The 144,179-nt window shown below is 46.9% G+C and overlaps 2 protein-coding genes across 3 annotated transcripts; one reads left to right on the forward strand and one right to left on the reverse strand.

The window, feature by feature from the left end:
* Positions 1–47,198: 47,198 nt before the first annotated feature.
* On the reverse strand, positions 47,199–69,560 carry PRDX6 (peroxiredoxin 6). The gene is made up of 5 exons (XM_073356306.1): positions 69,401–69,560; positions 62,612–62,768; positions 52,155–52,301; positions 50,605–50,751; positions 47,199–48,189 (listed from the first exon to the last, which is right to left on the reverse strand). The coding sequence occupies exons 1-5, from the start codon at positions 69,490–69,492 to the stop codon at positions 48,061–48,063; spliced, it is 672 nt and encodes a 223-aa protein (XP_073212407.1). The 5' UTR covers positions 69,493–69,560; the 3' UTR covers positions 47,199–48,060.
* Positions 69,561–72,374: 2,814 nt separating this feature from the next.
* On the forward strand, positions 72,375–108,327 carry TADA1 (transcriptional adaptor 1). Of its 2 annotated transcripts, XM_073356307.1 has the most exons (8): positions 72,375–72,633; positions 81,997–82,088; positions 82,529–82,594; positions 95,436–95,533; positions 97,689–97,898; positions 99,483–99,634; positions 104,096–104,258; positions 105,079–108,327. In XM_073356307.1, the coding sequence occupies exons 1-8, from the start codon at positions 72,503–72,505 to the stop codon at positions 105,229–105,231; spliced, it is 1,065 nt and encodes a 354-aa protein (XP_073212408.1). In that variant the 5' UTR covers positions 72,375–72,502; the 3' UTR covers positions 105,232–108,327. The 2 variants fall into 2 exon arrangements, with proteins under 2 accessions (XP_073212408.1, XP_073212409.1); XM_073356308.1 differs by lacking the exon at positions 82,529–82,594.
* Positions 108,328–144,179: the final 35,852 nt, after the last annotated feature.

Genomic DNA, 144,179 nt, shown 5'->3' on the forward strand with positions numbered 1-144,179 from the left:
TAGTCTGACCTCCTGCACAACGCAGGCCACAGAATTTCACCCACCACTTCTACAAAAAAAAAACCCCTCACACCTATATCTGTGCTATTGAAGTCCTCAAATTGTAGTTTAAAGACTTCAAGGAGCAGAGAATCCTCCAGCAAGTGACCCGTGCCCCATGCTATAGAGAAAGGCAAAAAACCTCCAGGGCCTCTTGCAATCTGCCCTGGAGGAAAATTCCTTCCCGACCCCAAATATGGCGATCAGCTAAACCCTGAGCATATGGGCAAGATTCATCAGCCAGATACTACAGAAAATTCTTTCCTGGGTAACTCGGATCTACCTCCTTTCTTTTGGGCAGCTTGTCCACTTCCCGTAATCTGTTTGGCTGTTTTCCCACAAAACGTCCTTGGTATTGTTGTGGTCATTGTCCAACCTCCGCAGAACCTCATCCTTATCTTCGACCAACTTCGCTATCCACGAACGTCCGCCACGCTGTCCTTTGTTCCACAGCTTGTTTTTTGCCCTCCCCTAGACTGTCTATGTCGCTCCACAGTCTGGTCTTCTGGCATCACCTTACAGTCTCACGCTTTTTAGAACTCTTCCTCTTCTCAGGAAGCTGTTGAGCTGGGATGTGTTGACACCACCCTGGTGTGTAATTAAGAGCTTCTCCCTCTTTACAAAGACTGTATTGGCAAGACTCAGGCCACGGGCTCTGGCTAACTCTAAGATATCCTCACCAGCTTTGCTTCCTGTTCCAAAGCCTCGTCCTCCTTGACCATCATCGGAGCCCTCACTGTGTTTTCACACACGTCCGTGGAAATTGTCTCTGATAACCAAGCACTCAGCCTGCAGTACAGCCCTTATCACATGGTGCAGCACTCTCTAGAATTCCCCCTTCTCCTCAGTTGTATGACCAACATGACGCATGTAGCCGCATCTAACATTAAATACCTGTTCTCTGCTCAGTGCTATTCTAACTGTCTTCAGCTGGTTACTCTTCCTTTGGACGGCCACTACGTTATTCTGGCATATTTCTGCTATGATTATTCCTACTCCATTCCTCCTTGCTACTGAGCCATGCTGCATTAAGACCCAGATTCAAATGCAGAAACTTGGAGCAGTCCCTGTACCATTAGCAACCACAGCTGGATGGGAATTTTGGTGAGAGAGAGCCTCACCTCAGAGTAGCCAATAACCCAGTGGTCAAGGCCTTCACCTCAGAAGTAGCAGACCCAAGTTCAACTCCCTGTTTGGTTTCATTGCAACGTAGAACAGGAATTATTTTCAAAATCTCAAATTTTTTCCCAGGAAAACCTTTTCCCAGCCAGCTGTCGTAGCGATTGAAACCGTGCAGTGATGGCTCCACATTCTGCTGCAAGGGCTCAGGCCTCCTTCAAAGGCTGCTTTTAAACACACTTTTTCTTCAGTACTGTCTGGAGCAGAGAACCCTCCTGAAAGAGGCACAAACATTACAGATTAGGCCAAGGAATCCAGAGGTGCCTGCATCCACACGGCCAACCCAGGCCATGGACCACGAGGCTCTCAGGAGGACCAGTAACTCAGGGACTGCTGTGACAGCCTCTCAGCCCCCTAGGGAGAGATTGTTCCTGAACTCAGCAGAGGCAGGGCAGAATGAACCTTTTGTGGGTCCCAGCACCTGGACTGTGTCCCTGCCTCCCAAGCACTCCACCCTGAGGCCCCACCCCCGCTTGGCCTCTTCCCCCCAAGGCCCTGCCTGCCATTCACATGGGGGGAGGGGGCAGAGAGGAGCAAGCACTGGGCGGGGTCTTCAGGGGAACAGACTGAGTGGGGACGGGGCCTCGGGCAGAGTGCAGGTGGAGTGGGGGGAGGTGGGGCCACGGTCTGGGCGCCGGGGCCCCTTTCGAGTGTGGGCCCAGCGCCATTGTAAACCCAGTAGTGAGAAGAGGCAAAACAGCTAAAAGTCAGGGACAGGTTAAAGAGGGGAGCCCAGACCTCCTGCACCAGGACAAAACTCCCTGCAGAGCTGAGAAGACCTGGATCATTCTCGCTCCCCATGGCAGGGAGCTGCCTGCACCAGAGAGTTGTGTTGGTGCAGAGCATCTGAGGATGAGCCATGCGGTGTTGGCCTCTACCTGTGAAGAGCACGTGCCCCTGTGGCAATTTGGAGGGTCTCTCTGTACAATTTATGAATGCTGGCTAATACTATGAAGTTGTTATTAGGAAATGGAAAGCCCCTACAGCTGTGTATTCACTAGGGCTGTCAATTAATCACAGTTAATTCATGTGATTAACTCAAGAAATTAATAGCGATTACAAAAATTAATCGTGATTAATCGCAGTTTTGATTGCACTGCTAAACAATAGAATACCAATTGAAATGTATTAAGTATTTTTGGATGTTGTTCTACATTTTCAAATATATTGATTTCAGTTACAACACAGAATACAAAGTTCACAATGCTCACTTTACATTATTATTTTTTATTACAAATATTTGCACTGTAAAAATGGCAAATAAAATAAATAGGATTTTTCAGTTCACCTCATACAAGTACTGTAGTTCAATCTCTTTATTGTGTAAGTGCAACTTACAAATGTATATTTTTTTGTTGGATAACTGCGCTAAAAAACAAAACAATGTAGAACTTTAGAGACTACAAGTCCACTCAGTCCTACTTCTTGTTCAGCCAGTTACTAAGACAAGCCAGAGATAATGCTGCCCTCTTCTTATTTACAATGTGTTGAAGTGGGGATTTTCTCTTGTTATGTTGTATGTGAGTCTTACTGTTAAGCCTATGTGAGTTTTAGTGTTTTGCATGAATACTGTGTGCGCCTCAGTTTCCCTGTGTGCTGCACCAGTATCTCAGTGGTGGGACTAGGGGTGTGTGACTTTGGTGAGACCTCTGGGGCAGGTGAAGCTGCTCCAGATGCCTGCACATATGCTATGACTGGTGCCCTTTGTAACCTGAGACCCAGGAGGGGTATGCAACCAGGTGAGGACCAGGTGACTGCCCAGAAAACAAGAGAAAGAGAAGGGGGAGAAGCAATGGGGGTGTCTGAGGTTGGGTCGCTGAAAGCTGGCAGTCTGCTTGGGGGGACGGGGAGACAGGGAATCCAGGCCACCTAGCCCAGGACTCCCCAACATGGACTTGGCTGAAAATCACCAATTTCTGTGCTAACAAGTTCTGTTCTACGCTGTGTTCCTGTCGACTAATAAACCTTCCATTTTATACTGGCTGAGAGTCACGTCTGACTGTGGAGTTGGGGTGCAGGGCCCTCTGGCTTCCCCAGGAGCCCTGCCCAGGCCGACTCACTGAGGGAAGTGCATGGTGTGGAAGGGGATGCTGAATGCTCCAAGGTGAGACCCAGGAAGGTCGAAACTGTGTAAGCTTCTTGCCTTGGAGACAGTATGCTCAGAGAGAGGAGGAATGCTCCTCCAGAGTCCTGGCTGGCTTCATACAGAGTAGTTCCAGAGCATCGCCCCAGTGACTCCGTGACAATGTCACGTGAAAGTGAGAACAGCTGTTCACATGGCACTTTTGTAGCCAGTATTGCAAAGTATTTACGTGCCAGTTTTGCTAAACATTTGTATGCCCCTTCATGCTTCGGCTACCATTCCAGAGGAGATGCTTCCATGATGATGATGCTTGTTAAAAAAATAATACGTTAATTAAATTTGTGACTGAACGCCTTGGGGGAGAATTGTATGTCCCCTGCTCTGTTTTACCCACATTCTGCTATATATTCCATGTTCTAGCAGTCTCAGATGATGACCCAGCACATGTTGTTCATTTTAAAAACACTTTCACTGCAGATTTGACAAAATACGAGGAAGGTACCAATGTGAGATTTCTAAAACTAGCTACAGCAGTCAAGCCAAGGTTTAAGAATCTGAAGTGCTGTCCAAAATCTGAGAGGGATGACATGTGGCGCATGCTTTCAGAAGTCTTAAAAGAGAAACACTCTGATGCGGAAACTACAGAACCCAAACCACCAAAAAAGAAAATCAACCTTCTGCTGGTGGCATCTGACTCAGATGATGAAAATGAACATGTGTCAGTCTGCACTGCTTTGGATGGTTATTGAGCAGAACCCGTCATCAGCATGGATGTGTGTCCTCTGGAATGGTGGTTGAAGATGAAGGGACATATGAATCTTTAGTGCATCTGGCACATAAACATCTTGCGACGCCGGCTAAAACAGTGCCATGCGAACGCCTGTTCTCTCTTTCAGGTGACATTGTAAACAAGAAGCGGGCAGCATTATCTCCCGTAAATGTAAACAAACTTGTTTGTCTGAGTGATTGGCTGAACAAGAAGTAGGACTGAGTGGAGTTGTAGGCTCTAAAGTTTTACATTGTTCTTTTTTTAAATGCAGAGTTTTTTGGTACATAGTTCTACATTTGTAAGTTCAACTTTCGTGATAAAGAGGTTGTACTATGGTACTTGTATTAGGTGAACTGAAAAATACTGTTTCTTTTGTTTTTTACAGTGCAAATACTTGTAATCAAATATAAAGTGAGCACTGTACACTTTGTATTCTGTGTTGAAATTGAAATCAATATATTTGAAAATGTAAAAAACATACAAAAATATTTAAATAAATAGTATTCTATTAAATAGTATTAATCATGCAGTTAATCACAATTATTTTTTTAATTGTGTGATTAATCACGATTAATTATTTAAATTGCTTGACAGCCCTAGTATTCACCATTGTGGGCAGGATCCACACCAGACCAAGGCCAATGGGGAGTTCTTAACTCTAATGACTGTGCTCTGACCACGTAATAGTTATGCTAAGGAGGATGCTTGCATTGGGAAACCAGTCTGGCCAAGTTGATCTGCTGGGGTTTTGGGGAGTGGAAATTCCCCAAGCAGGACAAAGAGAGAGGGGTGACTAAGCTGGGGGTTATAAATGGACTCCTGGGAGAGGTCGGAGTGGCACTCACAGGGAGTTTGGAAAGCAGAGGGGAAGGCGATGGGCCAGCCCTAGGGGGTGAGCTGGAGGAGAGATGGATCCATGTTTCAGACCCCAAGCCACACCCTGCAGCAGAAGGAGGCTGGAGGAGCCCAGGCCACCCTGAGCCCGGCCCAGAGCACCCTCTGGAGAGCAGAGTGAACTGAGGGGGGACATGCAAGCCAGGTTTGGGAGTCTGGTAGAGAACGGTGTATTTTGCATGCTGGTAAGTAAGGAGCAGTGCTGCGTTTGAGTCTTGTGCCAAGTGCGTGTGTGTTATGAGCTCCCCCTGCTCGCAGGCCCCCCAAGAGAGGTCAGCTGGCACCCAGCAGGCTCACACCTTCAGTGGGATCCTGGAAGAGGTGAGAGGGTGTGTTTAAGCTCTGGGGTAACCTGAGGGGTCAGCATAGGTTCTAGGGCAGAGGTCCCCAAACTGTGGGGTGCACCCCCTAGGGGGCATGGAGGAACATTTGGGGGAGTGCAGTGGGCCCAGCAAGCCCCCTAAGGGGGGGCGGGAGGGAGTGCCACCCAGCCCTGGTCCACCCCACCCCCAGCTCTGCTCCACCCCCAACTGCAGACCCAGCTCCCAGCCCTGCACCTGACTCTGTCCCCAGCCTCAGCCCCTGGCTCCAGACCCAGACCCAAACTGACCCCCAGCTGCAGCCCCAGCCTCATCCCTCTTACACCTGTCTGCATCCATTTCCCTGCCCCCCACCCCCTGGAAGCCTTGGCCCCACTCCTGGCCCTGGTTCAGGGTGGGGGGGGGCACGAACAGAGACGGGGGGGCATGACCGTCAAAAGTTTGGGGACCACTGTTCTAGGGGCTGGGCAAGGTGCTGCATGGTCAGAGCTCTCAGCCTGGGGTGCTGAATAGAGGCTGTGTGCCCAGGGACTGCAGTGTCTGAGTTCTGTTCAGCCTCTGCAGGCTCGAAAGACCTGGGACAGCAGTCTAGGGAGAGGCCTCAGGGGGCGGGATGGGGGTGCTTGAGTGGACCAGCCCCCCAGATGGATGCACTGCCAGGGGATGGAACTGATTGCAGCTCAAACTTCTCCCGCCTCACCCTCTGCCAATGCCCCTCACCAGCCTGCCCTGGGGGACCCGCTCTGGGCAGAGAGGGGAAGGCCTGACTGAGGCTGTGCTGTGGCTGCCAAGGATGGGCGGTTAGCACAGGTGGGGTTGGAGCTTTTGAGATGGGGACCCCTGTCTAGCAGGAACTGGGTTGGGACCAGGACCGACCCAGTGGGAACAACGCCTGGCTTCTCCAAGGGAGGTGACGGCACCATCTGCTCCTCTGCCCAAGATGACGCCCCACTCGTTAAACTCCTCTAGGTGGTTTCATGTCCCCACTGCTCCCACCCAGGGTCTAACAGCAGCCTGGGCTCAGTCCCCCTCTCTCTGCAGGTTTCCAGGAGCTGGACCAGGCCCAGAAGGTGACCTGGTGGCTGCAGGACGGGAGGGTGGCGTGGGTGTGTTATGCTCTGTGCTCTCCCCTGCTGGCAGAAGCGGGACAGGAGAACCAGAAACAAGGTGTCAATTGAGGGGCAGCAGGGGCTCTTTGCCGAGGGAGGTGAAGGTGTCTGGCCTAGTAATGCTCAGAGCAGGATAATCTTTCTTTGCATAGGAACCTGCAGATCGCCCCACCTGGATCAGACGGAGCCACCTCGGGGAGGGAGGGCAGCAGCCAGTAAGTGTGTGTTGTACGTCTTTGGGGAAAGGGAGATAGAGCCAATGCCACCATGGCAAACCCTGTAGTCCTACAAACACATCCCCCATAGGAAGCAGATGCCAACGCTGGTTTGTAAGGAGCGCGTCTGCCTTGGGAAGGGTTTGGGCTAATTGTGCCCAAAGGGCTGAGCGTCTCTCTCTGTTTCTGAATCTCCTTCCCCCCAGTCACAGATATTAACAGGCCAAGTTAATACGAGTCCACATGACAGCATTTCTCTGTTGCTTTGCCAGCCTGGATGGAACTGTGACAAAGTGAGGATTTTCTGGAATATTTTTATTACTCCAATGGGTGCCTGAGTTTCCCACTGTACTTTCCCCCAGCCCGGGGAGAAGGGTTAAGTTTGCTTTGGGCCGTCACAGGAGACGCGAGGTCTCAGGGTCGCCAAGCAGTCTGGGGCGCAATGGATGGGCCATTAAGGAGCTGGCTGGAACCTGCTGAAAGTGACTCGGTATCAGCTTCCCAGAACATTCACACCCAGCAACCAGCCATGGGGAGGAAGGAGGTTTCCCTCCCTGCCACCTCTCAGCAGGGAAGCTGCGCATACACTACAAGAGTGGGCTTCTGGAGAGGCTGGCTGCTCCCACCTGGGACTGTCAGAGGGGGACAGAGCCTAAGACGGAGCTGCTCCTGCTTGGCTGTGGCTTGTTCTGGCTTGGCCAACTGGAGGATGCTTTAAGCGTCATTTCGCCAGGCTAAGCTCAGGACTCCCTCTGCTAGGTTCCAGCTGCCCGTGGAACCCGACTGCTTTGCGGATGCTGCTTGGCATGAGGGTTCCTGCAAATATGTGCTGCAGTGTGTTAGTCCCTGCAGAGCATGGCAGTCTCTCACCAGAAGCCTATGGCTGTGGGACTCGCCGGGCAGAGCTCCTGGAATGAAGCAGGGGGACTGAAACCCGAAGGCTCAATCTCAGAGATGCTGAGACCATGGGGCCTGCCCTCAAGGAACAGTGGGGTCACATGAGGGGTGGCATACTGATGGACTCCTCCAAGGGACTGTTTGACAGCTGGGGCATGCCCCAGGCACCAGGGATCCAGGACAGTAATACCCAGCCGATACAGTCTCCCATTTTGGGAAATGTTTTAGGCATCAACAGGCAGAACTTGAGTGATTTTGGTGAAAACTGGAAATGCCTTAAACTACTGCTCCCTGTTCTTTCTGCTGAGCTCTGCCTGAGAGCTGCTGGGCAGAGGCTCAGCTGGTGTGGGGGCAGGAGCAGTAGGAGAAGAGAGCAAAGGAGGTTTAATTCCTCCCTCCCTCCCAGTGCACTGTCTCCCCAAAGCTGCAGGGCTTTGGGCTCAGGCCCCGGGCTCCAGCCACAGGGTTTTGGGCTCAGGCCCCGGGCTCCAGCCACAGGGCTTTGGGCTTGGGCCCTGGAATCCGGCCATGGGGCTTTGGGCATGTAGCGGCAGGTGCTTTCCCTAGCCGCCGGCCCTCCTATTGCTCCTGGCCCCCACTGTCTTCCTACTCACCTCCCTATCCAGGGCTTAATTTGTCCCTGGGCTTGCCAGGGCTGAGTAAGTCTGCTGCTGTGAAAAGTGATACTTGTATGTTAATATCACTTTCCACAGCAGACTTACTAGCCAACAAGTCTAAAAAAAAAAAAAAAAAAAAAAAAGAAGAAGAAAAGGAGTACTTGTGGCACCTTAGTGACTAACCAATTTATTTGAGCATAAGCTTTCGTGAGCTACAGCTCACTTCATCGGATGCATACTGTGGAAAGTGTAGAAGATCTTTTTATACACACAATGCATGAAAAAATACCTCCCCCCACCCCACTCTCCTGCTGGTAATAGCTTGGGTAGTAGATAGAATATCCCAGGTCGGGGTTCCAGGGGTGTGTTGCTTTTCTACAAAAGAAAAAGGACACTAAACTTTCTAAACTACTACATGCCACAAGGGGCCACAGCAATGATTCCTTCAACCCACCCAGCAATATTGTTAACCTATCCAACTACACTCTTAGCCCAGCAGAAGCAGCTGTCCTATCTCAGGGCCTCTCCTTCTGCCCCTCCACCCCCACGAACATGATACAGTTCTATGGTGACCTAGAATCCTATTTTCGACGTCTCCGACTCAAGGAATATTTCCAACATACCTCTGAACAACATACTAATCCACAGAGACCTCCCTACCAACACTACAAAAAGAAGGATTCTAGGTGGACTCCTCCTGAAGGTCGAGACAGCAGACTGAACTTCTACATAGAGTGCTTCCATCGACGCGCACGGAAATTGTGGAAATTGAAATTGTGGAAAAGCAGCATCACTTGCCCCATAACCTCAGCCGTGCGGAACACAATGCCATCCACAGCCTCAGAAACAACTCTGACATCATAATCAAAAAGGCTGACAAAGGAGGTGCTGTTGTCATCATAAATAGGTCGGAATATAAACAAGAGGCTGCTCGGCAGCTCTCCAACACCACTTTCTACAAGCCATTACCCTCTGATCCCACTGAGAGTTACCAAAAGAAACTACAGCATTTGCTCAAGAAACTCCCTGAAAAAGCACAAGATCAAATCCACACAGACACACCCCTGGAACCCCGACCTGGGATATTCTATCTACTACCCAAGATCCATAAACCTGGAAATCCTGGGCGTCCTATCATCTCAGGCATTGGCACCCTGACAGCAGGATTGTCTGGCTATGTAGACTCCCTCCTCAGGCCCTACGCTACCAGCACTCCCAGCTACCTTCGAGACACCACTGACTTCCTGAGGAAACTACAATCCATTGGTGATCTTCCTGATAACACCATCCTGGCCACTATGGATGTAGAAGCCCTCTACACCAACATTCCGCACAAAGATGGACTACAAGCCGTCAAGAACACTATCCCCAATAATGTCATGGCTAACCTGGTGGCTGAACTTTGTGACTTTGTCCTTACCCATAACTATTTTACATTTGGGGACAATGTATACCTTCAAATCAGAAGGTCCTGATTTTGTCCTGCTTTTGAGCAGGGGGTTGGACTAGATGACCTCCTAAGGTCCCTTCCAACCCTGATATTCTATGATTCTATGATTCTAAATCAGCGGCACTGCTATGGTTACCCGCATGGCCGCACAGTATGCCAACATTTTTATGGCTGACTTAGAACAACGCTTCCTCAGCTCTCATCCCCTAACGCCCCTACTCTACTTGCGCTATATTGATGACATCTTCATCATCTGGACCCATGGAAAAGAAGCCCTTGAGGAATTTCACCATGATTTCAACAATTTCCATCCCACCATCAACCTCAGCCTGGACCAGTCCACACAAGAGATCCACTTCCTGGACACTACAGTGCTAATAAACGATGGTCACATAAACACCACCCTATACCGGAAACCTACTGACCGCTATTCCTACCTACATGCCTCCAGCTTTCACCCTGACCACACCACACGATCCATTGTCTACAGCCAAGCTCTGTGATACAATCGCATTTGCTCCAACCCCTCAGACAGAGACAAACACCTACAAGATCTCTATCAAGCATTCTTACAACTACAATACCCACCTGCAGAAGTGAAGAAACAGATTGATAGAGCCAGAAGAGTTCCCAGAAGTCACCTACTACAGGACAGGCCCAACAAAGAAAATAACAGACCGCCACTAGCTGTCACCTTCAGCCCCCAACTAAAACCCCTCCAATGCATTATTAAGGATCTACAACCTATCCTGAAGGATGACCCAACACTCTCACAAATCTTGGGAGACAGGCCAGTCCTTGCCTGAAGCCAATACTAACCAGCAACCACATACCACACAACAGAACCACTAACCCAGGAACCTATCCTTGCAACAAAGCCTGTTGCCAACTGTGCCCACATATCTATTCAGGGGACACCATCACAGGGCCTAATAACATCAGCCACACTATCAGAGGCTCGTTCACCTGCACATCCACCAATGTGATATATGCCATCATGTGCCAGCAATGCCCCTCTGCCATGTACATTGGTCAAACTGGACAGTCTCTACGTAAAAGAATAAATGGACACAAATCAGATGTCAAGAATTATACCATTCATAAACCAGTCGGAGAACACTTCAATCTCTCTGGTCACGCGATTACAGACATGAAAGTTATGATATTACAACAAAAAAACTTCAAATCCAGACTCCAGTGAGAGACTGCTGAATTGGAATTCATTTGCAAATTGGATACAATTAGTTTAGGCTTGAATAAAGACTGGGAGTGGCTAAGTCATTATGCAAGGTAACCTATTTCCCCTTGTTTTTTCCTACCCCCTCCCCTCCCCACCCCCCAGACGTTCTTGTTAAACCCTGGATTTGTGCTGGAAATGGCCCACCTTGATTATCATACACATTGTAAGGAGAGTGGTCACTTTAGATAAGCTATTACCAGCAGGAGAGTGGGGTGGGGGGAAGGTATTTTTTCATGCTTTGTGTGTATAAAAAGATCTTCTACACTTTCCACAGTATGCATCCAATGAAGTGAGCTGTAGCTCACGAAAGCTTATGCTCAAATAAATTGGTTAGTCTCTAAGGTGCCACAAGTACTCCTTTTCTTTTTGCGAATACAGACTAACACGCCTGTTACTCTGAAAAAAACAAGAACATGCAAAGCACCTTATTTGTGTTTCTACGTTGTGTAGGTCCCAGAAAGAATAGAGACAACTGTGCACTATTTGTATTATTGAGTCTGCAAAAGTTAATTAACTATTTTAGGAAAAACCATCGGAGCGGCCACCAGCAAGAGTTAGTGGCCACACTCTGAGGCCACCAAAAATGTGTTGTGAGAACCTCTGCCCTAGTTTACCTCCACAATGTGCAGAACCAGCCCTACCCCCGCCCCAGGGTAGTGCTGATGCTTCTGGCTCCTGCATCATGCCTGGTGAGCTACCAGGCACAGGCGCTCAGGGTTTCATCCCAAGGGTGGCACACCCAGCAGCACTGCTCCCCCAATGCCATGCTGGCTCCTGGGTAAGACCAGCCCCTGCTGAGTCGCCCCCCACAAAGAGAGAATCACCCCATCCCTGCACAGTGCTGAGACCTCCCTGGGCTCAGCTCCCACAGAACAATCTGGTAATGCCAGTGTCGCCTCCTGTCAAGGTCGTTCCCCATTCTGAACGCTAGGTACAGATGTGGGGACCTGCATGAAAACCTCCTAAGCTTACTTTTACCAGCTTAGGTTAAAACTTCCCCAAGGTACAAACTATTTTACATTTTGCCCTGGGACTTTCGCTGTATTATATTATTAGGAAAGAGTCCGTTTGGAAACGTCTTTCTCCCCCCAAAATCCTCCCAAACGTTACCCCCACTTTCCTGGGGAAGGTTTGATAAAAATCCTCACCAATTTGCATAGGTGAACACAGACCAAAACCCTTGGATCTTAAGAACAATGAAAAAACAATCGGGTTCTCAAAAGAAGAATTTTAATTGAAGAAAAAGTAAAAGAATCACCTCTGTAAAATCAGGATGGTAAATACCTTACAGGGTAATCAGATTCAAAACATAGAGAATCCCTCTAGGCAAAACCTTAAATTACAAAAAGACACAAAAACAGGAATATCCATTCCATTCAGCACAGCTTATTTTCTCAGCCATTTAAAGAAATCATAATCTAATGCATATCTAGCTAGATTAAGTTCTAAGACTCCATTCCTGTTCTGTCCCCGGCAAAAGCATCACGCAGACCGAGAGAGAGGCTTTGTTTCTCCCTCCCCCCAGCTTTTGAAAGTATCTTGTCTCCTCATTGGTCATTTTGGTCAGGTGCCAGTGAGGTTATCCTAGCTTCTTAACCCTTTACAGGTGAAAGGGTTTTTCCTCTGGCCAGGAGGGATTTTAAAGGTGTTTACCCTTCCCTTTATATTTATGACACCTCCCGTGCAGGGGGCCATTGGCCTCCAGCAGCCCCCACTTCCAGTGTACATTTGCCAGCTCCTCCGAGGAGTCCCGGGCTGGGGAAGTTCAGCTCCAGGGCATGGCGCCCTCCGTGCTCCAGGCTGTGCTGTCTGTACATGGAGATGCTGTCAAGGGCAGTGTGTGTGCCTAGGAACATTCATGGCATGTGACGCAGAATGAGGCCGGGGCGCACCCAGAATTTTCCTGGGGACAGGGCCCAGGTTGCACCTGCTACATTCCCAATTTCCTCCTCAGCAGGCTCCTGCTTGACATATGCATTGTGTCCAGAGGGGTCCCCACGTCCCCACCCTTCACATTGTCACGTGACACATGTATGTCCTCACCAAGCCACTGCCTCTCCTCCCAGTGTGGGCCCGGCTGCAGCAGGGCTGAGGGAGGCAGCATGAGGAGATGGTGGCCCAGGGAAGCAGGGAGCCAGGTCTGGGGACTCCCAGGGGCCGAAGCTCCAGGAGGAGCCGCTGCTCCCATTTCTGCTGTGCTGATCTCTGGCGGTTTCAATTCCTGCTTCTTCCTCATCTCCAAGGGCCAGCCCCAGGTGACAGAGACTGGCCAGGACCTCTTCCCCCTCCCCCAGAAACTCTTCCCTCTCCCCTCTGTCACGGGTGCACAGGCTCAGTGCTCCAGAACTGTTCTGAATGAGATTCAGGCAGGACCCTCTTGCAGCATGACACCCTCAGGGCTCACTCTGCCTAGCGCAGCCTCCTGGGTCTGACCATGGAGCGCTCAGTGCCCTGCTCCATTCCATGAGCTCCCCAGAGGGAGTCCCTCTGGATGGGACACCTGGAGAAGCATCACTCCTCCCAAAGGCCATGCACCCCACCCCTGCAGTCAGCAGTGACCCCAGCCAGCGGGTAATACAGACAGGTTATTAGTGGTCAGGAACACAGTGTAGAGCAGAGTTTGTTAGCACAGAAATTAGGATCATTCAGCAAAGTCCATCCTGGGGGCAGGGTGGGGAACTCTGAGCCCAGAGCTCTCCCCTGTCAAGTTCCCCAACTGCAGACAGACCTGCTTCCAGCAGCCGAGCCTTAGTCATGGCCAGTTCCCTCCTCTGTTCTCTGTCTCTTTCCCTGGCAAGCAGGTCCCCTGGCCTCCACCTCTCACTTTGTTCTCCAACGCCTCCAGCTGGCTCTCGCAGGAGATGGGCCCCAGCCATCAGTTGCCAGGATACAGTGTGTCAGCCATTGTCTGCGCCCAGGCAGCCAGCTGGCAGTCACACCAGGCCACTAGGCGTCTCTGCAACGATCAAACACCCTTGTCAGACCACCTAGCTACTTGACTAACACACAGGGGAAACTGAGGTGCACATACGATTCAGACAAAACATTAAGAATATTCCCACTTCGTCACACCCTCCCACCAGAGAGACCAGGACCAGCCGGGGATGTCTCCGCCCTTCCCTCCCACCAGAGAGACCAGGACCAGCCGGGATGTCTTTCCCTTTCCCTCCCACCAGAGAGACCAGAACCATCTGGGATGTCTCGCCCCTTCCCTCCCACCAGAGAGACCAGGACGAGCCGGGATGTCTCCCCCCATCCCTCCCACCAGAGAGACCAGGACCAGCCGGGACGTCTCCCCGCTTCCCTTCCAGAGAGACCAGGACTGGCTGGGATGTCTTCCCCCTTCCCTCCCACTAGAGAGACCAGAACCAACCGGGACGTCTTCCCCCATCCCCTCCCACCAGAGAGACCAGGACCAGCCGGGACGTCTCCCCCCATCCCCTCCCACCAGAGAGACCAGGACCGGCTGGGACGTCTTCCCCTTTCCCTCCCACCAGAGAGACCAGAACCATCCGGGATGTCTCGCCCCTTTCCTCCCACCAGAGAGACCAGGACCGGCTGGGACGTCTTCCCCTTTCCCTCCCACCAGAGAGACCAGAACCATCCGGGGTGTCTCCCCACTTCCCTTCCACCAGAGAGACCGGAAGTGTCTGCGACACCTACACCCTTCCCTCCCAGTAGAGAGACGGGGACCAGCCGGGATGTCTTCCCGCTTCCCTCCCACCAGAGAGACCAGGACCAGCCGGGACGTCTCCCTCCCCCGCTTCCCTCCCACCAGAGAGACCGGGACCAGCCGGGACGTCTCCCTCCCCCGTTTGCTTCCCTCCCACCAGAGAGACCGGGACCAGCCGGGACGTCTCCCTCCCCCATTTGCTTCCCTCCCACCAGAGAGACCGGGACCAGCCGGGACGTCTCCCTCCCCCGTTTGCTTCCCTCCCACCAGAGAGACCGGGACCAGCCGGGACGTCTCCCTCCCCCGTTTGCTTCCCTCCCACCAGAGAGACCGGGACCAGCCGGGACGTCTCCCTCCCCCGTTTGCTTCCCTCCCACCAGAGAGACTGGGACCAGCCGGGACGTCTCCCTCCCCCGCTTGCCTCCCACCAGAGAGACCGGGACCAGCCAGGACGTCTCCCTCCCCCGCTTCCCTCCCACCAGAGAGGCCAGAACCAGCCGGGATGTCTCGCCCCTTCCCATCCGCCAGAGAGACCAGAAGTGTCCACGACATCTCCCCCCTTCCCTCCCCCTAGAGAGACCAGAACCATCCGGGACATCTCTCCCCCCTTCCATTCCACCAGAGGGACCAGAACAGTCCAGGAACTTTCCCCTTCCCTTTCACCAGAGAGACCAGAACTTCCCCAGTGTACTAAGACTTATAGAAAATCAACATTAATGGGTGAGCAAGCTCCTCAGTCAACTCTTTTAAAACTCCTAGATGCAAGTTATCTGGCTCTGCTGCTTTAAAAGTAGCTGCAGTTAACATCCTCCTTAGTCATTGTTGGAATAGAAAGTATTTCTCACCATCATATAACATGAATATGTTATCTGGCATTTTCCCAAATGGAAAACAGAAATATTTATTGAACACTTTGGCCTTTTCTACATTATTGTTGTCACCTCTACCATTTCCACCTAGTAATGGACAAATACCATTGTTAGGTTTCCTTTTGTTCTGAATATTCTTAAAATCAGGTTTCATTGTCCTTAACTTGGCTGGACATAGATAATCTCCTTGTGTCCTTTTGCTTCCCTTAGCAGTTTTCTACAATTCCTAGCGTCTAATGTATATTTTGTCCCATGTTACATATTGTATTTTTTATAGCTGCATTTCACTTCTCCTCTAAGCCAAGTGGCTGGATTTTTTCACCTGTGTAACCTGCTTTCTGACTTGGGGGATTCTGGCTTTTGGGGCATCTAGTTCAATGTTTTTATACAACCCCAAAATAGGATTTAATCAGAAAATTGTGAATGCATTCTCCCAGCTCATCTGACCCATATCTGTTTTTAGCTTTGTGAAACTGGCCCTTTTAAAGCAGAAGTGTAGATATAATTGTGGAGGAACAATTCAGTAGGCCTAAACCTCCCAAGTAGGCCTAAAACTTTGGTCGGTCGGTCGGTCGGTCGGGGTGTGTGTGTGTGTGTGTGTGTGTGTGTGTGTAAAAGCATAAGAAGAGGCTGAGGAAAATTCCATTGTGGGGCAGTTACAACAGCACAGCTTAAGAAATGTAACCCTAACTACTAGAAATTAGGAAAAACCCATTAACCACAAAGAACAACCTGTCAATAACAGGAAAAGCTTGTTTTGCTATATCCCAAATAAGGTGTGACAGGGTCAGGCCAGATGGCTACAGGAGAGTGATAGAAGGCAGACATATTAGCCCCAGGTTAAGTAGGTCCCTTTGCCCTGGGTAAGGTAACAGAGAAGGTTTCAGAACGATCAGGAACTTTCTCGAAACAATTAAGGCAGACGGGCTGATTAGAACACCTGCAGCCAATCAGAAAGCTGCTAGAATCAATTAAGACAGGCAGGCTAATCAAAGCACCCGGGTTTTAAAAAGGAGCTCACTTCAGTTTGTGGTGTACGTGCAGGGAGCTGGGAGCAAGAGGCACAAGAAGCTGAGAGTGAGAAGGCATACTGCTGGAAGACTGAGAAGTACAAGCATTATCAGACATCAGGACTAAGGTCCTGAGGTGAGAATAAAGAAGGTGTTGGGAGGAGGCCATGGGGAAGTAGCCCAGGGAGTTGTAGTTGTCATGCAGCTGTTACAGGAGCCACTGTAGACAGCTGCAATCCACAGAGCCCTGGGCTGGAACCCAGAGTAGAGGGCGGGCCTGGGTTCCCCCCATCCCCCCTCATCTCCCTACTTGATACCGGAGGAGTTGACCTGGACTGTGGGTTCCACCAGAGGGGAAGATCTCTGGCCTGTTCCCCAACCTACTAGGTGGATCAGCAGAGACTGTGGGGATTGTTCTTCTTCCTCCTTTTCCCCATGCTGGCCAGTGATGAGGCTAACTGAGTGAACAGCAGATTTGAGCCACGAAAGTGGCCAAACTGAGGGCTAGCGTGAATCTCTGAGGCGAGCAAATCCACCAATAAGCGCAGGACCCACCAAGGCAGAGGAGGAACTTTGTCACAAAGGAAAGCTACTGTTAGATCTTGCACTATATGCCAAATAAAGGAAAATTCTGTTAAAGGAAGTGTGCTTAACAAATTGTAGTTTTCAGCTATATAAACTCCTGTATTTTCTGCTTATGCAGAGCAGCTATGGCTGACTCTCTCTGTATAAGTGTACTTGAATAAAGGATCCTCGGGTGATTCTGATTTCAAACACAACACGTGGTTAATTTTCCACCACATAATTATATTGGTTTGGACATTATTCTGTTTGCACATGACAAATGTAATCAAGTCATGATCACTGGCATCTAAGCAATGGTTAATAAACCCAAGATGCTGCTCCTTAATAAAATAATAAGACCCAGCTCTTATTTTTTTATCTAGTGCTTTTCATCACTAGACCTCAAAGTGTTTTACAAAAGGTCAGTAACATTATCCCTATTTTACCAATAAGGAAACTGAAGCAGAGAGCAAGGCAGTGACTTGCCCAAGGTCACCCAGCAGGCCAGTGGTGCAGTCAGGAATCTTCTTCTGGTTTCCACCCCGGGGCCCACTGTTATGATTCCCAAGCAATCAATCAGCCCAGGAATGTGCTCCCTTCCCCCGAGCCCACAACTCATGGCTGACCCTACATGCCTCGAATGGCGTGTGATGCAGAACATGTCTGGTGGGACAGGGCCCAGAGGATGTGGCCCAGCTGGTTTCTATCCGGGGTGTGTGTGTCTGATGCAGTACCAGCTGTGATGCCCCCCACTGTCAGTGCACAAAGGGGGTTTCTCTTTGTGCAGCTCCAGAGAGTGCCCACTGCTTTGCTCGCTCTCCAGGTGGGATTCCCAGCTGAGACTCTTGGGTTGGAGACACAATTCAGTCATCATCTGGGATTAAGAAGCCGTCTGGGCACAAGCTGTCCCCTGGGGGTGGGAAACGGAACCTCAGGAATAGGAACCGCCCACAGGTGTGTTACTGATAACCACTGCTCCCAGGGCACGAACCCCAGAGCTGAATGCACAACATCCATCTGCCGAGGGGAGGAGATGGGAGAGGGCAGCTAGGAAAGGGAACAGTGAAGGGAAGGTGACAGAGTGAGGGGGCTGCCAGGGTCTCTCTCTCTGGATTCCTAAGATCCTTTCTGGCTCAGTCACTAGTCACTGGGCTGGATTAAGACCTTTAGAGGCCCTAAGCACTGAAAAGATTATGGTGCCCCCCCATATGTAATTCAAAATAAAAACAATACTATAGTGTAAAATAAAATTTTATTTTTTGAAATGATACCAAAAAAACCTTACATGTATGCTGAAATTAAAATAGCTTCTTTCTAGATTTTCTGATTGCAAAATTCTGGATAAGTTCATTGAAGCTGACTCGACGAAGCATGTCCGCTTCCATACACAATAGGAAAAGTGAGTCAAGTCAAGTCTGTCCTGACACATTGTTGTTCTCTGAGGGTTTTTTATTCTTTTCTGCGGAGCAGTTAGTAATCAACGTTAGAAAAATATGTAGTGTGAGCTCTACATTTGGAAATACACATTGATCTTCATGACACAATACTGAAAGACGGAATACAATGTGACTGAATTTCATTCTTCCTGTTTCATTAAACTTTGCGTGCATATAACAGTGGAACTGCCGTACTTCTCCACAGAGATTCATGTTCAAGTCAACAGGGTATGAATCAACTAGCTTTTGGGAACCTTGTGAATACTGTTAATCAGATAAGCCCATGTTGTTTAGAAAAGAAAAATCTACTTGATACTTCTTTGTACACTTCACCTCTCCTCTTCATATGAGCTTCAAGTGTATCAATTATAGCGTAGTAAGTAGATACGCGAAATTTGTCTCTAGGATTCAATGCGGTTTCTGTTGCACTGCTATCATTTGCTTGTTTTTTCCTGATTCACTTGCGGGACTGGGCTTCTTTGTAGTTAGTATCAGGCAAGATATCTTTTGATATGTCTTCAAATCTTTGGAAATCATTCCTCAAAGTGTGTAAGTGGTCTGCTAATGATGGACAGAGGTCTGCACATGTTTTCAAATCCAGTTCTTTTTCTTGGAGAGCTTGACTTGTGTGGTACAAGTGTTGTAAAATTTCATTCCACATGGTCAACATGAATACAACCTCTAGTTCTTGCATCTTGTTTGCAATGTTTTCTGCCTCTTGTATAGTTTCTCCTTTTTGTGATTGGTCTTCAGCTATACTTTCTAATGCATCCACAATCTGAGTAGGACTCCAGAATTGCACTTGTTGCCATTGCATGTGCCTTCCAGCGAGTATTAGAAAGATTAACACAAGATCATTGCCCAAATATGTTTTAAGAACTGCCCATCCGTGTGTTGAGGCAGAGAAAAATGTTTGAAGTAACTGGACTGTTGAGAGGGGAAAAAAACAAAAAAACCCAAAAACAAACAAACACTTCCTGCTACCAGACAACAATCAACAGCACTGCGGCCAACAAGATTGAGAGAGTGTGCAGCACGTGGTATGAATATGGCATATTTGTTCTGTTCTAAAAGCTTCTTCTGCATTCCTTGATAATGCCCTGACATGTTGGCAGCATTGTCAGAAGATTGACCTCTGCACTTTGAGAAATCTATTTTGCAAACTTGGCACAGATAATGCAGTACCTGATTTGCCATTTCTTCACCAGTGTGGCTTTTCAAATGGAGGAATGTTATAAATCATTCAACTGGTTTTTCATCTGTCGGAGACACACATCTTAGTACAATACTCAGTTGATCAATATGTGAAAGATCAGGTGTAGAGTCGACAGATAAACTGGAGTACCCAGCAGTACTTATTTCATCCACAATAGCTGAACGAACTTTGTCATTCATTAGACCAATGAGTTAATCACATATTATCTTGCATAAGTATGATGGGTTACCTTTGCCAGCATTCCCATATTTTGAGATATGGCCTGCTAAAAATAATAATCTTTTTTGGGTGCCCCCTGCTTTGCTGGTGCCCTAAGCACGTGCTTAGTCTGCCGATTGGGTAATCCAGCCCTGGCTGGATGCAGGATTCTCCAGAGGAGGCTCTCTGGCCTGGATGATTGAGGCGGCCAGACTGGATGGGCGTAACGGTACTCAGGGGGTGAATCCCCCACAGGGGCAAAGGGGCTGCTCAGACCCATGGCAAACACTGCACATCTCCAGCCGAGACCTGCCTCTGCAGAGCTCATAAGAGGAAGCAGAGCTGGGGATGCTCACACCGCTTTCCCTGGGTCCCAACATTTAATTTCACTCGTCGATGGGTTCAGAGGTGCTTTATCCCATCCCTCACCTGTGTAGATGCCTCTCAGGATCTCTGGTTCATCAAGGCCCTGGCCAGCTGGGACAAAGGGCTCCTCTCCTCACTCCAGGCAGGAGATGATGTCAGGCTTGCGAATGGGAAAGTCAACAGGTAAGGTCCCAGCCTGCCAAATGTCTCAGTGAATGCTGTTCCATTATTTTAACCCCAGCCTCCCTTCCCGGGCTCACAAGGACATGGGATCCGCACAGCTGGGGCAATACTATGGAAGCCTTCTAGGAAGGCGAAGTGTCTGCGAGGGGAGTTGATGTGCCCCTGTGAAGACACCAGCGCCTCTGTTAAATGCCAATGGACCCTCTATCTCCAACGCAGAGGGCTAAATCCACTCCCTGCACTGCCACTACTGTCCGTCCCCTCTCTGGGGACGAGTTACAACCCGGGGGGGGGCACAAGCTAAAAGGGAGGAAAAGGGAGGACATGTGACCGCCCCATGTGTCTCCCCTACGGAGTGACACCCCCCTGCAGCTGAGCCCAGGAAGGGAGCAGTCCATCTCTGCCTCCCAGCCAGGCTCTCTCAGGCAGCTGCAGCTTTGTCTTGCTCCCTACCTGGCTGCCATGGAGAGCAGCCAATTTAGCCAGGGCGAGGGGGAGGCACAGGGAGAAAAGGTAGAGCCCCACTCCCTCCCGGCCAGGCTAATCTGGGAGGGCACTTGACCCCCCCCACCCATGCCACTCCCCACGCATCGCCTGCCCGCTCTGGGACTCCCCAACCTCATCAGTGACTCAGCAGCATTAGCTATGCCCAGAGCGCAGCAGCAATTGCTGAAGGCACTTCGCCCATTAGCCCCCGGAGCCTCCAGCGCTGGGTGATACCCGCTAAGTGCTCAGTCAAGGGGATACTTTGCTGGGGGGGGAAAGAGTACCAGTCACCGAGGGGCTACAGTCGCTTGCAGCCAAAGATAAACCTGGTAACTTCAGGGCAGTGCAACAGAGTGGTGCACATGTAACTTCATGCCCAGGGGTTCTTCAGGCAGGCCCCAGTCCTCCATCACAAATGGGTGTGCTACTTCCCCTTTAAGAGCCTGGGGGGCAGCTCCTAAGACCCCACCTTCAGCTGTCTGGCCATGAGGTTCTCGGCTCCAAGTCTCAGCGGCCTCCTCACAGGCTCTGCCCTGCGGGTGCTGCTGCAGATCCTGCCAGCAGCAGCTTGTATGCCCCTCTCTCCTTCAAGTCCTCACTCAGCCTCCTGACCTGCCTGCTGCCCCTGCCAGCGCTCCGCAGAGAGAGCTCCCTTCCACGAACAGACCCTGCAGGTCTAGAGAGGCGGCCAGGCTGGAGCTCCCCACTCACTCCTGCAGGCTGCAGCTTCCATTGGGGGCCTTCACAGAGCCCCGTTTATTATTTACCCGAGGGCAGTGCTGAGATCTGGAACCCCCTGGGCGAGGTGCTGGACGTGCACACAGGGCCTGGCCTGCCCTGAAGAGTGGCAGTGTGAAGAGACCGGGGTGGGAAGGACTTGCCTACGGCCATGGCAGTACTGGGAATAACACCCGGTTCATGAGCGGCCAGCGATGCAGCCAGAGCTGCAGGAAACAGAACTGCAGGCTCAGGGAGAGAGAGGCCAGAGTTCCCAGCTGAGGTTCTAGTATGTGGGGGGGGAAGCAGTGTTATCTCAGCTTGCATTGCTAAGCACCAGGTGCCCCAGTAAGCTAGGCTCCTCCTGTAGCCTGACCCTCTGTGTCCTGTCCTCTTAGCCTGCCGCAGAGTCCAGGTCACCTCAGTCCCAGTCCAGTGACCACTGCAGCCCTGAACATTTCCTGCAATCTTCTGTCCAACCAGGTTTTTCTCCTCTTAGGGTGAAATTCACCCTCAGCACAAGGGCCATGCGCCACTGGGGCTCTGTTCTGAGGGCTGAAGTGGTACATAGACTTTACAGGAGCGTTTGGCACAGGAGTGGGTTTCACCCAGAGAGGGAGGGCTGTGAGTACCTGTACCAGCCGGTAACAGTGAAGTCATTCCAGAGGCATTAAACAGGTTACTGACTCGGGACAATCAAACAAAAGTGCTAGCTTGTTGCCCAAGTGACCCACCCCACTGCACACGTAACACCCGCTGGAGTGTAAATCTTCAAGCCGTGGTTGTATTTAGCAGCTTGTGACCCAAGCTCCAGCTGCAATGCGTTCCCCTAAACCACACATCAGAGCGATTCTTACGCACAATACGTTCACAAATTGAGACCGCGGGCCAGCTCCAAGGCGCTGTGATCTGACAGACACTGAAGTCAGAGCAGCTAGGAGGAGCTGGCCTGCAGATGTCAGGGCCCAGATCCCTGAATATATTGAGGCTCCTGGCTCCCACTGATCTCAGTGTAAGTGCAAAGGGGCACACCCGCTCTCTGGTGGGGAGGAGACTAGCCCACTCTTCTGCCTGGCTCAGCACTAGCAAGCTGCTCCTGGAAGGTTTGCTCTGCCATGGGGGCTTGGAAAGGGAAAACCTGCCACAGGAAGGGGTGGTGAACAGGAAGAGGCTACCTCTCAGAGACTGCTGGTCTCAGAGACTGATCAGTCCAGAGGGAGATGTAGGCCTCACTGCCCCTGCATGGACCAGCTGTAAAGAGGATGCCTCAAGAGGAGAGGCTGGATGTAGGCCTTCATTACAGACAATAGAGCAGCTGACAAGTGCCAAGTGCCAGGCAACTCTTGCCTTGCTTTTCTGTCCCTTGTAAGTGTCCCTTGTAAGGGGGGGGGGGGGGAGAGAGAGAGGGGACCTTTCTTTACTTGGTGACCCCCTGGCGCGCTACAAATGGGGGAGGATGTGTCAAAGTTGATTCCCTACTCTGGCACTTTGAATGCAGAAGATGGGGGCCCCCAAGGACTCTAAAAATTAATACTGGCCACTCCAGGCTTGTATTAAACTCCAAAGGTTACAGCTTTTCTCTGACCATCACCCAAGTGCAAAACCCCCTTTTGAGAACCCAGGAAGGTGCACTTGGGAATTCCTTCCTGTAGGGTACCTTCAAGCCCTTTCCCCCCCTCCAGGAAAGAGCTGAGAAAGAAAACAAAGGAAATCAGCTGTTGACAGCAGCTAATTAAACATGTGCACAAACCTCTTAGGGTCTGTCATGGGGTGGCGAATCACCACTGTGGTGCCTCCTGCTGGTTGTCCAGGGAATTAGCTCTTTTCAGCCAGGAGCACCCTCTGCCGGTCAATGTCTTGCCTGCCGCTGGCCCCGTGCCCCTCCCGGACCCTGGTGCCCTTCTAGCTTAGGGTTCTGCCCCCTGGCAGTACCCCATCAGTCTGGGTCTCCCCTCCCCAGGGGAACCCCCAACCCCTATCCCTCCCTTGCCTCAGTGGCTACTGTCAGTCATCATCTAGCCCCCGCTCCCTGGGGCAGACTGCAGTCTGTACCACTTACCATTGGCAAGGGGGGTCAGACCAGCTGCCTCTGTCTAGATCTGGGCTGCTCCTCTACAGCCTTAGTACCCTTTCGTGAGCCTTTACCTCAGCCTGCAGCTCTGCTCGGCTGGAGCTCCCCAGCTCCCTTGGCCCTTCCCCAGTGCTGCGCTGCGCTGCGCTGCGCTGCGCTGCGCTGCTCTGCTCTGCCCTAGGTACCCGCCTCAGCTTCTAAGGCGGCCAGGTCCTCCTCTCTCCATGTAGCGAGGGAGAGAGTGTCTCTCTTTCTTTCTGGCCCACTGCCCTTTTATAAGGGCCAGCTGGGCCCTAATTACACAGGCTACAGCTGTGGCTGTTTTCCCAAACAGCCCAGCTTTTTCCCTCTCAGCCCTCTCCCAGGGCTGTGTTTTAAGCCCTTCAAGGCATGGCGGGGGGACCACCCCGTCACAAGGACACAAAAATCCAATCCTGTTCTTAAAAAAGGTAAACTTTATTAAAAACAAAAAGAAAAAAAATACATCTGCAATTTAGGCTTTTTGCTAGGTTTTAAAAAAAAACAATTACAAGGATTAAGCATCAAGATAGCTTCTTGAGGTCCAGCTTAAAGGCTACAAGCAAAACAAAAGCACCTCTGGTTAACACAGAAAAATCCACAAGCCATAGAGAAATAAAAGAGATAAACCTAATCGGGTCTTCCTAGACATTTCCTGATCTACTTACATATCTGGGGTTTCAAATGCGTAGGTTCTAGGTATGATCTGATGATTTTCACACTTTGCTCAAAGCTTTTTACAGCATAGTTCCAACCCTGTCTCTGCTCTGTCCCCTCTCTCCGGAGAGCAAAAACAGACAGACAAAGGAAGTTTTTTCCAATTTTAAAAAGTTCTAACCCTCCGGTTGGCTCTTTTGGTCAGGTGCCCACTCCCTCCCTTTTACCTTTGGACTTTCTAACCCTTTACAGGTAAAGAGAACATCTAGTAACAGGGATTTTATAGCTAACTGGTTGGCTGGGTGTCTATAAAAGGGAGCAAACCCGCCCACTCCCCGCCTTTCATTTATCACAAGATGTTATAAGCAGCTTGAAGCCGGGTGAGGTGCAGACTCAGGGGAGCTGCAAACCCCCACAGAAATACCTGGGTAGAGCTGAGCCCAGGTGACTTCAATAGTGCCAGCCCCACAGGTTTGAAAATCCAGAGTCGGGAGCCCCAAACTCACATCATAATTTTTGGTCTCACTCAAGGCACAGCCCAGCCAAACCACAGAATGCAAAGTGCTTTGGCCCACTGGAGACTGTATGCCCAGTCCTGAGAAAAGAACTCATCCCCCTGCAGTCGCTCCCTCCCTCTCAAGGTTTCCAATGTTTCAGGCATTGTCAAAGCTCTTGAATTGTCCTGGGAGCCAAACTGACCCCCCCCTGGGTAAGTTGCTCTCTCCCTTTAGCGCAAGTGGGAGAGGCCAGAGTTTTGGCAGCTGAAGAACCATCACGTCAGTGTTAGTGGTGCAGATTATCCATGCATTGTTATTGTAGCAATGGGTAGAGAGGCTCCATCCAGGAACTGGCCCCCCTTGGTGCTGGGTGCTGTACACACACATAATAAAAGGACGATCCATACACAGGTCAAGTGTATGTGGGTTATTGTGGAATGGTGGAAGCTTCCTGTCCCCTTTCACATGGTTCCCAGGGGGAAATGTTGCATGATCTATTGATTAGGTATTCATTCCCAGTTTGTGTTCTGTGGTTTGGCTGGGGTGTGCCTCGAGACAGAATTATTGGCGTTGTCGCTGTGATGAGAGCCCCCATGTGCACGGGCAACCCTCACACTTAGGAAAGGCCTTTTGATCTTGTAATATTTTTATTAGCACAACCAGCAAAATTACAAACACTCTATCCCAGCAGAGATAATACAGGCTGGTCAAGACGCCTGGCATCAGAACGCTCAGAAACTCACTCCATCCTTTGCAAAGAAACTGGAAGTGTCCATCCTTATCTTTCTCCTCCTCATCTTCATCGTTACCATCATCACCCGCGCGTGTCATCCTGGCGTCTCCCAAGGCACACAGACTGGGATACAGCCTTTGTAGTGTGTCACACGGATACCCACTGGGGTTCAGACATATTTTACCCCTTTTCCTTATTTGAACTTCCACACCCCCACAACCTCTGAGATGCCCCGTTTTTCATCGTTCCCCTTATGCCTGTTACATTTACATTACTCAATCACCAGAACAACTTGTGGCTAGCACATTCCTGATACCCTTTGTCTGTGAAATCCCCAAAATACTCTCAGTGGCTCGCAACGGTCCCAGACTACTGTAGCCCTTTCAGGAATCTGATTGGTCTTGCATACTCCCAAGTTACACCTCACTTAAAAACAACTTGCTTACCAAATCAAACCTAAAAATACAGAAGTGTCACGGCACGCTAGTACTGAAAAATTGCTTACTGTCTCATTTTTACCATATAATTATCAAATAAATCAATTGGAATATAAATATTGTACTTACATTTCAGTGTCTAGTATATAGAGCAGTAGAAACGAGTCATCGGTTGTATGAAATTTTAGTTGCTACTGACTCTGCCAGTGCTTTTTATGTCGCCTGTTGTAAAACTAGGCAAATATCTAGATGAGCTGATGTACCCCCAGGAAGACCCCAGCATACCCCCCTTTGAGAACCACTGCATAACTGGCTTTAATTGGCACATTGCAATATATATGTCTGAAAGGTTAGTAGAGTAACACACTTACTTCATGCAGCATTCTCTCTTAAGACATCCTGTGATACAGGGTCATTGTGACAACTTATGAGCTAGGGTCACTTCCAGGTTATACAGGTTACTTACTTGCTCATGTCAAGTCTTGTTTTAGGTCTGAGGCTTTGTTTGGCTAAGCTAAAGATCTTACAGGCCTGTAGGCCCTGCGTTACACCGTTAATTAATACTTATATGTCACCTCCAGATCCTAACTATACCTGATGTCTTTTAGCCTTGGCTGCAGATGGCTGGAGCAGCTGGATCCTGGAGCATCATGTGGTGACATAGGAGGGCATCAGAGCAGATGTAAGTCCCTGAGTGCTCTAAATACAGAGCCCTTCTCCATTAGCAGCAACTCCACAGCAAGGAGCTGTTATAAGGAAGCCCCACATCCTACCCCCCACCTCCCCATCAGCAGCGTCTGCATGGCCCATCTGGCCCAGATATTGCTCCTTGTGAAGAAATCAGCCTCTTTGCTCTCCAGCCAAGTTACCCTTCCCAGTGCACAATCCTGGGAGACACAAAGAGCTGAACCGCAGCAAAACTGGCAGGACTGAAGCTTGGAATAAACCAATCGCTTCCTTTTTGGAGCCTCTTCCCCCTACAGCGTCTGGGGAAGCAGGAGCCTGCACACATGCTACCAGTGGCCGGGTTCCTCGGGGACTGACAGGCCCTCGGAGACCCTCTGAGGAATCTTCTTCACACATTGCGCAAACAAACATCGTCCTTTGTCCTCAGGGTCAGTCCGGTGATTTTCAGGCCATCCAGCTCTTCCACGCCAGTCAAAAACAGCCGAAAAATGGGGATTTCTCATGGCAGCTGGCTGCTTCCCTACTCCATGACACATTTGTATATGAAGCAGGTCCTGTGCTGGGACAGGTGCTGCCTTTTGGTCAGTTAAGAGGCAGAGCAGCACCTGGGGGCTCTAAAAGACCCGGGAGAAGCAGAGCCAGGGAGAGAGCTAGTGAACCAGGGCTGCCTGGGTGGGAGTCAGGGGTAGGTAAGAGCTGCCAGAGACTGTATGGCTGGGACTGGGGAGCTCAGAAGCTGGACTCCTGAGAGAGCAGCAAGGGCTCAGAGGCAGCATGTAGCTGGACAGGGTCCTGAGAATAAAAGGAGCTCTGAGGAGGAGCAGAGCTGGGCTGGGAGCCTCAGGGAGGGAATATCTTGGAAGGAGGGAGGGGCAAGCCTTCTTGGCTTGCGCAGCGGAGTGAGATGGGGCTGGTGAAAGTGTGAGGCAGTCACTTACTCGCCTGATTTATTTGGGGTTAATCCTGCTTTGAGCAGGGGGTTGGACTAGATGACCTCCTGAGGTCTCTTCCAACCCTGATATTCTAAGATTCCCAAGTACAGAGACCATGGCCAGAGTGGGCTGGAGGCTGGGGACCAATGGAGTCTGCTGATGTCTCCAGGCAGGAGCTGGAGTCCTGCCTAGATAGGAAACAGGAACACCCCAGCTAGAGGGGTGGGGTGAGGCCTGCGGAGAGAGGTTGAAGAAGTACCTGTGGATTGGGGTGAGGTGTGGGGAGACACCAGAGCCATGGCTGGGGTGAGACCTGGGGAGCGACACTGGAGAAGTACTTGGGGTGCGTGGGGTGTGGGGAGAGATACCGAAGCCATACTTGGGTTGCACTGTTAGGAGGAATGGACTATTTCGACTGTGCTGGGGGGATTATGGTCATGGGACTTATGGTAACAATAAATTACCCCCACCCCCAAAGGGGCTATTTATATGCGCCAAAGGCTGTATTGAGTCCACTTGAGGAATCAAGGGAAACTGAGGCATGAGGTCATTACCAGGGTACCCTGAGGCCACAGAATTGGGGGCGGGGGCACCTGGGAGGAGGCCATGCATTTACACACACCCACCAGTGCAAAACCCCTGCCCACAACACATAAATACGCCCTAGACCAGATCTACCCTTTGTGCCCATACGGATCCATGTGTGTTCCACACACGTCCTATATATGCAGCCCATACACTCAGTGTAGCACGTCTGTGTACCTGTCTCCTCCACATGCTCCCTAACGGACTCGTCTGTAAACAAATCCCACCCACCCTCACTCAGACACACTCTGCACCTACTCAGGACACCGGTGTAGTGTAGCCACTGGCCCCAGCTCCTGTAGGAACCCGACAGACACGCAATGCACAGACTGCATTCGGAGGGCCTGTGAAATCTTGGCCGGGAGCAGACAGGAGACTCTCACAGGCTCCGTATCCCATCTGCTCTTCTGCGTAGTAAGTGGGGCGGAGTGAGCGAAATGGCGTCAGCCCATCTGGTTGCTCCGGATCCAAGCCACAGACGGGAAAATGAGCCACAGCGGAGGGATGCCAAGGCTGGCTCCCTCGCCCAGAGACAATTGGCAAGAGCAAACCAGCAGAGTGCATCGCATCTGAATGTTCAGGTCCCAGCTCCCCCCAGGCCAGTGGTTAATCCTCCCCGGGAAACTCTCTGCTCAGGGCGGGAAAAGGGGAGAAAAGAAGCAGAAGGAAGGAAAGGCGGCGAGATGCCCCGTGCAATATAGCAAAAGAATAGCAGTTGTGCACGGCCAGAGCTCCGGCCAGAGCCGGCTCTCAGCCCTTTACGGTTACAGTTCCTCACCCCACGAGGGGTGCAATTCTTCTGGCTGCCATCCCTGCTCCCCAGAGCGTAAAGTAACTCTGCCGAAACAGGGCAGCTCCAGGAATGGAGCTTGGGGTTCTGGCTTCCTAGCATTAGCTAGGGAGCTTGGGGTTCTGGCTTCCTAGCATTTCCCCGGCATTAACTGGGGAGAGTATCTCCTGCAATTCCCCTTCTTCAGCTATTGGTGAGGGGGAAGAGTTTTGGGAGAAATGCTCAGGACTGGGACTTGGGAGACCTGTGTTCAGTTCCCAGCTCTGCCTCACTATGGGACCTTGGGTCAGTCACTTAATTTCTCTGAGCCTCGGTGTCTGTCTCTATCCAAGATGAAAGATGATAGTGGGTACCTACTTCGCAGGGTGTTGTGAGGCTGACTTCATTAACATAGGGCAAGTGCTCTGAGAAGCTTCTGGTGTCTTCCCTGATATTCAAAGCCCTTCTGGAGATTGTCTTTAGTTCCCTGAGATGGTCTCTGTCTTAATCATGCCTTCTTGCTAGAGCTCTCCACTGAAACAATGGAACCATTTTACCAGTGGGGGAGGGTCCGACATGCAGAAGACAGAATTTACTCAGGAGAGGGGGACAAGCTTGTGGCAAGTGTTTCATGTGACAAGCACTGCCGCATGAAACAAGAATGAACACTAACCTCATTCAGAATTAAATGCAAAACTCATTTATTTGACTCCCTGTGATGAGGAGTCCCCTCCACACAAGGCAGAACAGGTTAAATTAAGTTAATTAACCTGATACGCTGCAACTGGGGGAGAGCCAGGGCCTGACAGGCTTGATTGGTGATGGAGCCCAGCTGAGAAGGAACAGGCAGGGCTGGTAGAAAGCCAGGAAATTGGTAGCATAGAGAGCTGCTGGGAAGTAGTCTGTAGTCACTCTCTGGGAGGAGGGTGTTTGAGCTGGTACACACAGGGAGCGGGGCGATAGACGGAGTCTAAGGAAATAGCAACAGGGTCTGGGAACAAACAATTGCTAGACACAGGGTCCTTGGACTGGAACCTGGAGTAGAGGAGGGGCTCGGCTTCTCCTCCCAGCCACTGGGGAAGTGGCACATTCAGTGTGGTGGCTTTGAAGATTGCAGGGCGCAGTTTGTCCTGTGGGACTTTGCTATCCTGGATGGGAGAAAAACAAGTGACATGGCCACAGGGAGCACCCCAGTCACAGACAGATTGGGGCTGCAGGGCATGCAAACAAGCGACAGATCTGGAAAGAGCTAAGTCCCAGAGCAGCCAGGAGTTGAGTGTACCCAATTACACACCATTACTCACCATGCGTGCAAAGAACTGCCAATCAAATATTTCACTCCCAGCTGTTGGCATGGCAGGCACTATTCCTGATATGTCTTTTTCTCAAGGGCTTGAGAGGAGAACAGATGCTATGGTGATGGGCTCTAATGTAGGATCCCAGCCCGATAGCTGAGCTGGCAGAGAATGTTTTGTCCCAGCTTGGGGGGCGGGGAATGACTTTCAGAGAAAATGGAAACTTTTCCCCGCAAAAGTTTCCATGTTGGAGACTGTGCAGTTGTGATGAAACTCCTCAAAATAGAGAAGAAAAATTTCTGGGATGGGGGAGAGGAGAATTCTTTTCCTTGCCAGTTCTATTTAATGGCTAGATGTGGAAAGTGGTATTATGTATCGAAATAACTAGACTAAATGGGCTGGTGGCATAGGATAGACTCATTTTGTGATCATTAAGTGATGGAGTGAGCTGTAGCTCATGAAAGCTTATGCTCAGATAAATTTGATAGTCTCTAAGGTGCCACAAGTCCTCCTTTTCTTTTTGTGAATACAGACTAACACGGCTGCTACTCTGAAACCTAAGTTGCACTATAAATACTACCAAGGTATGTGATGCAGCGCAACTGATCTGATGTGTCCAGAACCCCACCTGGGAAATGGATCTGACCAGTGGAAGCAACCACCTCCAGAATGGTGTAAAGCCGTTAAAAAGGGAGCTGAAAGGGATTGAAAAGTAAATCATGAGGCCTCATTCGTTCCCGTGGATTAGAACCAGCAGTGTATCAATTCCAGCTGCAGCATGACGGGGATGGATTCTACGGCACTACCTACCTGCCATTAAATGTGGCAGCTGGGAAGCCCTGCCAGGCCCTGGAACTCTTCAGTGGCTGTGCAAGGCATGCTCTGGGTTATAATGAAAGAATAAGATGCCACCTGTTCCCCACCCACAGTCTAAAAATGCCAGGATGGTAATAGACAGGTCGATAAAGGGGCTGTGTGCAAATGCCCAGCGCTTCGATCACGGGTGAGCAGAGAAGGGTTCAACTCATCCACACCCACCAGTACAGCCAGTGTTCTCAAGCTGGGGGTCAAGAAGATGGATTGGGATCACTCCGCCATTCCCATAGGGCCACATGGGGAGTGACTAGATCCCAGCTGGATAGCAGGAGGGCCTCCCAGGGGTGTGTGTTGGTATAGATATGCTGGGACCTCTGGCTGTACGGAAATGGGGACCACATGACCAGCCAGATGCTGACCATGAAAGCTCGTGTCAATCTTGAGACAGACTAAGGCCTGGTCTACACTACGAGTTTATGTCGGATTTAGCAGCGTTAAATTGAATTAACCTTGCATCCGTCCACACAACGAAGCCATTTTTTTCTACATAAAGAGCTCTTAAAACCGATTTCTGTACTCCTCCCCAACGAGGGGATTAGCGGTGAAATTGACATCGCTGTTTTGAATTAGGGTTAGTGTGGACACAATTCGAAGGTATTGGCTTCTGGGAGCTATCCCACAGTGCACCATTGTGACTGCTCTGGACAGCACTCTGAACTCGTACCCACTGGCCAGGTGTACAAGAAAAGCCCCAGGAACTTTTGAATCTCATTTCCTGTTTGGCCAGGCGAGCTCACCAACACAGGTGACCATGCAGTTCCAGAATCGAAAAAGAGCTCCAGGTTGGACCAAATGGGAGGTACGGGATCTGATCGCTGTATGGGGAGAGGAATCTGTGCTATCAGAACTATGTTCCAAAAGATGAAATGCCAAAACATTTCAAAAAATCTCTGAGGCCATGAGGGACAGAGGCTACAGCAGGGACGCAACATAGTGCCGTGTGAAACTTAAGGAGCTCAGACAAGCATACCAGAAAACCAAAGAATCAAACGTACGCTCCGGGACAGAGCCCCAGACATGCCGTTTCTACGCTGAGCTGCATGCAATTCTAGGGGGGGCCGCCACCACTACCCCACCCCTGTCCGTGGACTCCGATGATGGGATACTCTCCGCCATGCCTGAGGATTTTGTGGATGGGGAAGATGAGGAGGAGGAGGACGAGCTTGAGGAGAGCACACAGCACACTGTTCTCCCCGACAGCCAGGATCTTTTTATCACCCTGACTGAAATACCCTCCCAACCCAACGAAGCCAGAAAAGGGACCTCTGGTGAGTGTACCTTTTAAAATATAATACATGTTATAAAAGCAAGCGTTTTTTAATGATTAAGTAGCCTTGAGGTCTTGGGATGCATTCATGGCCAGGACAGCTACTGGAAAAGTCTGTTAACTTGTCTGGGGATGGAGGGAAATCCTCCAGGGACATCTCCATGAAGCTCTCCTGGAGGTACTCTAAAAGCCTTTGCAGAAGGTTTCTGGGGAGAGCAGCCTTATTTCGTCCTCCATGGCAGGACACTTTACCACAACATGCTAGTAGCAAGTAATCTGGTTTCATTGCATGACAAAGCCTGGCAGCGTATGGTCCTGGTGTTTGCTGGCATTCAAGCAACATCAGTTCTTTATCTCTCTGTGTTATCCTCAGGAGAGTGATATCGTTCATGGTAACCTGGTTGAAATAGGGGAATTTAATTAAGGGGACATTCAGAGGTGGCCGTTCTTACTGGGCTGTTTGCCTGTGGCTGAAAAGAAATCCTCCCCGCAGTCAGCTATGTGGTGTGGCGGGGGTGGGGGGGGGCATTGATGTTGAGCTGCTTGCGTTTGGCTAGCAGGGATCTTCCCTGATACCAGCCACGCGGTGGGGTGAGGGGTAAAGCAATCATCCCAGAGAATTGGAGGGGGGGGTGGTTAGTTTGGTTTCTGCTGCTGCACGTTAACAGGAAAACTGCGGCACTAAATGGCCAACTCAACGTGCTTTGCTTGGTATGGGAGAGGAGGGCGCTGCTGTTACGAAGGTTGCAGAAGCCGAAAGACTATGGCTTACCATGGCCGCCTGCAAACCGAATTCTGTTGCCCGGCACTGCATGTGTGATCTCTAACACCAAAGCCGCAGGCACTCAAAAAAATGCAAAGTGTGATCTTGTACCAAAATCACATGTGCTATGTAATGTGAATAGTGTTGTTCACTGTGAAAGAGTATAGCCATTGTGCTATAAAATGTATCTTTTTAAATACTTCATTCCCTGTTTTTCCTCCAGAACATGCAAATGTTTCAAGCCTCCCTCCTCTGTCCCAAAGACTATCTCAGATAAGGTGGCAAAAAAAACGCACGCACGATGCAGTTGTCCGGCACTGACAGAGCTCAGCAGAATGTGTGGAGGGACACAATAGCAGAGTACAGGAAAGTGGCCGATGAACTTGAGGAGAGGTGGTGGCAGGAAGATCAGAGGAGACGTGAGGCAACGCTGGGGCTACTGCGGGATCAAAAGAACATGTGCTGGCGTCTGGTGGAGGTTCATGAACAGCACCAGGATCACAGGCTGCCACTGCAGCCCCTGTTTAACTGCCCTCCCTCCTCCCCAAGTTCCATAGCCTCCTCACCCAGATGCCCAAGAACGCGGGGGAGAGGCTCCGGGCACCCAACCACTCCACCCCATTGGACAGCCCAAGCAACAGAAGGCTATCATTCAACAAGTTTTAAAGTGGCCTTTTCCTTCCCTCCTCCCCTCCTCCCCTCCTCCCACACCCCACCTGTGCTACCTTGTGAGTTATCTCCCTATTTTTATAATAAATTAATACATGATTTTTAAATGATAGTGACTTTATTTCCTTTGCAAGCAAGCTGTGATCGAAGGGGGGAGGGTGGGTGGCTTACAGGGAATTTAGAGGCAAGCAAGGGGGTGGGTTTTCATCGAGGAGAAACAAACAGAAGTGTCACACAGTACCCTGGCCAGTCATGAAACTGGTTTTCAAAGCTTCTCTGATGCACAGCTCTTCCTGCTGTGCTCTTCTAACCGCCCTGGTGTCTGGCTGCGTGTATTCAGCGGCCAGGCAATTTGCCTCAACCTCCCACCCCGCCATAAATGTCTCCCCCGTACTCTCACAGAGATTGTGGAGCACACAGCAAGCAGCAATAACAATGGGAATATTGGTTTCGCTGAGGTCTGAGCGAGTCAGTAAACTGTGCCAGCGACCCTTTAAACGTCCAAATGCACATTCTACCACCATTCTGCACTTGCTCAGCCTATAGTTGAACAGCTCCTGACTACTGTCCAGAATGCCTGTGTACGGCTTCATGAGCCAGGGCATTAAGGGGTAGGCTGGGTCCCCAAGGATAACTATAGGCATTTCAACATACCCAACAGTTATTTTCTGGTCTGGGAAGAAATCCCTCCTGTAGCTGTTCAAACAGAAAAGAGTTCCTGAAGACTCAAGCGTCATGAACCTTTCCCGGCCATCCTATATTGATGTTGGTGAAACGTCCCTTGTGATCCACCAGTGCTTGCAGCACCATTGAAAAGTACTCCTTGCGGTTTATGTACTGGCTGCCCTGGTGGTCCGGTCCCAAGATAGGGATATGGGTTCCGTCTATAGCCCCACCACAGTTTGGGAATCCCATTGCAGCAAAGCCATCCACTATGACCTGCACATTTCCCAGAGTCACTACCTTTGATAGCAGCAGCTCAGTGATTGCATTCGCTACTTGCATCACAGCAGCCCCCACAGTAGATTTGCCCACTCCAAATTGATTCCCGACTGACTGTTAGCTGTCTGACGTTCCAAGCTTCCACAGGGCTATTGCCACTCGCTTGTGAACTGTGAGGGCTGCTCTCATCTTGTCCTTCTTGTGCTTCAGGGCAGGGGAAACCAAGTCACAAAGTTCCATGAGAGTGCCCTTACGCATGCGAAAGTTTCTGGGCCGGAATCATCCCAAAGCTGCAACACTATGCGGTCCCACCACTCTGTGCTTGTTTCCCGGGCCCAGAATCAGCATTCCACAGCATGAGCCTGCCCCAGTAACACCATGATCTCCAAATTGCCAGGGACTGTGGGTTGAGAGAAATCTGTGTTCATGTCCTCATCATCGCGCTGCCGTCGCCTCCTCGCCTGGTTTTTCAGGTGCTGGTTCTGCATAAACTGCACGATAATGCGCGAGGTGTTTACAATGGTCATAACTGCTGCAGTGAGCTGAACGGGCTCCATGCTTGCCGTGCTCTGGCGTCTGCTCGGGCAATCCAGGGAAAAGGGCGTGAACTGATTGTCTGCTGTTGCTTTCACGGAGGGAGGGAGGGTTGACTGACAACATTTACCCATAACCACCCACGACAAATTTTTGGCCCCCTCAGGCGTTGGGAGCTTAGCTCAGAATTCCAGTGGGATAGCTACCCACAGTGCACCACTCGGAATGTCGACGCTTGCCCTGGTACTGTGGATGCACACCACCGAATTAATGTGCTTAGTGTGGACGCATGCACTCGACTTTACAAAATCTGTTCCCAAAAATCGACTTCTGTAAAATTGGAGTACTTTTGTAGTGTAGACATGGCCTTGTTCAAAAGTAAATGAACCCAAAAGCACAGGCAGGGGCAAGTGCTTGGAGAGTAGCATGGACCCCTTTGGGCAGAGTGGGGTAAGGGACTAACCTAGGGCCGTGGGACACTGACACTTGAGTTTAAATCCTAACATGCAGCTAGTGAATTCCATGTGGGCCTGGCGATGTAGCTCCACTGGGATGCGGGCACTTGTCCCCAGGGAACTGTGTTGGGCAGTAACTGTAACATCCTGTATTCACAGCCTAAAGCAGCTTTCATAGAATCATAGAATATCAGGGTTGGAAGGGACCTCAAGAGGTCATCTAGTCCAACCCCCTGCTCAAAGCAGGACCAAAAGGCATCCCAAGGCAGCTGACAAACCAGGGCCCAGATCCTGCATGGTCCGGGGGGGATTCAGTGGGAAATGAGGGTACCCATCAGCTTCCAGGAGATTCCCAGCTCCTGGCAGGAGTAGGCCATATGTATGTAATCCTTCTACTCACCACTGAAACGCACTCACCTCTGGGGCGGGCCCCAGCTAGACTAAATGGTGTGAATCAGGCAGTAGAAAGAATCCCAGGGGAAATTTAAAATGGCCAGAACGCATTTACTTCAGTTCAAATTTGGCCACACCATGAGGGGTCAGTGTAGGCCTGGGGGATGTCTCTGTGCAGGTTAACAGGTGGGATCTGGGCCTCAGGGAGTGGGTGCATGCTTCCTCCTGGCCAGAGAAGGTGAGCTGGACAAGTTATATCAATGGCTAGAACAAAGAAGAGCACCTATTGGAAGAGGGGTGGATTGGGGGAAGTGGCCAGAGAAGGGGGCTGACTAGCTGCAGAGGCAAACCAGACCCAAGGGACCTCAATTCAGGCTGAAAGCTTCACACGAGTTCCCCACTGAATGGAGTTTTAGAAGGTGTGCTCATGTGAGCAGACATTCCTTCACCTGTGTTACCTGCCCCCTTCACCTGAGGCCTCCTACAATCTAGATGGGGGTCTAGCTATGCCCCACCACCCCACACAGTCATTGCATTGGTAAATAAAACACTACATTTCCCCTGTGCTGATGTATTTTGGGTGTCTGACCCCATCCTGTCCTTTCCTCCCCTCATTCATTTTAAGGGAATTTGACTCACAGTTCCACTCTTTGGCTGCAGCGTGACCCAGAGTAGTCCTGGAGGAGCAGCATCTTCCAGGCTCTGGGCTTGCTTGGAGTTCTGAGAGCCTTGGACTCTTCAGCAGGAGACAGCCTGGTAACCTGCAGTCTTTTCCCTGTAGTGCAATAGGCTGCAGAGGTGTCCTGACTCAGCAGCCTGGAAAACGTCCTCCTTCAGCAATGTCAGCCCTGTGGGTAGAACTGGCGGAGTGCTGCTTACTATCCGGAACCAATGAGGGTGCAAGTCAGCTGCTTTGTGGCTGTCTTGCAAACCCCCTGAGCAGGGCATCTTCTCTGTGCCAGAAATAATGTACACATGCAAGGCCTCTCTACTCCTGGCTTTCCAACAAGGAATGAGCTTCATCCAGCCCTGTTTCCCCTCCTCCTTCCACTTCTGGAGGAATCTGCTGGGAAGTTCCTCCAGCTCCCAAAGAAGCCTTGAGTCAGATCAGCACCGGAGACAGCTCCTCAGTGAGGCCTGCTGATGCTTGCCAGGACGTAGGACAGCTCCCTGGGTTCTAGGCCTGCACCCTTCCAGGCCATCCTTTCGGGTCCCCAGGCCCTCCGGCTAGCTTTCCTTCTGGTTCCATAATGCAGCCTCTGCAGCCAGAGACACGGTCACATTCCCCCTGGTCTTAAGCTGTTAGTCACATGAGCGAGGGCGGGTCTTGCAACATACGTGAACAAAATCAAGAAGAGCCCTAGGTGGGGAAAGGCTTCATCTTCATTATAAAACGTCTCCTGCGCATCGAATGTCACCAGAGCCTGAGTGAGGGACTGAACAGATACCAAATAGACAGTGTTCTCAGATATGTAAACAGCAGCTTGGGGTCTGTGTGCGCTGCCTCCGGCTGGGCCCACTGGGATATTGCACGGCTCATCTTAGCAATGAGAGATGGAAAAGACCTGCTGGGTCAGAGCTTATCCTTGTGACGGCAGAAGGTCCAGCAATCTGGAAAATTTATGCAAATCTCTTAATACCCTAATTTGCATATGGATGAATATGCATTATGTGCTTGGCTTTTCAAATTCCTCCCCACCACTCACTTTCAGAGTCAGCTGCCAAACCCACTGTTCTTCCTTGCTTGCCCTTTGCTCATGCACTACTTGCTCCCATGTTCCCTGCTGTGCTCCAGGCCCTGAATCCAGGCCACTCTCCTTTCAGCATGTAATGGCTCACTGACTCCTGGAACCAACACCTTGACCGCCCAAGAAAAGAGCTTGTTTTGGCCTCTGCGATCTGCTGTTGGCCTGACTAGGGAGAGGCAAGGAGGAACTGATTCACTTCTAGTGACATATAATGTTAGTCTGCAAGAAACCAGACAAGGCAATGAAATACACGAGAGACTGAAACAGCCCAAGGAGCTGTGTACAAATGGGAGAATGGCTCCTAGTAGGAAGCAGCTGGGATTGCCTCACCTAGTTTTTCTACCAGAGCTAACCCCAAGCTACTTGGCCATCCACTTGGACTTAGATCTTAGATAGCTGTGTTTCTCTGGCCCTTTAGATCTACCCCTGCTTGACATAAGCTCTCATTTGAAGGAGGCTCATCCTGTAAAGAAGGTTGGTCTCATGGGTAAGATGGTAACCTGGGGCTGGGTGCAGTTGTGATGATGATGGATGGACTTGCTGTGTTTGTCATTTCTTCCAAGTACTTGTCTGCAGTGCAAATACAAATATGTCTTTCCTGGTTAATATGTCATGCCTGCTTCCCAAACGCTTTTCAGTGAGAGAGCAGTGAACATGCATCTAGTGCTGACTGTGTTTTGGGGGTGTGTGACCTCTGCATATCACTTTGGCCGCTGTTCAGTTTCAGAGAGGACACCTCATGGCTGTTTATAAATTTCTTTCCATGGGAAATTGAAGGGCATTCGACTGCAGATCTTTTGACGCAGGGAGATGCCTGTAGACGACGGCTTTAGCAGTTTGCTGGCTCTTTTTCCTGACAATCATCAGTTTGGATGTGCAAAGGAAAGGTGTCTTTCAAACTCCATTTGCATCCTCTATGATTTCTAGGTATTTTTCAATGCTACACACATGAAACCCCAAAATGTCACGCTGGTCTCATAATATTTTATGCTTTGAATCTGAGTTCCTGCATTGCCGTGCCCACCCAGTACTCCAGTTGCTTGTGAAAACAAAGGTCCTGCACACTCTGAAATAACACCCAGTGTGTGAGTCACAATTCCTTTTTGAGGGGAGTGGGGAGGAAGCAGTATGACTCTGGGGATAATGGCCTGATGTTCTGGATTTGGGCATGAGAGGTTCTAGGCAGTGGTTGTGACTGTTTTTGCATTGCTGCAGTTCTGAGATAATTGTCCACGTCTAACTGAAAAACCCCTGGCCAGGAGAAAGAAAAGGTCAACAGTTCAGGCATCAAAATAACCTTTAAACCTGCCTTGTGGTGGCAACATGGGGGGTGGTTGTGGGGGGAGGAATATGAACGACACCCTTGTGTCTTTCTTCCAGTAATCTGGGACAAAAACAAAGTAACTTTCATAATCAGAAGTGTATGGTTATTGCATGGTGTCACTACAGGGCAGAGTTAAGGCTATTGGGGTCCTAACTTCATTTCCAGTAGAGCTGGTTGGGATAAAATACTTTTTCTTCAGAAAAATGCAGATTATTCAAAACCAAAACAGTTCACAGGAACAGGTCAGTTTTATTGCCACTCTTGATTTGATAACTGGGGGAGGGGAGGGGGGGTGGAAGCTTAGATATGTTAAATTATCACAGTTTAGCACTTTTCAAACCAAAAAAATTAAACTTTCAAATTTTGAAATTTTAGTTATTTTAAATAGAAATTAACCATTCCTCCTCCTCCTCCACACAAAAGGTCAAAATAATGCCAAAACATCTCAAAATTGTCAAAACAAAATGTTTCCATTGACCCCCCATCCAAATTTGGTTTGGGCTTATCAGTTTGCAAAAATTTGAGATTGTGACTTTATGGCCCAATTTTTCAAAATCTCAAACTGCTCCCTGCCCGATTTTAACTTCAGGACTGTCACATGTTTGGATTTCTTTTAAGTGTAACCTTAATTCTGAATGTTCTGGGTTTGTAATGCTGTGGTTTTGTGGTAATTTCTGCACTCCTGTCATTTTTTCACCTTTATGTAACTGCTGTGTTCTCTCAACTTTATTCCAACTAAACATGGTCTTTTTATAGGATTTTATCAGTGTTTTAGAACAGGAATTGGTAAAGGGAGTGCAATTCCAGAGCAGACTGCGAGAAACTCTGCAGCCAGGGGCTGGGCAGCATGATGGGAGATGGAATTTGACTTGAGTAAGTGTTAGGTGATGCTTACTGTCAGGACTAGGCTAACTTCCTGAGCTTGTGGGCTCCTCTAAAGATTCCATTTTGAAGCTAGGCCCAAAGGGGTGACTTCCTAGGTCCTATTCCCAGCTGAAAGGACTCTCAGGGGGCCAATAATGCACTTCAAATGGGCACCTATTCTGTACTGGGCCTTTAAGTGATGGTGCAGGTGTGTTCCCACTGTGGGGAGGAATGGAACTGGGAGCTCAGCCAGCAGAAAGGGCCTGTCCTGGAATCTGCTTGGCTCACCCACCCCCTGACACTGATTTTCTGCTTGCCAGACTCCCCGCTGGACCTACCCAGAGGTTTCTGTCTCCCTCAAGTGGAACTCTGAGAATCTGCAGAGGTGCAGGGGGATGAGCAGTGCCTTAGAACCGGGGATTGTGCATACAGAATTTGGGTTCTGATCCCACTGCTGGCACTGATGTGGCTAGGGAACACACTTAATGTCTGTGTCTAAGATGGAGGGGGACATCAGGGCATGTGACTAACTCCCCGGCACAGACTCTCAGTGCCCCCTACCACAAATAAATGACTTTTTCCCTCTCCCCCACACCTAACCCACTGTCATTCCCCATTTCCCTCCGTGGCAGCCCCTAGTGATGACCCTTTACTTCTCCAGCTAAAGGGCCTGTATGTTCTTCTAGCCTGGTCTTAGGCTCAATTCCTGCAACAGACCATTCAGCCATGAGAATACTCCGACTAACTATGCTTTGATTTAATTTTTTCTTTGCCACTATTTCTCTAGTGGCCTTTCAGTTAACACCAAGAAGCAAGATCCTCCCCTCTCCCCTTTACCACTAGAAGTGACTCTCCTTTATCTTTCCTCTGCTCCCCGCCTTTACGCCTCATATACAGTCCATTTAACTTTATATTGACTGGAGGCAAAAATTTGTAAGCATCCCAGCTACATCCCACTAAGACATATCTTCTCCGAATGCTGGTGCCCTTGAAAAGAAATGTGAAATCTTCTACACCTAGTTTTGAAGCAGTTTTCTGGCTCTGGAATTGTCCAGAGGGCAGATAACTCTGAATTCTGGGGAATTTTAACATTGTCTCAGTTTGCTTGCATTGCACTCAAAAAGTCACCTAGAAAACCTAGACCAGTCAGATATCAAAGGCCAGATCCTCAGCTGCTGTAAATTGGCAGGGCTCCACTGCAATCCATTAAGGTCTGGTGGCTAACAACGGGTTTGAATCTGGGCCATAGGTCTCTTGATTTCGAAGGGCAAGGTGCCTCTCCAGTTTGATCCAGAAAAGAAATTACACCTTAAAAATTGTAAGCTTTAGTCCAGAAACAGATTTACATAAATAGCTTTAAGTACATGAGTTTTTCAATCATAGTCAATGGGACTCACTGCTCATGGGCTTCAAGTGAAGCATGTACATATCCTGCATCTTGGGAGGGGGTTAGACTAGCTGACCCTTGCTTTCCCTTCTCACCCTGTGGCTCTATGATTCTGTGTATGTTCTGTACTCCTGGCTCCGGTTAGCTGGTTTTCCTCACTCTGTTGAAAATGTCACAGCGAGGCATGAAAGGAACTGAAAACACTGCAAAGGAGCCTTTCCAAAAGAATTGAAGGAACCTTTGTGCTTTATTAAGGGCTTGGCTAAAAAGGACAATCAACTGGTTCAAACTGGTCCACCCTTTATGGACCAGTGCTTTGAACTACGTATCCTAGGCCTGTCACTCAAATGTTTGTAATAGGGCTGAGTTCCCCTTCCCCCCAAAATCTTTCTCTGCTCTGGTGCAAGGATCAGGGTCTTGCAGCTATTTTTTCTGTAACTGGGAAATGTTGGCTCTACCAAAGCCAGATCTGAAGGATTTACATCTCATAGCCTATGGACATATAAAGAGAGAATTCAAGTTCCGATACTGTAGTTGGATTAACAAGGGGCCCAAGCCTGATGAACACCAAGAAATTATTGTTGTATTATTTTTTGTAATACAAACGCCATTTAAAAATACACGGACCATCGTAACAGGCAAATGTTAGCACTACACAAGAGGAAAAGAAGGAACTCTGAAATGCTTTTTAGCTAAGTAGGGGAACATGGTAAAATCAGTAGAATTTTAAAAGCAATCGAGTCCCACCTCCCAACTAAACCTGGCCTAGGCAGCATCTGTGTTACGCTGGTGCCATCGCCTGGATACTGCTGGGAATGCAGTTTAGGAGTTTGAGACCTGAAGCTGTTCCCTGATGAATGGGTAGAACCGCCGGGACAGCAGCAGCTGCCTCTGGGATACAGCTCTGAAAAGCCCAAGGAGCCCCCAGAACGATGCTTTCCAGAATATTGCCTGGCTGGCATCCTCAAGTTTAGGTGGTGCTGAGCCAATATAAGATCACGGGAGGCAGTGTGGCCTAGCGCAGGGGTGGGCAAACTTTTTGGCCCGAGGTCCACATCGGGGTGCGAAACTGAATGGAGGGCCAGATAGGGAAGGCTGTGCCTCCCCAAACAGCCTGGTCCCCGACCCCTATCCGCCCCCTCCCACTTCCCGTCCCCTGCCTGCCCCCCTCAGAACCCCCCACCCTTCCAACCCCCACCCCCGCTCCTTGTCCTCTGACTGCCCCTCCTGGGACCCCACCCCCTATCTAATCCTCCCCCCCCAGTTCCCCGTCCCCTGCCCCCCCAGAACCTCTGCCCTATCCAACCGCCCCGTTCCCCATCCCAACTGCACCCCCGAACCTCTTCCCCATCCAACTGCCCCCTGCTCCCTGTCCCCTGACTGCCCCCCTGGGACCCCCTGCCCCTTATCCAACCCCCTGGCCCCTTTACCATGTGGCTCAGAGCAGCATATCTGGCAGCCACGCTGCCACTCTGCCCTGCAGAAGCTTGCAGCCCCGCCGCCCAGAGCGCTTCCCACACGGTGGCGCAATGAGCTGAGGCTGTGAGGGAGGGGGAACAGCAGGGGAGGGGCTGGGGGCTATCCTACCGGGCCAGGAGCTCTGGGGCCGGGCAGAATGGTCCCGTTGGCCAGATGTGGCCCGCGGGCCATAGTTTGCCCACCTCTGGCCTTGCTGATAAGAGTCCTGAACCCTCATGATCCATAAGTTCTAGTTCCAGCTCTGCCCCTGTTCTCCTGGGTGACCTTGGGCAAGTCACTTCCCTGCTCTGTGCCTCAGTTTCCCAACTGGTGAAACTCCTCCTTTTTAAGGCAAACATGAAGAGAACCAGATAAATTCATTATTATCCAGCTTGGGCCAATTCTCTTTATTCCCTGATGAGACTCCAACCTTACTACCCCCAGGCAGCTCAGGGGAGTTGCAGGCTCAGGCTCTGTCTTGCAGGTGAACTAATTTAGTTTTCTTGTTTTCCTCTTACGATCTAGAGATAGAAGTGCTCCAGGCCAGCTCTAAAATGAGAGGCAGCTCAGTAAACACCTTCCCCCACCTGCCCCATCTCTACCCTGGTCAGCAAGGGCCAAACACCAGCTTTGGGGAGAGAGGGCTGGGACCACTGGCAGCAGGACTGCCATGGGAGGGCAAATAGGGAGCCAGGCTGTAGGGGACAGCCACAATGCTTAATGAGTGTGTATCGCCTTTCATCAGATACCTGGGGCCAGATCCTGGCACAAAAACTTTAAGCTGCTCTGGTAGCACAAAGGGGGACTTACATGGGCCTGAAGAGGGCAGCTGGAGAGGCTCTGGTGCAGGATTCCCTGGGTCTGTACCACCCCTTCTCACACAGGGCACGGCTAGAACATGTTTCATGGCCTGGTGAGCTTGGCTGATTTGACAGCCCCTTGCAAGCAGCGGCCAGGCTTGAACCCCATTTTCAATCAGTAACAAATGGATCATTTTAAAAAAACTCTGAAAAGGTGCCAAAAATTTGACGTCAACAAATACGGCAAAAAAAATCTCATTTTGAGGGGGAAATAACTTGGAAAAGTTTCAACTGGCTCTTGGAATAGTGCCCTCAAAATACTGCTAGGGATACCCTAGAGGACGCTTGGGAACAGGCAGTGGCTTTGTAGCTGTGTTGGTCCCATATTAGACAGGCAAGAGGGGTGACGTAATAAGATAGCCCCCTCACACACCTTCTCACTTTCTAGCCAGGCCTTGCTAAACTTGCTCAAGAGCTGTTAAGATACACGCTAGACCTGCCTACTTCCGGGTGAGCTCTAGAGGGCAGGTGGCCTGGCCTGGAGAAGTGGGCTGCATTTGACACCCCTGGCCTACTCTCCAGGGAGATTCAAAGTACCGTCCTAAAGCAGGGGCCAGGATGACAAAGTTAGAGTATTACTTGGCCATCTACAGCACATTTCCCACTGCTGATAGGAGCTCTGCCCCAAGAGCAGCAGAGAGGGCTGCCTCAACACAGCAACGCAACTTCTGGTTAGTAACGTTAGTTGCATTCAGTGGGGAGAGAGGCAGGACATGTAGGCCCAGTGCTATCTCTGCCCTCTGTACATACACAATTACTGGACTTGTGTGCACAAAGCAGGTGCACAGCTGCACATCTAAATTATGTGGAAATTTGCCCTTCAACGTGTCATTGGAGTTAAGAGTCAGCACCTCCTCAGGAGACAAACATGACTCAGCCTACACATCACTAAGCAGTGTCATGCTGGGGCAACACTGCACTTGGCAGGGTTTCTTCACATCCCTGCCATGAAGAGACTTTGTTTTAAATACAGGTTTTGAGTCTGCAGAATCTAGAGTACGTGCTGGATAAAACGCATCCCAGGGCACAGGCAGTCACAGGCTCCGTGCCTGACATGCACAGACAGGATGGTTGTGCAACACAAACGTGGCGAAATAACATCTCAGGTGAAAGTTTTGAGTAGCATGCAGCAATCCTCCCTTGGCAAGTAGTGAACCCAAGCCCCATGTGCCAGTTAGGTCTTGCATTTCTGGCAAGGATGTGGTCTATGTGGGTTGCAAGAATTGCCAATTGCAAACTGTCTCTCACATGGTGAAAATACCTGCCCCAGTTGGCAGACCTCTCCTAGAACAGGAAAAGGCAGCATGCTCCATGAGCAGGGCCAGTTCTGGCTTTGCAGGTTCGAGGTGCCAGCTGAACCGCTCGTTCCTGCAGTAATGGGGATAGATTTTGGCCCTGGCCACTTCATGCATAATTGACAAAGTCTTTGCTCCAAGGCTGAGGCACTGGACTCAGGGTGGCAAAGATCACAAGTTGCTATCCCAAAGATGCTCTGGCAGTCAAAGTGACAGGAAACTTTTACCCCCAGCTAAGAGGCTCTTTGTAACCAATTCACACATTTCTTTCCGTGAGAAACGTAAGGCTGAGTTGCTGGTGTAGGGCATGACTGCGGGCTAGGGGAGGCTGTGGGCTCTGTTCTGGACACACACATACTGGTTATGAAAAGTGAAAGGTGTCTTCCCTGGCATGAAATGCATCATTTTAAATGTATGAAGAGCTGTGCGCTGTGGAGGCCTGACAACAGGGGTAGGGCTCCTGCTTCTGAGGCTAGAGATCATGGGGTCAAAGCCCATGTGTCCAGGGCTTGGGTATGAAAAGTGCTGTACATTTCTAGTTTGCAAAAAACAGCTGTTATACCAACTGGGCCATAAATTTACCCTAATTGTGAGCTCAACAGCAGGGAAAGTGGAGCCAGATTATCAGTGTTCCAATCACATGAAAAACACTGATGGGAAAAGGCAACAAGGCCAACAAAGCCTGTTCTATGAAACCGTGTAAAAGTGAAGAATGGGCTGAGTTCCTCTGCCCACAAGGGGCTCTGTCATACAACTCAAGGACTGTGTTGAGTAAACAAAAAACGTGGGCCTGGAAGGTAACAGACTGAACTCAGCATGTCAGCAGTTAGGCCTAATTGGTAAGAAAAAAAGAGGCTGGACTATTCTGCCCATCACCCCTTTATTGAGTCCCTTTGAAAGAGGCTTTTGGGGGCAGATCAACCAAGGGATGCCTGGAGGAGGGGGAAGGCCATCAGGCTCCCACACCAGGACTCTCGTCCTTTGCCCAGGGTTGCTGAGTCATTGCATCATGATGCAACCGCACTGTGATCTGGGCTTCCTGACCACATGAATCAAAACTCCTGCTGGAGACCCAAGATCCTACTCTGTCTTCCCTGCCCGCCCCACTATTTTCCCTCCTATCCTTTCTCTGCTTTCCATGTGATCCTAAGGTCATCTGTACCACCTGGCATCAGCACACTGTGATGAGATACCCTATCCAGCTCTGCCCAGCCTGAGAGAGACCAGTAGAGAGGGACCAGACCAGCCAGATGATGTCCCAGACCCCAGACCAGAAGATGAGCCAGGGTAACTGCTATCATGACTGACGGGCCAGACCAGAGCATCTGGCTGTAGCTGACCTGCTGCCTGTAGCTCTGGGAACATCAACAAAGCTGTATTTCCTCCATCTTTACTACGCTGCCTCTCCCCTTTGTGCTTCTCTGTTTGTCGATTAGGAAAGGTGACCATTCTTAACATCTTGCAACTGAGCAACAAAACAAGCCCTTCCCCCCTCTTGCCCAGCCCCCAAGAAGGGAGGTCTGATGAAATAAGACTAACTGGTATCATCGCTCTTTAAATGTGAATTTGATAACCAAATTCTAACTTTGATTTACAGAATCTTTTCAGGGTAAGTGCTTTATGACTTGTTTTAGCTCCTTTTCTCTTGTGTATCCCCATCAATGACTCTCCAGGCTTTAGCATTTGTTTCTGTTTGCCATGAACTATGCAGGCTGAAGTCTCTGGTTTCCAAACCCCACCCCCTCTTTATTTAAAACTGTTTAAAGTTGGACAGCTTCCAGGTCATGTTAACACCTTTGGCTCTTTTGGCCCTTATACTCCATGGAAATGAATACAGCATCTCCCCAGGGCAAACAAGAGGGTAGGTTCAGCTAGATACAGAAAGTAAGGGTACAAAGGTATGACGTGTAAAGATAATCCTATTATTTGCTTTTGTTGAGGCTCCTGTATTTTGAGATAATTGCTTCATTTACAAAGTTTTATTAGGATGACAAATACTACCATGCTGGCATGAATCCAGAGCTCTGGCTACCTGTGGAAGTCCCCATTGCACAACTCTACCAGGCAAGGCTATGTTATTAATGTATTTTGAGCACTAATGGTGCGTGTTGGCATGCTGAGGTAAGGGGGAGATAAAACACACTACACATACTTCTGGTAAATGCTGCTTTATTTGTTGAACTCCCCCCTCCCAAAAGAAAAAATCGTCAACTATCTAAGCAAAAAACCCCATGAGAAAGACAGGTCTACAATAAAGCCATGTCACTACAGATGCGCCTACAGCTCCTCTAATGCAGCATCGGCTTTGGTAACAAACTTGTCAAAGGCAAGTTTTTGATTAACAAGTTAGAGTAATTTTAGTTCTAAAGGCACATGGCAGCTTGGACAATTCCATGAGCTACCACCCCATCCAATTTTGGCTGCTTATTCAGCAATTCTCACAGCCCAGCTGTAGCTACTTTGATAATCTTTGTCACATTGTGAATCATTATTTGCAGGGGTGCGTCTCATTGTAGGATGGGATCTTTCTTTTGAAGCATGAAGTGTTTCCATCCTGCCCCAGCACCAATATTAAAATAGGAGAGACCCATGAGAACAAGCGTTCATCACTATTACAAATCCATCATCCTCTTCCATATATTAGCAGTTTCCAGTGGAGAAGCACATTTCAGTTTTCTAGCTATAAAGGTGTGTGGAGAGTGAGTACCAAGTAGATGAATAATCAAGAATTTCATATTGTACTGCTGCTGCCCAGCTGGTTTCAAGCAGATAATACAAGGCTGCTGATCACATGGCTTACCAGAACCAGCATCTGCCATGACTCTAATCAACTCTGAGCCAGCCCCAGGATGGCTCCCTGAGAAGCTAACACCAGGCACGGCAGCTGTCAGTTTAACTGGTCTGACAACTACTCCCTGGAGCAGCCTCTGTCTGCCCTTCCCATCCCAAGGTGAACGGCTCTGCTAAAAACCACATGATCGGCAGTCTGGTATCTCTGCTGGCAGCGACTTGCTCTAAGGTTGCGGGGTGTAACGGAGATACTTCTTGCCTGACGGGAGTTCCTTGGTGAAGATTCCTTCAGGAAACAGCTTTTTGGCCTCATCCTCTGGCACGCTGGGAATAACCATGACACGGTCTCCACGCTGGTAAGAAACAGGGAATATTTTAGTGAAGCAGAGAAATCGAGGGACTCTACAAGGTTCCCGTGCTAAGAAGCGAGATTTTAACCTCCCGGACCCCCCCTTTCATTAAGGCCTTAGTCACCGTATACACTGATGTGCACATGCCATCCTCCACACCAGCGTTAAACTTCACCAGTTACAAAAGAGGTGTTACCCCCGCCGAGGCAGGAGTGGAAAATGAATATATGCTTGAGCCCATTGTGCCATATTCAGATGTGCAGCAAGACATCTGGCTGCCATGAAGCCTCTGGGACATATTCAGCAATGACTTGAACGAAGATGGGGTATGCACGAGACAGGCATCAGTAATGTAACTTGGACCAATTCAGCAGTCAGCCGGTGCACAAGACATGTAACACTGCAGCAGCAAAGGAAGGAGGTGCAGCCAGATAAGTAACTTACAGAAGGATGTAAAGGGAAAATAGGGGGACTTCATCTTTACACCTTTGCCTGCTACTTCTCTCCCAACCGGGGAACACGTTACACCAGCTTGCTGAGCAGTTCCTACGCGACAATACAACTCACCTGGTCATCACCACTGATCTGCTCACAAGGAGGAAGCTGACCCCGGGCTAGAAAAGTTGAGCTGCGCCACTGTAAGCACTCTAAGCCGATGGGAGGGAGCTCTGTCGGCTTAACTACTCCCCCCTCCCCTCACGAGCATGGTAGCTGTGTGAGCGGGAGAAGCTCTCCCACAGACATCACACTACCCACACCGGCGCTTAGGTCCATGTCACTTATGTCGCTCAAGGGGGTGACTTTTTCACACCCAAGTGACATAAGTTATACGGCAGTGAGTGCTTGTGTAGACATCACCTAAATCTTCCCAGAGAGGGTAGCATTTCCATTAAGCGCCCCAGCTTTTGTGAATTCCCCTCAAAATAACTCTTCCACAAAGCCACACACCTCAGGCCCGGAGAAGCAGCAAAGAAAACCTTTCCCTTTGATCCTTTATGAACACCCCAGCAATAGGAGCGGTATAAAAACCATGCTCTTTGTATGAATGCACAGGGAACTCCCGCATCACCAGTGCAAAACTGAAGAGTCGGGAGGTGGAAGCTCAGCCAAAGTCATGAGTTCTTTTTGGAAGCTTAGCTGATGCTGTAACACCAAGTAACTAACCCAGTGTCTACTGAGACTTTTACCACACTCCCCAACTACAGGGCATTTCACAGCAGCAGTGAGGACTGAAGCAGGAGGATCGGAGTTCTAAGACGTCAGCCTCTACTAAAGCTAAAAGCAACACTCCATGAGTAGTACAGCTCTATTATCCTTAAGCAGTCCCAAGTCCAAGGCCAGTGATGAACTCTAGCCAGTTCATTAAGATGATAACAAGTCAGAAGGATGCCCATAGCCAGATGGTGGATTTTACCTGCACCAGAAGATCTCACTTTAATAAGGCAGCAGTTACACATAGTGGTACTCAGCTGGGTTTTAAAGAGAGTGCTTCATAATTAGGATGAAAAGAGAGTCTACCCAGTGTTATGCACGACAGGAGAGAGTTGTTTAGTTTAATCATGAAAAGCTATGAAGATTTTTCCGTTAGGAAAAGTGACCTAGATGGGTCTATAAGATACCATGGATCAAACGAGACTTCTCTTTGATACAGATAACGTATGCAAGCATCAGAATGGTCAACTTCTGTAGGACATGGGTCTCCTTTCTCAGATTAAGACAGACAAAACTCCTTTGTGGGCTCTGGAGGACTCCAGATGGTTTGTTTGCAAGAGAGTTTTTTTCTGAAACCAGGGCAGCACTGGGCTCTGCAATTGGCACAACAATTCTGCTTATCATGCACAAGCAGGAGCAGAATCCAGCTCATTCTGCCCTAGCCTTGCAGAGCCCACACTGATAACAGGAGGAAAGAACTTATCATTAAACCAGCCACGTATGACTCTTAACGAGCGCAATGTGGACAGTGCCTTTCAGCAGAGCTGTGTGGAGAAAGATAATTCCGTTTCATGGAGGATTGCGCTATTTTGAGATCTGGTTTGCTCTGGTTAGGAATTAAAACTCAAATTCTCCACCCCAGGGAATGGAGTCCCAGCCCTGGGGCAGTCTGCATGCCTGGATTCCATCGCAACGTCGATGAAATTGGACTGTTGCAACAAAAGTCTGATTTTGCCAAATCAGAAAATTCCGATGAAACATTAGTCAGAATTCTCCCAGCCAGCTCTATTTCTCAGCCTCAAGGAGTGCCCTTAGCATGTCCCAGGATTGCAGGGATTCTCACGATCCACGTCTCTTAACACATCCTCTGTATGATAACTACCTAACTTCACCTTGTCCTGAGAATGGGCAGAGGCTCTAGGAATGGTCCTTCTCTACACCCAGAACTGCCCTACAGCACTGGGTTGTAGCTCTATAGATATTTACCTTCCAGTCCACTGGGGTAGCAACCTTGTTCTTTGCAGTCAGCTGTAGGGAATCCACTACTCTTAGGATCTCATCGAAGTTTCTGCCAGTGGTTGCTGGGTAGAGGATTGACAGTTTCAGCTTCTTATCTGGGCCGAAAACAAACACCTGAACAGCAGAGAGACATAAGGAGCTACTCTGGGAATCTGAATAGAAGAGTAACCTGAATTTATATCAGCTACAAGCATTTAACAGTGTCAGGTAAGCCACATTTCAGTGAGACAGGTATTCCAATATGGATAGTTTCCCTCATCCATCAACCACCACACTGCCTCCTTCAAAGCAATTCCTGCTCCATAGAATCATGGATTATTAGGGCTTGTCTACAATACCTGCTGGATCAATGGACAGCAATCGATCCAGCGGGGAGGGGGATGGAGGGGGGGAGGGTCGATTTGTCGTGTCTATACTAGACACAATCGACAGCCAAGCACTTTCCTGTTGACTCTGGTACTCCATCAGAGGGAGAGGCGCAGGCGGAGTCAACGGGAGAGAGTCAGCCGTCGACTTACCGCAGTGAAGACACCGCGGTAAGTAGATCTAAGTACGTTAACTTCAGCTACTTTACTCATGTAACTGAAGTGGTGTAACTTAGATCAATCCCCGCACTACTGTAGACCAGGCCTTTGGGTTGGAAGAGACCTCAGGAGGTCATCTAGTCCAATCCCCTGCTCAAAAGCAGGACCATCCTTCCTACCCATAATCCCTATACTCTCCCTCTTCTGAAAGGCAGTTGTGGGTCCTGTCCGTTTTAGACTGTAAGCATTTAGGACAGAACAAGTGTTATTTACATTGATGGCACTATGTTTATTATAAAACAGCCTCATCTCTTGTAGAGGAAAGATGCAGCCACATACAAAGGAAAAACGGCCATCTACTCTTATGCAGTATCTAATATTTCAGGTGTGTGGTTTATTTTACTGTGTGGAGCATTACCACCACCTCCCTCTGTGGGTCCCTACCTTGAAAGGGGACAATAATGGTCTTTTAATGTTGGTGCTGGAGGGGAGAAGGAACGTCACAAAACAAATTTTAGGCATCCACAGAGGCCCTCTGCCCCTGTTTAGTTCTACTCCTTGCCCATTTGAGATCCCAGACAAAGAGTGTTACCGATCTCGTCACACTCTCAGCAGGACAAAGGAGCGCAGGATCAGCAAACTAACACGTAGTTGGGAGGCAGAAGCAACTGGCTCCCGGATAGTCTCCCTCATCTGTCTCCCTACCCAACTGAGGGTAGCTATAGCTAGGAGAGGGATCACCCACCCAACCCCCCCCCCCCCGGCAAACCTCAGCGGGACAGGATTCATTGAATTGCTTTGAAGATCTGCTCCATTCTCCAGCCAGTCAGTTACTCTAGTCACTCGTATGCAATGGACTGGTTACTTAGGCTGCTGCACGGGGGTAGTGTGCTAGTATAGACAAGGCACCAGGGGCTTAGGCCCCATGTCATCCAACCCTATTCATGCCCACGCCTGGTCTACACTACTGCCCCACATGCAGCCTGTGCTCACCACACGCGCCGTCAGCGGCATGCCATCCTTGTCCCGCTCGTCTGGGTCCAACATGCCCAGCTGGATTGAAAGGTCCCGCTTTGCATCGGCAATTATGGGAAAGGGGAGCTTCTCTGTGGGCTCATCACCATTGTAAGCATTGATGTCCTGTAGCAGGAGGGGAGAGAAAGCACAGGCATGCTCAGCACTTTCTGAAGACTCAGATCAAAAGGGGAGGGGGGAAAAGAGAAATCCGCTCCAATTTTACGAGCGACACCTCCAGATTTCAATGTATGGATTAACATGGTACTCCTGGGCCAAGGCAATGAGGATTCGTGGCTCAGGCAACCTTAGATTTCTGGGGTGGGGATTCTTTTCTAAACAAGATTTTGAATTCGATTCTCAGTGCTGTAATTACCCATTGGGAGTGACATTAGCAGAGGACAAGAGGGCAGATGTGTGGAGGAACAGGGCTACAGTGTAGAGAGAACTTCTTTCACTTTTACAATTACAGGTACTTGCTCCCTCTCCCATCACCCGCCACCACCACACTGACTGTGTACCTGGTTTCTACCTTTGGTTTCTACCATTTTTAAGCGATAGCCTCACTGTAGTTTGTACAGAGACAAGGAAATGCCTCCCCCAGCACCGATCAGAGCTCTGTCACAAGAGATGGTTTACTGTGATGATCACTGCCTTTAAGTACAGGTTGGTGTTCATTGTAGGATGTGCAAGGAGCTTTATGGGTCACTTGCTCATCCTGTATAACTCAGTCACACTCCGCTGTGGGCTTTCCTTGCCAGTGAGGCTGCCGTTCAGTGCTCTGATGTTACTCTGCAATTAACGTGCACTACTGTTGCAAGAGGAGAGGACATTTTCTTTCCTGTACTTGCCAAACCCCATCAGTCAGTGGCATGCAGGCAGTGGGGAGCAGCCTGGGGAGGTACAGCCGGCACCAAGGGACTAGATTTAGGATCATTACAGTCTCTTACCCAAGATCATGACTCCTATTTTCCTTTACAGAACTTTCCCTGGGGAGGGGAAGAATAGTATAGAAAGAACCTTGAGGCACCAACCAAAGGAACAGAGGGTTGGCCAAACTGGATCAGAGCAGAGGTCCAATTAGTCCAGTATACTGACAGGGGCCAGAACCCAGATGCTTCAGAGGAAGGGGTACACACCCCACCATAGCAGATGTGAGATAATCTGCCCCCATGTTAGGTCATGCCCTAGTCTAATAGTTGAGAGACCGACATAAGTTCCAAAGCTAGAAAAGTTTAATATTCCTTCCAAAAATGTTAGCAGTGATTATAACAGCTCTGGATAGCCTTTGTATCCACATCTCATCTCTTCTAAATCTTACCCCAGGCTTGGTCTCAACAACTTCCTCTGCCAGCAAGATACACAATGAGATTAAATTGTGTATTTCACCTGATCAGTTTTGAATTTGCCCCCTTTTAGTACAGTTGAATGTGCCCTTGTCCGGGTGTAAAGGGACTGGAGGGAGAAATTGAATACTCTGTATGAGCACTAAAGCAGTAGGCAGAATGGACTTGTGCTTCCAAGGACCAGATTTTATTCTGTTGGGGGAGTCCACTGTGAAGAACAACATTACAAACAAACTCTGTTTATCAATATGGACAGAAGACACTGAATTCCTTCATGTCAGCAGGGCCTACAACAGAAGTTGTAGTACATATAGTACAAATGACTGAAGCACTTTAACCTCTGTTACAAACACTATATAAAGAAAGGTTTCAGAGTAGCAGCTGTGTTTTTAGTCTGTATTCGCAAAAAGAAAAGGAGGACTTGTGGCACCTTAGAGACTAACCAATTTATTTGAGCATAAGCTTTCGTGAGCTAAGTGAGCTGTAGCTCACGAAAGCTTATGCTCAAATAAATTTGTTAGTCTCCAAGGGGCCACAAGTCCTCCTTTTCTTTTTATATGAAGAAAGTTACGTTTTACGTAGGCATGTCAATTAATCGCAGTTAACTCACAAGATTAACTCAAAAATTAATCATGATTAATCGCACTTATAACAATAGAATACCAACTGAAATTTATTCAATATTTTTGGATTTTTTTCTACATTTTCAATATTAATTTCAATTACAACACAGAATACGAAGTGCACACTGCTCACTTTATATTATTATTTTTTATTACAAATATATGCACTGTAAAAATGATAAAAGAAATAGTATTTTTCAATTCACCTCATACAAGTACTGAAGTGTAATCCCTTTATCATGGAAGCGTAACTTAGAAATGCAGATTTTTTTGGGGGTACATAACTGAACTTATGACAAATGTTTAGCATATGGGCACGTAAATGCCTTGCAATGCCGGCTACAACAGTGCCATTCAAACACCCATTCTCACTTTCAGGTGACATTGTAAAGAAGAAGCAGGCAGCATTCTCTCCTGCAAATTGTAACCAACCTTGTTTGTCTGAATGATTGGCTGAACAAGAAGTAGGACTGAGTGGACTTGTAAGCGCTAAAGTTTCACATTGTTTTATTTTTGAATGCAGGGTTGTTTTTGTACATAATTCTACATTTGTAAGTTCCACTTTCATGGTAAAGAGACTGCACTACAGTACTTGTATGAGATGAACTGAAAAATATTTTTTTTGTTTTTTACAGTGCAAATATTTGTAATCAAAACTAAATATAAAGTGAGTACTGTACACTTTCTATTATGTTGTAATTGAAATTAACATATTTAAAATAAATGGTATTCTCTTGTTGTTTAAAAAGATTAATCGCGCTGTTAATCACTTGACAGCCCTAGTTTTAAGTAGTACAATGCAACATCAATCAATATCACACTTACAATATGTGCTGAAAGACCCCATATTTTGGGCAAAGTGTTTGAATTGGAGCTCAGATAAAGAGCGCTCACTGATAATGGATGTGAATCGTTCAGTACATGCGATTCCGCACCTCTGAGAATTAAAAAGGTCCCATTACACACAGCTAGAGTCAAATTTAGACCTGGGGTAAGCCGGTACAACACATGCCGATGTCAGTAACAGTTGCACCACTTAGATCAAGGATACGTTCGGCCCCTGTTCTTTAATGGATGGAACTTTGCTCTCTAGTCAAGGCCTAGATCCAGCAATGACACCCAGGACAAGTTACCTGACTATCCTCAGTACTGGCTGGAGAGGGTAAAAAACACAAGAGAGAATGCAGACCAAGTCAGATTCGAATGGAAAATGCAATGCACATTTGCTGGGAAAAAATTATACCGTATCCACCCCACCTAGCATTAACCAAGGCCGTCAGTCTAATTTTCAGGGCAGGTTTAAAATAGCTCAGTGGTGCACAGTTTGCCTGGGCAGTGCGCTCCAAACACAGCTATTATTAACTCAAGTTTTCCAGGTCACTAATGTACAGTTATCTCCCTGATACAATTTCACTACCAGCATGGACAGGGCCTTAACAGTTCCATTTCTATTTTCCATGGACTCTCTGCCCCCTCTGGAACCGGGCACAGACAGCTCTTGGGACTTCAAGGCAGCAGAGTGAACAAGGCTATTTTTAAAAAGCAAGTTTTAAGGTTTTGGAATGGAAAAGACAGGTGAACAAGGAGACTATTAGGAACCCGTAAGAACAACTTATCTTCCAGGCCTGGCTGTGATGGGGTGTTCAGCTCATGCTTGCCCTGAAAGGGTTAATGAAGACAAAGAAGGGGGCTAATTAACCCAACAGGCTGGCAGCTGAGAGATGGCTAAGTAATCCCCTGACTGAGTGAGGGAGGCCAGCTAAGGAGGAATCAGCTAGATTGGGGTTATAAAGGCAGGAAATTCACAGCAGAAAGGGGACTGCAGTCACTCCCTGGGAGAGCGGAAGTGTGTTTGGGCTGGAAAACCCAGAGAGAGAGAGAGAGAGAGGAAGGTAGGAGAGGGCTCAGGGAAAGGCAGTGAAGCTTAGAAGGGAACAGACTTTGATTGCTGGCTGGAGGGTCCCTGAGCTGGAACCTGGAGTAGAGGGTGGGCCTGGGTTCCCCTGTCTGTCAAGTCCTTTCCAAGTCCCATTTAAAAATGTATTTATATAGTTTGTAGTGACTTGCTTAGTGTTTACGCAGCATAGTAAGAGCAGAGCCACTGTGCCAATTATAGTTTGTAGAACTGCAAAAAGTCTGAGGCAAACAGACCATGTTTTCCCAGAACAGCAGCTCTCTTGCTACCAGCACTGAACTATTTCTCCCGTTTTCATCGGAGTCTCCCACACAATATCAGTATCTATGTGAAGACTGATCCTTTGGTTATGTGTCACAGCCAACTCTTTATTGCCATAAACCTAATGCGGTGCTAATTCCTCAAGGATATTTTAAATTTGTTTGTTACCACTCAACTCCTAATGAGTCTGGAAAAGCCTCTCTATATTCTCTTTATGCTACTCTAAGACTTCTACAATTCCCACAGCATGGCAACAATATTTTATACAATTAGACAGATGTCTTGTTACTACTATTTATATCTTGTATAGAATTAAGCTGTGAGCTTTTGGGGGCTGAAATAATCTTTATCTCTACTGCAGCCTCCTAGCTAGAGCTGTGTGAATAATTGGGTTTGGGTTTTTCTGGTTTGGTGGCTAAACAAGGTGGAGCGTTGTTTTGGTTTCACCCAAAACAAAATGCAAGTTGGTTTGGGTTGTTGTTTTTTTTTTTTGATGAACTGAAGTTAAAAAAAATTCAAGTTTGACCAGAATCTAACATTTTGTTTCACAAACAGTGTTCCGTTTGATGTTTTTACTTTTAAAAAAACTAAAATTAAAAAAAACAAACAAACAAACCACACACACTTGTTGTGGGTGCAGTAAAACAGAAATGTGCTAGGAGTAGAGCTGGGTGAAATCCTTCAGACAAAGCAGCACAGATTCAGGTTGACAAACATTTCACAAATTGGTGTTTAATTTGCTGAGTTGTTTCTGTTGGAGGGAAAAGTAAATTGTGGATTCTTTGTAATTTGAACTTTGAAGTCTTTAAACCACGATTTGAGAACGTCAGTAACTCAGCCAGAGATTAGGGGTCTGTTACAGGAGTGGGTGGGGGAGGGTCTGTGGCCTGCAATGTGCAGTAGGTCAGGTTAGATGATCATCAAGTCTGTGAGTCTAAACAGAGTGCTGCTCTATAAAGGGATCTAGAAAGCTCACTGAACGGACTGTTCAATCCAGAGCAAGAGAGTCTCCAAATTTAGAGTCTGACAGGGTGCCTAAACCAAGTCCTACCTTTCCTCTGGCCTTTCATACCCTCTCACCACAAGAGTCATCAGCAAGGTACTGGCTGCGCTAGTCCCTGTTTGGTGTTGCGCTGTCGGTCAGTCTTTGGACTGGATTATTCTCTTTTAATTAAAGGATTGTGGCTTTTCTGAACCATTGTAAATCCCCAGGCACCTCATGAAATTCTGTATGAAAAAAAGTGAACTGGCTTCACGGGAAGTCTGGAGGGTAAAGTGCACAACTGCCAGTTTCTCCAGTTTATTTTTAGCAGCAAAGTCCTGAGATCTAAGTTTACTCTATAGCCTGGTGTGATGTGCAGCGAGCGGTTTAGTGGATGAAGACATGGCATTCTGGACTTTCATCTAAGTCTACGAGGCACGTGGCAGGAGTCCAGAAAAAGCTTCAAGAAAATGATTTGGTGGCTGCAGTCCAGTCTAGCAGGGGCAGCTTCCTGCATTACAACTTACACTGTGTTTGGCATTCAGAGAGCAAGGGCTAATTTGACAATAAATGCACCGGCTTGCCTGGAAAGAGGTCTCACCCATTTCTAGATCCAGGCAGCCCATCACTAACGTAATGAACCAATAAAAGGAAGCTGCTAGATGGATTCATAGGCATGCAGCATTATCCCGCATCATTCCACAAAGCTTCAAAGTCTCTCCATCAAAACTGAAAAACAAAATTAAACTCCACTATAGCCATCTCCACTGTTTTGATATAGGTAAATATTCTTGTTTCTATTACAGCCCCTGAAATGTATCCAGTTTAGAGCTGTTGATGCTTCCCAGAAATAATTCCATGATATTTTTCCTTTCCTCACCTGTTTATTGAAAGATTATTAGCATGATTATTTGTTTTGAGAGATCTGCTCCAGAAGGAGCCAATCCTTTTCATGCAAATACCCCTAAATGAGAGTAAAACAAAGAGGAGAAGCAGCACAGAAGCAGCAATATCTAAGACAGAACCACCGCTAAACAGTTCAGAGGTTCAAAATGCTTTAAGTGACCCATCAGATACATAACTCTGGATCAATCAAGTGTCTTCATTCAGGAAAAGCTGAGCCTGGAGGAAGAATCCACAGGATTTAGTTATGACTTCTGAGAAGCTAAGTCATTCCAGTCTCTCCCCTACTGCCACAGAGCTTCATAAAAAGTAACTGCAATCTTCACCTTTCAATGCAGTGAAACAATCCAAGGCTCTTTCAGCTCCCCTATACACTGGTATTTCCCTCTGTCCAAGTTAAAATAAGCCGGTGTCAGTGAAGCGAATGGCAGTAGGCTTTTCTCACCTGAAGATGCTGAGGGTAGTTGGGCTGAGACAGCAATGAAAAACAGGACCATCGATGCCTGCTAAGGTAATAATAGCATCAGATGTTGGTGATCACTGCAGTGATCATTTAGCTTGGGGAGTGAAGATCTCACTTTCTGAAAGCTATTTATCACTTGCTTACATCAGCAGAACATCAAATACTGAAATTTTCCTTCTGATCACTTAATTGAAAGATGAAAATATGTTTTCACTGACTGCATATAAAGACTACTACAGCTTGTGAGTGGGCAGGCAAGTTATAACCTGACTGATGCCACTGACATTAGACTACTAGAGAACAAGCTCCGTTGGTACAAGAGGGAAACGTCACTTCTGCATATATAAAATGGGACACTGACTGTATAGCAAGTTGAACCATAATTTATATAACTTCAGCGCTTCTTCTCCAGTTATCACAAAGCTCTTCATAAGCATTAATGAATTAACATGGGGCTGGACAGGACCTTGAAAAGTCATCAAGTCCAGCCCCATATGCTGTGGCAAGACCAAGTAAACCTAGACCGTCCCTGACAGGGGTTTGTCCAACCAGTTCTTAAAAGCCTCCAATGATGGGGATTCCACTGCCTCCCTTGGAAGCCTATTTCAGAGCTTAATTTAAGGGCTGTTATAAATAGGATGGTGATCGATTGTTGTCCAAATCCACTGAAGGTAGGACAAGCAGTAATGGGCTTAATCTGCAGCAAGGGAGATTTTGGTCAGATATCAGGAAACACTTCCTAACTAAGGATAACTCAGTATCGGAACAGGTTACCAAGGGAGGTTGTGGAATCCCCATCGTTGGAGGTTTTTAAGAACAGACTGGAAAAACACCTGTCAGAGGGTCTAGGTTTACTTGGTCCTGCCTCAGCGCAGGGGGGCTGAAATAAATAACTTCTTGAGGTCCCTTCCAGCCCGACACTTCTATTTTTAATCCAAAGAGAAAAGTTTGCTGGACAATAGCAGCACAGATTGAGAAAACTGACTCTTTAGCTAAATTATGCTCCTTCTCTAATCTCCTTTTTGTTAGATCTAGTTACGAAAGAAGCTGCAATTTAAAGGGCAATCCTTACTTCATAGGCCTCAGTCTAGGATTTCATGCAGTCTGCCTTTGTCTAGACAGATGATGACCAGCTTTCATCTACAAACCAGTTTGCTATCTCTGGTCATTAAAGCTGTCTGCTGTGTTCAACAACTGAGCAGGGGTCTCTTGGTGCTTTGCTCCTGGCTTGTTGCTTACAGACGAGCTGAATTGTGATCATCCCAGTTCAGTGCTCTGGGTCTCCAGCATTACCCTAATCACTTCTCTAGTTCTCCTGGGATCTATCCTGGCATTTCAACAGTTTAATGACCAGAGGAACATAGACATGTAGATTGTCTCCAGTATCAAATGTAGAAAGATGATTCCAAAATCAATCAGTTGTCTTTGCTTCTGTTAAGAACAGCCTTCCATACTTCGTAAGTTAGATGCTAACAAGAAAGAGCTGTAACCCACTGGAGCATCCCACTGGTGTTTTATCATCTCTCCCTCACTAATCCTGTCTCTGATGCAGCAGGGCTCTTTTCCACTTACTTCAAAAGCTCATAGTCCCAGTGTGACCCTCTACTCTCAAACTCACATTAACCAACTGGTGAAGGTGTCATGCCATTGTCTTAGAGTCAGCTGCTGTTTATGACTCACACCATCCCTACCAGGATGCTAAAACTGAGCAGTCTGATTCAAATCCTAGTTCATTTTCCTTTTAGGAACCATTTTGAAGCCTAATCTCTAGTTTCCAGTGGAATCTTGTGCACATTAAACAGACATTTCAAAGTTTTCTATAATGCTGTACATCTATAGGCTGCTTCAACAGTGAGACAATCTCCCAGTTCATGAGAATTGGCAACATTTGCTAGAGCCACCCACGAACAGAACAGCAGTGACTGCTGGAGACCAATATTCAGCTGCATTGGTAGAACTCTGTGGGGACGGAGGACTGGAAGAGCTGGGGTTATTGCAAGTCAGGATTGAAATGTGTTCACAAGAGCTGAGAGGAGAAGTTATTCATAGATTTTAAAGCAAGGATTATGATCTTAGTCTGACCGCCTGCATAACAGGCCATAGACTTTCACATAGTAATTCCTGCCTCAAGCGTGTAACTTCTGATTGAACTAGAACAGAGCTTTCAAAAAGGAAACATCCAATCTTTCTTTAAGACTTCAAGTGACACAGAAGCTACCACATCCCTTGGTAAGTTGTTCCAATAGTTAGCCTCCCTCAAACATTTGCACTGCATTTCTAGTCTGAACTTCTCCGGCCTCCCACTTCCAGACACAGAATCTTGTTCTGCCTTTTGTCCTGTGGATTAGAGTCCTCTCTTAGATAAACCTTCTCGCTGTAGGGACTTCCAGAAGATGATCAAAGCACCTTTAGTCTTCTCTTTGATAAGTAGATTGAACGTCAAAGCTCATTAAAAAGCACATTTTCCAGACCTGAAATCACTCGTAGCTCTTTTCTAAACCCTGTCCAATATTTCCACATCTTTTCTGAAGTATTGATACTAGCACGGTGCACAATATTTCAGTAATGGTCTCACTATAGTCCTATACAGACATAACACCACTTCCCTATTCACACTCATTTTCCAACTTACGCCGCAAAGGATAATTTCAGCTCTCTTGACCAGGCACCACATTGGGAGTGCACGTTCAGGTGGCTATCAACCACAACCCTTTTCTCAGTCTAACCTGCAGGTCTCAGCAATTGCTGACTTTTCTCTGAGGGCATCATTTTGTTCCCATACACATTAGGAAACTCCCTCCTGCCTAGCTCCTAATTTGAAGGAATTTTGTGCTGCAAGAATGATTAGGATGCCATGAACACTGGACTATAACAAGAGTGATTAAGGCAGCATTAAGGAAGTGACTAATACAAAGCCATACTCCTTTCCATATGGTGGAGGCAGAGCCTTAGCTTCAAAGCTTGACAATCAACCACTTCAAGAACGAAAAGAAAAGGTGAGGGATAGACAGGGCAGAGCTGAGCCAGCTGAGTCATATCCTCTAATAAAATTACAAATATCTGCACTCTGATCAAAATACTGAGCCCACTGATCAGGCATGGGAGAGAGTCAAAACAAACAAAAAAAACCCTACAAGCAGCAAAGATTTCTGAGACCCAGAACCTGGGGTGGAGGTAGAGTAGTGACGAAAAGGTGTAGCCTGGCCAATTGTTTAACTACACTGACAGTTTGTTCTTAAAAATGTTCTAGAGACTGAATTTAGCCACATTTATTGTCTAAATACAAAGCAGCACAATATGAAAAAGGGACAGAAGTACCTTCGTTCCGGGAAGCAAATTCTCGCAGCATGTTCACATTATGTAAAAGGTGTGCTTCAAAGTCATGAATGTCAGCTGGTAGTATTTACAGTGTGATTTTTACAAGTTTCAAGACTCTTTATACTTAATTAAAAATCCAACCCACCAGTTCCTTAACTTGTTGTTCTGTTCCTTTCTTAGCTGTTTAAATACTACATCCCAAACTAGTTGGGTGTAGAGGTACAACCTAACCTGCGCTAGCATATGCCTTTCGTGTATTGTGGCTTTGATAGGCTTCCTGTTTTCTAATGACAAAGTTGCCTTCAGCTTTGCAGTGTTGTGGGATACTTGGTATGGGTGTACAGAACTGAAGGGAGAGCAGAGTACATTCAGTTAACATAACTTTCCAACACACATCTATTTATATTTTAATACCATACACATACCCATTAATGTGGTGTATACTACACCTACCATATGTATTGGCAACGAGTGTATGTCTGTCAGTCAGTCAGTGGCTTTATTCCATTAGTGTGCTTATGTTACAAAGCAAGACCAACCCTTCTGCATGCTAGTAATAATACAGGCAGTTATTCAGGGCTCCCTCACAGAGTTCCCTGCTGCCAACTCTTCACCCCCAGCATACCTTACTCCAGGCGAGATGGTCACTAACGTCATCAATAGAGAGGGCTATCATTTTAACGTTGCGCTTTTTGAACTCAGGGGCCAGCTTTGCTGCTCGACCCAGCTCAGTGGTGCAGACGGGAGTGAAGTCACGGGGATGAGAGAAGAGGATGCCCCATCTGAAAGGGAACAGAATGGAGAACAGCAACAGAATGAGCCCAGATTCTGATTAGGAATCTGTTAGACACACGGAGAAATACCTAGCTGCAGATGGTATTTTAAGCTTGCTGGCCTCAGGAATTAAGTGCACTGTTCATCTCCTCATCAATTGAGCAAGGAATTCCTTTAAGAGATCCTCCTTGTGTCTCCATCACTGTAAGAGGCTGAGGTGAAGCAAATCTTGCAGAATGACCCTTCAGGCTTTTAGAACTCTTCTCCCCAATCCTCACTCTTCATTCTCATCTCCCTGTTTTGCCTCTCCACATTAGCTTAATGATGCCCACAGTTCACATGTCATCATATCAAAAGATAATAAACTAAAAAACTTTAAAGTGATTTGTCTCCAGTGGCTGCCACTTCCACTCCCATCCTCCAGGACAAACGTTGCATTTCTTTGTCAAGTAGAATCACCATAAAGTTAATGCCGATGTATACAGTATACTCGTTAGACCTTTTTAGTGCCACTGGAACAAGACTCCGCTACTAAGTCACCTGAATTAACATCCTGAAAGGGTCACTGATATTTTACAACCTCAATTATTACCTTCTGTGTAGTTTTCATCTGGTCAGTCACCTCTAGATGGGGACACCCCTTCAAAATAAGGTGCTGGGTCTTGTCCTGGCCTAGTTTGTTATACTGAACCTCAGAATAGTAGTAGTTAGCAGCTATGTGCCGTGATGGCTCTAGGTTCTGGTGTGATAAATAATACCTAGCTCTTACATAGTACTTTTTATCAGTAGATATTAAAGTGCTTTATAAAGGTGGTCAGTATACCTGAACCTCTTTTACAGATGGGCAAACTGAGGCATGCAGAGGGGACATGACTTGTCCACGCTCACCTATCAGGCCAGTGGGGTGGGGTGAGGGGGGTCTCCTGCATCCCAGTCCATTGCTCTATCCACCAGGCCACATCACCTCCCCATTGATAAGCTGGGAAGGACCGTTTTAAAATAAATAAGTAAATAAATAAATAAATGGGGAAACAACCCACATAAGCACTATTACAAAGAGTCTTCAGAGATGAAGAACTTTCTGTAAGTATGACTCAATAATTAAAAAGGAAGAAGTAAGCATTTCTTAGAACACTTTTAGCTAGGTAACTGGGATCTCCATAACGGCTAAAAGTGACAGGACCTCATGCCGTGAGCTCATTAGTAATCCCAACATCAAGTTTCTCTAAGAAAAATCCTGACCCCAGATACATACAGTACTTGCCACACAGCATTTTTTTTACTTGACCCACAGTAGACATGAAACACATTAGTCCACACTAGCCTGTGCAGCCTCCACCTTATTTGATCTGCACCAGCAGTGTTTACCCAGGGACAAAACAAGTTACAGTTTAGCTCATAGATCTGAATTACTGTGTGATGAGCATGGTAGTTAGGGGAGTTTATGGCTTTGCACCTTTTTATTACTGTATATTATCTGGTGAAAACTACCCAGCTAACTTGTAACAACACTGAAATATAAAAACTCAAAACTGTTGTAGAGATAAGGCAGAAAATCTGCCAAATTTGGCTATTATAGACTTGCTAATTTTCAAAATATGCCATGGGGAGCAACGTAAAATTGAAAGTAACTCCCAATTGCACTTCCTTTTAGGGCTGTCTCATGATTAATCACACTGTTAAATAGATGGTATTCTATGATAGTTTAACTATTTTTGGAGGTTTTCTACATTTTCAAATATATTTATTTCAGTTACAACACAATGCAAAGTGTACAGTGCTCACTTTATATTTATTTTTTATTAAAAGTATTTGCACTGTAAAGAATAGTATTTTTCAATTCACCTAATACAAATACTGTAGTGCAATAACTTTATCATGAAAGTACAACTTACAAATGTAGAATTACGTACAAAAAAGTGCACTCAAACAAAACAATGTAAAATTTTAGAGCCTAGAAGTCCCCTCAGTCCTACTTCTTGTTCAGCCAATCACTCAGACAAACAAATTTGTTTACATTTTCAGGAGATAATGCTGCCCACTTCTCATTTACGTCACCAGAAAGTGAGAATAGGTGTACTCATGGTACTATTGTAGCCGGCGTTGCAAGATATTTATGTGCCAGATGCTAAAGATTTATTATGTCCCTTCATGCTTCAACCACCATTCCAGGGGACACACATCCATGCTGATGATGGGTTCCGCTCAGTAATGATCCAAAGCAGTGCAGACCAAAACATGTTCATTTTCATCATCTGAGTCAGATGCCATCAGCAGAAGGTTGATTTTCTTTTTTGGTGGTTCGGGTTCTGTAGTTTCTGCATCAGAGTGTTGCTCTTTTAAGACTTCTGAAAGCATGCGCCACATGTCATCCCTCTCAGATTCTTAAATCTTGGGTCGAGTGCTGTAGCTATCTTTAGAAATCTCACATTGGTACCTTCTTTGCGTTTTGTCAAATCTGCAGTGAAAGTGTTCTTAAAATGAAGAACACGTGCTGGGTCATCATCCGAGACTGCCAGAACATGAAATATATGGCAGAATGCAGGTAAAACACAGAGCAGGGGACATTAAACTCCTTGGGGGATAACTGGGTCACAAATTTAATTAATGCATTTTTTTTTTACGAGTAGCAGCATGGAAGCACATCCTCTGGAACAGTGGCCAAAGCATGAAGGGGCACATGAATCTTCAGCACATCTGGCACATAAATAATGCTGGCTAAAAAAGTGCCATGCAAAAACCTGTTCTTATTTATAGTGTCACCAGACAGTGAGAAGAGGGGCAGCATTATCTCCTGTAAATGTAAACAAACTTTTTTATCTTAGCAATTGGCTGAACAAGTAGGAGGACTGAGTGGACCTGTAGGCTCTAAAATTACACTTTCATGACAAAGAGATTGCACTACAGTACCTGTATGAGGTGAACTGAAAAAATACTAATTTCTTGTTTATCATTTTACAGTGCAAATATTTATAATCAAATATATACACTTTGATTTCAGTTACAACACAGAATACAATACACCTCTACCCTGACATAATGCGGTCCGATACAACGCGAATTTGGATAGAACGTGGTAAAGTAGTGCTCCGGGGAGCGGGGCTGCTTTACCTTGTTATATCTAAATTTGTATTACCGCAAGCAGTTCCTCTGCACCTCCCCCCCATTACTTGCCATGGCCCCCCCGCCCCAGCTCACCTCTGCTCTGCCTCCTCCCCTGAGCACGCTGCAGCTCTGCTTCTCCCCCCTCCCAGGCTTGCCAGGCCAATCAGCCTGGGAGGGGGGAGAAGCGGCGCTGTGGGGTGCTTGTGGGAAGAGGCGGAGTGGAGGTGAGTGGGGGGGGTGCAGAAAGTAAGGGGGGGCAGAGGAACCATTCCCCGCCCCAGCTCGCCTCCGCCTCCTCTCCTGAGCGCGCCACCGCCACTCTGCTTCTCCCCCCTCCATTCCAGGCTTCCCGTGCCAAACAGTTGATTGGCGCGGCAAGCCTGGAAGGGAGGGAGAAGTGGAGCAGCGGCGGCACGCTTAGGGAAGGAGACGGAGGCAGAGCAGAGGTGAGCTGGGGCGGGGAGCGGTTCCTCTCCCTACTCCGATACAACGCGGTCTCACCTACAAGACGGTAAGATTTTTTTGGCTCCTGAGGACCGCGTTATATCGGGATAGAGGTATCGATATGAAAATGTAGAAAAACATCCAAATTAATTTTTTTTGGAGTTAATTGCATGAGTTAACTGCAATTAATTGACAGCTCTACTTTCTTTGCTTATTTAGCTGACTGAGTGGTGCAGAATGAACTATGCTCAAATAGTTTGTAGTCCAGTAGGAATACCTCCAAAGGTCAAATGCTGAACTGCATGTACAGAGGGTAACAGGCTGAGGATTACGAAAACCCATGACTGTGCCTAGAAACCCAGCAATGGATTTTGAAGAGTGGTGCATTTACAGGAATCTGATTTTATGGATATTCCCTTCTCTGGCGCGCACACACACACACACACACACACACACACAGACAGACTAGCTGGGGCTCCTGGCCGGTGTCTTGATCCTCAATAACAGGGTTTTTTTTGTTTGTTTGTTTTTTTAAAATAGAGGGATTTTTAGATCTGACTGCATCCAAAAGCCACCATCCTACACATCCAAACGAGACCAGTATAGCAAACCTCAGTCTGTTCCATCCCCCAAGCTCAGTCAGCTGACAGGACACCCATTTGTATCTGACAGAAGCCAGGTAAATTATTCTGATATGTAAATGTGAACCCTAGTCCCAAAGGAATCTGGATTTTTTTAAATTTACTTCCCCCGCTACTTAGATGAACTCTGTGCGCTTCATTTCCACCAGCACCGCCTACCTATAACATAGGATAATGGTCTTATCCCTCCCTTGTAAAGTGCTTTGAAATATACTAAGCATTGCTAAGTTTTGTCTAGAGATTGGGCTTGGAATGGAATCAATTCACTCCACCGTTGCTAATCTTGGGATAAAAAACGACAACCCAAGTTTACAGAAAACTTTGCTCCTCAACAATGCCTTCCATGCAAGGAACTCAAAGGGCTTATCTACACTTAAAATGCTACAGCAATACACCTGCGCTGCTGTGGCATTTCAGTGTAGACACTACCTCTGTAGATGCAGGTAATCCACCTCCCCAAGCATTCTTTCAACGACTGAGCATTGTCTACCTGGGGATTTAGGTCGGCATAACACCACTGCTCAGGGGTGTAGGTTTCTCACACCATTGACGGATGTAGTTAAACCCTAATATTCTAGTGTAGACCAGGCCAAAGTACTGCAAATACAATAATGAACTGAGATCATACCCCTAAGAGGTAGCACACATGTCACAGATAAGGACACTGAAGCTCTGGGAAGTCAAGTCACAGGAAGGGTGTGATAGAATAAAGAGAACCCAGTTTGATTCCCAGTATCCTGCGATGAGTGCTAGAGCAGTGGTGCCTAGTCTGTGACCCTGGAGGGCAATTGTGATAAGCAGAACATTTGTTTGATTATGAATGGAAAGCAAATACCCTAAGCTGTGCCCTGAGCCTCTGCATCAGTCCTGCTGCTACCTGAGGGAAATGTGGTGCATGGCCTCCCACCAGTCTCCCACAGCCCAAGGAGCAGCGCCAGGAGCATTCCCATAGTCCTGTCCCTCCCCTTGGCTGTCTGCTGCCCTTTTGAAATAATATATTTGGCCCTCAGGTGGCAAGCTTTGGGCACTACGGCAACAGACTGTTTCCTCATGGAATACATGAGCACAGACCATTTCAAAACCATCCCCTTCTGCAGGGCTGGCTTTTGTGCTGCCATCAAACTCCACTAAGGGACCAGCAGCAGTCCAGTGACAGTCAATCACAGTGGCTTCTCCAGCTCAAATCAAGTCACACAACGGTGGCCCTACCCAGTGTAGAGATTTCATCTTTTTACTATCCCTACTTCCTTCACTACCAAATCTAATACGTTTCCTTTTATTCCACCATTCAGGGCACCTGACAGCGCATGGTGCTATGCGAACTGTCTCCAGCAGCATAGTTCCTCTACTTACTCTCTCAAATCTTCTTTAATTTCATGCCACCAGATTATGTTGAAAAATTGCTGCCTTTTAATGCCCTACCAGGAAACTGCCGTCATCCCAGACCCATAAAACGCATCTGAAATGACTGTTACTATAATTTCAGATGAACAAACATTGGACATTAGATATTGAACAAACTGGCACAGCAGCGTCTTTTTATTTCAGTCACACTGCTTTGGGGGCTGAGGTTGTTCTACAGATAGCATGAAAGTTAACAGTCTTTTATACGTCCCCCTTGGGGAAATGGGGTATAAAGATACAGATTTGTTTCCAAGTTCCATTGTCTGATCTGTTTGCCTTTTTTGTTATTTAATATGAGTAATCGGACATGAAATATTAGAGCTTGTTGACACAAGGTCAGAAATGACTCAGCTGTTTCAAAGCCTACATGGGATCCTGTTCTTTCCAAATCCCACACTGGTTCATACCAGTAAGTGTCATCCTCGGAGACTGAGCAACTGGCCTGATAACATATGTTCTGGCAACGTGGGCACAGCCCTTTGTATTTCACACTACAGCATGCTCCCTATTAGCGTTATGGAAGACACATGAGCTTTAGACTGAATAGTAACTATGGTGAGCTAAATCCTCAGTCCCCTTTTAACTACTGTACTTGCTGTGTTCCACTGATGAACAACAGACAGTCTAGCGGTCCTATGCAGAGTTCCCCAGGAAGGTACGTTACGCATGGAGCTGTCGACTGTGAAAATACTGGCCTATAGGAGTCTTACTATGGAAATACCTCTTTCAAACTTCAAGGGATTGCCAGACAGCTTAGTCCCAACATTTAGGATTTGTAAGAAATGTTGCAGAAACAAACAGTCAGCCATTATCCCCTCCCCGCCAGAGAGGAAAAGAGCCCAGCCACTTCTTCCCCCTCACCTCCTAGCCCTATAACCCCCCAGAGAGAAGGAGAGAGGAACCCCCCCAAAGCCTCTTAACCCTATAGCTCCGCCTAGAGAGAGAAGGAAGAGAAGCCAGCCCACCCCCGCAGACCTCGAAAGCCGGGGCGGTGGGGGTCTCTGTCCCCTACCCCGGGCCCCCCCGACACGGCCGGCGCCACTCACGAGTCTCCCAGGAAGTCGTGGAAGCGGATGCGGCCGTGCGTGGTGTCCACCTCGAAGTTGGGGGCCTCGTCCCCCAGCAGCAGTCCCGGCATGGCTGTCGGCCTGACTCCCCGCGGGCGACGTGCTGGAACTGCGGCGGCGGCGGCAGCCGATACAGCCTCCTGCAGGGGGCGGGGCCCGGTTGCCGCAGGCGGGGCGGCCACTGATTTGTAGCGGAAGGAGCAGATCGCGCCTTGCAAGGTGCGCAGCTAGTGGCTAGAGCAGCGGCCCCGGGGCTAGGACGCCTGGGTTCCAATCCCGGCTCGGCCCCTGGCAAGTCACGTCACTCTGTGTGTCTAGCGTGCAAGCCCTCGAAACAGGGGCTGTCTCTTGTCACGTGTTGGGGTCGCATCTAGCCTAGTGGTCCCCAACATTTTCCATCACGCCCCCCCATTAACGGTAATGGAACCTGTGCGCACCCCCCACCATGATTGGAAGCCTGGAGCTGAGGCAGGAGGCTGGGGGGCTGGGAGAGGGCCAGGGCTGGAGCCCAAGCTGGGGCTGAGTCAGGGCTGGGGGCAGAGTGGAACCCAGAGTTCTGGGTGGCACTCCCTCCTGCCCTCCGTGTCGGCCCGCCCAGATCCTGGTGTGCCTCCCCGCCTCCCCCCCCCTCGATGTTCTTCCACACCCCCCAGTTTGGGAACAAGTGATCTAGCCCTTGGTTAGGGCTTCTAGGCCACTACCCAAAATACAAATAGGAATCACACCAATAACATGCAAACATCACTTCCATAACCCAGTTCTCAAACATTAAGGAAATAGTTTAATACTATTTTAAAGACAGAACAATTAACTCTAAATAGAAACTAACCTTTATTAAGACAGTATGAGGATAAGCAAGCAACATGAAAAAGAATAATAAAAAAGCAGCATTTTATAAAAACATACTCTATTAATACAACTTTTTGTATCAGCTTCTCTGAGAAAAGCTCTTAGGATAGTATTACTGGCCAGAGGTGCAGCTGTCTGCACAAGGAAAAAAGTTGCTCCTTAAACATATAATGTACTGGTGGCTAGAAAAGAATTTGCAGGATCAGAGCCCAAGCATGTGTGTAATTTTACTCATATGAGCAGGCCCATTGCAGAAATGTGTGTAAAGTTATGCATGTGTGGCTTTAGAACATAAGAATAACCACAGGAGTGGATCAAACCAGTGAATAGCCCAGTATCCAGTCTCTGATAGTGGCCAGTGCCAGATGTTTCAGAGGGAACGAAAAGAACAGGGCAATTTCAAGTGATACATCCCTGTCATTCAGTCCCAGCTTCTGGTAGCTGGAAGTTTAGGGACATCCAGACTATAGGGTTGTGTCCCTGACAATCTTGGATAATAGCCATTGATGGACCTATGCTCCAGGAATTTATCCAATTCTTTATATTTTTAATCCAGTTATACTGTTGGCCTTGACAATATCCCATGGCAATGAGTTCCACAGGTTGACTGTGCATTGTGTGAACTATTTCCTTTTGTTTTAAACCTCCTGCCTACTAATTTCATTGAGTGATTCCTAGTTCTTGTGTTGTGTAGGATGCAAATAACATGTCCTTATTCAGTTTCTCCACACCATTCATGATTTTATAGATTTCTCTCATATCCTCTCTTAGGTCTCCTTTGTAAACTGAACAGTCTGGTCTTTTTAATCTCTCCTCATATGGCAGCCGTTTCATACCCCTAATATTTTTGTTGCCCTTTTCTGAACCTTTTCCAATTCCAATATATCTTTTTTCAGCTGGGGCGACCAGAACTGCATGCAGTATTCAACATATGGCCATACCATGCATTTATATAGTGGCATAATGATATTTTCTGTTTTATTAGCTATCCCTTTCCGAATAGGTATTCTGTTAGCTTTTTTTAGCTGCTGCAGAACATTGAGCAGATGTTTGCAGAGAACTATCCACAATTACTGCCAAGATCTTTTTCTTGAGTGTTAAAGTTAATTTAGACCTCACCCTATTATATGAATAGTGAGGATTATTTGCAGGACTGGGGCCAAAATTAGAAAAATGCAGACTTTAGACTGAAGAGAATTTATGTAAAACGACAAAGGGCTAAATCTAGTCAGCTGCTGAGCACTGAAATCAGGATTTGGGCCCAGGGCTGTTTAAGTATACGCTGGATCATTGTAACAATTTGTGAACAATGATATGAGGCATTAGACAATTTTCTTTTAAACCATAGCTTGCATTCTGCAGCTTCTGAATTTGCACTGGGATTCAAATAAATACCTCATGTGGGCTAAGTCCATCCTATGTGGTGGATGATTTACTCAGACCTACAATGAAGGTTTCTGGGAGAGACGATTTCACACACAGTGAATCCATGAGCCTACTCAGGGCACCCATGCAGTGCAATGCACCTTCTGTGCCCATGAGACTGTGCCGTGAGAGACGACCTCAACCTTCTCTCTCCACACACAGTGCACATGGCCCCTATCTCCCCAAGCACTGGGGGAGGGAGGGGGTAACCATGACTCCTCAAACTCTCCCACCCTCAGGTTGCTGCTTCTTGACTCACAAAACTGATCCCACGTGACCACCTCTATCTTGCCCTGCTAGGGCCCCACAAGCCCTGCATGATACTGACCCACCCACCCCCCGGGCCCACCCCGCAGCGCTGACTGCTGGCGCTCCCCCACCTCTTCCTCTTGGCACCTGGGGAACTGAAGCATCTGACAGGTTTCAGAGTAGCAGCCGTGTTAGTCTGTATTCGCAAAAAGAAAAGGAGTACTTGTGGCACCTTAGCGACTAACCAGTTTATTTGAGCATGAGCGTTCATGAGCTACAGCTCACTTCATCGGATGCGTTCCTTGAAGTGAGCTGTAGCTCAGGAAAGCTTATGCTCAAATAAATTGGTTGGCCTCTAAGGTGCCACAAGTCCTCCTTTTCTTTTTGAAGCATCTGACAGTGACACACTACTCCTCCCACTCGACCACCACTGGCGACGGACGTCACGTGACCGGCCCCGACCTCCTCTAGAAGAAGCGGCGCGGCCGGGAGCTGTGAAACAAATAAGCAGCGGAGGTAGGAGGAGAAGCGACACAGTCGCAGTGCACGAGTTAGTTGATGCTGTGGTTGCCGCGTAGAGCGGCGCGGAAGGGCGGCCAGGCGCCGGAGGGAGCCATGGCGACGTACGTGAGCGAGCTGGAGGTGGCCAAGAAGAACCTGAGCGAGGCGCTAGGCGAGAACGTGAAGCAGTGAGTGGGGCCCGCTCCCGGCCACCCTGCGCCCCGCACACGCAGCCCGGCTAGGTCCGCCGAGCCCCGGCCTCGGTTTCTGCCCGGTCCCGGGGGAGCGGGGCCTGCCGCCCGGTGGAGGCCGCTCCTGGGCCGAGGGGCTCAGCCTGGAGCGTGTCCCAGTCGCTGGTCGCCCCGCGGCCTCGACTTTGCCTAGGACAACTGGCAGCCCCCGGCCCGCAGGGGCTGACGTCCTGGCCTGGTGGGGGCGGGGCGGGGCGGGGCGGCGGACACCGGCCTCGCGCTTCGGGCCGCGCGGGCGGGCGAGCGGGGGCGGGAGCCTGCTCATGGGTGCCCGCGCCTCGCCGCGCGGAGGGCGTGGGCCGGCGTTTGGAAGGGAGCGGTGTCTGACAGGGGAACCAACCGCGGGAACCGGCGCCCCGAGGCCCTGTGGCGTCGCCGTCTCGGGCCATTTTGAAATCCCGCCTGGCCGCTCGGTCTGTCAGATCGGCCTAGGCAGTGGCGTGGGGCAGCTCCGCGGCCTGCGCTAGGCGGTCACAGCGCTGCCTCGCAGTCTATTCATCTAAGCAGCATCTCTTCATTCATTGACAGGAAGCTTGAGCTTTGCAGGCCTAGCTTAATAACGGGTCCGGTTCACCCCGTGCTCGGGCCTTTGAGGGGCAGTAAGAGATCAGGGGAAGTGATGAAGTAGCAGCCTCTGTCTCTTCTCCCACCAGCCTGTCCGGTTTAATTCTATCCAGTTAAAACTCTGGATTTAGCAAAAAGCTGGCAAATGTAGCCGGAAGGGACCTGCTGACTCCTGCTGCTCTCTTGTTTACTTTAGATGAACTGGTCTTCATGCAGAGAGGCAAGCTTTTTTCACCCTCTGCGTTTGCACCGAAACATCCTGTTCCACCATGAGAAATTGTAGGCCCACACTTTTAACACACATGGCGCTTAACTAGGTCATTTAAGGTCTGCCTGTTTAATTAAAGATGCCTCCTTTCCCGTCTGCTTAAACTAAACAGCTAGTAAGCAAGATGAGAACTGGTTGTTCTCTTGGTCTTTTACTTAAAGTACATTTAGAAATTTGCAAGGATTCTGTATGAGTAGAATGGACCAGTTAGTTCATGTGCCTTTGCCTATGCTAAACTTAGTGCTATGTAATTGTTTTCCCATTTCCCCCATAATAAACTTAAATAAAAAATTAAAGACTTCTGTTTATAAGCAATATAACAGAAACTGAATTGGTTCAAATGGGTTCTGTCTCTGGTTCTTCCACTGGGTTATTTTGACCCTGGTCAAGTCACTTCACACCTTTGTGCCTTCATTTTCCCATCAGCAAAACGCTGAAAATGATATTTCCGTCCCTCGTAAAGCACTCTGTGAGAGCTAGGTAGTGTTATTAATGGCGGGCATCAACTCTGGATGTTAGAGTGCTGCGGTTTGCTTCTAACACATTTGTTGTTAGATCATGGTGGCAAATAAGAATTTGTTGAAATAGTTCTTAAATGCTTTCACCTACAGGGAAATAATGTCACTCAGAATGAATGATCATAATCACTAATTTCAGTTCATGGTTCATGTTTGGCCTGAGTCTCAGAAGCTGGCATTGCTCTAGCGCATGAAAGCTTGGGCTATCAAAGGGGGAGCATAGCGCAGATGAGGGACGTGTCTGATGGAGATTCAGGGAGAAAGTGTTAATGGTCATACTATAGCATTGAAAGGTTAACACCAGTATTAACCAGAAGCTGGTATCAAAGATGGGAGCAGGGGGATGAGGTGTAGGTGTACCTGTACAATCTAGAGTAGTGCTATTCAAAGTGGTGGTCCCTGGACCAGTGCCGGTCTGCGAGCCATCGGCTGCCGGTCCGCGTGCACATTGGGGGAAAAAAAAATGGCCGGTCCCACACATCCGATAGCTTGAGAAGCACTGATCTAGAGAACACAGAAGCACAGTTCTCATCATCCATCTTCAGATGCTCCATCTTCTGTGCTACTTGGCATGTTATAAACCCTAATGCCATATCTTTTGCCTCCTCTAGATGCTAGAAGGGGGAAAGCAGTTTTTTTTCTTCTACCTTTCATCCTATGTCACAGGCACCTGACTTTGAAGGCAGGTATCTGCTACTCTAAATCTCAGTTTTGAGGGCATCTTGCCTTATGGATAACTCCAGTGCTTGTCTCTTCTGTGAGTCAAACTGACCCTAGTTTTGTCAATTTCATTCTATTGCTGTTCTGGGGTGCTATGGGCAGCAGCATAGGTAGTAGACTGTCTGCAGACTCAGGGTGACAACTCATTCTATTATATTATGTTTATCTTCATAACCTCAACTTATAAGAAGTGGGTTTCAGCCATTAAGGTTCTATTTTTCTGCATTTTAGAGCAGAGATCAGTATAATTAACTCCATTTTATAGTGGGGGAAACTGGGCACAGACCTGTGAAGTGACTTGCTCATTCACCCAGCTGACCATTGGGAGAGCTGGGAATAGAACTAGGTCTCCTGGGTCCTAGTCCAATGCACTCTACCAGTAAGCCACATTGTATCCCTTAGTTAGTGGAGCACAGCTGTTTCTCATCCCCTCTTGTCAGGAAAAGCTTCCTATTCATCAGGGTTTTTCAAATCCCGTTGATCTAACAGTGGCCAATTCTGTTATATATTCATTTGATGAGTCGATTGTTTACCAGAGCACTTTTCCTTTTCCCTCAAATGTGCCTTTAAAGTTTACATCATTCACCACAATGTTTTAGTTTGAATTGAGCATGGGAAAAAGGAGAAATGTTTTTAAAATGATTTATGATCGTAACTATGACTGGGAGATATGATCACCTTAAGGACTCTATGCTTTTTGGCCCACCTCTCTGCTTATTTCCTGTCCACCAAACTGCCTGGGATGAAACACATGAAATGGGATGTATGCTGCTCTGCAGTGTCTGCTCTGCAAAAAATCTATCCATTTAACGGAAGGATATAGGCAGGGGTGGGGGGGGGGAAGGATCTGGAAACAGCCACAGGAAGTGTTTGTCTCCCCTCTCCTATGTAGATTTAAAAAACAATAGGTTTGATTCAACAGTATTTGAAAACACAGACATCTCATTCCTTTCCTCCCCCCCCCCCCCACACTTATTGTTGCTGAAACAGCATTAACTATCCTGGCATTCCCTGTGCTTATCAGCAGAGTCACAAAGTATAATTGCTGTCATGGTGACTGAATCATTTAGGAACAGGAGTAGGGATCTGTGGGGTTAGGGGAGGATAGTAAGGCGCTACACATGCATGCTGTAATAATGTTGGTGGTGGGATGGAGGCCTACTCTGCTTCCCTCTGCATCTTTATCTGAGAGGGAAACAGAGGTTTAAGGCAGTACTAGGACTCTAAAAAGTAAGTAAATGCCTATATTTCTCTGCTTTATATTTGGATAGTCAGCTGGCTTGCTCAGATGCTATACTCCCTTCTCCCATCCTCTTCTTCCACTAAGGAGATGTTTTGGCTCTGTCTTGGAATCTCTGAACAGCCCTTAAGATTAAGTTGATGTGACAGCAAGGTGGAAACCTTTCCTGGCCTTCAAAAACCATGCATTAATTGACACAATGAATGTGACCTACATGCCCTTTTAAATTGAATGTTTTATTATCCTGAACAAATGTACTGTCTGCTATTAAATCCATTTGTTGTCCCTGCCAGAGTAAAATCTGCTGGCTGTGGTCCAGATTTATTACTAAGTTTCTGGCACTAAGCCATGTTTACAAATAGCAGGGCTCATGATTTGTAGATTTCTGAATTGCCTGAGTGTTTACCCAACATACAGGTTTTAACCTTCAATGCTGAAACTAGTGGAAAAGTCTTCTGAATTTTAAATGCCTTCTCTTTGAAGAGAACCACCATTCCAGTGAATGAGAAACTTTAAAGAAATATAGAAACTAGTGGAGGTACCTGTCAAGGAATGTGTATTAAGAATGCGCACAGATGTTAAGAGCTCTTGGTGCTGTAGCTAAGTATTATTGAGATCCTATGTAAAATATAAACTCTGATCTCAAATATGAACAAATTACCTTCCTAATGGTGCTACTCTCACCACCTAGTATTCTAGGAGTACATTTGTATGACTGTTATATTCAGCAGTAGCATGTTAATATATAGGATTCTTTGCATTAATGTATTTGTGCTTCCTCTGTTGGCTTTGCTGCTGCATAACTACATTCAGGACTGACTTGTCATTAAATCATTGTGCTAATGAGTGATTGACATTAGTACAAGTGTTTGGTGGCATGTATAAATGTTTGCAAAGGGCAAAATGGATAATTCGGAGGAAAACAGTTTTCCTACCTGTTTTTAAAAGTTTCTACTCCCATTTTCCAGTCAGCACAAACCGGCCCTTAAATGGATTCAAATAACATAATCTTGAAACAACTTGACGTTATTAATGACGAAACAAAGAAAAACCTGTAGTATGGGTAGCCTTACGGGTATTTGGAAGCCATTCGCCTTCTATAAAAAGTGTGTGTGGTGGTGGTGGGGTGTTCAAGGTTTTCTGATAAATTTGAAGCCTGCAAGTGAAAAACATGGCTGAAACGCAACAAAGAGACCTTGGACTCATTGTGGATAGTTCTCTGAAAACATTTGCTCAATGTGCAGTGGCAGGCAAAAAAGCTAACAATGTTAGGAACCACAAGGAAAGGGATAGCTAATAAAACAGAAAATATCATAATGCCACAATATAACTCTATGGATTACTATGTGCAGTTCTGGTTGCCCCATTGCAAAAAAGATGTATTTAGAATTGGAGAACAGAGAAGGGCAACAGAAATAATTAGGGATCTGGAACAGTTTCCATGTGGGGAGAGATTTAAAAGACAGGGATTATTCAGTTTAGTCATCTCTTTTCCAAGGTGGCGGGGGAGTTACGATTGGTATGGAGAAAGTGAATAGGGGAGTCTTATTTACCCCTTGACATAACAGAAGAAGTAGGGGTCACCCAAAGAAATTAATAGGCAGTAGGTTTAAAACCAACATAAGGAAGCACTACTTCACACAGTGCATAGTCAACTGGTGAGGCTCATTGTCAGGGGATGTTGTGAAGGCCAAAATTATAATGGGGTTCAAAAAAGAATTAAAGAAGTTCCTGGAGGATAGGTCCATCAATGGCTATTAGCCAACATAGTCAGGGTTGCAATCCTGTGCTCTGGGTATCCCTAAACCTCTGACTGCCAGAAGCTGGGGCTGGAAGATGGATGATTTACTATAAATTGCACTGTTCTGTTCATTCACTCTGAAGCATCTGGCACCGGCACTATCAGAAGATGGGGATCCTTGGCTAGATGGACTATTGACCTGACCCAGTATGGCCATTTGTATGTTCTTAACTCAACTACACCTAAATTTATAGACTTTAAGGCCAGAAGGGACCATCATGATCATCTAGTCTGAACTTCTGCACATCACAGGCCACAGAACCTCATCCATCCACTCTTGTAATCAGCCCATAACCTCTGGCTGAGTTACTGAAGTCCTCAAATCTTGATTTAAAGACTTCAAATTAGAGAATCCACCATTTTTCTAGTTCAAACTGGCAGGAGACCCATACGCCACACAACAGAGAAAGGTGAAAAACCCCCAAGTTCTCTGCCAACCTGTCCGGGGGGTGGGGGTGGGGATTTCTTCCCAACCCCAAATATGGTGACTAGTGAGACTGATTATGTGGGTGAGACCCACTAGGCAGACACCTGGGAAAGAATTCTGTGTAGCAACTCAGAGTCCTCCCCATCTAATGTTCCATCTCTGGACATTGGAGATGTTTGCTAAAAGCAGTTGTGGGTGGGCCATATGCTGTTTTAGGAAACCTCGTCACACCATTCCCTCTATAAACTTATCAAGCTGAGTCTTGAAACAAGTTAAGTTTTTTTTGTCCCCACTACTTCTCTTAGAAGGCTGTTCCAGAACTTCACTCCTCTGATGGTTAGAAAGCTTTGTCAAATTTCTAGCATCATCTTATTGATGGCTGGTTGATACCTATTTGTTCTTGTGCCAACATTGGCAACTAACTTAAATAACTCCTCTCCTTCCCTGGTGTTTATCCCTCAGATGTATTTATAGTAGGGCTGTCAATTAATTGCAGTTAACTCACACGATTAACCCCAAAAAATTAATCATGGTTAATTGCCGTTTTAATCACACTGTTAAACAATAGAATACCAATTGAAATTTATTAAATATTTTCGTATGTTTTTCTACATTTTCAAATATATTGATTTCTGTTGCAACACAGAATACCAAGTGTCCAGTGCTAATGTTACATTATTTTTTATTACAAATATTTACATTGTAAAAATGATAAAAGAAATACTATTTTTCAATTCACCTTATACAAGTACTGGTGTGCAATCTCTTTATTGTGAAAGTGCAACTTACAAATGTAGGGTTTTTTTTTAATTTTTTTGTTATATAACTGTACTCCAAAATAAAACAAAGTAAAACTTTAGCGCCTACAAGTCCACTCAGTCCTACTTCTTATTCAGCCAGTCACGAAGAGAAACAAGTTTGTTTACATTTACGAGGGATAATGCTGCTGGCTTCTTATTTACAATGTCACCTGAAAGTGAGAACAGCCATTCGCATGGTACTTTTGTAGCTGGCATTGCAAGGTGTTTACATGCCAGATATGCTAAACATTCGTATGTCCCTTCATCTTCAACCACCATTCCAGAGGACATGCATCTATGCTGATGACAATCCAAAGCAGTGCACACCGACGTATGTTCACTTTCATCATCTGAGTGAGATGCTACCAGCAGAAGGTTGATTTTCTTTTTTGGTGGTTTGGGTTCTGTAGTTTCTGCATCAGAGTGTAGTTCTTTTAAGAAGATGAAGGGACATATGAATCTTTAGCAAATCTGGCGTGTAAATATCTTGCAACGCCGGCTACAACAGTGCCATGCGAACACCTCTTCTCACTTTCAGGTGACATTGTAAACAAGAAGCGGGCGGCATTATCTCCTGCAAATGTAAACAAACTTGTTTTGTCTGAGCGATTGGCTGAACTAGTAGTAGGACTGAGTGGACTTTTAGGCTCTAAAATTTTACATTGTTTTGTTTTTGAGTGCAGTTATTTTTTTGTACGTAAGTCTACATTTGTAAGTTCAATTTTTATGATAGAGGTTGCATTACAGTACTTGTATTAGGTGAATTGAAAAATACTATTTCTTTTTTAGAGCACAAATATTTGTATTAAAAATAAATATAAAGTGAGCACTGTACACTTTGTATTCTGTGTTGTAACTGAAATCAATATATTTGAAAATGTAGAAAACATCAAAAATATTTAAATGGTATTCTGTTACTGTTTCATCACGCGTTTAATCGCTTGGCAGCCCTAATTTATAGAGAGCAATCCTATTTTCTCCCCCCCTTTTGTCAAGCCAGGCCTTAAAAACCTCTAAGGATGGAGATTCTACCACCTCCCTTGGTAACCCATTCCAGTGCTTCACCACCCTACTAGTGAAATAATATTTCCTAATATCCAACCTAGATATCCCCCACTGCAACTTGAGACCATTGCTTCTTGTCCTGTCATATGCCACCACTGAGAACAGCCTAGCTCCATTCTCTTTGGACCCCACCTTCAGGTAGTTGAAAGCTGCTATCATATCCCCCCTCACTCTGCTCTTTTGCAGACTAAATAAGCCCAGTTCCCTCAGTTTCTCTTCCTAAGTCATGTGCCCCAGCTCCCTAATCATTTTCATTTCCCTCCTCTGGACTTTTTCCAATTTGCCCACATCCTTTCTGTAGTGGGGGGCTCAAAACTGGACGCAATACTCCAGACGTGGCCTTACCAGTGCCGAAGAGAGGGGAATAATCACTTCCCTCAATCTGCTGGCAATGCTTCTCCTAATGCAGTCCAATATGCCGTTATTCTTCTTGGCAACAAGGGCACACAGTTGACTCATATCCAGCTTCTCATCCACTTGTAATCCCCCGGTCCTTTTCTGCAGAACTGCCGCTTAGCCAGTCGGTCCCCAGCCTGTAGCAGTGCATGGGATTCTTACCATCCTAAGTGCAGGACTCTGCACTTGTCCTTGTTGAACCTCATCAGATTTCTTTTGGCCCAATCCTCCAATTTATCTAGGTCACTCTGGACCCTATCCCTTCCCTCCAGCATATCTACCTCTCCCCACAGTTTAGTGTCATCCACAAACTTGCCGAGGGTGCAGCCCATCCCATCATCCAGATCATTAATGAAGATGTTGAACAAAACCGGCCCCAGGACTGACCCCTTGATACTAGCTGCTAACTAGACATTGAGCAGTTGATCACTACCTGTTGAGCCCGACGATCTAGCCAGCTTTCTATTCACCTTATAGTCCATTCATCCAATCCATAATTCTTTAATTTGCTGGCAAGAATACTATGGAAGACCATATCAGAAGCTTTGCTGAAGTCAAGATCTATCGCGTCCATCGCTTTCCCCATATCCACAGAGCCAGTTTCTGCATCATAGAAGGCAATCGGGTCCTTAAGCCAAGGTCCTTTAAGTTTCTTCTCGTAAGTTAGGTTTTCCTTTCCTCTAATAGTAGGCCTTCTCTGTACCTGTTCCACTTTGAATTAATCTGTCTTAAACATGGGAGACAAATTGCACAAAGTACTCCAGGTGAGGTCTCGCTGCCTTGTATAATGGTAATAACACTACCCTACCTCTACTGGAAATAGCTCGCCTGATCTATGCTAGGATTGCATTATCCTTTTTCACAGCTGCATCACATTGGCAGCTCATAGTCATCTTTGATCAACCAATACATCCAGGTCTTTCTCCATCTCTGTTGCTTCCAACTGATACACCCCCAGCTTATATTAAACATTCTTATTGTTAGTCCCTAAATGCATGACTATTACATTTTATCCCCTAAGAACATAAGAGCGGCCATATTAGGTCAAACCAAAGGTCACGTTGTGAAGGCAAAGTCTATAACAGGGTTCAAAAAAGAATTAAGTTCATGAAGGCTATTAGCCAAAATGGGTAGGGATGGTGTCCCCAGCCTCTGTTTGCCAGAAGCTGGGAATGGGCGACGGGATGGATCACTTGGTGATTATCTGTTCTGTTCATTCCGTTTGGGGCACCTGGCATTGGCCTCTGTTGGAATACCGGATACTAGGCTAGATGGAGCTTTGGTCTGACCCAGTAGGGCCATTCTTATGCAACCCTCTCTGTTTTCACTGAAGTTATACTAAAACATTGTTTCTTATTAGATTTTTCTAATATGATACAAAAAGCTACATGTTGGATCTGAACTACATGACTGTCCATTTAAGAAATGGGAGAAAAGGAATAGATATAGTAGGCAAAGCAATGTTGTTTACAGTGCTTAATGTTCTCTCTCCCATGCACAGATACTGGGCAAACTTGAAACTTTGGTTCAAACAAAAGATCAGTAAAGAAGAGTTTGATCTGGAAGCTCGTAGACTCCTCACCCAAGATAACGGTAAGAGAGTCTCTGGGAGTGTCCCTTTTTCTGTCTTCCCATATTTCTCAAAATACCACATTCTGGGTTAGTTGCTGCTTGCTACACACCGATGCAGCCACATGAAGTGTGACTACATAACTCCCGCTGCTTGTCTAGAACTTGCCTCCTCTCTTGGGCCACATTATCTTACCACTGCTGAGATTAGGAGCTGCAAAGGAGAAGGTTCTTATTTCATAGAGAGGCTAAAAACCTATGTAAAGGATATCAATTGGGAGGTGTATGCAGCCCATGGAATGAATGGGAAGACATGGCTGTGGAAAGTGTAAACAAAATCACTTTATAAGGTAGCTTCAAGTGTCTGCCTTTGGACTTTGCCTGCCATGTTGCTAATGTGAATCTGTCTTCAAGTAACATTTTTCTTTCCTAGCGTCTGTCTGAGTGAACTATCTTTTTTGCAGTCCATTCTCACAATGATTTCCTCCTGGCTATTCTCACCCGATGCCAAATCCTGGTTTCTGCACCAGGTAAGAGAACAAAAAATTAGTGTAGTGTGTTTTTTTTTTTTTTTTTTTTAAATCATACAGCACAACCCTGGGAAGTGTTTGTGTTGGGCTTTGTTTTTAAGTTAAATGCTGTGATTTATTTAGTCTTAAATTGTATGTTGTCTCTTACTATGAACTAGGTGCCGTATGACACAGTGGGGATCCTGACTGAGGCCTTATTACTATTGTAATATAAATCATCTGTAATACAAAATAAGGATTTCATACACTTAACTAGAGACTAGTGCTCTGTATTGCCACGCAAGAGATCAAGGTTTGATTTCTAGTCTCCTGCTTCTTTGACTGTGAGTTCTGTAAGGTGGTGTGCTCTGTGCCCCACCAACCTGCAGGGCTGAGTGAAGGGAGGTTTTGCTCTGTGTTCTCCAGCGATCTGCTTGGCATGATGCGAGAATGATGTTGACAGGTTTTAAAAGGAGACTGAGCCTTTCGTCAGGAAGATGGAAACTCTGAGTCACGGAGGGAGGCAGCACTAGGAGAAAGGTTTCAGAGTGGTGTGTGTGTGTGGTTTCAGAGTAACAGCCGTGTTAGTCTGTATTCGCAAAAAGAAAAGGAGTACATGTGGCACCTTAGAGACTAACCAATTTATCTGAGCATAAGCTTTCGTGAGCTACAGCTCACTTCATCGGATGCATGCTGTGGAAAGTGTAGAAGATTTTTTTATATACACACAAAGCATGAAAAAATACCTCCTCCCACCCACTCTCCTGCTGGTAATAGCTTATCTAAAGTGACCACTCTCCTTACAATGTGTATGATAATCAAGGTGGGCCATTTCCAGCACAAATCCAGGGTTTAACAGGAACGTCGGGGGGGGGGGGGGGGGTAGGAAAAAACAAGGGGAAATAGGTTACCTTGCATAATGACTTAGTCACTCCCAGTTTCTATTCAAGCCTAAGTTAATTGTATCCAATTTGCAAATGAATTCCAATTCAACAGTTTCTCGCTGGAGTCTGGATTTGAAGTTTTTTTTGTTTTAATATTGCGACCTTTAGGTCTGAGATCGAGTGACCAGAGAGATTGAAGTGTTCTCCGACTGGTTTATGAATGGTATAATTCTTGACATCTGATTTGTGTCCATTTATTCTTTTACGTAGAGACTGTCCAGTTTGACCAATGTACATGGCAGAGGGGCATTGCTGGCACATGATGGCATATATCACATTGGTGGATGTGCAGGTGAACGAGCCTCTGATAGTGTGGCTGATGTTATTAGGCCCTGTGATGGTGTCCCCTGAATAGATATGTGGGCACAGTTGGCAACGGGCTTTGTTGCAAGGATAGGTTCCTGGGTTAGTGGTTCTGTTGTGTGGTATGTGGTTGCTGGTGAGTATTCACTTCAGGTTGGGGGGCTGTCTGTAGGCAAGGACTGGGCTGTCTCCCAAGATTTGTGAGAGTGTTGGGTCATCCTTCAGGATCGGTTGTAGATCCTTAATGCGTTGGAGAGGTTTTAGTTGGGGGCTGAAGGTGATGGCTAGTGGCGTTCTGTTATTTTCTTTGTTAGGCCTGTCCTGTAGTAGGTGACTTATGGGAACTCTTCTGGCTCTATCAATCTGTTTCTTCACTTCCACAAGTGGGTATTTTAGTTGTAAGAATGCTTGATAGAGATCTTGTAAGTGTTTGTCTCTGTCTGAGGGGTTGGAGCAAATGCGGTTGTATCGCAGAGCTTGGCTGTAGAAGATGGATCGTGTGGTGTGGTCAGGGTGAAAGCTGGAGGCATGTAGGTAGGAATAGCGGTTAGTAGGTTTCCGGTATAGGGTGGTGTTTGTGACCATTGTTTATTAGCACTGTAGTGTCCTGGAAGTGGATCTCTTGTGTGGACTGGTCCAGGCTGAGGTTGATGGTGGGATGGAAATTGTTGAAATCATGGTGGAATTCCTCAAGGGCTTCTTTTCCATGGGTCCAGATGATGAAGATGTCATCAATATAGCGCAAGTAGAGTAGGGGCGTTAGAACAACGCTTCCTCAGCTCTCGTCCCCTAAGTCAGCCATAAAAATGTTGGCATCCTGTGGGGCCATGCGGGTACCCATAGCAGTGCTGTTGATTTGAAGGTATGCATTGTCCCTGAATGTGAAATAGTTATGGGGGAGGACAAAGTCACAAAGTTCAGCCACTAGGTTTGCCATGACATTATTGGGGATACTATTCCTGACAGCTTGTAGTCCATCTTTGTGTGGAATGTTGGTGTAGAGGGCTTCTACGTCCATAGTGGCTAGGATGGTGTTTTCAGGAAGATCACCGATGGATTGTAGTTTCCTCAGGAAGCCAGTGGTGTCTTGAAGATAGCTGGGAGTGCTGGTAGCGTAGGGCCTGAGGAGGGAGTCTACATAGCCAGACAATCCTGCTGTCAGGGTGCCAATGCCTGAGATGATGGGGCGCCCAGGGTGTGTGTGTGTTTTTGTCCTGCCTCCAGAGTAGAGGGGATGACAGGAAGCTCGTAGTTGTAAAGTCTTAATTAAAATGATGCCAATGAATTTAATATACTTCTATTAAGTCCCTGCAGCTATCACATTATGTCTGGTGTTACGCTTGTCTGTGGTGTCTAGTGAGTTTCAGTATTGCTGACACCAGAATGCATCTTGAAAGGATGGACCAGTAACTTTAGTCACAAGACCCTTTGAGTGAAAGTGATTCAAACTGCAAATTAGAATACGAGTTTGAGACTGCTAGAAAGTTCAGAGACCGGCATTTTAGGGTGTTGTGCTGAGCCTGCTGTATTGTTTATGCTGACTGCATAATGCAATCAAACCTGGCTAACCAAACACCAAAAGTTCTCCATGTAACTTCTGCTGCTTCTTGGGTTTTTAACATTGGGATGGCTGCAGCAAATACATTGCACTTGGTTTGTTTTATAATCTAAACTTTCTGAATAAAACCGGACAGACTTAACCACAGCCCGACTATCTTTTAAAAAAGGACAAAGTAGTGAACTGGGACTGGGCAGGTCTGGGTTCCATTTCCCAAGAGTGATACAGATGTTGTCATATGTAACGTTGCTCAGGTAGGGCTCAGGCTCTGGTTGGGAGGGGATCTCCACTCCTGTTTAGGCACCTAAATGAGTGGCCAGATTTTTAACAAGGGTTTGCACAGCACTTGACAGCTCCCACTGAGAACAATAGGAGCTGCTGGGTGCTGAACAAGCACACTTTAAAAATCTGGTCCTTCATTTCTCAGTGCCTCTTATCCCCATTTTACAGCTGGGGAAAACACTTCTCCACCTTGTAGGAGTGATGTGAGGATAAATCCATAAAAAGTTGGGAGGCACTTGGATACTACAGCGACAGGCTGTACCTAGACAGACAAAGCATCACATGAGTACTCTGTATTAATAATTAATTAATGTAGAGCTGCTCACATTCTGTTCCAGATTGCCAATTTCAGGGAAGATTCTTGTTAGACCCCCTGAGAGTACTTAGCTTATGGAAATTGCCTCCTTCAGTGTTTTTGTTCCTAGGAAGACTTTCAAAAACTACTTGTGTTTTTGCTTTCACATGCTTGTGTTTTCTCCCTGGGAGGGAAATCCTACTGAAGTGTACATTCAGTTTATAGTGTCTCTGATCCATCTTGATGAACTAAGCAATTAGTTGTTTTTTAGCTAATCCTGGCTTCTATAGGGCCCCAATTTCTTTTTCAGTAATCTTGGGCTAACAAAGACTTGGAGCTATAGTCATCTACACCTGAGACTGGATAACTTTTTTTTTTTTTTTTTTTTTATTAATTATTCAGAGGTGGCAACGTGTTTTGGTTTAAGGGCCAACAAGTCTGACAGACAGGGATGGGTTGACCATGTCCCATTTGCCTCCAAAGAAAGGAGGAGAGGTGAAAAGAAGAAATGTGTGAGAAAGAAAGAGATGGGAATAAAGCGACAACTGAAAAGAGAAGAGAGTGATCAGAGAGATTCTCCTAAGCATTTGTCCTTCTCTATTCTGGCCAAGAAAATAAAATGAAAGAAATAAACAGAATGGGTGGGTTCTTTTCTGTAACACATATCTTTGTAGCTTCATCTGTTAGTACATTTCTTTTCCTTTCTCTGCTCTTGCTGCTGTACACTGTGTGTGTGTGTGTTGGAAAAGTCTCAAATGCCACCGCCTTCCTTTTGCTGGGGTTTGACTGTACTCTGCCCCTATGGCAAAGCAGTGCAAGCCTGGAGAGAAGCAGCTCTGTTCTCTTTCTCAGCTTGTTGCTTTTGTTAACAAGGCTAGAAGCGCGGCTAGCTCCACAGTGGATCGGTTGTCACAAAACCCTGCCAATGTGACATTGGCAAATCTTGAACTGCACAAGAGTAGTCGTTAAAGTTTCCCATGTGCTAATACTGCTCCCTTCAATGTGTGCAATAAGTATAAACTGTGCTCTAGAAATTAGTAAAATGAACACATGCTGTCACTTATAATGCTACTTCTAAGCACCTCTAGTTATGGAAAGAGATGCAGTTCCTTAATATTACACTAGATGACAACTACCACATATGGCCTGGCTGTGTGGATTTATGCGTGGTAACGCACGTGCTTAAAGGAGCAGTTAATGTTGCTCAAGCCTCCTTGGATCTGCTGATATTGTTGCAAATTTAAAATCTCCAGGCTTAACATTATATTAACCTGTTTGCATAAAACCTGATAAGGGAATGGTGGCAGAAGGGCTTAGTAACAACACATGGAATCATATCGTCTGTCTATGCAGGCAGTACAACTGTACTCATCATCTCGAAGTGCCTTGCGAATTCTAATGAATTTATTTTTAGAGAACTTCTGGCTTTTTCCCTATTCACTAATCTTTTTTTTTTTTTTTAAGTTGTTGGAAAAGGCAGGTTAGAGAGAGAGGTTTTATGCTTCAATCTGACAGCAGGGAGGTCTGGTATTGTTGATTGCTTCCAGGCTTGTGTTCCACACTTGTATCAACCTGCTGAGCAAACTGTCTCCTCTGTCACTTTTGAGGTTCCCAGTTGCTGTGGAATTCTGCTGTCATGACTGAAAAGAGTGAGGGGCAGTCCCACAGCGTAGCTGGGGTTACTTCTATAAAGGCTTTTTTGAGGATAAGAACTGAAATCTTGACCTTGCTGCTGTCTTAAAGTCTGAATTAATGCAAAGAATTAATGCAAAGAATTACGGCTCTGTATGATGTGCTCTTGGTAACCTATCTTGCTTAGTAAAAAGACGGTAACATAAAATCCCTCCTGGCCAGAGGTACAGAATCCCCTTACCTGTAAGGGGTTAATTAGTTCAATTAACCTAGTTGGCACCTGACCAGAAAATGCTTTCAAATCTGGGGCGAGAGGGGGGAGGTTTTGTTTATGTTCTTTTTTGTTTGTTCCCTCTCTGACAGAGAGAGAGAGAGACCGGGGCAGGAAAAATCATCTCCTAAAAACATACCTGAAAGGACCATCTAAGATTACAAAAATTGTAAGCAAACCAAGAAAATATGTTAGATCAGTGGTCCCCCAACCTTTCTGTGGGGATAGCATATGCCTATTCCCAGAAGACTCTGGCAGATGCCAGACACCCCGCCGCCGACATGCCGCCGAGACACGGCAGCGGCAAGAAGGGTCGCCGTTGAAATGCCTCCTAGAAATGGCAGTGCTTTTCAGTAGCATTTCGGCGGGTGGTTCTCCGGTGCACACAACTGCCCCAGCGGGTGCCATTGCGCTCACGGGCACTACGTTGGGGACCCCGTGTTAGATTATCTTTTGTTTTAGCTTGTGAATTTTCCCTATGCTAAGAGGTATGTAACTGGAAAGCAAAGTCAGAGGGGAATCCTCTGTGTTTTAAATCTTTTTATTTACCCTGTAAAGCTACCTTCCATCCTGATTTTGTAGGTGTGATTCTTTTACTTTTTTTTTTTTTTAAATAAAATTCTTTAAAAACCTGATTGATTTTCAGTGTCCTAAAAAAACCAGGGTTTGGTCTGTGCTCACATTAAACCAATTGGTTAGTATATTATTCTCAAGCCTCCCCAGGAAAGGGGGTGAAGGAGCTTGGGTGGATATTTTGGGGGGGAATAGGGCTCCAAGTGGCCCCTCTCTGAATGTTTGTTTAAATCGCTTGGTGGTGGCAGCAGTCCCGTCCAAGGACAAGGAAAGGAATTTGTGCCTTGGGGAAGTTTTTAACCTAAGCTGGTGGAATATAAGATTAGGGGGTCTTTCATTCAGGTCCCCACATCTGTACCCCAGAGTTCAGATTGGGGAGGGAACCCTGACAGAAGACTACTGCGTTTTTGAAGAGCTGTGGCTCTTTTCTTTTTCTTTACTACTGTTTTTCCTCATGGTATCCCATGCTCACTCATTTTACCCACACTCTCTTAATTTCTGACCTGCTCAAGACTTCCTTACTTTGTGTTTCTAAAGATTCTCAATGCTTACAGTTCAGTCTTATGCCTTCTACAAAAGAACACCGTGTTACCTTCTACACCTACTAGAATATTGGCTTATTCTACGAAGTGAAGAGCACTTGCATGTTCTGTCTCCCATCCAAATGCTAACCTAGCCCTATGATACGTGGCTTGTGACAGGTCATCCAAGGCTATAGGTCAGAAGAATGCAAGCCCAGTGTATAGGTATAGTAACAGACCTGTGGAAAGAATAATGAAAAATGGCAAAGCCTGAGGTGGTCTGTGCAGCACAAAGCAAGAGAATTCAGGAGGAAGTAGCTGTCAATGAGTGGGTGAACAGTAGAGCCCATCACATAGATGAGGTTCATTACTTCAGTGCCCCGATACTTGAAGCCTTTAATATGAACCTCATGATTAAGTGCTAGAATACTGTGTGTTAAAAGGTATTCTAAGGGCACAAGGCTCAAGAAAATTAAGAGGAAAGATTAAAACTGGAAACAAAATATTAAGTTGTAGAAACTCCCCCTCATAGTAGCAAAACACTAAGCAGGTGCTTAAATCCTTAACTTTAAGGCCCATCAGCTTCAACAGAATGTAAGCATGTACTTAAAGTTAAATATGTGTTTGGCTGAATAGGGGTTGGGATTACTTGCCTACTTTTGTTGAATAGGATGACTATGTGAAGGGAACCTGTATGTTCAAGAACACTGGCCCAAGGAACACCTTAACCCAGAGATCTGCTTGGGGATTTTACACAGTCAGAAGGTGACCTCTGTAACTGCAAGAGAAAATAAGCTTGGCAATGTGAAGCCCCAAGTTCCATAACTAAACATCCAAATGACAGTGGAGAAAACAGGATTGATGTGTTGAAAGGATAAGCCTTCAGCTGACATTGCTGTAATTGTCTGGAAACATTAGGAAATCAGATAGTGATATCCAAATGCCTGATGATCATATTTACTGACTGAATTCTAAATCAGATTCAGCCCTCCTGGAAAATACTATGGAGGTTCTTCAGGATCCTATGTGGCAGTAGCATAACCAGCTGGATATCTGTGGTGATGATGAAATTCTTGTTTTTCATATTCAGCTTCTTTTCTCTCTGCCCCTGGGAACACTGAGACAATGGTGCAGGCTTGTAGGAATAAAACAGGTTTGTCTGCTAGGGGTGAGAGAAGTAAAGAAAATGTTCTAGGAATACTATAGAAGCCAAACTATGACTAGCCTACATGCTAAGTAGGTAAAAGAGTAACTGCTCTGAGATCCTTGATAAACACTAGAAAATCCTAGAGAAATTAGCACATCCTGAATTAAACAGCAGCACCCAACAAACTCAGATTTAGCAGTTAGCCATGATGTTCCGTGAAACAATTATAAATTTTAAAATGATCAAAATACAAAAAACCACATTCAACCTTTCTCCTAAATTCAACTGACATCTTTAAAATAGCTCATAAACAAAATGCAGAAACAAAATTAGAGGCGTTCGAAGTAAATTGATTTATTTACATCATAAAGAGCATTAATTTCAGTGTCTCTTATTTTTGCTGAGTGGGCAAATAGGACAACTGGCTGTATAACTGAAATAATACTGCTCGATAACAACCATACTAATCCTTGAGTTAATGATGCAAAAGGTTTCAGGGCCAAGATTGGAGATAACTTTTGAGGAAAAACATCTATAATACCTACATAATAGTAGGTAATGTGGCAAATCTTCAACCTGGCCAGGCCTTCTTGGGCAAAAGTGATTGTGCCTCTCATTGCCAGTGTACATACGTCCCAAATAAACCATAAATATCTGGTAGTTTATAAATATCTTCTTCTCTAAGCTTAATCAAAAATTTCATATATGGAACACCCCACCCCCCCTGAATTATTCCACGCCACTCTCTCTCCTGTCATCCTACATTAGAAAGCCTTGGCATTTTTGGAGTTTAATGCGCTACTCACTCCAATTTCTGCTCCGAAATCAATCATGCATATATGGAGCTGCAGTCAGGCTGTGGCTTTCTCTTGTCCCTAGAACCATTATTAAAAACCAGGGCCAGAGCCTAGTTAGGGTTAGGTTTCAGAGTAGCAGCCAGTGTTAGTCTGTATTCGCAAAAAGAAAAGGAGTGCTTGTGGCACCTTAGAGACTAACAGATCTATTTGAGCATCCGATGAAGTGAGCTGTAGCTCACGAAAGCTTATGCTCAAATAAATTTGTTAGTCTCTAAGGTGCCACAAGTACTCCTTTTCAGTTAGGGTTAGGATTTCTTAATTTTAAATCTGGAATACTTTCTCTTAATCCAGGTTGAGAGGTTGGGCTATCTAGCAGGGACCCAAGAGGCTGCTCTCTAACCTTCTAAGGTCTGGGAAGAAATAGCCGGAGTGGACTGAGTATTGGCATTACTCTTCTGGTACATTCATGCTCCATATTCTGAGGTGTGGCGCAGAGACAGAAACAGCCCAGTTCTTCTGAATCAGAAGGAATGCCACATACCCTGTATGGGCTAGGACAGAGGTGGGAAAACTACGGCCCATGGGACCATCCTGCCCGACACTTGAGCTCCTGGCTGGGGAGGTTAGCCCCCGGCCCCTCCCCTGCTGTCTCTCCTCCCCCGCAGCCATGCTGGCAGCCCGGCTGGCTCTGGCGGGCGGCGGGGCTGCGAGCTTTTGCTGCTCTGAGCTGCATGGTAGGGGAGCCGGGGGGTTGGATAAGGGACAGGAGGTCCTGGGGGGCAGTTGGGGACAGGGAACAGTGGGGGTTGGATAGGGAGTGGGGTCCTGGGGGGCCTGTCAGGGGGTGGGGGTGTGGTTAAGGGCCTTGGGGGGGCAATAAGGGGACAGGGAGCAGGAGGGGTAAGATAGGCAGTGGGGTCCCCGGGTGCATGGTTTGGGGGGTGGGGTCCCGGGAGGGAGCAGTCAGGGGACAAGGAGTCAGGGGGTTGGCTGGGTCGGCCGTTCTGATAGGGGGTGGGGGCCAGGCTGTTTGGGTGGCGAGGGCACAGACTTCCCTACCCGGCCCTCCATACAGTTTTGCACCCCGATGTGGCCGTCTGGCCAAAAAGTTTGTCCTCCCCTTGGCTAGGAAATACAAATGCGTGGACTTCAGGGGTAAAACCTTTCAAAGATTTTTCCAGAGCTGCCAAATTCCCCCAACATAACTTTGAAATGCTAAAAGCTTTCCTTGGTTTCTGACACGTCTTTAAACACCATTTGTACTAACTTCCCTGTCATCAAATAACGATCACAGAATTGTTAACCCCACCCTAGCGTGTCTGTGTGATATTGTCCGATTTTATATTGTCTGCTCTGCTCTTTGACAAGCTAAAAGTTGCAAAATTGCATAATTTTATTGGCTATCATGTGAAATGTGTGGTAAATCATTTACCTTTCTGAATTTTTATTTTGTTTAATAAAACAAAATGATCACAGCACGATACCGAAAGCCTGAAGGAGGGGCAATGTTATTTCCCTGAACAGCACTGGGGGTGCAGATGTTTGCAGAGTAAACATAAAGGAGCGGATTGGCTGCATATTAGACAGATTATCATGAAAGGGCTGGTAGCCCTTACCTCACAGGAAGCAATCCCAATCTTTGTTCTTTAGTGGGAGCTGCACTCTCAGCCACTCTCAAACTGGGGGCAGGGCAGGTGCCTGATAGTACTACCGGTGAATGAAAAAATCCATCAGATCAAACCTTCTCCATAGCCCCTCCCCCAAAAATAATGGAGTGGGAGCTGGTGCACAAGATTCTGTGAACATTTCAGTAGGAGATACTACTCTGCAGGACTCCCCTTGCCAAGGGTATGTGGTATAAAGTCTGTAATATTGGTCTGGCCAGCAGTGGCAATGGAAATACAAGTAGCTAACTCCTGAGCAGTATCCAAGTGGGCTGCTTGGCTACACCTTCTGGTGTGATGTAATATATAACAACCATCCTTGTTGCAACTGGTTTCACTTGGTCCTTCCTCCTCCTTCCGTCAGTTCCACACAGTTGCTAGCTCTCTGTCTGCTTTCTGGGTCTCTGTTTCTTCTTCAACTTTTTCATACTCCCTTGCCCTTTTAAGGATGAATATGACATTTGTTTATTAAGAGCCTGATCTAGTACTTATTAAAGTCAATGGAAAGACTTGCACTGACTTCAGTAAGATCCAGTGGGCCAGACTCTGATACCCTCACTCACGCTGGGTTGCACCGTACTCCACAAAGTTGTCCTCCACTTGTGGCATCTGATATGTTCAGTTGTGAGTAAGGGTATTTGGATCTGGCCCCAAGCATTGGAGCAATATGTTGCTGCAAATTTACCTTTCAGCAAGTTAGCACATAAACTTCAAATTGAACTTTGTTGTTGCCTTAATAGGACTTGAATACCTGCCAGGCACCGGATATTGAAAGGCTAATTGTCATGTCCTGACACAGCATGTTTCTTACAAAACTCCAGAATGTCAAACAATCTTTTCAATAAAAGATATATCTATATTATGCTTACACAATCCCTCTCGTTTCAAAATGACTTACGAACTATAGTCCAGGATGACTCTGCTAGTGAAATGCAGCCATTTCTGGGGATGACGTATGGCAACTGTCAAGTAGAACACAACAGTGCTACACAACTGAACCTGAAGAGTACCTTTTTAGAACTGAAACTGTAGAGGGAATTTATTTAGGCTGACCATAATTCCTAGAGTTGGAATGTGGCCAGGATGCTGACTCTAAGATCCCTACTCTTAAAAAGAATGTCATGGGATCTTTAAGAACCACATATGATCAGGACCTTGGTTTTAAGTCTCATCTGAAATATGGAAAGTACTTAAAGCACCTTAAAGAATCTATCATTAAACACATGAGATACAATGGGACTCTTCATGTGCTTAAAGTTAAGCATGTGCTTAACTGCTTTGCTAGAGGAGGGCCTAGCAGCACAGTTCATCCCAGTGCTACTTTTAATGTTTAAACAATAACACATTTAAACACTTTAAGCATATAGGAAGTGTCTGCTGAGCTGCGTGTGTGTGTGGAGAAGTGGGACGGGGTGCTACTGAGAGGGCCTGAATGATGCGCATCACCCCTTTCTTCATCCTGCCTACAAAAACCTCTGCGTCCATGGCCCTGAGCAACTTCGTTCTGTCTTCATAGTTTCCCTGAAATGCTCTACTCTTTTCCCTCCCCTTCTACTAGAAGAGTTAAGGTTGCTCTGATGTGTTGCATAGAGAGAAACTTCTAGTCTTTGAGTGTGCAACCCCAGCTTGGTTTAAGAATTGTATATATAACTTCAGTTGGTGACTTCCTTTTGTTTAAAAAATATTTTTTGGGGGGTGGGGCAATATGAAATGATTTGGGTGTAGAAAATTGTTTTTAAAATACATTTTATTCTCTTATTAGTAGTTCTTCCAAATCAACACCATTGTTATGAACTCCTTGGCGTCAGTAGTGTAGGGACTGCTATGTCAAGAAATCCTTGTGTTTTTGAGCTTCTATATGGAGCTCTTACTCCTTGGGGCAGCTATTTCTCAGGGTAAGTAAGAACATATGAAATCCTAGGTATATAAAGGATCCATTAACAGACAATGCAATGTCTGTTATTTTTCCATCCCTCAATATAATTTGAGTTCTCTAAGATGTTTCCCCACATACTGTTGTCCTCAAAAGTTTAGGTCATTGTTTTTAAAATGAAAAGCTCTTTCTGGGTGTAGACATTTGTATACCACTACAGGATTACAAACGGGAATTCCAACCACTAATTCCTTGGTCAGACTCATGTCATGTGAGATAGCTCTGTGAAATATGTTGAATAGTCTGGAGACTCTAGAACTTTCAGGGTCATTATCATCACTAAAACCCAGTGAACACACATCTAGCTTTTCTCTGTATATGATTTTGTAATTTGCATAATAGCAAATACAGGATGTGCCTGAAGAATTAGGATCCAATTCTGTGAGGGTCAGAGCAGTCTCAGCTTCCAGTGGCTTTTATAGGAGATGAGGATGCTCAGCACCTCTCAGGAGTCACTTGGAACTCTGCAGGCTCGGACTTTAACTATGCTTCTCAAGTATCTGAAGTCATACAATCCTTGATGTACTGCTTAATAAACGTCTTCAGAAGTCATCCACCAATACAGTGCCTGCCATGTCCTTTTAGGTAGGTGTAGTGTTGTCTAGCCATTATATATATGTGCCTTTGTGATAGCCTCATGCATCTATTGCAGTTTAAAAACATGTTGCAAGAAAGGCACAATATTGTTCAGATAATTTCCCTCTGAAGTAATAGAATTATTGCTCAGATACATGGTTTTAGTAGTCGAGAATAGTAACAAGCCAAATAGTGTAAAATAGAAGTGGTACATACACTTAAATTGGAAAGTATGGAAGTGCTCTTCAGAGGTATCAGAACCTTGTGGGTTTTGTCTTGTTGTTAACTGTATGAACTAAATTATATTGGCTAAAAATTGGAGTGACCTTCCTCTCTCCGCTTTTTTCCCTTCTCTCCTATTTTCAGAGGGTCCTGGGCCTCTGCCGTGGACGGGTGGCTCTGCAGCTAAACCTGGAAAACCCAAAGGAAAGAAAAAGTTTTCTTCTGTTCGGCAGAAGTTTGATGTAAGTTTATATTCTGCAAAGGGTCTCCACTCTGCTAAACACTCTAGAAATGAAGAGCTGGCAACTTGTGAGCAGTAAATGGCCCCTTTGTTAGCTGGGATGGCTAAGATGCTTCACTTCATTCCAGCAGAAGCATTTTTATTAAAGCAATAAGTATTCAAGTGTAATTACCAGACAAGTCTCTTTCAGTCCAGATATTTATAATTTCATGCTGCCCCTGATCTCTTGTTGACTTTAAAAAGCTAAGTGCTTCATGAAGCAAAAGGTCATCGTTCCATATATTATAGTTACCATTATGCTTGCCTCTTCTTCTCAAATTGACTTGCTGCGTGATCCTGGTTGGGCTAGCCAACTCCATATTGCTTTGGGATGTCTGGATGGGTGCAACACTTTCTTTTAAACAGACCACTCTTAGAGGGCTCCAAGTTTCTTAAGGGAAAATACTTCAGAGTGCCTCTTCTCTGCCTAGGCTTTTCCCCGTGGGGTTAGGGGAGAAACGCCTAGGACTAGGTTCTCATTTACACTAATCCCCTTTTATATTACTCTGACATTCTAAAGGGTCTGTAAGGTGGGCCCACTTGGAGACTGTTTTACACTGCCAGAGTGGTATAAAGAGCATTAGTGTGAGTGAGAATTGGGCCCATAAACACCGGAGAATAAATCTGACACTGGTATAATCTGGCACTGTAATATTCTTTACAGACAGTGGTCTTAAAGAGTTGTGAACCCAGTGGAAGTAGAATTATATTTAGAAATTGCCACAATGATTCAGACAATATTTCTTACTATTCACCCAGTTTTGGCCAAGACTGTAACAGCAATGCATAGAAGCTGCTATTCAGATAATCTGTAGTATCTTCATTTATAAAAATTCACAGTAATCTTTTCGCGCTAAGCAATGATGAGAATCTGGTTAACTGAGTAATACATATGTCTGGTGGTGGACTTAAAACTTGGTGGGTTTAAAAAATGTGAATGTGTATATATACTGTACATATGCATTTTTTTTCAGGAATGTATGATAGAGTAGTACTGTATTAAGGTTTTATCAGGATGAATTTTGGATAGGATTATTTACAAGTAGTGAAGTTAATAATCCCATTAGAGTTAAGATGTTCAGCGATGTTCAGCTGACACCAAAATACTGCTGAGAGAGGAGATTTCTGTTAATGCTCCACTCGATCTCTCAAAAGGACTACCTCTCTGCTGCAAGGAGAGAAGGGGAAAAGAAGTGTCTTCTACTCTATCCTCCTCCTCCTCCTCCCCCCCCCCCCCGCCCCATGAATAACTTCTGTGCCTGTCCCTGCTATTAGTATCCTCAACAGCATGAAATTGACACAATTTCATTGCTACCCAGGAAGGTCCAAGTAACAGCTGTGAAATTACCAGATTTCATGTTAATTGCACTTTGCTTCTGCTTTCCAAAGACATATGTTTTCTGTTTGCAGAATCAGTTACATTTTGAAGGTTATATCTTTGCAACCAAATGAAAGCTGAAGTGCTCAAAATTAGCAGAACAACTTCCCACTCATTAGTGGTAATATTTTTTTCAATCATATTTAAGTAAACATTGGTTAGATATATGGTTATCCTTTGTAGTTTTGTATAAAGCTTTTATAACCCCCTCTATCTGAGGATATCTGTATAAACATTAACTAATTAAGCATCTGATATTTTGGGGTGACTGAAAAACAGCTCTTTCTGAGGGGAAACAGCCAGCTGTTTAGCAGCACACAGCAATGTTAAGTTGAAAAGGTAAGGTAAATTGAAGTGTAGTTGTAGCCGTGTTGGTCCCATGATATTAGAGAGACCAGGTGGGTGAGGTCGTATCTTTTATTGGACCAATTTCTGTTGATATGAGAGACAAACTTTCGGTTCTGTGTGGCTCAGAAGTTTGTCTCTCTCACCAACAGAAGTGGTCCCATAAAAGATATTACCTCACTCACCTTGTCCAGGTAAATGTAAGACAGGCAGAATATAATAACCAAAGTTGGAACTCAACTAGGCGGCTATGCTTAAAATCCTTATTCTGTTATGAAGAGTGCCTTGTTTAATGACCATGTAAATTCAGGACCTCAATTTCACATCTCCCCTGAAAACCGTACTCACTGCTGGAATTAGTAGTTTTTAAATGAAAAGTGTGTTTGTCTGATAGCACCGATTCCAGCCTCAGAATCCATTGTCTGGAGCCCAGCAGTTTGTGGCAAAGGATCCTCAAGAAGATGATGATTTGAAGCTGTGTTCCCATACAATGATGCTTCCCACGCGGGGCCAGCTAGAAGGAAGGATGATAGTGACTGCATATGAGCACGGGCTGGACAATGTCACCGAAGAGGCAGTGACGGCTATTGTCTATGCTGTGCAGGTTAGAAAAAACAAACCAACAATGTGGTTTTGATTATGCTACTAATAAAAGGCTTTGTATATGGTGAGGCACAACAGTGTGTGAGAGGAAACTAGCTTCACTATATTTACAGGTGACTTATGAGAATCCATGCCATGTGTTTCATAGGTGCCTCCCAAACTGGCACCGAAAGTTATTCCTGCAGCACTTCAGATCATAGTCTTGGCACACGTAAAGGATCTTGTATTTGTGCATACAAAAATATAATTTGCAGAAACTCAGAGTGAAAAATTGTAGGCACAATTTTAGAAGCTGAGTTTGAAAACGTTTGACCTTCAGCTTTTAAAATAAAAGACTTCTTTAACTATGATGGATTTTTAAAATGTATATTCCATTACTAGCAGCGGTTTATACTCCAGATTTATATCCAGAGGCCACAAGATTAGTTTTGAACAGTCCCTTTTTAGGCACGTCAAGCTATTGTAAAACTTGTCTGCTCTTGAAGCTCAAGCAAGGTAGATAAATCATATAGTGCCTAAACCTGAAGTGCTGATTACATGTAATTTCCATTGTCTTCTATGGGAGTTGTGGCTATTAGCATCTTTCAAGATCAGGCCCAAGCAATGCAAGCAACTACTTAAGACTTGTGCTTCTGGGTGCTTACACAGCAGACTCAGAGGCCAGTCTGATCTCCCCATCCATCAATAGGACCAGATGTGGGAGCAACTTTCTGCTTGTTCTTTTCACCCCTGTACATCCCTCTCCAGCTGTTTCACCTCAGAAGTAAGGCCAGCCCTTAATAAAAGCATAGTGTGGCTTTCAGAATAGCTTTAAGTGCAATATTCCTATGCACATGCACTCTCTGATGCTGATTATGAAACCCTTTCTTGTCCTCTACCACAGTGTGCTAGTTAGTGGTGGGAATTTCCTGACATTTAAGAGACATGTTTAAGGTTGGTACCAGGAGATCTCAAATTAGAGCTGTGAGTTTCAGTTCACAGACAAGTGCACATAGTGCTCTGTTTACTGTGCTTGTTCTGCTTTGTGTACAAATAGGGTAAAGAAATTTACACCAATCCTGCTGTCTGAAGGCAGGCGCCCCTGACGTTTGGTACCCTACTGGTTTGCAGAAATAAATCAGGAAGAGAAACATATGAACTTGTGATAGCAAGGAAATCAGCATGCTGGCTTTGTTTTGTTTGGGTTGCCCTCCTGAGGCACTAGGATTTTTATCTGGGTTGGAGATCTGTTTTTTTTCAGGGCTATCTTGATTTTTTTTTTTCCAGATTCAGTAAAAAACTATAAAATACATTCTTTTCCAGATATGTGATGCAGGGGGGTGCTATTTGTATCATCTTCTACTGAATGCACTTCCTTTAAAATAACATTGCCGGATTGTACTTCTAATAATGGAAGCTATCCATACAACAGAATCCACCAGTTAATAGTCTAAAATGAATAGTTATGAAACTGCCTCTATATATGACCAATGGCATTTGTGATGCACTGATTGCAGCGGTATCTAGGTGGAAGGGATAAACAGGCCTATGTGACAATATTGAGAGCGTGCTCCACAAATGGTAAAGGTAACATTTGTCATTACAGAATCACCTTAAGGATATTCTGGCATCTGTAGTATCCAGGAGGAAAGCCTATCGCCTGAGAGATGGTCATTTCAAATACGCCTTCGGAAGCAATGTTAATCCACAGCCTTACCTGAAGAACAGTGTTGTTGCCTATAATAATCTAATTGAATGGTAAGCGAGCTCTCATGGAGCTACCTTGTTCTAAACATAGTCAATAAGTAGTTGGTGTAGGAGACTGAGCATACTGATCCATTTTTTTTTTTAAACCCCTGGAGAAAACTTAGTGGTAATATTTAATATTCAGAAACTGCAGATGTGCCAGAGGACTGTCCCTACTGGGCAGAGGGGAAGGACTTGGGGTTTAGCATAAGTGCCCTGGTGAGAAGTCTGTGTCCCTTACCACTGATTCCTAGCAGGTGAGGACGCTGGAATTCCTGTTTGGGTGTTCTCTCTAGATCCAGTCTGAGGACTCAGTTTTTCATATAAGCCTCTGGTTAGTAGGCGAGTGTTTGATTTGAAGTACACAGACTCTTACCCTCCCCCTTCCAACTACCTCTTGCTGCTGGAAGGGAGAAGCAGCTTTCACCTGTATAAAACCTTAAGATGAGATAAGAATACGCCATGCCCCTACGATCTTCTGACTTGTGAAGAATAGCGAAGGGGTGGGCCACTATTTCCCTTCCCTGTTCTCCGGGCTCTACCACTTTCCCAGCCTCTCTTTGGGTCCTACTCCCATGTGGATAGCTCCAGTGTCCACCTTTGTTGTTGCCTATAGCTTTCCCAGATAGCTACAGTGTGGAATTGACAAAGATACTGACTCGTGGCTACTGTGCAGAACTCTTTTGGTCAGCAGTAAAATTATCAGCAATGATTTTGATTTCAGTCTCCTGCTGCAGCCTCTTGGGAAGGCTATGAGCAGCAGCAGCAGTAATTTTGCATCTGTCTGCAGACTCAGGAAGACTGTACAGTTCATATCTGGAAGGTTATCTTCTCAGCATAAGGAGTGGTGTTTTGTTTTGTTTTGCATGAAAGAGTAAATTCTGCAGAAGATTATGCTTTTCCCCCATCCCACTCCCTCTCCACAGGGAAAATTTCCTGTTCCCTGCTGGCAAATGAATTTTTCAAGCCCTAATAATGCTGTGTACATCTGAAGTACCTTTCATCCAGGGATCTCAAAGCCTTTTCTGTACATTAACTGCCAAGGGAAGGGAGGAAAGCCCATTACTGGAAACATTTAAATTGGATTGGATAATGTACTGAATTGTATTTTAAGACTAATTATGCACTGGTCCCAGGGTACAGGCTTGACGATCTATAACTAAGGCTATGCTTTAGTCATGGGTACTTTTACTAAAAGTCATGGACAGGTCTTGGGCAGTAAACAAAAATTCATGGCCCATGGCCTGTCCATGACTTGTACTATATACCCCTAACTAAAACTTGGGCCCAGGACCCCTGCTGGTGCTGGGCGGGGGAGGGTTGGCGGGTCTGGTAGGCTCCCTACTCAGCTGCGTGTGTTCCTGCAGCTCCCTGCACTGCCTCTGCCATGAGCTACAGTTCCCATTGGCAGCCAATGGGAGCTGCAGGGGCGGTGCCTGTGAGCGTGGGTAGTGCGTGGAGCCCCCAGCCCCTCCGTCTAAGAGCTGCAGGGACATGCCAGTCACTTCTGGGGAGGCCCACCCCCACCCCCCCGAGGTAAGCGCTACCCTGCACCCCAGCCCTGAGCTCCCTCCCACACCCAAACTGCCCCAGCAACTGCCAGTGCAGTTGGCCCAGGGGCTGCCTGATCTGCTTGGGCAGCCCCGGTGCCAGCCGCTGCACAAGTCACGGTATCCGTGACTTCTGTGACCTTCATGACAGACACGCAGCCTTATCTATAACTAATCTTCACAACATCCCTGGTGTGAGGCCATTTTTGGCATGCATAGGTGCTCTCTCCATGTGTTGTCCAAACTCTGCACAGGTACCTGGCTCAGCAGACCCAGAAAGACCAGACTCAGGTCAGTGGTAAAGGCATTCAGCCAGGTTTATTGCCCTCAAGACACAGTACTAGCTTCCCAGATCAGTGTCTACAGGTACAGTAAAACAGGAGTGCTGAGTGACAAGAACTCAGTCAGCAGTGGGACTCTCTGTTGCCCCTGAGGCTGGAAAAGGGTTAAGGTGAGGTACCCCAACATTTATAGACTGAGACAAACAATCTGGGATAAACAACTTACGTACCACCTTGTGTGTTTGATGACGTTTGTTGCCACCCCTTGTACCTTTGTCCTGATGTTTCAGATAAAACATCCCTGTTGATCACTTCTGTCAAATCATCTGTTGTGCTAGTCTGCTGGAATGTGTTTATATATTCAGTGTGTTTTAGCAATGTTAGCAGTACCTGTGCCAAGTTCATGTACTGGACACTGAACTTATAGGCATTTGCTTCAGTATCGTAGAATCATAGAATATCAGGGTTGGAAGGGACCTCAGGAGGTCATCTAGTCCAACGTCCTGCTCAAAGCAGGACCAATCCCCAATTAAATCATCCCAGCCAGAGCTTTGTCAAGCCTGACCTTAAAAACTTCTAAGGAAGGAGATTCTACCACCTTCCTAGGTAACGCATTCCAGTGTTTCACCACCCTCCTAGTGAAAAAGTTTTTCCTAATATCCAATCTAAACCTCCCCCACTGCAACTTGAGACCACTACTCCTTGACCTGTCATCTTCTACCACTGAATAGTCTAGAACCACCCTCTTTGGAACCACCTCTCAGGTAGTTGAAAGCAGCTATCAAATCCCCCCTCATTCTTCTCTTCCGCAGACTAAACAATCCCAGTTCCCTCAGCCTATCCTCATAAGTCATGTGTTCCAGACCCCTAATCATTTTTGTTGCCCTTCGCTGGACTCTCTCCAATTTATCCATATCCTTCTTGTAGTGTGGGGCCCAAAACTGGACACAGTACTCCAGTACATTGCCTGACTTTGGTTCACAGCCTCTGGCTTGGGCCTCAGGTCTTGCACGAGGCCTAATGCTCTAGACTCTCTCTCTACTACAGTAAATAGAGCATGCAGCTTGTGATGACAGAGAGATTGGAATTGCCAGAGGTGCAAGCCATGGATGGTAACCCACAGAATCCCCAATCCGTTTGTACTACCCTCCTGGAGGGGGACAGTCCAGTAGTTTAGAAAGCTGAAACTTGGAATTCTGTTTAATTGGTCAGTTATTCCTTCCTTAGGAAGCGTTCGTAAGAAACCAGGGCTGGCCCCTTGGGGTGGATTCAGCATCCAGTGTTTTGTTTGTATTCCATTCCAATCTTATACCTCCCTCATCACTGTGCTATCTGAGCACCTTCCAGGAGTGCACAAAGTAACATGACTAGCCTCTGTCACATATGGGACTCCCTTTTTTAATTCTCCAACGGAAAATGATGTTAAGGTCTTTTAAATAATTTATATTTATTTGTTTTCTTTCTGCTCCGTTTGCTTTTTGCTGAAGGTGAGGTCAGAAAATTGCACCTGCACTTGGAGCAGAAGCTGATGAGGGTCAAGGCAGTTCTTATATTCTTTAAAAATTTGTTTTGCGGTCTCAGGCTGGCCCCCAGCAAAGCTCAGTCTCTGCACAGCAAAGCACTACCCTTGTGGTGGACAGCGCCATTGTGCCTTGGGAGCAGAGGCAGTTCCAGGGGCGGGTGAGCTGGGCAGTTGTCTGGGGCACTGAACTGCTGTACCACTCTGCTTTGTTTTGCTCCGCTTCTGATCGGTCGGCAGTTTGGTTTGGTTTTTGTTCTGCTGGGAGCAGGGTGGAGTCCATCACTTCTGCATGCAAGTGATGGGTTTTGCATATGTAAATTATTTCAACTGCAGGGAGGTAGGGGGCCAAAAATAGGACTAGGACTGCTCCGGCTTGGGAGCAGCGCTGTCAGCCACAGCCTTTGTCCCAGAGCTTCAGGTGATCTTTTTGGTTTTACCTTCACCACCTTGCAGATAAAGACTCCGTTTGTTCCTGCCTTATCTCTGCCAGACACGTGGGCCACAGTGGGCTCCTTTATGTTTTCAATCCTGAGATATCAGGGTCTTTTTAATAGCTAATCTCCAGAACACATTTTGTCTCTTGTAATCTCTGAAACCCAAACAGCAATGCACTATACCACAGCGTTTTTTATGCTTAGGACTAAGCATGCTGTCTCTGGCTGCTGGGGAGCAGTGGCATTTTGGCTGTGACCTCACAAAGCAAAAAGCCTTAGAAGGCACCATTGCCATTTGAAGAGTTGCAACTAATACATAGTTTAACCAAGATGTATTTGTTTTTAGTTTGCTGCAACTCTTTACCTAGTGTAAACACAGCCTTGGGATCTGTTCTGGCTGGAGATTAGTCATGTAAGAATGCCAGCAGCCTGTCTGCAATAAAGTGACCAAGTTAAAAGTAACGTAAACCAGTTTAAGTGTGGCCACACGGCTTTGCGCCATTTTAACTTGGTCCCTTTTTAAAAGCTGATTTTTAGTGAAACCAGTGTAACTTTGGTATCCAGACAAGGCCTGAGCCAGCTCTGAGTGAAAAATAAAGTTCAGGAGCCAAGCTACTGCCCTGATATTTCCCCAAATGGGAGCTTCTTTAGTGACTGGAATGTCTTTAATGTCCCTTTCTTTACAGTCCTCCTACCTGCGTGGCACCTTCCGCAGGTCAGAATCTAGCCTCCCATCCCGCTCCTGACGATGCTGAGCAGCAGGCGGCTCTCCTCTTAGCATGTTCTGGGAATACTTTACCAGCTACTCTCCCTCCTGTGAACATGTACGACCTTTTTGAGGCATTACAGGTAACCATTCACGTTCCATTGCAGCATGGCTTAGGGAGATGCTTTCCTGAGAAGAGACTGCTAGTCAGAGCTGATTGTGTCTGCTCTGTAATATGTACTTGGAGACTGACCTGATTTCACTCCCTCCCCACTGCTTGTTTGTTTAAACAGGCTGTTTCCTTGTTTTCTTCTTAAATCTATGGCTATATATGGAGCTGCCTAGAGTATTTGGCAGGGACTCTGGATTGGCCCCGCTAGCTGGGTAAATATTACCACTGTAGCTGCAAGCGCATTATGCGTTAGCTCATAGGTGCTCATCTTGGGATTATGCACAGGTTACAGGTGGTCACAGCCCCCCTCCCTGCATTCGATTGATGGAGATTCTGGCAGAAATACAGCACACTGAGTTGCCATATAAATCCCTCTTTTCTCTGTGTTCCATGCAGGTACTTATTACCAGCTGGGCTGCTCGAGGTGTCCGTCCCTGGGTTTGCATGGCTTGGGGCTGGTGAGACCAAGCATTCTCAGCAGGAAGACTCTTGACTCTGGAATTAGCTTCCTGAGTTTGACCCTTATGAGCATGTTGCAAGACTATCTATTTCCCTGTGCTTATCCTGAGTGGGTGGCTTCAGTGCAGGTGGTCTCTTCTGGGTGTGTGTCAATGTTGGCAAGTTAGAAACACAAAGCAACATGCTTTTGTTGCCCCTGAGGACCCCCTCATCAGCTTATTCTATAGTTACAGTAAATGTACTAGATGCATCTTATTTTAGAAATGGGGGAGTGAGCGTGATAGCATCTGGCTAACAATGTTTTCTAACGTGTAACTCCCGCTCCCCCGCAGGTGCACAGAGAGGTTGTTCCAGCACACACCGTCTACGCGCTAAACATTGAGAGAATCATCATGAAACTTTGGCATCCAAACCATGAGGAGCTGCAGCAAGACAAAATCCATCGCCAGCGCTTGGCAGCAAAGGAAGGGCTGCTGCTGTGCTAAAGTGAGGATGGCCGGCGCTGAGGCAGGCTGTCGTTTCGTGAACTCAGTAACGGGGGTCTCCTCGGCTTTGCTGGTTTGAAAACAGTTGTGAATCTTGCATCATCGTGTCAGCATTTCAAGGCAGAAATGTGTAATGTGTAACCTTTTCCTATGGAAATGTGACCCAAGGGTAGTACATCTTGTTTGCTACTGTGAAGCCATAGAGTCAACCCAACTCTGGGTTACTCTGACTGCTTGGGGCTGCACTGCTCCAACTGCATTTGAAAGGGAATGGAAGTTAGACTTTGTGTCCTGTGTAGGGAAAAATGTGAGTGGTAGGGGGAGAAGGAACTATTTAGTTTTAAGGAAGACTGATCCACATTTTTGTTTAGTGGGTGCGATGGATCTGTGCTGGCAAAAAGCCTAATGCCCTAGAGGGCCTGACAGAGTGCATGACTATTCCTCACGCTCGCCAGTGACTGTCCGGGTTGCAGCCTGTACCTCTGTGCTTAAAATCCAAGTGAAGAAACATGCCTGTGGCAAAGTACTTTTCCTTTGGTGTAACTAGGACTTCCCTGTGAAGGGGAGAAGTCCGCTCCCCACTGCCAGAACGGTTGTCATGTGTTCTCACTCTCTGCACCCAGTCAGTGTCACCAGGGAGAACCCAGATCCTGCCATTGTCCAGTGGCGGGGGAGGCACAGACTACAGAAAGAGTTGGAAGGAGTATGGGATGTTGCACTTGTCAAAGGGGCTGATCCAAAGCCATTGACCTCCCTGGGCTTTGGGGCAGGCCAAGAGTGCAGGTGCCCTGCTGTGACAAGTATTTGTATTGGAAAAGGCTGTGCTCTGAGAGTGTCTGTGGTGTAATCACACTAGTATATAGCTTACCAAGGTATGTTCAGAGTGTGTATGAAGCTGGCAAAGCAGTCTCTCTTAGTACCCAGGGCTTGATCCAGCTTTCCATGAGCTCAGTGTGAGTCTTTCCCTTGATTTCATTGGGAGCTGAATTGGACTTCTGGGGAGTCAAGACACCCAAGTGAAGATGAATATAGTGCCCACGTGGCCCTCCATTTATACCCTGGCAACCTCCACTTCTGGATCTGGACTGTGACACACAAATGGAAGGGCCTGTTCTGGCAAATTCTCTGAACTGCTGTGTACTGCAAAGCACAAGGGTATGTACAGGGCAGCTGTGTGAGAGATTTAGAATACACTGAAATGTGTAGTAAAGTCTGTTTTTGAAAGTAGTATTCTCCGATGCAGATACCCATCCTGCCTGCTCTGTAATGGAGAAGTCCTGCTTTCACAGTCTAGGTACTGTCCAGCTCTGGAGTAAGAGGTAGCCGCTCTGGGAGCCAATAGGAGGAATAGTCAGAGCAATATGAACAAATGATTTCTTTGTTTTATCCAAAAAAACCCAATGAATGTACTGACGCCCTGCAAAACGCAATGCTCTGATCCGGCTCTCTGACACAAGTGTAAATACGGAGCAGCTCAGTTTGAGCCAGTGATGATACAATGGTGTAAAGAGGGGGAAAATCCCATCCTATGTATTGGAATGAACTATTGTATTCTGGCTTGGTAGGGCTCTCAGTATGGGTTTGGCTTCTTCATAACTTTATAGAGTTGTCCTGAGATACATGAGCTGACAGGTCACCCCTTTTTTCTGAATAGAAGGTATGTATGGAGCTCTCCTCTGGAGAGTTAATAGGTTTCTGTAGTGGGTATTACTGTTGGAAGCCTGTTTGAGGCTGGAGGGAGAACTACGTGTGTGTGCTGAGAGGAGAAAGCAGTTTAAAACACACTGAAGTATAGAATCAATCTTTCAAACTGGTGGCTGGGCTGGACTGGACTGTGTTTAGGGCTGAAGCTCCATGTACCCAAATCGGTGCTGTTTTACCTATTCAGAAAACTGGACTATGGCAGCTTCCTGTAATGCAGTGCTAGGAGGAGAGGCTGAGGGGATGTCTACACTGGAACTGGAAGGTGTCATTTCCAGCTGGAGGAAACATCCTTGCACCAGTGCACTAAAAATAGAAGTCTTGCTGCCCCAAGTACATCCCTAGCATTTCAGGTGGGATTGTCCTCAGGGCGGCTAGCCACTGCTGCTGCGGGGGCTACACTTCTGTGGCTAGCGTGCTAACTCAGTCAGAGCCAACGCAGGTATGTCTGCTCAAGCTGGAAATTACACCTCCAGCTCCCGTGTAGGCGTACCTTAAAGGGCTCCCTGTACCCACTTCTTTTCCCCTCTTCAGAACACGCTTGTACTGGGGCAGCTATAATTTGTTTCACTAGTGTACTCAGAACACAGAGCCAGTCTCCGTCTCTTCTCTGGCTGCCTTCCCTATAATTGGTGAGGGGCTCAGATCCCTCCCACCCAATCACTGACCTATCAGTTTGCCTATGCTTCCAGGGAATCCCCTTAACAAACAATAGGTGATGGTTCTGGAGGGTCACTAATGTAGCTAGGTGGCCCCCCCATTAGTCGGTACTTCCCGTTTTTCTGAAGCTTCCCAGGTGAGTGGGAGGAAGTGTACCACATGCCATGGTGTTAGGGGTAGTAAGGGTGGCGGCTGCAGTTTGTATCCAGTGGTTCAGGATGAGAAGGGCCCTAGTGAGTTATGAAGCCAATTCCAGGAGATGGTGGTGAAGGAAGAAGCAGCATGAGGGACCTAGCAAAGCACTTGGTCACTGGTAGCATGGACCATGCAGTAGCAGCTTCACAGCCTCCTAAAGCCCAGCAGTGTCTGAGTACATGTGAAATCTGCAACAGGACACAGATTTTTTTTCGCCCCGTCTCTTCCCAACACCTGTTTTTTCTTAATTCCCGTGTATGTAGCAGAATGAGCCTTACAACCCCACCAGTTTGAAATCCACTAGTTTTAGAAGGCAATGCTTAAAACCAAGACTGAGCTATAATACTTACAATGTATACTAGTGAGATCAGCAGGGCACCCGAAGTACTACTGGGTTTGGGATGGGGGCAGGGGATTTCCCAGCTAGTCATAATGCTTATGGTATGGAATGAAAACATTAAGTGTTTGCTAGAAATTTTAATAAGCAGCCTCTAAAGTGTCATACATTTTTAAATAAAAATGCCTAGTGCTAAAATGAAATATGCATTTGTGTGTGTTTATATGAAGTGCATGCCATGTATATGCTGTGCAGAACCTTTTATTCTCCAGTGCTGTGTAACCTATTCGATGTTAAAGGAAACCGGCCACACGGGGCTGGATTAAGGAAATGCCTCCATTTCCCCATCTGTAAAATGGGGGTGATGGTACTGACCACCTTTTTGTAACGGGATTTTACATCTACTGATGAAAAGTGCTAGAGAACAGTTACGTGGTATTATTTTATTACAGTACCTGTGGCACATCCTCATAGCCCTGCCTCCATACTGGCCCTCCCTCCCTTTGTGGCCTCACCCGTCCTTGGTTTGGTTGTGACAGGGGTCACCCACAAGTGCATTCTCTTGGAAGGTGTTGGGGTGAGTAGCTATTGCCACTAGCTGACAGTAGTCTATCGTTTGGGTGGACTTGGCTGTCAGCACTGGCACATTCATTCACCGTCAGCAATTGTCTGGCTGCTATCCAATAAACGGAACTGGTGACCTTGAGCAGTATCGTTTTTCCAAACTGGAAGCTATGTACTCAATGTGACCACCCTTGGAAGGAGCAAACTATCATGTCTGGGAACTGTTAATGGCGACTTTTATTGTGACTTATGACAGTTGTCAAATTTGGAGTTATTTCTCTCATCAGCAACCCACAATAAAGGAATTTCCCAAATTTCAAGAACGTGGCTCAAAATGGCACTTGATTGGTTGGAACCCAGTGGTCTTTTGGCTACCTCTGAGGGAAGGCCCAAAGGTCAAATTTGTTTCTTTGCCCACCCCTTCTTGTACTGAATGTTGTTCAGTCACCTCTTCACACAGGAGTCTATCATATCAGAATGCTGCTGTGTTGCTGAAATAAATGCAAAGTCCTTTTCATAGCCCCTGGTCTATAGTACGAGTTTAGGTTGAATTTAGCAGCATTAGATCGATTTAACTCTGCACCCATCCACACAATGAAGCCATTTTTGTCGACTTAAAGGTCTCTTAAAGTCAGTTTCTGTACTCCTCCCCGACGAGGGGATTAGCACTGAAATCAACGTCACCGGGTCAAATTTGGGGTAGCGTGGACGCAGTTTGACGGTATTGGCCTCCAAGAGCTATCCCATAGTGCTCCATTGTGAACGCTCTGGACAGCACTTTCAACTCAGATGCACTAGCCAAAGCTCAGATGCACTAGGAAAAACACCGGGAACTTTTGAATTTAATTTCCTGTTTGGCCAGCATGGCGAGCTCATCAGCACAGGTGACCATGCAGAGCTCATCAGCACAGATGACCATGCAGTCCCAGAATCGCAAAAGAGCTCCAGCATGGACCGAACGGGAGGTACTGGATCTGATCGCTGTATGAGGAGATGAATCCATGCTATCAGAACTCCATTACAAAAGACGAAATGCCAATATATTTGAAAAAATCTCCAAGAGCATGATGGACAGAGGCTATAACGGACCCGCAGCAGTGCCGCATGAAAATTAAGGAGCTCAGGCAAGCCTACCAAAGAGGCAAATGGCCGCTCTGGGTCAGAGCCCCAGACATGCCGCTTCTATGATGAGCTACATGCAATTCTATGGGGTTCCCCTACCACTCCTCCACACCTGTCCATGGAAACCTGCAAAGTGGGAGTCTCACGCAACAAGGATGAGGATTTTGGGGATGAGGAGGACGAGGAGGAGGATAGCACACAACAGGCAAGCAGAGAAACCGTTCTCCCTGACAGCCAGGAACTGTTTATCACCCTGGAGCCAATACCCTGCCAAGGTGGGCTCCTGGACCTAGAAGGCAGAGAAGGGACCTCTGGTGAGTGTACCTTTGTAAATATAATACATGGTTTCAAAGCAAGCGTGTGTAGTGATTAATTTGACCAGAAGACTTGGTATGCATTTGCAGCCAGTACAGTACTGGAAAAGTCTATTAACACGTCTGGGGATGGAGCGGAAATCCTCCAGGGACATTATTAAGGGGACATTCAGAGGCGGCCCCATTCCTACTGGGCTGTTTGCCTGTGGCTGAAAAATCATCCCCGCTTTTAGCCACGCGATGGTGGGGGGGGGCATTCACACTGAGCTGTTTGTATTTGGCTGGCAGGGATCTTCCCTGATACTAGTCTTGTGGTGGGAGGAGGGGTGAAGCGATCATCCCAGAGAATTGGGTGGTGTCGGGGGGCGGGGAAGGGGGGGGTTAGTTGGGTTTGTGCTGCACTTTAACTCGAAAACTGCAACCCCTCCTTTTAAATGGCCAACGCAACGGGTACTTGGTATGGGAAAGGAGGGCACTGCTGTTTGAAACCATTCCCACATGTTATGAAGGTTGAAGAAGCCGAAAGACTGTGGCTTACCATGGCTGCCTGCAAGCCAAATTCTGTTGCCCAGCCCTGCGTGTGTGATCTCTCACACCAAACTGGCAGGCCCTCAATATAAGAGGCAAAATGCGACCTTGTACCGAAAGCACATGTGCTATATAATGTGTTAACAGCTTGATTCACTGTGAAAGAGTCTACCCATTGTTCTCTAAAATGTGTCTCTTTAAATACTACTCTCCCTTTTTTTCCTCCCGCAGCTGCAAATGTTTCAACGATTCCCCTATCATCTCCATCCCAGAGGCTAGCGCAGATAAGAAGGCAAAAAAAACGCACTGGCGATGAAATGTTCTCTGAGCTCATGCAGTCCTCCCGCACTGAAAGAGCTCAGCAGAATGCACGGAGGCAAAGAACGGCAGAGTCCAGGAAAGCAGAAAATGAATGCGAGGACAGGAGGGACGAGCAAAATGAGAGGTTGCGGGAGTAAGAGGAGAGGTGGCGGCAGCGTGAGGAGAGGAGGCAGGATGCAATACTGAGGCTATTAGAGGATCAAACTGATATGCTCTGGCGTCTGGTAGAGCTGCAGGAAAGGCAGCAGGAGCACAGACCGCCACTGCAGCCCCTGTGTAACTGCCCGCCCTCCTCCCCAAGTTCCATAGCCTCCTCACCCAGATGCCCAAGAACACGGTGGGGGCTCTGGGCACCCAACCACTCAACCCCAGAGGACTGCCCAGGCAACAGAAAGCTGGCATTCAATAAGTTTTGAAGTGCAGTGTGGCCTTGTCCTTCCCTCCTCCCCTCATCCACCACCCCACCCGGTGCTTCCCTCCTCCCCCACCTTTCTCACGCTACCGTGGCAGTTATTCCCCTATTTGTGTGATGAATTAATAAAGAATGCATGATTTTGAAACACAATGACTTTATTGCCTCTGCAAGCAGTGATCGAAGGGGAGAAGGCAGTTGGCTTACAGGGAAGTAAGTCCCTTCCTGCAGCTGTTCAAACCGACCAGAGTTCCTGAAGATGTGAGCATCATGTACCTTTCCCGGCCACCCCACGTTGATGTCGGTGAAACGTCCCTTGTGATCCACCAGTGCTTGCAGCACCACTGAAAAGTACCCCTTGTGGTTTACATACTGGCTGCCAAGGTGGTCTGGTCCCAAGATAAGGATATGCGTTCTGTCTATCACCCTACTACAGGTAGGGAATCCCATTGCAGCAAAGCCATCCACTATGACCTGCACATTTCCCAGAGTCACTACCCTTGATAGCAGCAGTTCACTGATTGCACTGACTACTTGGATCACAGCAGCCCCCACAGTAGGTTTGCCCACTCCAAATTGATTTCCGACTGACCGGTATCTGTTTGGAGTTGCAAGCTTCCAGAGGGCTATCGCCACTTGCTTGTGAACTGTGAGGGCTGCTCTCATCTTGGTATTCTTGCGCTTTAGGGCAGGGGAAAGCAAGTCACAAAGTTCCATGAAAGAACTTATGAACGCCCTTATGCATGCGAAAGTTTTGCAGCCACTGGGAATCATCCCAGACCCGCAACACTATGCAGTCCTACCAGTCTGCTTGTTTCCTGAGCCCAGAATCAGCGTTCCACAGCATGAGCCTGCCCCATTGCCATCAGGATGTCCAAATTGCTGGGGCCCGTACTTTGAGAGAAGTCTGTGTCCATGGCCTCATCACTCTCGTCACTGCGCTGCTGTCGCCTCCTCGCCTGCTTTTGCGGGTTCTGGTTCTGCACATTCTGCAGGTTAATGCACAAGGTGTTTACAATGCTCATAACTGCCGCAGTGATCTGAGTGGGCTCCATGCTTGCTGTGGTATGGCGTCTGCAGGAGAGCAGAGTTACAGCGGAAGCGGTGGCTGATGACGGATGCCATGAGGCTAGATATAGAGAACAATGAGAGGACCTGCGAGGTGGATTCATGAGAGCAGAGTTGAAGCAGTGGAGGACGATGGTTAGCACTGCGCATATTTCCCAAGGAAGAATACATGTACCCGGGAACCCATGACGGACAACATGGAGAAATTCACTATTGAGACAATAGCAACAGAGCAGAGTTGCAGCAGAAGCGGTGGATGACGACAGTTAGCAGTCCTACTGTACTGTCTGCTGAAAGCAGTATGGCGTCGGCCCGGAAAAAAGGCGCGAAACGATTGTCTGACGTTGCTTTCATGGAGGGAGGGGTGACTGACTACATGTGTACAAAAACCACCTGTGACAATGTTTTTGCCCCATCAGGCATTGGGAGCTTACCCCAGAATTCCAATGAGTGGCGGAGACTGCGGGAACTGTGAGATAGCTACCCCCAGTGCACCGCTCCGTAAGTCGATGCTAACCATAGTAGTGAGGATGCACTTCACCGACTTAATGTGCTTAGTGTGGACATACGCAATCGACTGTATAAAATCTATTTCTCAAAATCAACTTCTATAATATCAACCTAATTTCATAGTGTAGATTCCTCTGCATCACGGTGTGTTTAAAGGTTAGAATGTAAAAGACGTGAAGAGGGAAGATTTAAGCGTGAGGTTTAATTTAGAAGTGGAGGGGGAAGCCAGAGCCCTGTGGGAGGAAAGTGGGGCCTAACACTGGAGAGCAGCTACTCTTGGGAGAAGGTAGCTCCTGTGCCTTGGAGCTATTCTGAGGAAGACTATTTTGCTCTCCAACATTTAGAAACAGCCACTTGCTGCCCGTAGCACCATTTGCCTGCCTCCTGTCTTGTGCCCACCTCCGGATATTCTGTCCTGTCCCAGTTCCCATCCCCCAAGCAGTGAGACTCCATCCCATCCCATAGATTGCACAGCCAGCTTCTTCAGGGAGGTTGAGGGAAGAGGCTGTTTTTTTTTTGTCCATAGGCAGAGGCCTAGTCTAGGCTGTTCTGGGAACATGCATTCACGCCCCCACTGCCTGTCTCATTGCAGGAGCTGGGAACTGCCACAGGTAATGCAAACTTTAAAAGAAGACTTGGGGTTTAAGCAAAGGTAAATTTGAAGACTGTTGCAAAGTTTCAGCATGGTCACCAGTGCTGTTGCCAGCAACTTACTACAGAAAGGAAAATCCTAAATCAAATGGCAGCCAAAAGTGGGATTCAAGCTGCTGCTTCCAGATTGGTCTGCCCTGATCAATCTTTTTTCACTTCTAGATGTCAAAGACTGGCAAAGATTCAAGGAGCCACTTTTCCCTCCTTTGGCTAACGGAGAGTGGAACCTACCCACATGCCAGCAGGGCCTACGGATGAAGATACTGTTGCTTTCTTGACAGAATACCTAAATCCAGCACTTTTGCATCCCCTTCCCTGAAGGCGGGGGGAGGGAGAGCTGGTGTTCACAATGCCGTAACAGTTATCACATGACTATGCAGGCCTTTAGAGCACCTAGTCAAGATTCCCCAGCAAAGAAAGGAATACGTGGGACTGAGATCTCATGTAAAAAAACAAAAAAAACCCACTCAAGGAAAATTTTCTTTTTTGACGTGTGAGTCTTACTCATACCTTAACCTAGCAGCTGTAATGCTCAAAGATAGCCAAACTCCAGGCTGAGAGGAAGCCAGTTGTCCAGCAAAGCTGAATTTTTATCTGTTTTGATTTGAACTTCTACAAGGCGCCCATGACGCAGGGGGCGGATGAACGATTCAGCCAGGCTGCTTAAAAGAAAAATGTCTCAACAAAATTATATGGAGCTCAATTCTCCTTCCGGTTGTGAGGAGTCTACTGCAGAGTTGAACCCACACCAGCTTTTTCACAGGGGCCATGAGCGGTGATGTTAGCCACCTTTTTAAGCAAGTATGACAGACTGAAGAGTCCTGCTAGTTCAAGTCCCATGAATAATGCTGAAGAGACCGAGGAATGATCATACTTAGCCCCGACAGCATTTTCCACAGTGTTATCCCCCTGTTACCGGTGGTGGAGAATGGGGCACAAAGAGGTTAAGTGACTTGCCCCAGGTCACACAGTGACTCTGTGGTAAAGGCTGGATAAAAGGCCTTCTGGGTTTAGTGACTCTCATCTCTGTGCTTAACTACACTATTCACTTCCCAAAAGCTTTGCTAAGGCTGCTGCTGAATCACCAGAAATTGGGCACTAGAAAGTAATAAAGCCTTCAGGAAGGCTCTCCCTTTGTATCCCTAAAAAGAATGTTCGCATTACCCGAAGCCAAACCACAAACTTATGCAACACAGGAAACACACACTTAAAGTAATACCTCCCACACAATGCACCCAGACACCCTTATGGAGAGCTGTCTTGAAGAACAGGCAAAGACAGAGTACTTCTGTGTCCCCCACACTGACCCCTGTGCAGCAGGACTCTGATTTGCATCGCTCCAAGTCCTTCCAGCCTGAATTTTTGTTGCTACTCCACAATTAAACTTCCTCTCTGACTTGCTTTCAGTTTTGAAATTGTTTGCAATCAAAAAGTCTAATAACGTGGCTAATTTTCTAATGGGTCCTTGTTTGTCATTGCTCCAGGAATATCAACTCACACTGGGAGAGAAAAAGTGGTGGTGGGGGGTAATATCTTTTTATTGGACCAACTTTGGTGAGAGAGACATGCTTTTGAGCTCCCCAGAGCACTTCTTCAGACCTGTGGAGCTAGAGGGCTTGTTTCTTTCACCAACCAAAGTTGGCCTAAGAAGATATAAACCCACCCACCTTGTGTGTCTCATATCCTGGCACCAACACACCTATACCAACACTGCAAACAAATCACTCTGAGGGGAAGTTAACAACAGAGGTCAAAAAAATTGGGGTCATAACTTTCTCCAGATCTTCTACTCTCTCACAACAGAGTATGCAACATTATACAAAGTATGAGCAGCCTTGCCTTGTGCATACAGCCCTTAGTCACTTTCCATAGCAGAGGTCAGAGTCTTGTGGGATCAAGGCAGGGTATGATAGGTTTCAGAGTAACAGCCGTGTTAGTCTGTATTCGCAAAAAGAAAAGGAGGATTTGTGGCACCTTAGAGACTAACCAATTTATTTGAGCATAAGCTTTCGTGAGCTACGGCTCACTTCATCTGATGCATCACCATGACTACACTGTGTAACACTAAATAATAAGGCAGATGAGACCATTCTGATCATCTAGTTTGATCTCTTGCAAAACACAGGCCAGAGAATGTCACTTAGTAATTTCTGCCAACAAGGGAATTATTTTGTTGCACAGTACAGGAACCTGATAACTTCTGGTTGAGCTAGACATACATCTTTTTGAAAGATATCCAGTCTCGGTTTGAAAAACTCCAAGTAACAGTGCCTTTATATATCACATCCCATCAGAATATCTTCTAATGGCTAACTACCTTTGCGGTGAATGTTTCTTAGTTTCAATTTGAATTTTTCTAACTTCAGCTTCCAGCCATGGGGTTTTGTTATGCCTTTGCCTGCTAGACTAACAAGATGCCTAAAATCAGATATCTTGTAGACCGTAATACAGCCATCTCTTAACCTCCTCTTTGGTAAAACAGATTGAGCTCCCTCATTCTATGCTGTAAGGCTTGTTTGTCAGGCCACAAATCATCCTTGTAGCTCTTCTCTAAACCCTCTCCAATTTTTCAAAATCCTCTGTGGGGCATAGACATGATGCTCTCTGATCAATGCTGTATTCAAAGGAATATCACCTCCCTATTCCTACTCCCTATTCCCCTGCTTATACAGCCAGCGATCGGATTAGCAATTTTTTTCCACAGTATCAAACTAGGAGATCGTTATTATTTATCTGCAGGGATGGGTGGCACCTAGGCACCTCCTCCACAGAGCTGAACCCCATTGTGCTAGACACTGGACAGACATATAATGAAAAGATTGCCCTGATGAGGTTACAATGTTTGTTTGGTTACCTACTATGGCCTATTAGTCTTTTACAGAGTCACTGGTGTCCAGGATACAGTCCCTGCTTCTGAAAATATGGCTGACTGAATAGGCTCCCCGGGTAATAGTAAAAGCTTTGTGGAGGACTTTTAAAATCAGACTGGATAATACTAGCTGTGATAACATAGTGGAAATTGTATATTGGACTGGATAGATAGACAAGCACCTGTCAGGGATGGACTAGGTATACTTAGTCCTGCCACAGTGCAGGGGGATAGGTTAGGTCAGGGTTTCTCAACCTGTGGATTAGGAACCCAATGTTTTAAACAGTCACATGGCAGCTCCTGTGGCTCCTTGTCCCACAGGGCTGGCTGGGCTCACTCCCTGCTCCAGGCACTGCAACCTCTGGGGTCCCAACTCCACTCTGGTTTGGCCCAGTTGTCATGACAATGGGAGTCCGGGTAGGCAAGATTTGAGTGAGTGGCCCTGCAATCCCATGAACCAGGTCACAACTCCACTCACACAAATTTGGTCCTGTCAGCGGGGCGGGGCCAAACCTGAGCAGTGCTGCAGCCCCAGAGGTTGCAACGCCTGGAGCAGAGAGCCAAACCCAGCCAGCCCCACAGTGCAGGCCCAAAGACTTTAGTCCTCAGGAGACTAAACTGTTGTGGCTGCAGGCAGAAAACAGGAAAGACTGGAGTGCTCCAAGGCCCCTGCATAGGCAGGGCATTGATTAGGTCAGATATGGCTAGGGAACCCAGCAGGTGACCCATCCCTCAGAGCCAGGCAAAAAATTGCTATGGTTCCTGCCAATCTGACCTGGCAGAAATTCCTTCCCAACTCAGATCTGATAGTCAGCGTGAGCATGATACAACTTTGAGGACAGGACAGTGAGATGCCCGCTGTGTGTCCCACCCTCACCCTTTACAGTGCCAAACTTGCCAAAAAAGCCCAAATGGCCCTTTCTTCCAGGTCTCTCATGCTGTGCTCTCGATGTAGTAGCTCAAATGGCCAAGAGGTGGCGCCAGAGCACACGTCGTAAATTCTAATAACTTCTAGGAATTAGCTCTGGGACTTCCCTTCTCTTGCATTCCTGTGGGCTGGGGTGTGAAGGTATCGTTGTGTTTTGGTTTCAAAACCTGGACTGTAAAATGCTGAGAATGAGCTAGAATACAGGCCCTGCTTGTTAAATGGTAGGGCAGCAGAAGTACAGACTGGTTCTTTCTCTGATCAGTTCACTGAGGAGTACTGAAATATTAACTGGAACAATTTACTAGTGATGCAGTGGGTATTCCATCATTTGGAGCCTTTACACCAGGGCTGGACATCTTCTTAAAAGATCTGCTGTAGCTCAGCCAGAAGCTATGCAGGAATCCCTGTGTTAAATCCTACGTCCTGTGTTAAGGTCAAGACTAGCTGATCATAATGAGCCCTTCGGGCCTCCAACCTATGAAATCTGTGTTACAGAACTCAAAATGTGACCATTTCTGCTTTTTGTTGTCAAAGCTAGTTTTGTTTTTCTGAATATTTCAGGCAAAATAGGGCCATGTTTGGTGAGCCGGTTTTCAGGCCAGGTTAGTTCACTGTGAAAACAGAAGAAAAATCATGATCGTGAAGCAAAAATGTTATGTTTTGGGGGTGGAAACTGCGGAGATGAAATTGCAGAAAGTGTTCCCCATTTTTGATAAAGAGGCGTTCACCTCAATGACCTTTGTCTACATTTCTCCCACCGCTGTGCTGTCCTACCGTGCAGATGGCATGAATAGTTCCTCAGCCACGGTAAATAGGAGCACCGGGCTGGTGGCACCAACCACCTCTCCATGGAAAGGATTTGGGTTCAGCGCCCATACCCTGTTTATCTGCTTTCCTGCCTCTCCACTCCCCCCGGTGCGATATTGGCCTCCACAATCATCCTGAAGTGACAGCACAGTAGGGCTCAGACTGAGACAATATTTCCTTTTCACTGACTTCCCATCGGCATCCGCGGGGATGCTGCCCATAGCACCTGTCTCCCCCATGCCAGCCATAAGCCCAGACTCTCTTCTCTCCACCCCAGCATCTCATGGAGGCTTCCCTCAATGGCTCGGATAGGACAACCCTTCTGCCAGCCCCAGTTCTACTGAGGCTGTTTCCAGCACCGGTGCTAGCAGGCTGGTCAGCCTGTGGCATGTTGTTCGAGGGGTGGGGAGTAGTTCCCCTTTGGCTTATGGACTAGCTGGGCAGCTGGCTGAGAAGCCAATCCCCCCTGGGTTTGGTGGTGGTCTCCCCATAACTGGTGTGGGGAAAGGGACAGCCAGGGCTTTCCTAGTTCTGTGGGAGTTCTGGAAATGGAGCCCCAGGCTCTCCCACACTAAAGCTCTTAGGACTCCAGTCTGCACATGTAGGCACTGGCCGGGAGAGATGCCAGGAAAGTGCGTGGGGACAACATGACATCCTCCCAGAGAGACAGACACACAAGGTAAATTCCCTCTGAGGCAGCTGCCGTGGAAACTGCAGGCCCACCCACAGCAGGGCAGCTCCCTGAGTGAACTGCAGCAAGCTCAGCCCCTGGCTTTGACCACGTCCCCATTGCCAGAAAGGTGGTGGTGGGGTTTACAGTGAGGTAGCTGAAGTGATAGTTCTCTTGCTGTAAAACCCTAGTGAGGCAAGGCACCTGCAGTTTTTACAGCAAAGTAGGTAGGGGAGATCAGCACTATTAACTGCCCACCTCTGGTTGGCCTTAGAATAAAACTACACTGCCTTGTTCCCACTGGACTTTTACAGCAGGATGGCTAACAGAGACAGAGACCCATTGGCCCAGGGTCCCTTGTTGTTTGCAAACAACTCATCTCAGACCTGACAAACTCACTATAACAAGCCCATGTCTTATGGGATTTTCATCCATCAAGAATGTACAAAATATCTACAGAAAGCTTGTAACTTGCCAAGATTCATAAATTAGGGAGAGATGTATGTATGGGTATAATTTAAGGAATAATGTATTTATACTGACAGTGTGCTTTATGGATTTGGAATAAAACTTAGTCACCAATGTGTGACTTGTCTTGGTGATGTGTCTTGGTGATGGCCCAACCAGGCAGGAGGGAGCTGTCACCCCACCGTGTTTAGCCAGTGATGGAATGCAAGGCTCAGTGATCTAGCATTGTCTCATCCCAAGACTTTCAGTGGAAAACCATCAGACAGTTGCAATCAAAACTGCTTGGAGATGAAAAGAACATGACAACAGGCAGAATCACCCTGCCTTTGAATAAATGCAGCTGTTCAATGTAACTGAGGGTAGGGAAAGCACCCTATATCCTTTCACTGAGGAGACATGGGGGGAGAAAGTTTGGATCCAGATAAGCCAGCCAGCTCTGCAACAGACTGGATTTTGAGGGGACAGGTGGGGAGAAACAATTTCTTAGATAGGAAAGGGAACTGTTAATAAGTGTACATTCTACTTTGCATTTTGTGATTCTGGTTTGCATTGTAACCATTTGTTTCCATCACTCTCTCATTTCTAGTTAACTATTTTTTCTTAAATAACCCTCCTTTTCTTTTACAGTGCTGTGTGCTACACAAGAGTGATGGTTGAAGGTAAAAATGGTAAACTGAGGTACACTACTCCGTTGTGGACAGAGGATTTGGCATGTCTGTGAGTGGCTAGTGTCTGGGCCTGGATATTGCAGAACAATTCAAAGGGACTCTGGGTCTGGGGTGCACCTATTGATAACCTGCAAGGCGAAGACAAGTCTGTCATAGCCCAGAGGAGAGCGCTTGAGTAGCTGAAAGGATGGTGGTGGTGGTAGGGAGCGAACACCCAGCCAGCACAGGCAAGTCTCCCTCACGCTGGAATAGGGGGTAACAGGGTGACTCACAGTCCTGGGCTAAGGTCTCTGTAAGCTGTGCAGCAGCCTATTTAGCACGGCGCAGGCAGTCAAGGAACGCCCCCAGCCCAAATTCAGCCCCAGCCTGGATCTGCCGTGGCCGGGGCACCCCTCCTCCAACCTCAACCAAGCCCTATATCGATATAACCCAACCCAGCCAAATACCTACTATATCGATATAGCGAGATCCAGTACCCACCCACCCCAAATAGCTTTATAAACTAAGATGACATGCAACATAGGGGAAGAGAGATATTTGCAATCTTTCCCTAATAAGTGCAAGTATATGATAAGTCAGCTCTCCACACCTACCCCTCAAGCTGTTATTTACCAGCTGATTTCCTGCTGTCATCATGGCAGAAGCAGGAAACTTGATGTTTCCCTCTCACCTCTGGGAGGCAGAGGTGGAACTCAGCTGGTTGCTGCTTTCAGCCCTACAGGTCAGTTTGCTTCAGTTTACAAAGCAAAGGGTGAGAGACTCAATTAAAAACAAGAAGTTAAGCAGAGATTCGCTTTCACATTACCCTAAAGGTCAGCTGAATCCAAAAGAGGGTTTTCAAGCCCATGGAAAACCTGGGTTTCAAGGTCTGCCTGAAAAATCTCCCCGCAGTAAATACCATGGATCTGACTACAATCATGTCACAGCAAAATTAGTTAGGTCCAGCCAGGGTTTGATCTAGTGGGTCCAGGGAGAGGAAGCCTTGGAGTACTGAGTTATCCTTGTCAAGCTGTCCTGCAGTGACTCCAGAGCGTGGACACCAACCTCAGGGCAGATTGTCAGGAAACAGGGCACACACCCCAATTGGCTGTGAGCTCTATACTTAGATTTAATCACCCGATGATCAAGTGTGAACTACTCAGGCATTATAACAGCCTTAACATGGAGTCAGAGGCAGCCCTCTGAGTCACTCTGATCTGTCCTGGCACCTAGGCAGGCCTGCCTTTGCGATAGATGGTCCCTTACACCAAGAATCACAAACAATATTCAAAGGACCAGCCACTTACCCCAGATCAATTGCACCTTAGGTCTCCCACCAAAGCCAACACTTGTAACCAATCCTGTAATAAATTATCTAAAGATTTATTAACTAGGAAAAGGAAATAGTAATTTACAAGGTTAAAGCAGGTAAACATAGACACAAATAGTTCCAATCTTAAATTTCAAAAAGTAATAGAAGCTTCTATAATCAGCAAGCTCAATGTGTCCTTTAGGGCTAACCCCGGCTAAACACTGGGGATCTTTTGTTTAAGATAAGTAATCCTCACCCCTCGGAGTTCAAGCAGCATGAAAATGCAGTTTCTCATTGTCAGGCATTTTTATTTCCCTTTTCCCCTTGTGTGAGCTGCCAGCTCATCTGACGGGAGGAATTCACTTAAATGTCTTCTCTTCAGTGGAGGGGAGGGGAGAGAAAGCAATCAGCCAAGCCTCCTGTCCTCTTTGATGTTTCACAATAGCTGGTCGGGTGTTGATGGGCCTTGTCTGTGGGGGCAGGATGTAATACCTTTTGTTGTAGGCCAGCATTTCACATTAATGTCTCTCTCCTCTCTAGTGACTTCCACTGCTATGGAGATTTACAATGCAAATACTTAAATATTACCTTATCACACAGGATACCGATGGTTCTAAGCGAGATTAATGCAGGCAGCAATTTGCAAGCATGCAATGAAGTCTATAACATTAAACACATTTTCATAACTCTAATAGGTATTTTAACAATGCTAACACACAGGTGAGCTGGACTCATTCCAACCATGTATTTGCCAGTGTTCAGTTCAGACATGGAGGGCCTTGGCATGAGCTGGCACCTGATTTGTCAGCATCACATCCCCAATGCAAAAATGGTATACGAAGGGATGTCACCAACACTCCTGAATATGCCTCAGGGTGCCCCTCTTCTTGACACTACCTTTTCTTTCCCTTTGATATGGATTATTTCCATGTCATTCTCTTGCAGAGCTAACCTCCAGGATAATAATTTGGAATTGGTGCCTTTACCTTGGTGCAACCATATCAGTGGGGAGTGGTCTGTCAGAACATTAAGTTGATTGTACAGCAAAAGTTTAAATTGCTTAACTTACTATGGCATGTTTCAGAGTAGCAGCCGCGTTAGTCTGTATCCACAAAAAGAAAAGGAGGACTTGTGGCAAGTAGACTTACAAATGTATTTGAGCATGTCGAGGACTCGAACTCCAGACGGCACGGTTCGTTGTCTGACCGGAGAGAGACAGGCAACATCAGCAAGGTCCGAACTCAAAGCTCTTTATTGAAGAGTGCACACAGTAGAGAGCAGTAGAGAGCAGCTCGTCTCCAAAGAGAACCAGCAGCCTCTAAGTAAAACTAATAGGTTTTTATAGACAGTCCCGTCGCATCACAAATTTATTTCATAAAGCAGCCCACGCGCCCCCCCCATGTTAGTTAAAATCCTCTTTTTCTATTATGCATGCACTTCTACCCCCTTATTGTAGATAACTTTTAGCAAATCGTAGTGCTTCACTAACTTTCTTATCGGTATGGGTGTCAACCAGGAGACGAGGAGTTAAAACAGACATAACACAAGAGCAGGGACTGGAAAACAGCGCCTCTGTATCTCAAGGACTGTTCCCAGCACATCTGGTACAAAAATGCAGGAATGCAGGCCTCCCCTTTTTTCTCACTCTCTGTAACTTAAACAAATATTCCTTCATTCTATTTTCAGAGACTTTCCCAGCAGCCTCTCTTAGCCTGACTTTGGTTCGGTTGGAATAACTGCCTCCTGTTTAGCTTTTCTCACCTAACAGTCATAAGCTTTCGTGAGCTACAGCTCACTTCATCGGATGCATTCAAACCACTGAATGCATCTGATGAAGTGAGCTGTAGCTCACGAAAGCTTATGCTCAAATAAATTTGTTAGTCTCTAAGGTGCCACAAGTACTCCTTTTCTTTATACTATGGCATAACATTCCCGCCCAATGACAACATTGTTCTGTTCACTGGGGGCCAGTCTTTTACTCAAGAAGGCATGTCCTTGAAGCTGTTCTTACAGGCCTGGGTCCATACCACCCTGTCTGGCTTCCCCTTTTTTTGGTAAGGTCTGTTATGGGGGCCACAATGTCACTAAATCCTTTTATAAACCTCGGGTAAGAACTGGCCAGACCAATAAAGGGTTGAACCTGCTTGTTGGTTTGTGGGGCAGGCCAATTTCAAATGGCTTCTACTTTTAAAGGCTCCAGACAAACCAACCCACTGCCCACACTGGGCCCAAAAAAGCTTCCTGAGCGCGCCCCCCACCCCCCTCTTGCATTTGGTCAGTTTGGCAGTGAGGTTGGCTTCTCTAAGCCTCTGCAATATGATTGCCATATGGTTCAGGTGGTCTTGCCGGGAGTAGCTAGAGATAAGAGAGTTGTCTATGCCTGGGCCTGCGGAGGTCTGTAAACCCTGCAGCACTTCACTGACAAGCCTCTGACTGGTAGCCCCTACGTTAACTAATCCAAAAGGTATTACATTAAACTCATATAGGCCAGATTCAACTAGGCAAGCTGACTTTTCCTGGGCATCCACATCTAAGGGAATTTGCCAGTCTTGCAAGTCAAATCTCAAGTACTTATGAGTTTTTCATCCCCTGACAGATCCAGTAGGTTCTCTATCCAGGGTGTGGGGACAGGTTGGGTGATGGTTTTTACCCTTCTAAAATCTATCTCGGGGTTTTATCCATTTTAAGTATCATCATGACAGGAGATGCCATGGGGTTTTTCACAAGCACCCCCATATCTAGCACACTTTCCACCTCCCCCTGCATCTGTCTTTGCCTTTCTCCTTCGGCACAGTATGCTCTGCTAGTGGCAGGGCATGGCTCTGTAGTTTTAGTGCAATGCTCTGTTTTGTTAGTTAAGCCCAGAGGGCTGGAAAATACCTGCCTATGGTATTTCAAGGGGGTCAACATCTCCCACTTTTGGGTTGGGTTCAAACTCTCCCAAATCTCAGTGCACTCCAGGGGAGTCTCTTCCTTACCCTCCCTCACCAAATCAACTAAAGGGGCAATAAATGTTCCCTCATTAGCAGCACCAATCACGTTCACCACCATCTCTCTTTCCTGGTAAGCTTTCAATCTATTGACATGTACCGTTTGCACAGCTCCCCTGTCACGGAGCTTCCATACATCACAAGTGACCTCATTCAATTTCTCCATCTCGAAAGGTCCCTCCCAACAATCTTGGATTGTGTTCTTCCTCACTGGAATCAACTCTAACACCAAGTCTCTACATCAAAAGACCCTTCTCCAGCATGCTTGTCTTACCAAGCTTTCCAAGACCCCAACTTTCCTTACAATGTGTATGATGTGTACACAGTTTGAGTTTAGGGGCAATGAAATGTCCCTGCTGGGAAATGAAAGGGCAAGAGAACAGCACCAAATGCCCCCCCGGGCTGAGGGGTCGCCCTGACCTAGAGCAAGGTGTGGCACTGTTGGAATAAGGGATCTGGACAAAGCATGAGCTAGGAAAGAGACTGACTTCCATTTTCTGCTGGGAGTACCTCTGTCATGACACAGGCTATACTAAGGGTTCTGTATGCTGTTGATTTCTCTCTGAAGCCTTAGCCTAGAGGCAGCTTCAAGGCAGTAGATGGCTGTGAGGGGGTGGCTGATGCAGCCGAGCTGAGGCAGATTCAAGGTGAAGTGGTGAAGTGGCTGGGTCTGAAGTTGCAGCCAACCTGAGGGACTCTAGTGCCCAGCAATCCCAGCTGATCCATTTCAGCTGAAACTGGCCCCCTCCACCAAAAAAAATAATAATAAAAAATTCAGCCTTGAGGCCGACATTGGACATGGAAAATTTTAGCCAGAGTGGTTAAAGTTTGGCAAAGTTATAAGCAACCAATACCAGGGTCTTCTAATGGAAATAATCAGGTAACCTTAACTATCGGCATCACCGGTAATATAATGTACCACCTAGAATATAGTGCAGTGAACAGATGCAAAATCCTTCTGTCAGGCTATGGAAAAAACAGCCCTTCATCAGAAAACCTCAAGGCCTCATGGTGCTACTGCTCTCTCTAGCCCAGAACAATCTGGGTGTCTGTAGGTAGGAGTAAAGAAGCCTCTATTAACACTTCCCAGTTTGGACAGTGACGGCTTTCTTGACCTTTTCAGTGTTTTAATCTTCAGGACGCCCACGGTAGGAAAGAAAAAGTCCCAAAACACAGCAAAACCCTCAGCAGCACCAGTCCCCAGTTCTGTTTTCCACTACCTTGCATATTCCCTCCAGCGCTCTGCACTGAAATGACTAATGGCCTGTGAGCTAGCGGTGGAAATTCTACACTCCAGCAAGCTGATGCGCAGCAGGGAGGGAAGTTGCTTGAGAATGGGAAGAAGCGGAGTGGGCTCCAGACCGCTGACCTGGGGATAAAAATGCCACAAGCCACCAGAAGCTTGTGAATATGACCGCTCCCTTTGGTGCAGTTTGAACTGGTGGTAGCTGTGGTGGGAATTCATGTGTAATGCAGGCATGGCCTAGCAGCGTAGAATGTGCTAGGACTGGTGCTTTAGTGCTAAAGCTGGCAGCACATGAGCCTGAATGATGGCCTCATGGGTAGCTCTCTGTTCTGCCACCTGGTAGATGGGCATAGAAGGATCCTTGGGATGGACGAGCCTTGGGTTGGGAGGGGCACAGAGTTGTGGGGTGGAAAGAGGATGTACTGGGAGAACTGAGCTACTCTTTTGTTGCCTTTTATATGTTAGAGATAGGCCTGGACCCAAACCTTGGATCAGATCTCCCATTGCTCCCAACTTTAACGTGTGTTTGGCATCCAAACCTGGATCAAATCTTCATGGTTGGCTTCTCTGGTTCTTTGGAATCTGGACCCAGCTGTGGCTCTCAGTTTTGCTGCTTGGTCCCAGCCTTATGATACCAGAACCCTGAACTCAACCACTCCCCAGCCCCAAGCTTTCAGAATCCAAACCCAGCTGGAGCCTCTCTCTGGGGATCTAAATTCCTTCATGCTTTGTGGAGGTGGAGTCTCTGGAATCTGATCCTGGCTTTGAACTTCACATCTGGCCCCTTTTTGTAAAGGGTGGAAGTGAAACTCTTGGAACAAACATGAATTTCTGGGGGTTCTAAATGCAGATTGGGTTCTGGAGGCATTTCAGCTCATATGTCCTAACTCTGACTAAAATCTGCACTACAAACTGAGCCTGTAGATGCCCAAAAAATTCTTTGTGTGCCACAATTACTTGTAATAAAACTCTTTGTTGCTGACAGATCCTGGCAGCTCCACTGCAGGCACTGCAACTGCCTTGATTTACACGAGCTGGGAATGTGGCCCATAAGATCGGAATCTGTATCGAGTAATTCCTCGCTTCACATTGTAGGTATGTTCCTGAAAAATGCAACTTTAAGCAAAACGATGTTAAACGAATCCAATTTCCCAATAAGAATTAATGTAAATAGGAGGGGTTAGGTTCCAGGGAAAATTTTTTCACCAGACAAAAGACTATATTATATATTATACACAGTATAAGTTTTAAACAAACAATTTAATACTGTACACAACAATGATGATTGTGAAGCTTGGCTGAGGTGGTGAAGTCAGAGGGTGGGATATTTCTCAGGGAATGCCTTACTGCTAAATGATGAACCAGAACAGCTGAGCCCTCAAGGATTAACACATTGTTTTTAATGTAGCCTCACACTCTACAAGGCAGCACAAATGGAGGGAGGGGAGACAGCAAGGTAGACAGAGACAGAGACACACATCCTGTGTGTGAGAGAGTCAGATGCGCATTGCCCCTTTAAGTACGCTGACTCCACTATAAGTACATTGCCTTTTTAAGTAGATCAGCAAGTTGAGACAGCCCTGCTGCCAGAATGTTCCCTCGGTCCTGAGCTCTGTCATGTCCCCACCCCCTGCTCTATGGAAACTGGGTAAGCGGGGGGCAGAAGTAGGGGGGAGAGGGACACCCTGACATTAGCCCCCCTTTTCTTCACCTCCCCACCCCCACACAGAAAGCAGGAGGCTCCCGAGAGCAGCTCCAAGGCAGAGGGCAGGAGCAGCACATGGCAGTGGGGGAAGGGACAGCTGAACTGCCGGCAATTGATAGCCTGCTGGGCGGCTGCTGCACAGAGAACGTAGGGGAGCGGGGAGCCGATAGTGGGGCTGCTGGTCCACCCTGGTTCCAAGCCCCCACCAGCTAGCTGCAACGGGCTGCTCTTCCTGCAAGCAGTGGACAAAGCAGACGGCTGCCAAACAATGTTATAAGGGAGCATGGCACAACTTTAAACAAGGATGTTCCCTAACTGATCAGCAATGTAACAACAAAACAATGTTAACCAGGACGACTTTAAGTGAGGAGTTACTGTACTACAACCTTCTCCATATTTATGTCTAAACAACTCACAAAAAAGGGATAAAGGGCACGGACAGTGATACCTGTATACAATTCACTATATGAAGTGCAGGAGCTATTGATTAAAGGTCACCAATGATGGCATGAGATCTTAGGGGCAGTTTGATCATTCTAACCACATCCTGATAACAGTAGGAGAGTGAAATGAACTATGGGTGGCAAAATATTTCATTAGGACATGTCATGTTATGCAGGAGATCAGACTAAATGACCATAACGGTTCCTTCCAGCCTATGCATTTATCTCACTTCTATTGTAAATGGAGATTTCAGTAGGGTGATTAAGATGTCCAGTCATCTCCTGGAATCCACAGCTGAGACCTGCAAAGGAAGGAGGAGTAACCCAGCAACTATGGTAGCTGGTGGAGCAAGTCAGTTAACTAACCAGACAGGTCACAGGAGCCGACTACGGGCCACCTAGAGAATGGAGAAAGGGTCCATGTTACACCTGTGTGTCAATGGGTGACTGATCCTATAAATGTAGGGTTAGAAATAACAAATCACAACTTTTTTTTTTTTTTGGACATAAGGGGGTTTTGACCCAACAATTTTTCAAAGCAGCTGCCTGCATCAGGGATCCTCGCAACTTTTGAAGCATCTGGCACTGGCCGCTAATGGTGCCAGGACACAGGACTAACTGGCCCTTAGGTCTGAGCCAGCATGGCAGTTCCTAGATTCCCTTTTAAGGACTGCAGGTTTCCACCACCTTTCTCCCGAGGCAGTTTCAATTATTTTGGTAATTTTTTTCAAAATACATGTTGGCCAGTATGTCTGCAACAATACAGACACCAGAAAAGTGCCAGGAAATGTTTTTTGACAAATAGAGTCCTTACTAGGCATATTAATACAGAACTTGATGTAACTTTGTTGACAGTTATCTTCTGAAATAAATATTTCATTTTATACATTATACAAAAGTATTGTAACGACCTGGCCTAAGAGGGTTCTAGTGTCCCTAAGGACTGTTTTGTGTCTGTTTGTCATAGAATATCAGGGTTGGAAGGGACCTCAGGAGGTCATCTAGTCCAACCCCAGGCTCAAAGCAGGACCAATCCCCAATTTTTGCCCCAGATCCCTAAATGGATTGAACTCGCAACCCTGGGTTTAGCAGGCCAATGCTCAAACCACTGAGCTATCCCCTCCCACCCAGGTCAGATATGCATAGAGTGGAGTTCACAGTGAAGCGCTACTATACAGCGTGAGTGAGGTTTTTACGTTGCACCACGCAGCAGGAGCGCTCATGTGCAGGCAAACGTGTTACGTGGATACGTAACTAATCCATTTGAAATGTGCACAACAGGAAAAGGAAGCACTTTGGTGGAAATTGCAAATTCTGTGTGGAAAAAATAAAATTCTGCTGGGAACAAGGGCACTGGAGCCTTTGTAGAACTGTGGGGAACACGGAGGGGCAAGGCCAAAGTGGCAGAGGAATGAAAATACTACTTACATATCCCACAGAGTACAACTGTAACCTAAATAACCCAAATACAAAATGTAGCCACATTATACTATTTAAGGTATAATTATAGTACGAATAAACAAAACAAGGAGACAACTTTAGTTCTAAACATCACTGGGGTGAGGTGGAAGAGAGTGTGATTTCTAGCCTATTCCTGCCTGAACTCAAGCTCTGCAGCAGCCCTCAGGCAGAGGTTTAGCGCTCTCTTTGCGCATTCCCCCCCTCCCCCCTGCTCAGCCTGGGTCCTGGCCCCAGGGAGCACAGGGCTGCTCCTTCCCCTAGACTTTGTGCGCAAGGCAGCAGTCACATGTGGTGCTGCTCCTCCTGGAAGAGGCGCCCTCCCCTGCCGAGCTACCTCTGGCCAGGATCCAAGGTCGCTGATGTCCCAGCAGTCAGGTTCCTGGCCTGGTGCACAATGCCACCTTAAGGCTTAACCCATTCCTGCCTGCACTGCAGCCAGTGGACAGGAAGCGGCTGGGTTATGATGGTGGCCAGCAGCAAATTGGAGGCATTAACTGCCTTTCAGGGCTGTGTGGGCAGGAAGGGACAAGAGCTGCTTCCAGCTGTGGGAGGCGGGAGGAAGGGATGAGCTCTGCAAAGATACACCCTCCTCCCCCCTACAGCTAGATGCAGCTCCCATCCCTTCCTGCCCACACAGCACCGAAAGGCTGCTGCTGGCAAGGTTCTCCTGTGAATCTTGAGGTGGGAGGGGCATATGACTCTGTGTGCCCCCCCCATCACCTCTGTGATCATTTTCCCCGCAGTGCATATGTTTCTCTTGTTAAAAAGTGGATGGACCATGGCCCCGTGGCTCCCCGAGTTCTGGTGCTGGGGAACATTAATTCTGCACAAATTTGGCTGGTGCAGAATTCCAGCAGGAGTAACATTTTTAACAATGAAGATGATTAATCATTACCACAAACTCCCAAGGGAAGTGGTGTCTTCTCCATCTCTTGATGTCTTCAGATCAAGACTGCATGCCTTTCATAAGGGCCTGTGTTAGTCAAACAGAAGCGATTGGGCTCGATAAAGGGGTAACTGGGTAAAACTCTCTAGCCTGTGCCAGCCAGAAGGTTAGACTAGATGATCTAATGATGACTTCTGGCTTTAAAAATCTGTGAACAGTTTGAATCGTGACTGTAAGACCATCTCAACTTTGTCAAGCAGCACAAAATTCCCTGAACTCACTCATTGCCTGATAAAATACATGTAACAATGGCACAGGAAGAATGCAGTCATGTCAAATGTACTACATCTTCATACACTCAGCCTGGGAAATTTGAGGTGCTGTTCCTGGAAAGTGTGGTTGAAGAAATGAGGTTTTCAGAGAAACAAAATACTGTAGTTCTATTTTGGGAAGACCAGCACTGCAGGAGCAGTGAGTTCAAAATGAGATTGCTCAGTCACACCTGAGCCATTCACTGTCCCCCAGGGACATCCTCCTGGCTCAAAGAGAAATAATGAAAGTGGTGGGGTGAGAAACTCAGTAATGTGATTAATCATGTTAATAGAATCTGAATTGATAACTGACCTTTTCGGAGCATGGAACAACAATCCCATTTTGCAGCAGGGGAAACTGAGGCACAATTAGATTGTGACTTGCCCCGTATCATTATGCAGGCCTGAGTGCTGGACATAAGGCTTTTGATACTGTCTCACATGATCTTCTCATAAACAAACTATGGAAATACAACCTAGATGGAGCTACTATAAAGTGGGTGCATAACTGGTTGAAAATCGTTCCCATAGAGTAGTTAGTTATCAGTGGTTCACAGTCATGCTAAAAGGTCACGAGTGAGGTCCCACAGGGATTGGTTCTGGGTCCAGTTATGTTCAATATCTTCATCAATGATTTAGATAAGGGCATAAAGAGTACACTTATAAAGTTTGCAGACGATACCAAGCTGGGAGGGGTTGCAAGTGCTTTGGAAGATAGGATTAAAATTCAAAATGATCTAGACAAACAGGAGAAATGGTCTGAAGTAAATATGATGAAATTCAATAAGGACAAATGCAAAGTACTCCACTTAGGAAGGAACAATCAGTTGCACACATACAAAATGAGAAATGACTGCCTAGGAAGGAGTACTGTGGAAAGGGTTCTGGGGGTCATAGTGGATCACAAGTTAAATATGAGTCAACAGTGTAACGCTGTTGCAAAAAAAGCAAACATTCTGGGATGTATTAGCAGGAGTGTTGTAATTCTTCCGCTCTACTCCGCACTGATTAGGCCTCAACTGGAATATTGTGTCCAGTTCTGGGTGTCACATTTCAGGAAAGATGTGGACAAATTGGAGAAAGTCCAGAAAAGAGCAACAAAAATGATTAAAAGTCTAGAAAATATGACCTATGAGGGAAGATTGAAAAAATTGGGTTTGTTTAGTCTGGAGAAGAGAAGACTGAGAGGGGACATGATAACAGTTTTCAGGTACATAAAAGGTTGTTACAAGGAGAAGGGAGAAAAATTGTTCTTCTTAACCTCTGAGGATAGGACAAAAAGCAGCAAACTGCAGCAAGGGCGGTTTAGGTTGGACATTAGGAAAAACTTCCTAACTGTCAGAGTGGTTAAGCACTGGAATAAATTGCCTAGGGAGGTGATGGAATCTCTATCATTGGGGATTTTTAAGAGCAGGTTGGACAAACACCTGTCCAGGATGGTCTAGATAATACTTAGTCCTGCCTTGAGTGTAGGGGACTGGACTAGATGACCTCTCCCTTCCAGTCCTATGATTCTATGAGCATTTAAGCACCACCGTGTCCATTAGTAGAAACCCTCAAAGCAGGATTTTTTTCAGCACTCCCCCCCCCCCCACCCAATTTCTTGGTCTCTGTCCCTACCTGTACATCTCCACTATAGTCCATATGGAGCACTCCCCCCCCGCCCCCCGATTTTATTCCCTTCATGTGCCCACTGCCGATGCCTTTCTTTGCATCTGCCCAAAAAGGATCAGAGGACCCACTCCTTGCCACTCATATGCTGCTGTCTAACTCATCTGAAGGAGAGCAGATCCTTTCTCTGCTCTCATTCCCCATCCACATTCTCTGCTGCATCCCACCTACTGCCACTTTGGGAAGCAAAAGCTTAGCCTTGCCGCACTCTCCACTTGTAGGAAGCAATGTTCCTGCTTCTTCCTTAGTGGGGCCCCATTGTGGTATGCTCTCAGCACCCACCTAGGGAGACACTGCTCCAACCCAAAGAGTATCCGCTATAAATAGCGGACAACAGCAGCAGCATTATTCCCACTTACAGATGAGGAACTGAGGCACAGGGTAGATCAAATGACTTGCCCAGGTCACACCAGAAATCTGTAGCAGAGCCAGGGATTGACCCCACATCTCCTGGGTCCCAGTCCGGTGCATTATCCACGAGCCCAATCTCACCAGCAAAAGCAGCTCTCTGTTTTGCCCACAGCAGGATCTCTTTGGTGGTACAGTCAGCTGGAAAGAGGTGTCACTCAGAGCAACACGTGGATGATTTGGGAGATAAGGGACCACTAAACTATTGGTTTGTTGTCTCTGTCCAGTTATTTATATGACCCTTATCATGGTGTTCTCTGAGTGCCCCAGTCTCATGAATGGCTTTTCATCCTCACAGGCTTGTGGTAGGGAAATGCTAGCACACTTTACAGATAGTGAAATGGAGGCACAGGGCAGCTTAAGCAGCTTCTCCAGCTTCACACAGGGCATCTGTGCCTGAGCCAAGAGATGAAGAGAGGTTTCTTGAATCCCCATTTCTTGAATACCCTGTCTACTAGGCAATGCTTTCTACACTGCCGAGGCACTGTCCCTTCACGCATCAGGGGTGAGGAAATTGCTGGGGTCCACGTGGGTCTGACCATCGCAGCCCATGCTGCTCTTGTGCTGTGGATGTGCAAGGGTCAGTCCCCCGGGCTGTCAATCCAGCACCAAGGATAAATGTAACAGAACCCCTCCAAAGCCACCTGATCCCCAGTCAGTCAAGCCCCGCAGAGAAGTCCAGCTTTGCTCCAGGGAACAGTCAGAGTGCACAGCACTCAACAACTGTGGGTCAGACTGAGAGCAGAAAACGCAAGTTACATCCCAACGTCACATTTGACATCAAAGCAGCTGATGTGCTGTGCTAGGCAAATGAACTCTACCGCAAATGCGAGGCCTAACCACAATGTGTTGTTAGTGTAGGGTGTGGGAATAATCTGAAGTTTCCCCTTCTTGCAAGACGTATGCATGAAGCAGGCTGAATTGCTGTCTGCGGCTCCTCTCAGAGCTGGATTAAGGTTTACATGTGGCCTTGATCAAACAAACCCGGGCTCAGTGGGAGGTGGGGTTGGGAAATGTGGGGAGCCCTCTTGAAAGGCTGCCCCCCCAAAGCATGCTCTTGTCTTTGGGGATGGGGGGGTCACAAAATCCAGAGACCGCTTTTGAAACAGGGTCCCAACCCCAACGGTGGGATTCTGGGGCTTGGGGTGGGGCGCGGAAGGGGAGGTGTCAAGGTTCCTCCCCCACTCTGAACTCTAGGGTACAGATGTGGGGACCTGTATGAAAAACCGCCTAAGCTTATCTTTACCAGCTTAGGTCAAAACTTCCCCAAGGTACAAAATATTCCATCCATTGTCCTTGGACTGGCCGCTACCACCACCAAACTAATACTGGTTACTGGGGAAGAGCTGTTTGGATGCGTCCTTCCCCCCAAAATACTTCCCAAAACCTTGCACCCCACTTCCTGGACAAGGTTTGGTAAAAAGCCTCACCAATTTGCCTAGGTGACTACAGACCCAGACCCTTGGATCTTAAGAACAATGAACAATCCTCCCAACACTTGCACCCCCCCTTTCCTGGGAAATGTTGGATAAAAAGCCTCACCAATTTGCATAGACCCAAACCCTTGGATCTGAGAACAATGAAAAAGCATTCAGTTTCTTACAAGAAGACTTTTAATAAAAATAGAAGTAAATAGAAATAAAGAAATCCCCCCTGTAAAATCAGGATGGTAGATATCTTACAGGGTAATTAGATTCAAAAACATAGAGAACCCCTCTAGGCAAAACCTTAAGTTACAAAAAAGATACACAGACAGAAATAGTTATTCTATTCAGCACAATCCTTTTCTCAGCCATTTAAAGAAATCATAATCTAACACATACCTAGCTAGATTACTTACTAAAAGTTCTAAGACTCCATTCCTGGTCTATCCCCGGCAGAAACCAGCATATAGACAGACACAGACCCTTTTGTTTCTCTCCCTCCTCCCAGCTTTTGAAAGTATCTTGTCTCCTCATTGGTCATTTTGGTCAGGTGCCAGCGAGGTTACCTTTAGCTTCTTAACCCTTTACAGGTGAGAGGAGCTTTCCCCTGGCCAGGAGGGATTTCAAAGGGGTTTACCCTTCCCTTTATATTTATGACAGGAGGATATGCTGACTCTGGTGCTAGGACCCCTTCAGAAACATGGAGATCCACCTGTGTCTACGGGGGTGAATGATGTAGTCACTAAAGGCTAGATTCAGGGCCTGATCCAGCAGGAATGCACCCTACCTGTGCAAAAGACAGCTTAGGGCAAGCAGGTTAGGAATTTTTAGGGCTGGCTGCCCTGGGTTCATCCTCTCTGGAACACCAGATACCCAGGGGGTTGTGCATTCACATGGAATACAGGATATCCTGGTTTGAGTCCCCACGTCACCTGGTTTGGAGCAGGAATTTGTGCCTAGGTCTCATCCACTCCAGCGACGTGCCCTGAGCACTAGGCTGCTGGGTGTTCTGGGATGGGCGCTCTCCTGTTTCATTTGATGTGAAATGCTCAATCATTGGATGAGGGGCTTGGCCCACATGGTGGGCGGGTGCCCTGCTCGCTGGCTACAAGGAGTGGTGGGCTCTCTCTCAGTGGTGTGTGCTTGCAGGGAACGGCTGCCCTGGACAGGTCGCGGGCAATAAAAAAAATCACAGCCTGTGACCTGTCCATCACTTATACCATAAATTCCCCTGATTTAATCTTAGGGGGAGGAGCACTGCTGGGGGGGGGGGGGGAGTCCACAACATCAGAGGCTGGGGATGCCCCAGGATTGCTGCTTGGAGCCACTGAGCTGCAGCTGCTCCCGCTGCCCCCAGGACCACTGCTCAGGTGGTCCCCAGGGCCAGCTGCCAGGGGCTGCCAGAGCATCGACCAGTGCAGCTGTCCCCGAGGCTGGGGCTGCTCCAGCAGTGGCCACTGTGGCTGTCCCCAGGGCCGCCTGAGCAGCTGGCCCTGGAGCCACCTGCTTGGGTGGCCCTGGGGTCAGCCACACTGGCTGCTGCAAAAGTCACTGAGGTCGTAGGAAGTTACAGAATCCGTGACTTCCGCGACCTCTGTGACAAACACAGAGCCCTACGTATCAGTATTGTTTCTGGTGGCAAAAGAGATGTTTTACTGGATATGTTCAACTGACAACGTTGGCTCTACTCTCCCGCCCCAACCTCTGGAAGTGTTTGAAATCTGAACCCAGACCTAGACATGAATTTTACATCTACCACCTATCGCTGTAATGGTGAGAACCAAACCCTTGGATCCAAACACAGCTGAATTTTAAGGTATAAAAAATGTGGATTCTATTCCCTTCAGGGTCTTGTACTGTACTCACCACCTTCCAGTGGTGCACTAAGTAACGTGACTGACAGCTGTCACACATGGTTTCTTCTTTCTCTCTTCCCCTTCCCCGGGGTGCATTCTGTATGCAGTGTAATGGTTTGGTAGGATTCCATGGTATGGTTTTCCTTATATTCTCCGCTATCTCTAGATGAGTGAAGGCAGGTTGAAGACATGTACCTTGTCCTTGGAGAGGAAGGTTTGTGGTGGTCCTTAGTCCCTGAGAGTTTGTTCCACAGTCCCAGCCCACCCCTGAGAAAGCTCTGTCTTCTGCACAGACAAGCTTTACCCTTATTGTAGAAAGTACCTGAACAGCAGAGCTGTCAACCAGGGTCCTCGTCCTGGAGCTTTAGGTCATCTTTTAGATACCCTGGGCCCAAGCCACTGAGCACCTGAAGATAAGGACCCAGGGCTTGATTCAATGTTCTTTGAGAAGCCAGTGTAGCCAGGGAAGGACAGCACTGATGTGCTCGTGATAGCCCATGTTGTGGCTGAGGTTAGGTCCTAAGGGTTGATCGTTTTGTGCCCTGATATATTATAGCTGAATCCATATTTTGCAGCATAAGCTCATTTCTATACATAACAGAAGTTGATAACAGATGACACTGAGCCTTGGTAACTCATCAGAGAGAGTATGCAAAACAAAGCAGATGTTTTCCTTTCTTGATGATCTTAAACGGAAAGAAGTGGCCACCTACTCCATCCACAGGGACTGAATGTGCAACTGCTAGCTACCACAATCTTGTTACAGCTTCCAGTCTCATTTCAAAACATTCTGGTCTTTGCCATTCCCTTGTGAAGTAAATTTGGCTTATTCTAAGACAGTGGGTTCATGTTCCAACTTCTTTCTGATCTACTGGTCGTTCCCCCCCCCCCCTTATTCTTTTAACTTCTTCCTCATTGTGCAAGGGAAGCTTTTGTTTCTGTAGGACCAAATCCTCAGCTGGTGTAAACAATGTGGATTTGCAGCAGCTGAGGTTCTAGCCCGCAGAGTTGATCTGAAACTTTACAAGAACCACAGCTCTAAACCCTGTGTGAAAGTGGTGTCCATCATTCGCGCGCTCCATTTCCTGCAGGCCAGATCCTCAAGCCAAAAATGTAGAGTGTTTTAAAGCATGACTTTCTACACTCCAGGGGAATTACAGCATTAACTCCGCTTCTCCCACTGGGCCGGCAGATATTGATTCACCAGTACATTTCCTTTAGAGTAACTTGTTACAGTCTCCCCTCCCTTAAAACACTGTAGCAGTACAACAAACATTGCTGTTCCACCGAGTCCTGTTGTGTTTATTTACCACCTTTTGCATACACACACTGGTGCATACATATGTAACCCACACACCTCCTGGGTGTGGTGTTCTTCAGGGGGAAGAGAGCTGCTCATGCACTAAGCTCTAGTGGTCCCAGGTTCCATCCCGCCTGCCGATGACCGGGGTCTGTCGGTGTCACACATGTCTACAGAGGGTCACTGACTCAGGCCTTGCTTCAGCAAAGCGATTAAGCACGTGCTTAACCTTCAGCATGTGAACAGTCCCACTGACTACGCATATAAGTCATCTCTTAGAAAAGTTCAGCAAGTACTTAAGAATGGGTGTTGCAAAGAGGCCTGTTGAACAATCAGAGGGCCTGGGGCAGCAAAACTCCCTCAGGTTACTTGCAAATCTCAGCCTCGGTGATTTGTTGGACTGGGGCTTCGCTTGGTAGAAGCAGGAACATTTTCTCATACACTTGTTTTCTGCCAGCTGACAAATGGAAGTGGGTTGAGTCAAATGCAGAGAACAGAACTTTAGGGAGCTGGGCTGTGAACTTTGCAGACGACCCCTAGCTTTATAAAGCACCGAACCAGGAGCCTGGGTCAGAAAACTCCTGACAGTTGGAAAATTTGGCTCTGGGCTGCAGCTCCCTCTGTCTAGTTGAAAGATCTGACTTCTCAGGAGAGAGAGAGATTAGCATCAAGGGGGTCTGTTGCTAAAGAATGAGCTGCTCTGCCAGTTTGTGGTGTGCTTTGGCCAGACTGCAGAGGCAATCGGACTTCCTGTTGCTGGCAGAGGATGAAAGATTATAGACACGCTTTCAAAATGAGAGCAGGAAGGGAAAAAGTGCTGAAGATTCTGGGGGTTTTCTTTTTGACGGGCATGTCTGGGCATGTTCATTCTAGAGGGAAGAGGTAGGGGAGACATGAAAGCTGCCTCCAGGCATGTAGAAGGGATTTGATCCAGAGGACCAAACTTGCTTCCTTTCCCATTCGTCGGTGGAGGGATACTCAGTAGGTGCGGCTGGGAGAAGTGAGGTTAAGCATTAGAAGATGTAGCATCACAGCATCAAGGGACATGGCTGACTGGCTAAGTATGAGGACTGTGGTGTATAGGCCCATTGGTACAGAGTCAACAGGCCAACGCTGAGCGCTTTGGTGAACCTTACCCTGAGCAATTTGCCTGGAGTCCCACTGGAAGTCTGTGGCAGAGCTAGGCCTTGAACCCAGCCTTTCCCAATGTGGCCGTGCGACTCAGTCCTTCATCCTTCAGAAGTGGGATGAGTCGAGGGGTCTTGTTGCTAAGGCCCTGTGCTGAGAGCTGGGCTCGGGTGCTGCCCACTTCCCATGCGGCCTCGGACTGGTCAGCTGCCGATTTTCTGTGGCCCTCAGCACTGGCCTGTTGACTTAAACAGATGCAGAATTAGATCCATGCTGAGGCTTTCTGAACAAACCACCTTTAGTCTCTTTGCTTCTGTTCCTAATCTGGAAAATGAGGATATTCTTTCCTTCCCTCCCAGGCACACGGTTAGAGAGAATTAACAGAAGGTGTGTGAGGTGCTGAGACACAATGGTGAAGGGGGCTGGATAAATTGACTGTATGTCGTTCAGAGAGAACCTTCAAACCCCACATTCCCTCTGTGTGGAGATTAAAGATTCTCAGGAGCACTGGGATCTGCCCCATCCATAAATCCTCTCCCAGCACTGTTATGCAGTGTGCAATGTTAGCCTGCCTCCCTCGTAGGGCAGTCATGGCTGTGTTTCAGTGGCGGAGTGAGTCCTGTAGCTATAGAAGATCTAGAGCTCTCCGGGACTCTCTGCAATGACGAGATTCTGGTGAATGCGAATCTTTATTGTGTGCTTATATTGGAGCAATTCAGCGATGGAACAAGCTACCAAAGATGCCATAATATCCCTCTCTTGAATATTACTCAAACCAGACAACCTAACAAAATAGGCTTCCCAATGCAGAATGGGTCTCTGAACACTGTTCTTGTAGCAAGGAGACATCAATCTGACGTTTCATTTTGCTTTCCCCTTTCTATCCAGTTCCCACTTGTAGTCTTCTCGTGACCTTTTCTTTAGTGACAAACCTATTGTGTAGATCGGGGGTCTCAAACATGCGGCCCGTGGGCCGCTGCAGCCAGCCATAGGTGCTGACTCCACTGGCAGCCAAGCTCCCCTCCCCGCCCAAGCATGTCATGTCCCCACTCCTCTGCCTACCTCCCAGCACCTCCTACTGCCAAACAGCTGTTTGGCGGTGTGTAGGACTTTCCAGGAGGGAGGGGGGGAGGAGCGGGGACGCGGTGCACTCAGGGTAGGAGGCGGAGAAGAGGTGGGGCCAGGGCAGGGATTTGGGGAAGGGGTTGGAATGGGGGCAGGGAAGGGGTGGGAAGAGGCAGGGCAGGGGTGGGGCCTCATGGAGGGGATGGAGTGGGGGCGGGGCTGAGGGTGGGGGGGGGCTTTAACTGAAGTAATTCTAAGAGTAAATGTGTGTTTTGTTGTTCTGAGTGTTTATATTTTATTAAAAACCCTCTTCACATTACAGTTTTTAAAAAGTTAATACAGTGACTTTTAATCGCATACTGTATTACTCTTCATTTTTTTCATTTTTGACTATACTTTTATATCGTTGTATGAAAAGGATTCAGTGATGAGGCCTTCGGGCCAATGTACTAGTCCTTATGTAAAAAGAAAAGGAGGACTTGTGGCACCTTAGAGACTAACCAATTTATTTGAGCATAAGCTTTTGTGAGCTACAGCTCACTTCATCGGATGCATACTGTGGAAAATACAGAAGATGTTTTTATACACACAGACCATGAAAAAATGGGTGTTTATCACTACAAAAGGTTTTCTCTCCCCCCCCCACCTCATTCTCCTGCTGGTAATAGCTTATCTAAAGTGATCTCTCTCCTTACAATGTGTACAATAATCAAGGTGGGCCATTTCCAGCACAAATCCAGGTAACAGGAGAGTGGGGGTTTTTTTTGGGGGGGGGGGGGGGAGAAAACCTGGATTTGTGCTGGAAATGGCCCACCTTGATTATCATACACATTGTAAGGAGAGTGATCACTTTAGATAAGCTAAAACCTTTTGTAGTGATAAACACCCATTTTTTCATGGTCTGTATGTATAAAAACATCTTCTGTATTTTCCACATTATGCATCCGATGAAGTGAGCTATAGCTCACGAAAGCTTATGCTCAAATAAATTGGTTAGTCTCTAAGGTGCCACAAGCATTCCTTTTCTTTTTGCGAATACAGACTAACACGGCTGTTACTCTGAAACTAGTCCTTATGTGGCCCTCGAGTTTGAGACCTTTGGTATAGATCTTAATTACAGCCACTAGGGGTCGGACGTTTATGTGCCATATTAATAGGATACAGTATACTTATATATATTGCAACTACATGAAAAGATCATTATTAAGGTTGTATGGTCATGCACGCATAAGTTAGGAGAGGCCAGAATTTAGGTTGCCTGCATTGAAGGGTCAGGTGTGCAGAAAGGGGCATGGAGTACAGCAAAGGGCTGGCCCCTGTTTCTGTCACCAGCTAGCCCGTTCAAAGCAGTGTGGTTTCACCCGTGTCACTGGAGACATAATGAGAAGACCATTACCTTGCACAGATGCCTACCGAGGACTGCAGGATCTTTACTCTCGTGATGATGCCTGAGAGGAAAGAACCGGGCTTGGTTCTCAGAGGCCAGGCAGGCACTAAGGAAAACCACACCACCGTTTTAGCTGGGAACCTTGAACCTGAGAAGCAATAGCACAGAACCCCATGATGCTCATTGCAAAGAGTCACTTTTCAGAGCAGGACTGCACTTGAAAATTTGTCTCTAATTTGATGAGTCATCACATAATAGGGTCCCTTTTTACTACATAGCCCTGTTTTCTATGGAGACTGAGAGTCAGATCTGACGCCTTTCCAGAAATGATTGGTTTGTAAAGAATTCTTGTTGGCACCCGGTAAATCTTTTAATTTTTATTATTAAAATCAAGGCCAGTTCTATTACCGAAATCACATCTGATGTTGATCTGTCTGCATCATGTTTGTTCTCCAAAAGCATCATCCAAATGATTGTTTGACAGAGAAATACCTATGGTAAGTGAAGCGTTTCTGTTGATGGCAACTGGGCCATGGGACAGAATATTGTTTTGTTTTCACATGCACAGTGGCGTTAGTCTGGAATTGCTGCCCTGTGGCCTCTGGAGTCATACGGGTTATATTTGGCAATGGTTCTGGCCTCTTCTGCAACTGTATTCCCAATCATACTGTTTCCACTTTGGCCCAAACAGTTAGCCAGTATCTGGAGCCTTGCAGGGTTGTTTCTCTCAGGAGGGGAAATCAGTGATAGGAGTTAGGTCTGTTCTTGGTGTAATCTTGTTTGTAATCATAGAAAGCATGTCTAAAAAGTCCTGTGTCTCAGAACACAGCAAAGTCCTCAGAAATCCCCAGGTCTGCCACTGCAGGGAGCCCTATGTTCAAGGAGCCCTGTCCCTTGGCATCCTCTCAGAGTCACACTCACAATTCCTTCCACTGATTTCCCTCTCCAACACACGTGCTGCACCCAACATCCAAGCCACTGCACTAGCAGGCCAGGGTAACTCCTGTTAGTCTATCTGGGCTAGCTCTGGCCTGCCAGGCGGCCTATTGCCTTGGGTGGTCATCACCATTATCTGCAGCTGTTTTTATGACATGAAGGGGCTTGACTGCATATCATGATCAATAGAATTGAAACCAGAGGGCCCATGTTCCCTGAGACTGTTATTGAGGGAATACCAAGGAAATGGGGAATAGGGGAGTCAGGCTGGAAACAACTCAGCCATAGGGACGGAGCAGTCCACAGGGTTTAATAAACTTCTACTTGTTCAACTTCACTTGCATTCAGCATCTCTCTTTGTGAATGAAACAGATTGCTCCTTCTCTTGAGCCTGGAAGAGAATGTTTGACACCCATTGGCTGTAATGGGGTCTGTGGTTGTCTTGGGGTCTAAGACCACCCCCAATGACAGCCATTAACATCTGTCAACATAAGAATATTCACTGTTGTCCCTAGTACTTTCCTCCATGGCTGGGTGATTGTGCAAATATCACCCTTGATGCCGGAATACAGGATTGATGTCAAAACCGTGAGGGGGTAGATTGTGTTCTCAGTTCCACCAATCCAAAGCAACTCCACTGACTTCAGGAAAGACACGTATGCAGTGTTGTTATAGTTGTGTTGGTCCCAGGATATTAGAGAGACAAGGTGGGGAAGATAGTATCTTTTATTGGATCAACGTCTGTTGGTGAGAGAGACAAGCTTTTGAGCCACAAAGAGCTCTTCTTCAGATCTGGGGAAGGTACTCCCAGCCTCACAGCTACAGGCAATATGTAAAGACATTCAAGCTGTTTGCCAGTGGAACTGACAGCAAAACTTGTCCCATTGTGTATGGGTCTATAAACAGGCAGGTCCCAACATGCTATAACATATAAACACATGGGACATGTCCCACCCCTCTCCCTCAGGGGTTTCCCTGTATTGTTAAGTGAAATAGCAACACAGCTGACACCTCAGAGCAAACATTCTCTTTGTCTTACTGTGCCTAGGGATTTTCCCTTCAGAACTTCTCTGTTCCTGTCCCTAGTTCCCTGTCACTCAAACTCTTTTCAACTCAGTGTTGGTGAGAGTAGACCATTTCAGTCTGACCTCAGCATGCAGAGTAGAATTGGGGAGGAAATGTTTTTGAATATATATTTACTGTCCCAAACTGGGACAAAAGATCAAAATGTCAAATTTTCACAAAATAGTTTTTTTTGTTTTATGTCAATTGAAACGCTTTGGTTCAATAATTTTGAAACATTCAATTTCAATTTTGTTTTTCAGTCTAATTCACTTACATTTTAAAACAAAGTAATTCTGTTTGCCATGAGTGTAGGGGACTGGACTAGGTGACCCCTCGAGGTCCCTTCCGATCCTACGAATCTATGATTTTGTATTGGAATTTTTCATTTTGAAAATCCCAGAACAAATCCTGAACAAATTCTAAACTTTTTCCCCCCCAAAACTGTTCTGAGTTGGGAGATTAGTTGTAACCAAACCTGTTATGTGAACAGTCGGGATTTTGACAAATTGGCATGGTTAGTCAAAAAATTCCCTACCAGCTTGAATGCAGACTACATTCAGTGACTAGCTGTAGCATTCAAGCACTGGACAGCAGAGTAGCTCAACAGAGGAGCTAGACATCTCACATGGGGCTGATATAAATGACGTATCTTCCTAAACTGCATACAGGTCACTTTCACTGTTCTTGATGCTCTTGTGAAATCCAGTTCTTAATAGATGTATATGTAAGTCATCTTCGCATTTGGACTGTGCAGTGGTGAGTCCGCACCCTTGAAAGCGCCCCCTTTTGTCAGGGTGTGAGGTTGCAGGGCTTTTCATCTACAGCACCCCCTTCAGGCCATCTGTCTTTGTGCACCACTCAGCCCTCCAGCTGAGAAGGAGCTACTTTAGACCCCTTCCAGGGTAACAAGAAAAGGTCCAAGTGTCATCCAAAGTCCCAGGGAACCAACCTATCCTCTGGGCCCTGTGTGCAATGCTTTCCTGGGGTTCCACTGCCTTTCCCCACCTCTGCTCTCATGCACTGTTCTGCCCAATCTAAGCCAGCCAGCCTGGTTTCTCCCTGCGACTTCTCCCCTGATGGAAGTATGTGCTGAATCCTATTAATAAGGCCCAGGTGTCTGCTGAGTTATCACTTGGTCCTTCTTGAGTCCTACCCTCCTTGACTGACAAGTGACACTCTAATTACCGCCCAGATGGAGAGAATGTACCAAACTAGACTTTGACCCTTTCTCACCCATGCTGAGGCTTCACCCCATAACAGACTGTAATTGTGATGAACGTGGCATATTTTACCAGTCAGCTGCTAATTACAGATAGACCTAACCTGGAGGTGGAAATTCCAATCTGACTGTCCCCTTTCTCAATTTTTGGAAGGTTAGGGTAAATTCAGAGTGGAATCCCCAGCTCTGAATTCTACCCACTTATCGTTTAGGTTCCTGGGGTGATCCAAAAAGCAGAACATGCCCTTTTCCCAGACCTGGATCAGATGTGTTCCATGGTAGGTTAAGCCTCTCAGGAACAGTTGATCTGGTGAGATTTACTTAATTTCAGGTGGAAGCCAATGAGACTGGATTATGAGATTT

Source organism: Lepidochelys kempii, chromosome 8 (genome assembly GCF_965140265.1).
Source record: "Lepidochelys kempii isolate rLepKem1 chromosome 8, rLepKem1.hap2, whole genome shotgun sequence".
Classification (NCBI taxonomy): Eukaryota; Metazoa; Chordata; order Testudines; family Cheloniidae; genus Lepidochelys; species Lepidochelys kempii.

Bases quoted from the DNA above. Each gene is read 5' to 3' on its own strand.
- PRDX6 (XM_073356306.1), bottom strand. From the start codon at position 69,492: ATGCCGGGACTGCTGCTGGGGGACGAGGCCCCCAACTTCGAGGTGGAC. The intron at 52,302-62,611 runs GTATGCTGGGGG...CTCCTGCTACAG, and splicing joins ACCATCTCGCCTGGAGTAAG to GACATCAATGCTTACAATGG. The intron at 48,190-50,604 runs GTAAATATCTAT...GTTTCTTACCAG, and splicing joins CTACCCCAGTGGACTGGAAG to CGTGGAGACCGTGTCATGGT.
- TADA1 (XM_073356307.1), top strand. From the start codon at position 72,503: ATGCTGTGGTTGCCGCGTAGAGCGGCGCGGAAGGGCGGCCAGGCGCCG. The intron at 82,089-82,528 runs GTAAGAGAGTCT...TCTTTTTTGCAG, and splicing joins ACTCCTCACCCAAGATAACG to TCCATTCTCACAATGATTTC. The intron at 99,635-104,095 runs GTAAGCGAGCTC...CTTTCTTTACAG, and splicing joins TATAATAATCTAATTGAATG to TCCTCCTACCTGCGTGGCAC.